Source organism: Neofelis nebulosa, chromosome 2, assembly GCF_028018385.1.
Source record: "Neofelis nebulosa isolate mNeoNeb1 chromosome 2, mNeoNeb1.pri, whole genome shotgun sequence".
Lineage (NCBI taxonomy): Eukaryota > Metazoa > Chordata > Mammalia > Carnivora > Felidae > Neofelis > Neofelis nebulosa.
The window spans coordinates 58,460,749-58,604,927 of NC_080783.1; the positions used below are offsets into that span (position 1 = coordinate 58,460,749).

The 144,179-nt window shown below is 38.1% G+C and overlaps 2 protein-coding genes across 10 annotated transcripts; both read left to right on the forward strand.

Moving 5' to 3' along the window:
* Positions 1-3,942: 3,942 nt before the first annotated feature.
* ATP5MC3 (ATP synthase membrane subunit c locus 3) lies at positions 3,943-7,268 on the forward strand. Its single transcript, XM_058713398.1, has 5 exons — positions 3,943-4,050; positions 4,237-4,345; positions 5,534-5,611; positions 6,126-6,319; positions 7,010-7,268. The coding sequence occupies exons 2-5, from the start codon at positions 4,307-4,309 to the stop codon at positions 7,122-7,124; spliced, it is 426 nt and encodes a 141-aa protein (XP_058569381.1). The 5' UTR covers positions 3,943-4,050; positions 4,237-4,306; the 3' UTR covers positions 7,125-7,268.
* Positions 7,269-23,372: 16,104 nt separating this feature from the next.
* On the forward strand, positions 23,373-106,752 carry ATF2 (activating transcription factor 2). Of its 9 annotated transcripts, XM_058713432.1 has the most exons (16): positions 23,373-23,523; positions 38,484-38,600; positions 39,579-39,679; positions 43,648-43,682; positions 53,573-53,647; positions 55,731-55,800; positions 61,599-61,695; positions 64,763-64,881; positions 65,025-65,153; positions 69,878-70,056; positions 70,763-70,877; positions 71,608-71,694; positions 86,256-86,405; positions 90,849-91,055; positions 99,014-99,119; positions 104,177-106,752. In XM_058713432.1, the coding sequence occupies exons 5-16, from the start codon at positions 53,616-53,618 to the stop codon at positions 104,401-104,403; spliced, it is 1,518 nt and encodes a 505-aa protein (XP_058569415.1). In that variant the 5' UTR covers positions 23,373-23,523; positions 38,484-38,600; positions 39,579-39,679; positions 43,648-43,682; positions 53,573-53,615; the 3' UTR covers positions 104,404-106,752. The 9 variants fall into 9 exon arrangements, with proteins under 9 accessions (XP_058569415.1, XP_058569431.1, XP_058569392.1 ...); XM_058713448.1 differs by lacking the exon at positions 61,599-61,695; XM_058713409.1 differs by lacking the exon at positions 43,648-43,682.
* Positions 106,753-144,179: the final 37,427 nt, after the last annotated feature.

Below are 144,179 nucleotides of genomic sequence, written 5' to 3' on the forward strand. Positions count from 1 at the left end.
GTTCGAGCCCTGCATCAGGCTCTGTGCTGACAGTTCTAGAGCCTGGAGCCTGCTTTGGATTCTGTGTCTCCCTCTCTGTGCCCCTAACCCACTTGCACTCTGTCTCTGTCTCTCCCAAAGATAAGTAAACATTAAAAAAAATTTTTTTAAATAAAGTCAGACACTTAACCAACTGAGCCACCCAGGTGCCCCCCCCCATGCAATAGTTTTAACAATAACAACCCCATTCCACCCCAGAATTTCAAGGAAAGGGGAGTCAATGCATAAGACATGTGATTCTATCTGGTTTTCTCTCAGTTATGCCTGGAGTTCTGAACTGAAATTGCCCGCATTAAGGTGCTGCTGCCTCCTAATTACTTAAAAACAATTTTAAAAAATTTTATAAGGGGTGCCTGGCTGGCTCAGTTGGTGGACCATGCAGCTCTTGATCTGGAGGTCGTGGGGTTGAGCCCTATGTTGGGCATAGAGATTTAAAAAACAAAGATGCTGCTGCCTCCACATGGATCTCAAAGGAGGAGTGAATATTTTGAGGACAATATCTTCTGTTTCAGTTACCTATGGCTGTGTATTAAACCACCCTAATTCTTAGTAGCTTCAAACAATAACCTTTTCATGGCGTTTGATTCTGTGAGTCAGGAGTTTAGGCAAGGCTCATTTCTGTTCTATGTGGTGTTGGCTGGGAAAGCTTGATTAAAGCTAGAGAAGCCAACGTGGCCTCACTCACATGTCTGGGGCACCTCAGTTCTCTCTCATGAGGCTTTTTTTCCTGTCCAGAAGGTTTCTCATCCGTCAGCCGTGTAACCCATGTTTCTTGATGTGATGGCTGGCTTCCAAGGAGAGAATGAAAGTTATGAGACCTCTTACTTAAGACCTAGTCCCGAATTCACACAGTGTCACTTCCAATGCATTCTTTGGGTCAGAGCAAGTCATAGGATTAGTCCAGGTTTGGGTGCCTGGGTGGCTCACTCGTTTAAGCATCTGACTCTTGATCTCAGCTCAGGTCATGATCTCACAGTAGCGAGATTGAGCCCCATGTGGGGCTCTGCACTGAGTGTGGAGCCTGCTTGGGATTCTTTCTCTCCCTCCCTCTCTTGTCTCCTCCCCCCCCCCCCCCCCCCCGCTGCTGCTTGTGCACACTCGCTCTCTTTTCTCCCTCAAAATAAATAAACGAACTTAAAAAAAAGATTAGCCCAGATTTAAGGAGAAGGGACACAGACTCCATTGCTTGATGAGTGGCAAAGTCCCATCACAAAGGGGCATGCAGGGTAGGAGGGATTGCTGCACGTATATTTGGGAATGCTTGCCCATACTTCTCTTTATTGCACCATTCCTTTCGTCTCCAGGCCATCATCACTCAGGCTTATCAGGTACTGCCAAACTGTGAGGTCATAACGTAAGATGATTCTTTCCACGATTTAAGAAAAAATACAAAGAGAATTGAATACTTTCAAAGAAGTCCCCTGTGCATCATTGTGGTCTCACTTTACTCCTCTCAGAAGGTGCCGTTTTTCTTCAAACTTCCTCAGTGTAAATATCCACCCCCTATCAACATGGCTGGTGTTACTCAAGATCCACTTCTCTCTGTTACACACACATACACACACACACACACACACACACACCATTCTCACAGGTTAACACACCTGTTCTTTGAACACCTCATATTCTTCATAAATACTTAAACTCTGGTAGAACACACCAAGGACCTATTATTGCCTCCTCTTCTAGGCCAGCTCACCTACTAATCGACATATTGACAGTTGGGAGCCTGGACTTAGATTGCACCTCTCCCTACCATAGGCACCTAACCCAAATACACCCTGGAAGTGATCCTCTTAGGAACCCTGGCTTCTCTCCTGCTTCCTCCTCCTCCTCAACAGTTACTGCTACTCATTTATGGCTGAAGAAATAGGAAGTTCCCTTACACCATCTCTGTACACAAATCCACTTAGGATAGTTTTTCCCTAAGAGAATCTATTATTGAAGTATAGGATACGTGATGGTTAATTTTGAGTCAACTTGACTGGCCATGGGTGTGCTTAGATTAAATATTATCTCTGAGTATGTCTGTGAAGATGTTTCTGGATGAGATTAGCATTTGAATCAGTGGACTTGGTAGACTGTCCTCCCCAATGTGGGTGGGCATCATCTGATCCATTGAGGGTCTGAATAGAACAAAAGGCAGAGGAAGGAAGAATTTGTCCCCTTTTTCCCCCATCTCACTATGGAGCTGGGACATCTCATCTCATCTCTGGCACTCAGACTGGGAATTACACTATTAGCCTCCCTGGTTCTCAGACCTTTAGATTCTAACTGAATTATACCACTGGCTTTCCTGGGTCTCCAGCTTGGAGACAGCAGATCATGGGACTTGTCAGCTTCCATAACTACATGTACTAATTCTCCCTAAATAAGTCAATAATTAATCAATTAATCTCCCACTGGTTCTGGTTCTCTGGCGAACTCTGATGAATACAGAGCTTTGTTTATTCTACTGTAGGCATCACAGGACACTACATACTTCAGGTAAGAAGTAAATACTTGAGAAAATAAATGAATAATCTCTCTTTGAACTGTACGTGTGAATTTACATGAATTATCTCTACTTTATGGCTAAAGATCGAGCCTAAAATGACTAGCATTCACGTGATTTTGAGCCATTTGTGTTTGAAGTTGGATCAGTGACACATTCTTATTCATTCTTCATATTTTACTTCTGAGGGCTTCTCCCCAGGGTTGCTGCTAGATGATACTGCTAACTAGAAAAAGGGTGATCCTCTGGGTGGATGTTGTCCCATGCCAACTCTCTAGGTGGAGTGGGTGTGATTTCAGCCCCCAGCTATCCCTTCAGCTCGTCATACTAGATGTTTAATCTTTTATGTAAGCTTGTATCACTGCTAGTAGTCATTTGTTAGAACTACTAAGTAAAATTTACAGAATTTTAGATCCACCAGAAGTTCAGTAGAAGCCATTTTTTTCTGAGACATTTCTGCATTCATCGAAGAAGATGATGTGTCCAAAGTTACCAAAAACAAGTGTTAAAGTTGGGTGGGTTTTGAAAATACTCAGACTTTCCTTAGTCCCATGAAATACATCACATCCCTTACTTTTTCCAAGCATAGAGCTGGAAGAAAAATTGACCTCCCTTACTTTACAAAAGGCAACTTTATGCTCAGTCACGTAACTTTTTGATCTATTCACATGCTCATTCCTTTGTCCCAGTATTTCTAGGTCACGTCTTCTGTCGCCCAAACCATTAGTCATACTTCTGGAATACTTTTCCAGATTCCTTTAAAGAAATGTGCTTTGCTGGGACCTAATTTCGTCGATCAAGCAGTGACTGAACTCCTTCCCCACGCACACACACAGTCCAGTTTCACAAAAAAGGAGAAAGACCGGGAAGGGGGCCCCTCCCGTAAAGAGAAAGAACAACTGATTAAAAGGCCAAATCTCACACAAGGTGTCAATTTAAAGAAAAAGTCACGGGGCGCCTGGGTGGCTCAATCGGTTGAGTGTCCGATTCCGGCTCAGGTCATGATCTCACGGTCTGTGAGTTCGAGCCCCGCGTCGGGCTCTGTGCTGACCGCTCAGAGCCTGGAGCCTGCTTAGGATTCTGTGTCTCCCTCTCTCTCTCCCCCTCCCCTGCTCATGCTCCGTCTCTCTCTGTCTCAAAAATAAATAAAAACATTAAAAGAAAAATTTTTAAAAAAGAAAAAGAAAAAGTCACGCTACCCTCCAGCCAGCTCAGATCAAAAGGGGAACAACCTGTTCAATTCTCTCAGCCAGGACCAATTTTCAATTTCTTCTTTCTGCTTCTCCTCCACCACCCCCTGCCCGCCAGCCCACCTGTGTGGGACTGTCGTTGTCCTTCCCAACTAGTTGCCAATAAAGTTGGTACAAAGTGACCTTGAGCGGCTTCCCTACTGCCCCGTTTCCCCGCCTTCTCCATCCGGGTGCCGCGGCGCGGATAAGAGCCGGACCGCGCCTGCGCGCCGCGCGCCGCTCCTTCGACCTCTGCCGCCGCAGTTGCCGCCGCCGCCTCCCGGGAAGGTAAGCGGAGGGCGCGACAGCCGGGTCTGGCCGGACCGGAGCGGCGTCCAGCCGGGATCCATTCATTCTGCTGGCGCCTTGCTGGACGAGGGCCCGAGCCGACGGCGTGCTCGGGAGCCCGCGGGACGTGGGTGGGAAGGACGGGCCCTGGAGGGCACTTGACCTTAAGCCCCTTTACTTCCGCAGAGGGGAAGCAGAAGAGCCCACGTCGCCATTCACCCACGTCCTCCAGCCGCGCCGCCCCGAAGACTGTAAGATGTTCGCCTGCGCCAAGCTCGCCTGCACCCCCGCTCTGGTGCGTAGCCCAGGCTGGGCCGGGACGCGGAGGGCCGAGCTCTTGGCCCGGAGCGTCCACGTTGTTGAATGGGGCACGGCACACCAACTTCGGGGGACAGTTCACCCGTTCACCTCTTACCCTCTGTGTCCTCTCCTGCCTTTCCTTCTGATCCTGGGGCACCTCGCTCGGCTCCTCCCCACCAGTAGGGCGGTGGGGCGCAGCCGCGGCCTAGTTGTCACGCTTCGCTCGCTGTAGGTCAAACCCTCCTTGCAGCTAGTGCCAGAGCAGCCCCCTCCCCCACCTCCTCGGTGACTCTGTGGGGTTGGGGTCGGCGCGAAGGTTGGGGTGCTGTTAAGGATGCTGGGGGCCCCTGAGGCCTACTTGACCGCATTAGCGTTTTCCATTGCCTATCTGTAGGTCAAACTCGCTGCTGCAGAAGGAGGGACTTTGCCTCACCCTGTGTGGGCGGAGGAAGGTGGTGGAGGAGTCGAAAGTCTTTCTTCCTGCCTCTGGCTGTCATTTCCATAACCATTTTGGAGGCTTTAGGTGAAGTGAGGATGTGGGGGACTTGTCTTAGAGAATCAAGTCTTGGTTCTGAAGGGATTTTCTGTGACCTTAGTTTAGTGGACGGTCAAGGGCAGAGACGCTGGACTGCGAGACATTCCTTATGGTCAGAGTATTTCCCCGATGATTCGTACGTTGGTACAGAATTGCTTAAACGGCCTTTTTATTTTATAATTCACGGACATATAGGAATATCTTGGAAGTGGTGGGACTCATATTAACTGATGGGCTATTTTAAATGACAAGCTTTTCTAGCAACACTCCGATATACTTGTTGCTGCACCCTAAGTTTACTGAAGACTGTGGCATGTTTATTGCTGTTTTTCTGATCTGAGTTGTGGCACCACAGTAACTGAAAATCTAAAAATAATGCTTTCTTTCCACCAATTGTTCTTAGAAGTTTCATTCAGATTATTACAAATAGGTTATGTACCACACTTTAAACTTTAATTAGCAACTTTGGAACTATTAAAATACCTTCATGGACTGAAAATAATCCAACAGCAAGATACCAGACAGTACAGAAAAGTCATAAGCTCTCTGATTCATTTTTGCTGCTTGCCTTTTTAGAACTCCTGGTACAAGAAGGGTCATTGAAGTCTTATCCACTGTTAATATTTGGACTATTTTTTTCATTCATAGATCCGAGCTGGATCCAGAGTTGCATACAGACCAATTTCTGCATCAGTGTTATCTCGACCAGAGACTAGGACTGAAGAGGTAATAGCAGTAGTAATAGAAATTGAGTAACCCTACCAAGTAAGTCCTGTGGTTTTAATCAAAGGGGAGGAAAAACCTCATTTGTGAATGGTTTGAGAGCAGTCTTTTTCCACCCTTTTGTGAAAAAAATAGTGCAGAGGGTAAGCCAGTGAAAGGAACTTCTGTATCCAAAACTTACCTACTTGAGTTGTCCAAGAAATGGAGTCCAGTTCGTCTGTATATTTAAATACATAGTTTTGAATGCCTGTATTTAAGATTACTCTTGCTACAGTTATTGAAAAGCCTGCCCTGCCAAAAAGCATATTCAAATACACTGTCTCTTAATTTTCAACAGCCTTATAATAGATATTGTTCTCCCTATTCTACAGCTTTGGAATTATTCTAAACTCTTGATTTTTCCATTTATTCAGACTCAGTTACAAAATAGAGAAGTAGCTACCATTTACAGGAGAGTAATTAAAATAGCTACTTGTGATTATTGATTTGACCTTTGCCTTTATTTCCTTTTGTCTAGGGCTCTACGGTATTTAATGGGTCCAGGACTGGTGTGTCCCACCTAATCCAAAGGGAGTTTCAGACCAGTGCAGTCAGCAGAGATATCGATACTGCTGCCAAATTTATTGGTGCAGGTGCTGCCACTGTGGGAGTGGCTGGTTCTGGTGCTGGTATTGGAACAGTCTTTGGCAGCCTTATCATTGGTTATGCCAGGTAATTTCTATCACCAAATAAACTACTTTAAGAGCATGCTTGACATAGTTGGAAACTTGGAAAACTAGTCAGATAATAAGTACTTAGTATTAAGGGCCAACTCTGTGTCTTGCATTGTATTTTGAGGGCTTTGCATGCATGAGCCCACTTAACTCTCACAATACCCCTTGGAGATATACTCCAGGTTACCTGTGAGGGATGAGCAACATAGAAATTACACTGATTGCCCAAGTAGCTAGTAAGTGTCAGAAAATAAATTTTAATTCTGACTTCAGAGTCTGTACTCTTGATTGTGAAGCTGTTTTTGGAATATAGTTAACAGCACAGTCTTTAGAAGTATCAACTTCCCGTTTTATTTAAGACCTTATTTCTAAACTCTTAGATCTTAAGAGGTACAGAACATACTTTCACAGGGATAACAAGTATGTCTGAACCCCTTAAAATGGATGAAGACTAACCATGTATATTGACATACAGAGTTAGCTTCCTACCTTTTCCCCATGTGATTAGGATTGAGGAGAAAGGAATATCAAAGGCAGAAATAAAAGAGAGCTGGGCAAATACTTTTCCAGGACTCACCCAGTTTACAAAGATCCCACAGTAATAATCTGATTCTTTAGCATTTACCAAACATTCTGAAATTCAAATAATATTTCAGAATAACAATTATATGTGTTGTGTCTCTTTTAGAAATCCTTCGCTGAAGCAGCAGCTGTTCTCATATGCTATCCTGGGATTTGCCTTGTCTGAAGCTATGGGTCTCTTTTGTTTGATGGTTGCTTTCTTGATTTTGTTTGCCATGTAACAAATTACTGCTTGAAATGTTGGCATTCATATTAATTACGGATGTAATTCTGTGTATCTTACTGTGACTCCGAAAACTATAGTGTTGGTGTCATGGAAATGTACGTTATTTCCAAGGTCATTTCATTAAAGGTAAAAACTTTAATTTTTGCTGTGATTTGTACTTACCTAAATTTAGATCATCATAAAGAAGAATATGCATTCAGATAGATGCTGTATAAGTCAGAGGAAACTACGGCTGTTGGCCCATGATGAAAAAAATCCAATTTCATGAAAATTCTCTTATATAGATAGTATTCTGCATATTGTAATTTGTAGGGCTTTTGGTTATCCATATAAAGGAGAAATAAGTGTTTTCAGCTTCTATGAAACATGATAAATTAAACCAAAATAGTTAATTGCTTGAGATGGTTTTGTGTTTTTAAGAGCTAACATGAGTTGTAGGGTCTAGCAATACCTAGGAGCAGAATTACCTTCCAAGACTAACTTGGCTATAATTACACAGCTGGATCTAAAAATAAATGTCAGCTTTTTAGGAATTGAAGTCTTGTTAAACTGGGGGGAGGGGTTGCTTTTCAGTTACGTCTCACATTTAGCAATTAAGTGTCCTATAACAAAGTAGAGTTTCTAAGAAGAAAATCTAATTAGCATCTAGTTTCTTACTTGAACAAGTCTCTCGTTAAAAACCAAATACCAAAAAGTAAGCTGAATTGGCTATATTTTTAAAGCCAAAAGTTGCTAAAGCATTGGTTATCACTAGAATTTGGGGATGCTAGTTGATTCAACAGTAGTTTGTTTCTAATACTACATGGAGTATGTTAAAGAAGAATATAGAAATTGTACCTGTAAGATTTGATGTCTAGATCTTGGGAACCAGTTGTGGAAGGACAAGGGTATGTGCATCACACAAGTGCCACTCCCTGTCCTAGGAACTTAATGTATCTTAGGTAATTTAGTCCTCGATGACAATCTTCCATAATTAGGGAGGAAAGATGAAGAGGAAAAAAAGCCCAGAGGGGTTAATTCCCCAAATCACATAGCCATTAAGTGGCAATGTCAGGGTCCAGATTCAGACCTTCCTTGATTCCAAAGCCCATGCTTTGATTTTTTTTTTTCTTTCTTTCTTCCTTTTTTTTTTTTTTTTTTTTGTAAGGGATGACAAAGGAAAAGCTGATTTGGGAGAAACTGTTTTGTTATAGAATTTAAAGCAAAAAATGGAAGTATAATTTTACAGGTAGCCTTGTGGGCTTGAAAAGAGGAAAGGAATGGTGTTTGGTATGGAGTAGATATGAATAAAAGCAGCGCAGAGCAGCAGTAAGAACCCAGCTCCCGATAGTAACCTGAGTTGGTAATGAACCTCGTTAACCTTACTATATGACTACCCAGTAATATTGGAAAGTTTGTTAACACAAACTCATAAAGAGCAGTGAGGATTATTCAAGTCTGGTTATTGACAAGAAGAAATGACAGGTCAAAGGGGCTCTAAGCAACAGCAAGCCAGCACATTGTTCAACAGGCTGACCTGTGAGCTTCAAACTGGGTAAGGAATGAGTAGAGCCACAATAGTGACAAGTTGGAATAAAAGAGGCTGGTCAAGGGGATTCTGGAAAGATGGAGTAGGAAGCACCAAGAATCTTCACCACCTACACAGCAATTGCACTGTCCTATCTACTAGAACTCTCTTGGAACTCTGGTCTGTTAAAGGCTTGCAACTTCCAAAGGAAGGCTTGGACTGTAAATTGGGGTTAATTTCAATTTCAGGTCTTCATAGAGTAGCAGCTGCCAACCCTCAGCCCCAGCCCCAGGGCAGGCCACTATGTACATCTTCCTGGAGCAGCTTATACACGGCTTACAGGAGCCAGGGTAAGCAAAATGAACCCTGCCCTCCAAATACTGGTCATCAATGCTTTTATCACAGATTGCTACTTCTGATTACAGAGGTACAGATAAAGACGAAGGTGGCCATTGTTGCTATACCTCCCTTAATTGTTACAAGCCCTTCTCCACTCCCAACTGAAGTGACTTCAGGGGATTTAAAGAGCTGGTATTCATTTCCACCCTTTTTTCTCTTTCCCCTTTTGGGAGCCAGATACTAAAGACTAGGACATTCAAAAACAACTGCATATGCAGGGAAAAGTTGAAAGTGATCACTCGTGTCCAAGAAAAGGCACAGGCTCAGAAAAGACCTGAGAAAACAGTAAGTTTACACATCAGGCTAATCCTTGCACAGAGATCATTTACAACAATTTAAAAAACCCTAGGAAAGAAGGATAATCTGCCAGAGATCCCACATTATTCAGATATCTAGTTTGCAACAAAAAAATCACAAGGCATTCTAAAAACAGGAAAGTAGCTCCCGTTCAAAGGGAAAATAGACTGTCCCTGAAAAAGACCTGATAGCAGATATCTAGATGAAGACTTTAAAACAACCATCTCAGAGATGATGAAAGAACTAAAGGAAGAGGTAGAGTAAGTTTAAAAAGTGATATATGAACTTCCTTATACTGAAACAGCACAAAGCTGCAATAATCAAGAGTGTTACTGGCATAAGGAAAGAGTAGACCAATTGGATAGCCCAGAAATGAATCCTTGCGTATATAGTCCAATAAGTCCCAATTTTGGTAAGAGTGCCAAGACCATTCAATGGGGGAAATGATAGACTTTTCAACAAAGGGGGACCTCGGAAACTGGATATCCACATGCAAAAGAATGAAGATGGACCCCCATCTAACAACATATACAAAAATTAACTCAAAATGGATCAAAGACTTAAATACAAGACCTAAAATTACAAAGCTCTCAGAAGAAAACAAGGCAGGGTGCCTGGGTGGCTCAGTCAGTTAAGCATCTGACTCTTGATTTCGGCCCAGGTCATGATCTCATGGTTCCTGAGATTGAGCCCCTCCTTGGGCTCTGCGCTGACAGCAGGAGGCTGCTTGGGATTCTCTGTCTCCCTCTCTCTCTGCCCTTCCCCCACTTGTGTTCACGTGCACAAGCACACGAGCTCACTCTCTAAATAAACAAACACCTTCCAAAAATGAAGAATAGGCAAAAACTTCAGGACACTGGATTTGGCAATAGTTTCTTGGATATGACACCAAAGAAAGGCAAAATAAAGATAAACTTAAGATGAAAATTTTAAATTTTGTGCAGTAAAAGACACGGTCAACAGAGTAAAAAGACATCATACAAAATGGGTGAAAACATTTGCAAATCCTGTATTTGATAAGGGCTTAAAAATATCCACAATATATAGAGAAGTCCTAAAACTCAATAAAAACACAACACAATTTTAAAATGTTCAAAGGACTTAAATAGCCATATCTCTGAGGAAGATATTCAGATGGGTAACCAGTACATGGTTGTGTGATCTGAAAATATGCATGGTATGATCTCAATCTTTCTGTATTTGTTGAGGGCTGTTTTGTGACCTAGTATGTGATCTATTTTGGAGACTGTTCCATGTGCATTCAAGAAGAATGTATATTCTGCTTTAGGATGAAAAGTTCTGACTATATCTGTTAAGTCCATGTGGTCCAATATCAGTGTCATTTAGAGCCATTGTTTCCTTATTGATTTTTCTGCCTAGATGATCTGTCCATTGTTGTTAAGTGGAGTATTAAAGTCACTACAATTATGGTATTATCAATAAGTTTGTTTATGTTTGTGACTAATTGATTTATATGTTGGATACTCCCACATTGGGGCATAAACATTTACAATTGTTAGCTCTTCTTGATGGATAGACCCCTTAATTATGATATAATGCCCTTCTTCATCTCTTGTTACAGTCTTTATTTTAAAATCTAGTTTGTCTGGGGTGCCTGGGTGGCTGGCTCAGTTGGATAAGTAGCGGACTTCGGCGCCGGTCATGATCTCACAGTTCGTGGGTTCGAGCCCTGCATCAGGCTCTATGCTGACTGCTCAGAGCCTGAAGCCTGCTTCGGATTCTGTGTTTCCCTGTCTCTCTGCTCCTGCCCTGCTCATGCTCTGTTTCTCTGTCTCTCCTTCAGAAATAAATAAACATTTAAAATAAAATAAAATCTAGTTTGTCTCATATAAGTATGGGTACTCCAGCTTTCTTTTGACATCCGTTAGCATGATAGATGGTTCTCCCATCTCCTCATTTTCAATCTGCACGTTGTCCTCAGGTCTAAAATGAGTCTCTTGTAGGCAGCACATAGATGGATCATGGGTTTTTTGTTTTTTTTTTTTATCCATTCTGATACCCTATGTCTTGATTGAGGCATTTAATCCATTTACATTCAGAATGATTGTTGAAAGATACGGATTTAGTGCCATTGTGTTATCTGTAGATTTCCATGTTTGTGGCCATGTCTCTGGTCCTTTGTAGTCTTTGCTTTGTAGTCATGCAGGGCTGGTTTAGTGATCATGAACTCCTTTAGTTTTTGTTTGTCTAGGAAAGCCTTTATCTCTCCTTCTATTCTGAATGACAGCCTTGCTGGATAAAGGATTCTTGGCTGCATATTTTTCCTATTCAGCACATTGAACATTTCCTGCCACTCCCTTCTGGCCTGCCTAGTTTCAGTGGGCAGATCTGTTACTACCCTTATGTGTCTACCTTTACAGGTTAAGGACCATCTGTCCCTAGCTGCTTTCAGAATTCTCTTTATCTTTGTATTTTGCCAGTTTCACTGATATGTCATGGTGTTAACCTGTTTTTGTTGATTTTGAAGGGAGTTCTCTGTGCCTTCTGGACTTGGATGTCTGCTTCCTTCCCCAGATTAGGGAAGTTCTCAGCTACAATTTGTTCAAATAAACCTTCTGTCCCTTTCTCTCACTCTTCTTCTGGAACTCCTCTAATATGGATATTGTTATGTTTCATGGAATCACTCAGCTCTCTTAATTCTCCCCCTTGTGATCTAGTAATTTCCTTTCCCTCTTTGTTGTCAGAGTCATCATTTTCCACCTATTTTATCTTCTATTTCACCTATTCCCTCCTCTGCTTCTTCCATCCTTGCTGTCACTGTATGTAGTTTATTTTGCATCTCATTTGTACATTCTTAATTCATCACGACTAGTTCTTAGATCTTTGATCTCTGCAGCAAAAGCTTCTCTGCTGTCTTCTATGTTGTTTTCAAGCCCAGCTATTAGTCTTATGACTGTTATTCTAAATTCTTGTTCTTATATATTGCTTATATCTGTTTTGAACAATTTTCTGGCTGTCATTTCTTCCCAAATTTTCTTTTGAGGAGAATTCTTCCATGTTGTCATTTTGGGTAACTTTCTGTCTTACGTGTATTTTAATAGCTTGTTATATTCCTGCACCTGCAAGAACTACTATATTAAAAAGGGGTCATATACTGTCCAGGGCCTGGTGCTTCAGGAAGCGTTCTTGGTGTATGTTGCAGACAGTCTGTTGTGTTTTGGCTGTTCTATCTCACTGGTCAGTCCTCTGCAAAGCTCCTTCTTGCTTGTAGTAGTGAGTGTTTGGACCTTCAGCCAAGTGTGCTTTGATTTGTTCACTGAAGTAACCCTGGAAAAAAAGGAAAAAAGGAGGGGAGGAGCCTGATCCCATAAAAGAGAAAAACGAAAGGGGAGAAAAGAAGACCAACCAGAATAAAAAATAAAAAATAAAAAAAAACTATAAGGCTAAATCCAGAGAAAGAGAAAGGAAAATAAAGAAGAGATAGAAAAAAGTGTAAAAAGAGAGTAAAAACGCCTGATCAAACAAGCAAACAAAAAATTATATATAGATACATTTCTGTATCTATTTTATATCTATAGACCTACATCTATATATACTATAGAGAGGTATGTAGATATAGATAGATGTAAATATAAAATAAGAATTGGCCAAAAACAAATCAGAAACTATAAGCCTGGTTCCAAAAGAAAAAAAATAAGAGGGCAGAAAGAAAAAGAAGACAAAGACAAAGAAAAACAAAAAATTAACAGTTCGTCTGTTGGTGCCTGGGACCAGTGGCTGTGCTGGTCTGGAGGAGAGAGGCAGGCTGTATCGGGTCAGTCAGCTCCAGTAGATAAGCAGTTGCCACGCACGGAGGGGAGGGCTCAGGTGTAAGAGGGTCCCACTTCCCCGGGGGGCTGCTGTGTTGCTCTCCCAGTCCCATCATGCTGGTGTTGGGGAGAAGAATGGCGACACCCCGATCTCTCCTCCCCTGACCGGGTGTCTCAAACCACACTGTTCAGGCAGCCCTCAGCCCTCACAGAGTAGCATGGGTGGCCGGCTAGCCCTGCTCCCCAGTTCTCCCCCGCCTCCTAGGTGCTCGGCTGGGATTCAAAACCCAAAGTCTTAAAGGACCCTGCACCGAGTGGACCCTTTCGTGGTGCAGCGTCACTCAGCTCTGCTGATGAAAGGGCTTTCTTTGGCTGGCACATGCAGGGGCTCACAGTACTCGGAGGAGACTGCTCTCTCCTAGGACACCCCTGAGATCGCTACCATGCCCTGAGCGGCTCCTTCCCCTGCCAGCCAGCACACGTGCACAGACTGGCCTTCCCTCCGGAGAAAGTCGCATACTTTTGAAACCTCCGAGTTTCAGCTCCTAAGGCTGTTTGCAAAATAGAAACTGGCACCCCCCCTATTTCTCGTTCCCCAGTCCGTGGTCTGGAGAGGTTTGCCTCTTGTGCTAAAAGGGCAATTTCACAGCCTTTCTCTCCCTTTCTCACCCTTTTGTCTTTCCATAGAAGGGGTTCCCTCCCCTCTGTGCCTACACCGTTTTTTTCTCCCCCAATTCACATACACACACCTCGATACCACCATGCTGTCTCCCTCCAACTGTGGAGATCTTTGTGCCACTCCACAGATCGATTTCCTGGGTGTTGCAAGTAAGCTGGCCTCAACACAGCTGTATCTGAGGGAGGAGGAAAATCCCAGTCCCCTTACTTCTCTGCCATCTTAACTCTGCCCCACATTGACCAGTACACAAAAAGATGCTCACCATTACTAATAATAAGGGAAATGCAAATCAAAGCTACAGTGAGATACCATCTCACAACCTATAGTATGGCTACTCTAAAAACAAAACAAGAAACAGGCATTGGCAAGGATGTGGGGAAATTGGAACTCTTGTGCACTGTTGGGAGGAAGGTAAAATGGTGCAGCTGCTGTGGAAAACAGTATGGTAGCTCCTCAAAATGTTACCAGTAGAATTACCACGAGATCCAACAATTCCGCTTATGGGTATGTACCCCAAAGTACTGAAAGCAAGGTTTTGCAGAGATATTTGCACACATGTTCATAGCAGCATTATTCGCAATAGCTAAATATGGCAGCAACCCAAGTGTCCATCAATGGGTGACTGGATAAGCAAAATGTGGTATATGCATACAATGGAATATTTTTTAGCCTTTGACACAGGCTACAATGTCGATAAACCGTGAGGGCATCATACTAAGTGAACTAAACCTGTCACAAAAAGACAAAATACTGTATGATTCCACTTAGGTAGTTAGAGTAGTCAAAATCATTGAGACAGAAGGTAGAATGGTGGTTGCTAGGGGCTGGGGGAAGGAGAAAGGGGAGGGGTTCCAGTTTAACAGGTATGGAGTTTCAGTTTCACAAAATGAAGAGCTATGGACATGGATGATAATGCTGGTTACACAACATTAGGAATGTATTTAATATCACTGAAACATAAACTGAAAATGGTTATGATGGTAAATTTTGTTATGTGTATTTTATGAAAATAAAACAGCGCTAGAACAGTCAAGGGCCCAGAGGGTACAAAACAGCGGAAGATCCATTTCAGTAAGAGCCAACAAATAGACAAGAAATTTAAAGAACTTCAGAGTGCAAGCTCTTGAAGGTAAGTAGGTCCAACGAATGAAAAAAAAATTTGCTGAGCAGCTAAAGTTAGGTAGAAATGAATGCCCGGATGCCTGGGTGGCTCAGTCCATTAAGCGTCTGCCCTCAGCTCAGGTCATGATCTCATGGTTTGTGGGTTCAAGCCCCGCACTGGGCTCTGTGCTGACAGTGGGGAGCCTTCCTGGGATTCTGTCTCCCTCTCTCTCTTTCTCTCTCTCTGCCACTTCCTGGCTTGCTCTCTATCTCTCTCTCAAAATAAATAAAAATAAACTTAAAAAAAAATGAATGTCACTGAAGTTTAAGGAAGGATTGTAGATAAGTGAGAAATATGATTTGAGAATGTGTATATATATATATATATATATATATTCATAGTTCTTCGGTTAGTTTTTTTTTTTTAACGTTTATTTATTTTTGAGACAGAGAGAGACAGAGCATGAACGGGGGAGGGTCAGAGAGAGAGGGAGACACAGAATCGGAAGCAGGCTCCAGGCTCTGGGCCATCATCAGCCCAGAGCCCGACGCGGGGTTCAAACCCACGGACCGTGAGATCATGACCTGAGCCGAAGTCGGACGCTTAACCGACTGAGCTACCCAGGCGCCCCGGTAAGTTTTAAATTCTATTTGGCACTTTTAGCCAATGTGGTTAGGTTTGGGTGTTAAATGTTTGGGAGAGGATGATATGTGTTGTTTCAGTACTATCCTCTGCAAAGGCTTTTAAAATATGTGATTTCTACACACGAAATTATGAGTTGTTGAATTTTCTACATGCTGAGCATATATTAATTTAGTAATTTCATGGTATTATTCTGTTGATAATATTCTGGACTTAAGACCTCAATACATCGTCCGTCAATTACTTGCCCAATACTTTACATTACTACGGCCAAAAATTATTATTTTTTTCAGATCCAATATCATCCTCCTCTGCCTCAACAGACAAGGCAGTTAGACTATCTCTGCCAATAGCAACATTATGCCTTAGCTTGCTTTGATGTAGAGACAGCTGATACGTAGCAGTTGAAACTTGTGATAGCATAGGATTTATAAGCAATATCATCGTTTTTACAGATTTTTTGGAAAGTAGATAACATGGCTTTGTTTATACTCCTCTTTTCCCTCCACCCACCCTTATCCTACCCTCCTCCTTCACCACACATATACACAAGCTCAGCAGCGCGTTTTGTTAAAGGCTTTCTGGTGATGTGTATATCACGATATATACAGCACTGCTGCTCAAAGTGAGGTCCAGGGGTCAGCAGTGTTAGCATCACTTGGGAGCTTGTCGGAGATATAGGTTCTGGAGCTTCACACCAGATCTTCTAAACCAGAATCTGAATTTTAACAAGATCCCAGGTGATTTGTATATACATTATGCTTTGAGAGTACTGGTCTAGAATACTGCAGTCCCCCATATGCCTTAGCTCAGACTCCTTATCTTTCAAAAAGTTGTCAACTCATTAATTGGGTAGTTCCCCCTCACACCCCTTTCTTCCTGGAATGTACTGCTAATCCAGTGATTCTCAAAGTGTGGTCTGAAAACTTCTGAGGGCCCCTAGAACCTTTCTTTCGGGGGTTTCACAAGGTCTTCCCTTTGCCGCTTGCACGGCTATGTGAGGCTAGATTGTCATTAAACATTTCAACCAAAACAACATATTGCAACAGATCAAATACAGAAGTAGATTAAGTGTGACTTAATTATTTACAAAAATGAAAATAATGCCATTCTTCTATTTTTGCTTTGGAAACTATAGTTACTTTTCTTTTTTTTTTTTTTTTTTTAAGTATAGTTCTTTTTCAAAAAAATGTTATTTATGTTAACATGTTGTTATGGAGTGAAGGGTACTGAATCTCCCTGACTGGTCTGTCCGTGAGAAAACAGGCTCCAATATGACCTTTCACTTACAACTTTATAGAAATGTCAGTTTTGTAAGTTGAAGGTAACCCTGTATCCCTAGGTCACTTCCCCTCAGCTATCAATCTATTTATAATCTCTAAAAATCGGCCCATGTTCCTAGTAAGAATCTGCACTGCTTTCTCAAATGATGCAAGTAATCTATCTCCTCCTAGATGTTTAGTAACTTAGAGCTTCTTTTTTCAAGGGAGCTTAAATACTGAAAAGAATTGACCTAAGATCAATGGGGACTCGTAAATCCAAGGGCTTTTGATTGTTCTCCCATTAGCATGAGCTAGCATCCTACTGCTGATCTTGGCAGAGACTCCTAAGAGGACCCATGGTTGTTGGCAGTGGCTACTTTTCAACAAAAGCCTTTAGTCAGCATTTCCCAGCCGTGGAGATTCCAGGATCTGCTCCTCTTACATGAGAGTCCCAGAGTTTGCTTTGTCCAAGGGTTAATGTAGTTTGGCTGAGTGTCTCAGATGCTGGACAGCTCAGTATGATTCCCTCAAGACTTCCTCTATCTAAAGGACAGTTCAAAGTGTTTACCTACCTCTCTAGAGATATCCAAAACGTCTTTAGCTCTCAAGACCCCAGGAGTTGTACAAAAAGAATAAGCTTATAATATTGCACGTTATCACATTCCTGCCTTATTTTCTCCACAGCACTTACTACTCTTTAAATGGTCACATGGTTTATGTATGTGCCGCGACTCCCCTCCCCCATGAAAATTTCCTTAAGGGGCTTTGTCTTGTTGACAGTTGTAGCAGCAGGGCCATGAACAGTGTCTGGCATGTTCATGCTCAATAAATATTGATGCTTTATGAGTAATAAAGTATAGAAACAGAGCATTAGGTTGATAGTTACCCTAAGAGGCTATGTCCAAGGTAAGAATGCAACTGAAAAGAGCAAAGTATTAATCTAAGGGCCTAGGAGGGTCCATATGACCAAGACTTTCTGGTCTCTGGCATAAGGAATTCATAGCTTTGGTACTAGATGGGCCTCAGGGTGACAGACTAGTTATGGTGAGTCATCAAGGGTAGACACTGGAATGACAGACAAAAATCTTTATCCTAGGAGTGGTTCTATCTACTTGCATTGGTAACTTAATAGTGTGTGGAAAGCTGAATATAACGATGACAAGCCCTCTTTCTTTTCTTTTCTTTTTCTACTTAATTTTATTTATTTATTTTTAAATTTACATCCAAATTAGCATATAGTGCAACAATGATTTCAGGAGTAGATTCCTTAGTGCCCCTTACCCATTTAGCCCATCCCCCCTCCCACAATCCCTCCCATAACCCTCAAATGTGTGTTCTCCACATTTGAGTCTCTTATGTTTTGTCCCCTCCCTGTTTTTATATTATTTTTGTTTCCTTTCCCTTATGTTCATCTGTTTTGTCTCTTAAAGTCCTCATATGAGTGAAGTCATATGATATTTGTCTTTCTCTAATTTCACTTAGCATAATCCCCTCCAGTTCCATCCACGTAGTTGCAAATGGCAAGATTTCATCCTTTTTGATTGCCGAGTAATACTCCATTGTATATATAGACCACATCTTCTTTATCCATTCATCCATCGATGGACATTTGGGCTCTTTCCATACTTTGGCTATTGTTGATAGTGCTGCTCTAAACATGGGGGTGCATGTGTCCCTTCGAAACAGCACACCTGTATCCCTTGGATAAATACCTAGTAGTGCAATTGCTGGGTCAGGGTAGTTCTCTTTTTAGTTTTTTGAGGAACTTCCATACTGTTTTCCAGAGTGGCTGCACCAGCTTGCATTCCCAGACAAGCCCTCTTTCTAGTGAGTGGGATGAGAAGAGAGGTGGGAGGAGGCATTGATATGAAGGATGGAAACAAGGGCCTTAAATTCCATTCTCTGTCTTTGGGCTGATCTCACTGAGGCTGGCATAAGCTAAAGTATGATTTGAAGATAAAGACAGCCCTCTAATTTTTTTTTCTTCACAATGCCACACACAATTAATTACAAATTCTTGTGAGACATTGAGGGTGGGAAGTGGACAATGACCCCCCCCCCACCTTGTACTTGAAATGTTCTGAATGGATATTTCCATTATGAGAACAGATGCTGAAAGGTTAACTATAGCATAGGCAATTTCGAGGATGTGCAGGAAAGCCCTGGGTTGTCAGAGGGAGGGAAAGAAGATCCGTCTGGAGATAGAAGCTACCAAAAGAATCAACCAAAATGTCTAGGGTCACGGTGTCCTCGTCTCATCTTTCTGTACCGGGCTATATCTTGAGGATACCTGTGAAAACACAGAGGCTTTTTCTCTGAGTTCAAGACAGACATAAGGGACGTCCTGGAATATGCTATGTTTTGTTTAGCTACAAACAGAAACTATGTCCTTATGAATTGAATCTTCCTTTTCACCTTATTTTTCATATATACAGATCTGTATACTTCTATGTTAGTATATTTATATACTACTTGAGCAGGGTTTTAGTTGAATTTTTAAGAATAACAACAGATTAATGGATTAACAACCACGTCTTCTGAACAAGGCAGAAATACCACATTCTGGGCATTGGAAGGTTTTGAGAGCATTGAGAGGCCCCCATTATTTCTTGCAGTATTTAATAATGGGCATTTCTACAATAGAAGTAGTTTTCTTCAAATAGCCTCTTGTATCTAAGGGATACCAATTTTACTCAGAAGTCATGCTGGGTTTTTTTTTTTTTTTTTTTTTTTAAATTTTTTTTTTCAACATTTTTTATTTATTTTTGGGACAGAGAGAGACAGAGCATGAACAGGGGAGGGGCAGAGAGAGAGGGAGACACAGAATCGGAAACAGGCTCCAGGCTCCGAGCCATCGGCCCAGAGCCTGACGCGGGGCTCGAACTCCCGGACCGCGAGATCGTGACCTGGCTGAAGTCGGACGCTTAACCGACTGCGCCACCCAGGCGCCCCAATGCTGGGTTCTTAAAGGAGGTTTACCAGGTCCTTACCAACTCTCTTAGGAGTAAGTTGGGTAGATGCATGTTTGGAATGATAAGACAGGTGAAGAAGGGGTCCAGAACAGACTTCCTGAGTTTGCAAAAGAGAAGATTGTAGAGAATTTTAGGGCTGTCAGGGGAGCTTGAGGAATGACAATGAGAAAAAGAACTGAAAAGCAAAGCATTTTATTAAGATATAGTGAGTCTTCCAAGTTCACGGGATCAGAATTAAAAGTCGTAACTACATTTGTTTTGTCTAAGCTGAATGTTTTTTTCATTTGTAGAAAAGCTCTATTACGTGAAATGTGGTGGAGCTACAAATATGTAGATTAAAGTAAGACACTTTCTAACTAGAAGGTTGCCAACATGCATATGGAACAGATTTGCATCTTTTCCACCTGCTTTCTTCCTGTGAGCTGCTTTATTTTTTCGCACCTTAAGTTTACTTTTTTAAAACAGAAAAGTAGCTAAAACTGCATTCTCCAACAGAGCAGAGTACTATTTGTATTACTAAATATTCTTCTCTTGTCTATGAGGACTCCTGAAAGACTTTCTTTAAAATAACATGTTCCATAGGGCGCCTGGGTGGCTCAGGGGTTGAGCGTCCGACTTCAGCTCTGGTCATGATCTCACAGTTCGTGGGTTCGAGCCCCATGTCAGGCTCTGTGCTGACAGCTCAGAGTCTGGAGCCTACTTCGGATTCTGTGTCTCCCTCTCTCTTCCCCTCCCCCGCTCGTGCTCTGTCTGTCTCTCTCAAAAAATAAACATTAAAAAAAAGTTTTAAATTAACATGTTCCTCTAGTGCATTACGTAGATAATTACTTGACAACAGACTGGATGAGGAGGAGAAATTTAAAACCAAACCTACTGCCAATTGAAAATGAATCAAAGCCAGAGAAAAGAATTTTGAATTTTTGATATAAGTGAATGGAAAGAATTGTTTTTAAAACGCTACTCTAATTGACGCAAAGTTCTTTTGAAATGTCATAACATTTATAGTTCTTTTTCTCACATTAGACATTATTAGCCATTTTGAGAGATGGAGAGAAGCACCATTGTAGTGAATATATACTTGACCTAACAATTTGCCATTTGTCAATTGCACATTTTGTCCATCATCATATTCGTGTTCAGTAGTCTGAGCTGCTGAGGTTTAACTGATGTGACTAGTGCTACACTACATTAACACTAGGACAATGTGACTGTTATTAGATAGGAATAGTACTTTCATTTTAACTTGAGAAGGTAAACAGTGGCTTCTTTCTGGTCTCTTGAATAATGAAATGAGTTTCAAAAGAAGAGTGAGTTGGCTCACATATATGTCCATAGGCCAGAAAGAAACCCGTTAAAAGGTTCAGTGCCATCAGGATTTCATTTTTATGTCACATACCATTATTGAACTGCAAGTGTAACTTTCAAATACAATACTGCACAATTTTCCAATAATTTCGGTTTCACTTTGGTTTGGATGTTTGAGAGTACATTTTATATTAACACAAAGCTTTATTCATAATTTGTTATAGACTAGAAATCATGTAATAGATGAAAAAACAAGGCACTGAAAAACAACTGGTTTTTAAAAAGTTGATGCAAGTTTTTTTTGCAGGAGCCCCTCATCATACTTTTCAACTTGTGCTAGTGTATGTTTATTGAACAATCAATATCCCCACACCTGACACTGAAATATTTAAGTTGTATAGAGAATCACAGAGCAACATTAAAAAAATATTTTCAGGGGCATTCACTTTCGAATGACCCTCTCTGTAAATAGAGCTTTCCTACTATTCTTTCTAATCTTATACTCTAATAAACTTTTGCCTGCTGCTCAAATAAAAAATTTTGAAAAAAAATATTTTCAGCACTATACTTCTTTCTGTGTTTTTAGGAGTGTATCTGTGTCAGTTGCAGAGCAGTAAATATGGTCTCTTTTGTCCCTCATGTGAATCAAACTGTCTTCCTCCAGCACCCTTTTTTAAACAGCTTCTTTCAAAGTTTGACGGACATTTCTTTGTCACTGTAGCAACCTAGTGGGCGGTAGGATTGTACTATGGGTAGAGAGCCATTTCTATTCCATATTCCAATTTGGTGTCCTTTGGTCCTCTCTAAATGTTACTAAGCAGATGCTGATATTTTAAAGCTTTGAAATTATTTCTAATAAAGTTGATATATTTATTTTTTAATGTTTATTTATTTTTGAAGGAGGGGGTAGAGAGAGAGAGAGGGAGAGCATTAGCGATGGAGGGGGAGAGAGAGAGGGAGACAGAGGATCCAAAGCGGGCTCTGCACGGACAGCAGAGAGCCCCATGTGGGGCCTCAAACTCACAAACTGTGAGATCAGGACCTGAGCTAAAGTCTGACGCTTAACCGACTGAGCCACCCAGGTGTCCCTAAAGTTGATATATTTAAAATCGGTAACTACTCAGTAAAATTGATAAAATAGAATACACCACAGCATGGAAGATTTTTTCTTTCTTTTTTTTTTTTTTTTTTTTTTTTACATTTTTTAATGTTTATTTTTTCTTTGAGAGAGAGAGAGAGCACGCACACGAGCAGGAGAGGGGCAGAGAGAGACTCACAGAATCTGAAGAAGACTCCAGGCTCTGAGCTGTGAGCACAGAGCCCAACACGGGGCTCAAACACACCAACCGGGAGATCATGACCCCGAGCTGAAGTCGGACACTTAAGTCGACTGACCCACGCAGGCGCCCCCGATTTTTCTCTTATAAACAATTCTGTGCACTGTTTTAACTTACGGTTATATAGTGGAGGACACTGTATTTCTTTTGCTAAGTTATTTAGATATAATTATATGCTAACATCCTACACTGTACCAGGCGTTTAGGAGCCAGAAGAATCAGCTTCAGTTATAGTTTAGTTAAATTCGACCAAACGCCATCCAAAGTACAGGCTTTTTTTTTTCTCTTGCTTTCAAAACGGACTTATCTTGCTTTCCCGCTTTGGGCCTTGGGGATACTTTGAGGCAAACTCCGCCTCTTCCAAACCCCAGCTTAACGGAGACACCCTCTCTCAGACTTCAGAGTAGCAGCAAAATGGGTTTAGGCGCGCGCCTCTCTAACGTTCTGCCTGCCTTCCTACCCAGGGCCGGGAAGTGACAGTGACAAAAATACCGGGCTCCCGTGGCGGAGCTCAGAGGACTCATCGCGCTTTCTCTCCCGCCACTCGCAGCCTTTTCCAGAGTTCACCTTACTTCTCCGCACACCGTCAAACCCTTCCCTCGACCCCAACATCCACCTGCTCCAGCGCCCCACACCCGTGCGAGTCTGCAGCCCGCCGCCAATCACAGGCTTCCGCACAGGTTACGGAGACTCCTCTCTTTTGGCTCTCCGATCCCGCCCCCTCCAGGCCTGCTTCCCGCCCTTCGGGCACTTTGTCCAATCACCCGCTACCGAGTGTTCTTTGGTTCCCACCCCCTCCATCCCCGCCCTCCTGAAGTCCCGCCCCCTTCCCCTTTAAGCTGACGAAATCACCTGACCCGGAGGCGCTCCATAAGATAGAAGGCAAGAAGGGGCGTGTGCGGTGGAGGGGAGGGGCGCCGAGAAGAAAGGGGGGATGCCGGGAGTGGGGCGGGGAGAAGGGAAGGGGTGTCAGTCCGATCTCGCGAGAGAGGACGGAAGCCTGTGGGAGCCCGTGGCCTTTAAAGTGCGGTTCAGCCCTTTCCTCCAGGGGTAGTTTGTAAACACCGCTGAGCTCGGGCCTCGGTGGCGACCGAAGGAAGCATGAACCAGTGACCTGGAAAGGTGAGTAGTGATGGGGGAAGGCCGAAGGACTGGAAACCGTAGGGATACGGAGAAAGAAGGCACTAACATGGCGACGTCGCTCACCGTAGTCCCCACCCCCCGCTTCCCATCACCTCCGGCGCTCCTGCCTCGGTGCCTAGCCCTCGGGGCGACTGTGGCTGTTCTGCCACCTCAGCGGCCCGCGCGGCGTCGGCTTCAGGAGCCCGACCGGCCGGGCGGGACCGTTAGGTAACTGGCGTTCGTTGTTCCGGCCCCTCCCCGCTCGCGCGCTTTCCTAACGAAGAGGAAAAAGGAATAACGGCTCCTGTTAGACCCCTCCCCCCGATTTATCTTCCCCTTCTCTGGTTAGTTCAGAGGTCCCTGGGCTGCAGGTCGGGTCCGCCGGGGGCGCAAGGAGACCCCCTTTAGTCTTGGATTAGCCGGGAGAGGGCCGGCTCTGTTCTCCCCACCCAAGACTCAGTCGTTGGGGACCGTGTGTATGTGATGGTGGCGGGGAGGAGGATCGGGAGGCGCCGCTGAAAATAGGGTCAGGGTCTCTGCCTTTGGTGGAACATGATGGAATAAATGGTATGGAGAACCTATGAGCTGGAAGTCTGGGCATTTTCTGCCCCCTCACACTCTCGCCACCCCCCTTTTTCCTGGTGGGGCGGGGCTGAGATGTGGGTGCAGATTGATTCTGGTATTTTCCCCCATTTTTAACCTCCCTGCTTGGACTGCAGTACCTCCGTAGGGAAGTAACCTGTGCTTTTTAGTGATGCCCTAGGGGCCAGGGCCGAGACAGGGGGAGAGGGAGTGAGTGAGTGTTTTCTGTGTTAGCTCGTTGAACCGACGCTAGAGGAGGGAGAGGGCGGAGGAGCTGGGTACTATTTTTGTGTCCTTAGGTAGTGTAAAACTGCCTTTGCTTAATCGGGAGCTTAAAACTGGTTGAGGCCAAGAGCAAAACTGTGAATATGATGGAGTAAAAGGCAGTACACCTGATGGACTTTAGGCATATTGATTAATCCCTAAATTATAATGTGAAAGTTGTGATTTCTTAGGAATTTTAAATTATGGAAACAGTAACAATGTGTAAGTTTAATAGACATACTTGAAATCAAAACAAAAACTGTTCCTTTGAGTGCACTTTTTGTCCTATTTGAAGAAACCACTGACATTGTCAGTAATAGCTTTTCTAGGTGTAATTTTTAAATAGCGTGTAACCTTACTTAGTCTAGTGTGCCAAAATTACGAAGGTGATAAGCTTGTTTAAAAGTCAACCCTACAGGGTTAAGTGACCTGAAAGACCAATACGGTGGCAATTACATCTTGTAATTAAATGTGTTACACTGACTTGAGAAATCCACTGTCAACTCTCCTCAAAACTTCAGGAACACCATTGTAAAGTTATGTTAAAAAATAGAGATGCCCTTCTGCAGATCACAAAGTAGAGTTAAGGATGTTCTTGGATCCTCAAGGTCACCAATAATTAAGTAACAGAAATTCTAGTCCTTGTAATTTGTAAGAATCTTACAAATTTATGGTGGTCTCTATGCTGCTTTCCTGAAACATGTTTAATCTTGCTTTGAGAGGATTACTGCCGTTAAGTTTTGAATTATTTAAAATGTATTGTGGTAATTGAGAATGTAGGTGTCTGTCAGTAAAGAAGTAGCTTTCAGGAACTGTGTGTGTGTGTGTTTCTAACGTACCCATGCCTTCTGTAGACCTGATTGCATTTCCTCGAAGTTCTTTTTAAAATAACCATATTAGAATGTTTATTTCATCTTTGGGGACTATACCATAATCTATTATATATGTAAACCAGAAATTCCTGTATTTACTTGAGAGTATTTGTTTCATATTTAAAAATTAAAATAACAGCACAAAGTAAGGTTGTTATGTCAGCTCTTTAACAAATAATTTGGAGGAATGCTTTTTCTTGGTAGTCAGAATTTGAAAGCTTTCTGAATATCATTTTTAAAAATAATAGGCTAGGGGCGCCTGGGTGGCGCAGTCGGTTAAGCGTCCGACTTCAGCCAGGTCACGATCTCGCGGTCCGTGAGTTCGAGCCCCGCGTCAGGCTCTGGGCTGATGGCTCGGAGCCTGGAGCCTGTTTACGATTCTGTGTCTCCCTCTCTCTCTGCCCCTCCCCCGTTCATGCTCTGTCTCTCTCTGTCCCAAAAATAAATTAAAAAATGTTGAAAAAAAAAATTAAAAAAAAAATAATAATAATAGGCTATACATCAACTAGTATGAAGTCTCAATAAATAATGAACATTTTGCCTACCTAAATTTTTGTGTTTTGAAAAAGTTGGGTTTAATGATTTATATGTTCTCTGCCGATTAATGAAATTGTTAGATCATGTTAGAGCAAATGTGTAGATCTTACCTGTGTCATCTTGAGCAAATAATACAGTCTGTCTTTTAAAAACCCACTGAGGGGCACCTGGGTGGCTCAGTCCGTTGAGCGTCTAACTTCGGCTCAGGTCATGATCTTGAGGTTTGTGAGTTAGAGCCCCGTGGGCGCTCTGTGCTGACGGCTCAGAGCCTAGAGCCTGCTTAGGATTCTGTCTTCCTCTCTCTGCCCCTCCCCCACTTGTGCGCTTGCTTGCTCTCTCTCTCAAAAATAAATAAACTTAGAAAAAAACCCAAAATACTGAATATGGGGCACCTGGGTCCCTCAGTCGGTTAGGCATGGAACTCTTGGTTTCAGCTCAGGCCATGATCTCTGAGTTTCATGAGTTCAAGCCCCGAATGGGACTCTGCGCTGGTAGCACATAGCCTGGGTGGGATTCTCACTCTCTCCCTTTCTCTCAGCCCCTCCCCCACTCACACTGTCTCTGTCTCAAAATAAACCTAAAAAAAAAAAAATAATAACCCATCGAATAACAATTGGATAGTCAACTGATCCTTGTAAAAGTCAATACATTAAGTGTTTGTTAAGCAATTCACTGTAATTAAAATGTACTATAGAAAAACAACAAATCTGCCTTGTTACAGTCAGTAGTTTAACTTAGTATTTCTGCGTTTATCCTATACTCACACCTATTCCATGAGACTAAGAACGTATCTAAACTGCTGCATGTTCTCCTAATGTAATTCTTAATGAGGGGGTATTAGTAGTAGTATTCACCTATTTACGTCCAAGGGAAAACCCACAAAACATTTCTTTTGCTCTGTTTCTTAAGCTCAAGAAAAGAAGTAAATATATAAGCTCAAGAAAAAGTAAAATATAATTTCAAAAAAATATAAGGAAGTTTGTGGATCTTTAAGGCCAACAATAATTGGAATTATTTTAAATATATTACTATGAATGTGTTATGTATTATATTAATTACAGATATATGTATATGTACTATTTCCATTTATTTTTTAACAATTTTGAAACTTGTATATTCATTTACATTTTTAAGTATGTTTAAGTGATGCTTTTTCTTCTTGGCAAAATTTTGGCAGTGGTAGTACAGTGATTAAAAACATTTTTTGTGCACACCTAGGTGGCTCAGTCGGTTAAGCATCCAACTGCTCAGGTCATGATCTCATGGTTAGTGTGTTCGAGCTCTGCATCGGACTCTGTGCTGGCAGCATGGAACCTGGTTGAGATATTCTCTCTCTCTCTCTCTCTCTCTCCCTCTCTCTCCCTCTCCCTCTCCCTCTCCCTCTCCCTCTCCCTCTCCCTCTCCCTCTCCCTCTCCCTCTCCCTCCTCCTTCCCTGCTTGCCCTCTCTCTGTCAAAATAAGTAAACATTAAAAAACTTTAAAAAGAATATAAAAAAATAAAAACATTTTTTTTGTAACAAGAAGGAATGTAAGTAGAATGCTCTCCAGGCTAGACTTACGCATTCATGTCTGCATTCTGTATCTTTTTTTTAAATTTTTTTTTTTTTTTTTTCAACATTTTTTATTTATTTTTTAGGACAGAGAGAGACAGAGCATGAACGGGGGAGGGGCAGAGAGAGAGGGAGACACAGAATCGGAAACAGGCTCCAGGCTCCGAGCCATCAGCCCAGAGCCTGACGCGGGGCTCGAACTCACGGACCGCGAGATCGTGACCTGGCTGAAGTCGGACGCTTAACCGACTGCGCCACCCAGGCGCCCCTGCATTCTGTATCTTAACAGATAGTGATTCCCATTTTTTTCCTGTCTTAATACCCAAGGAATAGAAACACTCCCAATGGTAGTAGTAGCTTATTATCACAGAGATTCTCAACAAGATTACTAGGGAAAGAGAAAGGGTGGGAATGGTTAAAATTGGCAAAAAGCCAGTGGGCAAAATACCAAGAGTATTTTGATTTTTTGGCTAGTCCTGTGTATCATTATCTTTATAATACTCCCTTAATTTACAAATTCCCTAAATGTTCTTTAGTTTGCCTACCTGAATCTAAACCTTTGTCGTTCCAATTTTATAGCTTTGATTTTTCTAATTCTTGTTATGTGGGCTAGTGTGTTTTTTTCTATTGAACAGTTAAAATAGTGTTACTAAAAATCAATTACAAGTGTCCTACTGATAAATAACTTTTCATTACTTTTGTTGCCTTCTAATTTCTGCATATACATTGTAGTTTTAACAGAATTTTACATTTACGTTTTACTTTTCTAGCTTTAGCATTTTCCCATGCTGTCTAACCTTTGTAATATATAATGGTTACCTGATAGTTTACCAAATGAGTATTAACATTTCCTCAATTTTATTTTTTTAATTTTTTTAAGTTGATTTATTTTGAGAGAGAGAGCTTGTGCATGCATGCACAAGCAGGAGGAGGGGAAAGAGAGAGGGAGAGAGAATCCTAAGGAGGCTCCATGCTGTCAGTGCAGAGCCGGTGGGTCACAGGGCTTGATCTCACTCACGAACCGTGAGATCATGACCTGAGCCAAAATCAAGAGTTGGACAGTTAACCAACTGAGCCACCCAGGCACCTCTACGTATACTCAATTTTAAATGCCCAACAGGAAAATAGTTGTTTTCAGTTTCTATTTTAACACTGAATTGAGCATCTCTATGCATTTATCTTTTTTTCTTATTTTGAATTGTTTTCCATACGGTACTAATCTCAAATGAAATTACTAGGTCAGAGGATATAAATGTTTCTATATTGCCAAATGTTTGCCTCCCCAAAGAGTTGAGCACATTTACACTGTCATGAGAATATGAGTTCACAGACTTTATCATGATTTTATCAACTTTGGAGTTATGCTTATTAATAAAGTAGGATTGCTTAATTAGGAATTATTACTAATTCTGGGAATAACTTGCATTATTTAGTAGTTTTATTTAGGAGACCATTTCAGTCTGTAGTTATTTATCTGCCAGTGATCTGTGTGCTGAGACAGATACTGTATATTTCATTTTTTTCTGTCATTTCACTGACTTTCTCCTAAAAATTAACTGAAACATTTAATGGTATAGTAACAATAATCTTTACATTCGATGTATTTTTAATGGTTTACATGTTGGGTGTTTTATGCTGGTTTTAATATAAGAGCTACTTTCTGACCTATACATTTATGAGATTAAAATTCATAATAACATTTATTTCCATATAGGTAACCCTTGAAATAAAGAATATATATGTTATAGCCAAATTGACTGAGTTTTTGTTTCCTCAATATCATCTTCTGGTATATAGTAAGTATATAATCAACATTTTAGCGTGATTATTAGGAGCCAGAGACTGTCATGAGTCTTCCAACTTACCATCTGTATCACCTTCAGCAAATAATATAAACTCTCTGTGCTTCCTTGTCCTTATTTTTAAAGGTAATAATTTATAGCCTTGTTCAAATAATGTATATGTGATGCTTAAACCAGTGTCAGGAACTAACGAATACTTAGTAAATGGTGCGGTAATTATTACTGTTAAAGTACATTCAGAAATAATAATAATCTACCATACCCCCTCCAGGAATGTGTGATGTAACTTGAAAGCAGGATTTCAACCATCTGTTTGATAGCTTTGGCAATAAAGTTGAGTTTTCCGTAGGAACTTATAATTTGTGGTGCAGCTTATTACATTAGAATTTTCAAAAATCCATGTGAGAGTATTTCATATACTTTTTGTTTCATATACATCCCTTCTCCCCAAGTCAATAGCATCCTCATATTTTGAGATGATAAAACAGTGGTAGTATCATTTCCATAAAATGTAATTACCATTTTCTATTCTAATTCCACTAAAAACATTTTGGTGAGACCTTTTATTCCTTTCTCTTCATAGTGGAAGAGCTAATGATTAAGTAAAATACCACATTTATAATGTTCTCTTTTTAATTTGAAAGTTATTTTAATTCTGGTTAACATATAGTGTTAGTTTCAGGTGTACAATATAGTGATTCAGCGTTTCCATAACCCTGTGCTCATGACAAGTACTCCTTGATCCACATCACCCATTTAATCTATCCACCTACCCTCTCCCCTCTGGTAATCAGTTTTTTCTCTATAATTAAGAGTCTGTTTCTTGATTTGTCAATTTTTCCCTTTGTTTTGTTTCTTCAATTCCACATACAAGTGAAATCATGTGGTGTTTATCCTTCTCTGTTTCACTTAGCATAATATTCCCTAGTTCCATCCATGTCATTGCAAATGGCAAGATTTCATTCTTTTTTATGGTCGAGTAATATTCCATCACACACACACGCACACACACAACACTGCACATCTTCTTATCCATTCTTTTATCAAGGGACACTTGGGCTGCTTCCATTGCAAATAATGCTGCTATAAATAGGGGTGCATGTATCCCTTTGAATTAGTGTTGTTGTATTTGGGTAAATACCCAATAGTGCAGTTGCTGGATCATAAGGTAGTTCTGTTTTTAGATTTTTGAGGAACTTCCACACTTTTTCACAGTGGCTGCACCAGTTTGCATTCACCAACAGTGCACGAGTGTTCCTTTTTCTCCACATCCTCACCATGGTGTTGAGTTTATCCATTCTGACAGGTGTGAGGTGATAATCTCATTGCAGTTTTGATTTGCATTTTTCTGATGATAAATGGTGAGCATCTTTTCATGTGTCTGTTGGCCATCTGTATGTCTTTGGTTTTTTTGAATGCTTTAACGATTACTCCGTGTAACTGTACCATCACTTCTCAGCCACACTGTTAAGAGTCACTATGTTTTTATCATTTGTAAGGAAGGTTTTAATGATTATTGACATGTGTCGGATTGAGGGTTATTCCTGTGGTATCTCTTTCACTTAACTTGAATTTTGACATACTTTGAGAGAAGTGAGAGGTGAGCTTACTAGTATTGTATTGGGAATTGTACAGAAGCTATACCCTATCAGGGTGCCTGGGTGTCTAGTCAGTTAAACATCTGACTCCTGGTTTGGGCTCAGGTCATGATCTCCTTCCTATTTCGTGAGTTCCAGCCCCATGTCAGGCTCTGTGCTGACGGTACTGAGCCTGCTTGGGATTCTCTCTCTCCCCACGCCTCTTCCTCTCCCCCCCCCCCCCGCCTCTTCCTCTCCCCCCCCCCCCGTCTCTTCCTCTCCCCCCCCCGTCTCTTCCTCTCCCCCCTGTCTCTTCCTCTCCCCCCCGTCTCTTCCTCTCCCCCCCCGTCTCTTCCTCTCCCCCCCGTCTCTTCCTCTCCCCCCCCGTCTCTTCCTCTTCCCTGCTTCCTTGTGTGTGTGCTCTCTCTCTCTCAAAATATATAAACTTTAAAAAAAAGTTAAAAATACTATACCGTATCTTATTTGTGCCCTCTTCATAATGGGAAATTAATATCGATATACTCTTAATAGCAGTGATGACTAGGAATTATTGTAATTCTTGGTGAGCTGTGAATTTCAATTTTTTTTTAACTTTTATAAAAGATAAGTTTTTAAGAAATAAAACAATAATAGATAAGGATGTTCTATACGTTTACCTTGAGAAAAATAATGCTATGGACATTATTTTTATAATAGATTACCAAATCTAAAAGTATCTTATTAATAAAATCTTGCATTAGCACCGTTCACATTCATAACCATTACTATGTAAGTTTTTATATGTATTTCTAATGTACTGTTGTAATTTTAAGCTATAAGACAAGAACTGTCTTACCTTAAATCACCTAGAGATTACAGGTCTGGGAATAATCAATACTCACTTAAAAAAATGAAGTTTAACTTAAAAACTGCCATTTTTATTAAAGAAGATTCTGATATATTGGGCTGATCTCAATATTCACATACTCAGTACTTTCATGAATACAATATTGGGAAAAGTCTGAGGCGCTCGTTATGTGTACCATCAACTTTGAGGAATTTCATCAAAACATTAGTATACTCTCGGGAATTGGTGATATGTGTGAAGATTATCTGTTGTGTCGCTGTGAGTGGGGCAAAATTAAAAACTGCTTTCCTCAAAAAGCTGCTTTCCCTCATTAAATTCTATTTTTATCACTTCTGAGGCATTTGATTTCCTTACATAGATGAACTAAACATTATGTACCAGATAACCTTATGGGATAACATCAAATTCATGGGTTAAAGATTAAAAACCTTTGTTTAAGTATTAAACATGTAATTCTCAGTTTCGGGCTTTAAAGATGGTAGTAAGAATAGGATTGATTAAAGCATTAGGAAAATGTACATATTTTTTTTAAGTAAGCTCTAGGCCCAGTGTGGGGCCTGAACTCATGATCCTGAGATCAAGAGTCACATGCTCTACTGACTGAGCCAGCCAAGTGCCTCAGGAAAATGTACACTTAAAGTCAAATACTGTAAAGCTTCTAATAAACTTAATAGATACCATGGAAGTGCCATGCACTATACATTTTACATATGTTATTATCCTTTATGCTTTTTGACCACCCTAAAACTGGTGTATTATTCCCTATTGAAGAGGATCATAGTAAAATCATGCCATTAAAATTTTTCCCAATATAAAACTCAAAGATACTTTAATCTTGAAAGGAATAAAGTCCTACTAGCTCATAGTTACAGATTTTTAAACTCATAGGTTTTTTTGTTATGACCATAGTGCTGTTCCAAGGACCCAGGATTGCTCTAAGATCACTTTTTTGCATTTTGTGGCTCTTGACCAAGATTTAAGAAGGAAATTACAGCACAGAGAAAACTGTGTCTGTAAGGTGTTGCTGCTCTTGAAGACTTGTGACACAAGCCTGTCTTCCTGGGTATGTTAACATTTTTGCTCACTCTGTTAATTTTCTGTTCCTGCATTACAAATTACCACATACTTTGCATCTTAAAACAACACAGATTATCTCACAGGTTTTGTAGGTCAGAAGTCCAGGTGGGCTCCCCTAGGTCCTCAGTTTAGGATCTTATAAAGCCAAAATATGTTGACTGAGCTGCATTCCATTTTAGTGTCTAGGGAAAATCTGCTCCTGGGTTGGCCGAACACAGTTGTAGGACTGGGGAGGTCTCTCTTTCCTTGCGGACTGACAACCATGGCTGGTATTTGCTCTCAGAAGCTGGAAGGCTTTCATTTCTGCTCCCTCCGGTAAAGGCAGGTCAGGTCTCTCTCATGCTTCTAATTTCTGTGATTTATGCTGCTGCTGAATCTCTCAGACTCCAGAGAGAAAAGTTTTCTGTTGTTAAGGGCTCCTGTGATTAGATTGGGACATCTGGATAACTCAGGATAATCTTCCTGTTATAGGATCTGTAACCTTTTTATATCTTCAGAGTCCATTTTGCTATGTAATATAACCTATTCATAGTTTCTAGGGATTTGGGCGTGTACATCTTTGGGGGACCATTCTACCTACTACACTCCTATGCTTCTGAAAAGAAATTTGGTAAATTGTGAACCCTTGCACCTTTTTTTCTTGTTTCTAAGCTGAATCCTATAATTTTTCATTGTAAGTTTAAATAGTTGGGAAAAAAATTTCTGGCTCTTATAAGTAATTTCAGTAGTCATTTGAGGTTATCATTGGTTTTTAAAAAACTATAATTCACTTTTAATAGAAGTTTTCATTATTCCTCTTTCTTGTGGAACTTTTATTTAACTTCCACTTCTCCAACATGATTTTATTTGAATTCAGTGAATTTTAATGTTTTAAAGTATTTTTTTTTTTAATTTTTTTTTCAACGTTTTTAATTTATTTTTGGGACAGAGAGAGACAGAGCATGAACGGGGGAGGGGCAGAGAGAGAGAGAGGGAGACACAGAATCGGAAACAGGCTCCAGGCTCCGAGCTATCAGCCCAGAGCCTGACGCGGGGCTCGAACTCACGGACCGCGAGATCGTGACCTGGCTGAAGTCGGACGCTTAACCGACTGCGCCACCCAGGCGCCCCTAATGTTTTAAAGTATTGATCACCTTATCCTACTTCTCTGCAATAAATATAAATTGAACTTTTCTAAGTTTCTTATTGATTTCCTCTTTTCACGGAGCTCTCTCAGGACAGTTCATTTTTTAACAATATTTTGTGAATGGAAGAATCAGTCTAAATACGAAGTTTTCATTGTTCCTGTCGTCACACTAAATATATATGAATTCAGAACATTTCCTAAACACAGGGCAGAACACCATTCTTAAAAGCAATGCTTTGCTTTAACAGAAGTACTTAGAAGACAGACGAAGATGCAAGCCTGAGGTTTAATGGTGCCTGGATTAAGGGAGGCTTTAAATCACTCTTATTTTAAATAATCCCCTTGTTTTATTCCTTGGAGGTTTTTACAGCCTGGGGCAACGCGTGGTAATAAGATTTGGTATGGGTTTCTTTGGAACTGTGGAAGAATAAGGATTTAGGGAAACTAGGCAGATCATTCTGGTAAAGCAAATGTAGAGAAGTAAAAGACATGGAAATTTTCTTAAAACTTATCCTGTTCAGATGTCACTTGGAAAGCATTAGTGTACCTTCAGTAATACGTACGCCTGTTTGAACACTGGCTAGCTCCTAGTCTGCCACCAGGCCAGAAGCCTACTACTCAGGATTCTCTCTGCTCTCCAGTTGCCCTTAAATATGTTAGACTCTTCTGAGTCCATGTCAAGAGAGAATTATTCCTTTCTCACACGAATATCTACTTTTTGAGCCCTGTTGTTTGACAGTATCTGCCTTCCAGAATACTTAACCACTAGCAGTATTTGCCTCCTTCAGCAGAGACCATACCCCCTACCCACAGGTTAATTATATCCAAATGCAGGCATCCCTTAGAGATAATGGCGGGTTTGGTTCCAGACTACCACAATAAAGCAGGTCAAGTGAAATTTTTTGGTTTCCTGGTGCATATAAAATTTATGTTTTTTCACTGTGCTGTAGTCTGTTAAGCGTGTGCTAGCATTACGTCTAAAAAAAAAATAAACTATATATGCCTTGGGACCCCTGGGTGGCTCAGTTAAGTGTCTGACACTTGATTTCAGCTCAGGTCATAATCTCATGGTCATGAAATAGAGCCTCGCATTGGGCTCTGAGCTAGGTGCGGAGCCTGCTTAAATTTCTCCCTCAGGCCACCTGGGAGGCTCAGTCGGTTAACCAACTTTGGCTCAGGTCATGATTTCACCGTTCCTGAACTAGCTTAGGATTCTGTGTCTGTCTGTCTGTCTGTCTGTCTCTCTCAATAAATAAAACATTAAAAAATTCTCACTTTCTCTCTGCCGCTTTCCTGCTCGTTTGCATGTGCACGTTATTTTTCTCAAAAAATGAAAAGACTATCACTAAAAAAATAATGCTAACCATCATCTGAGCTTTCAGCAAGTTGTAATCTTTTTGCTGATAAAGGATTTTGTCCATGATGGCTGTTCACTGGCCAGAGTGGTGGTTGCTGAAGGTGGGGTAGCTCTGACAATATCTTTAAATAAGACAATGAAATGTACCCACAGTAGAACTTTTAAAATGGGAGTCAGTCCTCTCAAGCCATACCACTGCTTCATCAATTAAGGAATTCAGTATTCTGAATTCCTTGCTGCCATTTCAAAATCTTCATAGCATCTTTACCAGGAGTAGATTCCATCACAAGAAATCATTTTCTTTGTTCATGCATAAGAAACACCTCATTTGTTCAGGTTTTATCATGAGATTGCAGCAATTCAGTCCCATCTTCCGGCCCCACTTCTAGTTCCCTTGCTCTTTCTACCACATCTGTAGTTACTTTCTCCACTGAAGTCTTGAACCCCTCAAACTCATCCATGAATATTTGAATAAACTTCTTCCAAACTCCTGTTAATATTGGAATTTTGATCTCTTCCCATGAATCTCAAATTCTCTTAATGGCACCTAGAATGGTGAATCTCTACTAGAAGGTTTTCAGTTTACTTTGCCCAGATCCATCAGAGGAATCACTATTTATAGCAGCTGCAGTTTGACAAAAGGTATTTCTTAAATAATGAGATTTGAAAGTCAGAATTACTCCTTGGGCCATGGGCTGCAGAATACATGTGTTTATTAGCAGGCATGAAAACATTAATCACTTCTCCATGAGAGCTTTTGGGTGTCAGGTGCATTTCAGTGAGCACTAAGATTTTGAAAGGAATCTTTATTTCTGAGTAGCAGGTCTCAACTGTGGGCTTAAAATATTCTGTTAAAGCATGTTGTAAACAGATTTGCTGTCACCCAGACTTTGTTGTTCCATTTGTAGAGCAAAGGCAGAGTAGATTTAGCATAATTCTTAAGGGCCCTAAGATTTTTTTGAATGATCAATGAGCATTGGCTTCAACTTGAAGTCACCAGCTGTGTTAGCCCCTAACAAGAGAGTCACCTTGTTCTTTGAAGCTTGAAATCAGGTGTGAATGCCTCTCTAGCTGTAAAAGTCCAAGATGGCATCTTCTTCTAATCTAAGGCTATTTAATCTACATTGAAAATCTGTTATTTAGTGTAGCCACCTTCATTAATGATCTTAGCTGGGTCTTCTGGATAACTTGCTGCAGTTCCTATATTTATTTAATTTTTTTTTAATGTTTTATTTTATATTTGAGAGACAGAGAGAGAACATGAGCAGGGAGGGGCATAAAGAGGGAGACACAGAATCTGAAGCAGGCTCCAGGCTCTGGGCTGTCAGCACAGAGCCCGATGCGGGGCTCGAACTCACTAGCAGTGAGATCATGACCTGAGCCGAAGTCGGAGGCTTAACCGACTGAACTACCCAGGTGCCCCTGCAGTTCCTATATTAGTGCTTGCTGCCTCACCTTGCACTTTAAATTTTTATTATTTTTAATCTCTGTGCCCAGTGTGGGGCTCTAACTCACAACCCCAAGGTCAAGAGTTGTACGTTCTACCAACTGAGCTAGCTAGGCTCCCCTTCACCTTGTACTATTATGTTATAAAGGTAGCTTCTTCCCTTAAACTTCATGAACCAACTCTGCTAGCTTCCAGTTTTTCTTCTGCAGTTTTGGCACCTCTCTCTGGACTAGGTTTTAGTTTATGGGAGTGTTGTGGCTGGTTTGATCTTCTATTCAGACCACTAAAACTTTCTCCATATCAGTTGTAAAGCTGTTTTACTTACCATTTGTACGTTCACTAGAATAGCACTTTTGATTTCCGTCAAGTTTACCTTTGTATTCAACAGCTTGGTTATCTGCCTGATGCAAGAGGCCTTTGCTTTTGGCCTGTCTTGGCTTTTGACATGCCTTCCTCACCAAGCTTAATCGTGTCTAGCTTTTGGTTCAGTGTGAGAGATGTGCCCCTCGTCCTTTCCCTTGAATACTTAGAGGCCATTGTAGGGCTAGTAATTGGCCTAATTTCAATATTGTGTTTCAGGGAACAGGGAGGCCTAAGGAGAAGGGAGAAAGATGGGGGAGGGGCTGGTAGGTGGAACAATTAGAACACACACAACATTTATCAATGAAGTTTGCTGTCTCATATGGGTGCAGTCCATGGCTCCCTAAAACAATCGCAATAGTAACATCAAAGATCGCTGATCACAACTCCCCAGAACAGATATAATAAGAATGAAGAAGCTTGAAATACTGCAAGAATGACCAAAATGTGACACAGAAACATGAAGTGAGCAAATACTGTTGGAAAAATGGCACCAATAGAATTGTTCAATGCAGTGAAGGCTGCCACAAACTTTCAATTTGTAAAAAAACATCCGCAAAGCACAATAAAGTGAAACTCAATAAAACAAGGTATGCCTGTATAAGAAATATATATACAGTAGCTAGGATAGGGAGCAGTGGTAAAAGAGAGGTTCCTTACATCTATGTGTTTCAAGCTACCAAAAAAGCCCCCCCAAACATTATGTTTAATGTCTTCCAAAGTCTGGATGGTAATCTTAACATTGCGTGCATAAATCATAAGCTGTATAAGCCAGGTACAGCTTGTTAGCTTAATCTTGTTGCCTTTTACTTGAAGACCAGAAGTCCATCTTGCTGTTTTCTAGGGTGTTAGTTCCTGGTCTTTTGTGAGCAACTGCTAAAATAAGAATACAAACACTCCATAGGAAAATCTGAGGCCCTGCTTTTAAAAATAAACATTTCCCTGAAAGAAACAATTTGCAGAAATTTCTCTCTACCTAGAAAATGTGAACCTTTACACAAAGGCACTTGTCCTTTGAATTGCTGCTCCATTTATGGTCCCTATTTTACATTTGTATAGCTAAATAGCCTGTTCAGGTCCCTTTACCTTTAAGAGACCTTCTGTCTAAGACAGAATTTTGTTGCCAGCTTTGAAATGAGAGCCTTTCTGGCTTCTGATATTCTCATTTCAAAGTTTTGAACATGAAGACTGTTTCAGCCAACCTTACTCGTGGTAAAGTGCAACCCTTCTTATCATCACTCTGTGCAATAGGGACATCTCCCAAGTTCATACACAGGCTAATAATGAGAGTTTGGTTCTCAAATAATGGTAGAGGAAAGTCTACTTTCCCTTTTAACATTTTGTTCCAAGGATATACTGCCTTTTCCTAATGCCAGGATCTTACGCGGCCAGACTCAGCTTGAGCACTCCATTACTTACATAATGGCCCTGTGTTCCCATTTCTGAGTTTTGTGGACTGCTTATGTGAGTTTATCCTCCCAAACCACAACTGTTTAGGTTGTTTCTTTGCTCTTATATTGTTATTCTGTTATTCAGATTTTTCCCTTGTTTGTCACCTACAGATTGGCCTTGCATATTTAGAGACGTTCTCACGAACACTGGTCTTGCTCCTTGTCCACTGGCAGGACTTTTTGCTTTCGAAAGCTCCCTTCAGTGGACTACTAAGGCATCTCCACAAGGTATTCAACCATCTTCTGTTTTAGAGTGAGAGAGTGACGCCTAAATGTTGACCAATATTCATTTCCTTCTTTTTCTTTATTATAGATGCTCCAGTTTTTAACTGAGCATATGGCAAAATAAAGAATGTATTTCTCAGGTATAACCATGTGACTTAAGTTCTGGCATATGGAATGTAAAGAGAAGTTTCCTGTGAGTTGTTGAAAAGTTTCCTTAAGGGAGGCTGTTGCTCATCTTATTCTCCTTCCTGCTATCTGATCAGCAGATGTTACGGTTAGACCCTAAGCAGTTATTTTAAACCATGAAGTGGACACCACATGTTGAGGATGGCAAAACAACAAAATAGAAGGAGGCTGGGTTCCTAATGATCGTGGTTCCAGACTGCTTGTGCTTTTATGTGAGAGAAAAAAACTTCTGAATCATTTAAGCCATTGCTAATTTTGAGTTTTCTGTCACTCATAGCTGAACCTAATCCAGCTGATACAGATATAAAAAAATCAAGCTGTTACCAAATGAAAAGCATATGAACTGGGTCCCATTGATGTTATGTTGCAGCACTGACACAGGAGAAACTTTTCGTCTCCACTCTAAGATTCAGCAGATTCAGCACTGCCATTTCACCTGTCATCTATAACTACCTCTCCCTTCTGTTGTGGTAAAAAGCTTCAGTGTTCCCCTTTCACCAAGACTCCATTGCTGTACTTCCATCCTTGAAACTGTTAGACCTCTGGATAGGTGGCATTTTGCTGGGAGTTACAGGAGACCATAGGATAAACACCTTCCTGGAGCACTGAAACTTTTGAAGGGAACCTTAATTTTTATATCAGAAAAAAATGGAACAGAAGGCCAACTTTACATACATTTTAAAACATAAAGTAAATACTTAACATTTTTTGTATCGGAGTTTAACTGCATGCGTCTGTTTCTTTAGGTATCACAGAGTAAGGGGTTCACTCTTTTCTGCCTCTCCTTTGCCCTAGGGATACATAGATGGAAACTTGAGAAGTACTGCTTACTTAATTAGAGCTGAAGGATTCCTGGCAGCAGAGCAAATAAAGCCCATGGCCCACCAGCTAGAAAGGTAAGAGACTTTAAGCTTTTATGCAAAAGTGGTTCTTTATTTTGCGATTATCTCTCAAGTATTACTGAATTCAACAGATGCTTCTAGATAGTATCCTCAGGATGCTAGTGTCCTATCATATTATTGATAGTGTTTAGTAAATACATACATACATACATACATACATACATAAATTGGAGGTTCAGCAAAGTTGGAAATGTCCTTTTGGAGCTACAGTGCATTTCTGCATCTAAAGCACACTGAAGACTTACATTAAATTTTTAAATTTTAACTCAGAGCCTCCTAAACTTATCTGACTAGGGGATCCTCTATAGTAAAGGGCCCCCATGTGAAAGTCCTAATTCTCCGAAGATTTTATAAAGGATAGTAACAATAGTTAATCCTTGAAGTATTTTCTTTTTTTTTTTTTAAGTAAACTCTAGGCCCATCATGGGACTTGAATTCATGATCCCAAGATCAGGAGTCACCTGCTCTACCAAATGAGCCAGCCAGGCTCCCCGAAGTATTTTCTATACTGCAAAATTTTTTTGGACAAAAAGTATTACCCATTTTAAGGCTAACTAAATACAAGCTAACTAAAATGTCAAAACTTACTTGCTTTTGGATTGAATTAAATCAACTAAGTTTAGTTCAGTGATTATTCGTACTGAACAGAAACATTAATAGGAAATTGTATAGTTCTTCAAATACATCCTTTTTGGACATCTTCTATGTATCAGCCCCAGTGTGGTGATGTTAAAGATACAAAGTACAGTGGTTTCTGGCTGTAAGACATTTATAGTTTGGGAATATAGCTTTTAAAAATGGAAGGGAAATATTGATGTAATAAATGTGATCTTTTAAAACATAATGGTCTAGTGGTAGACTTTGTCAGATACATCAAGATATACAAGCAGATTGGCCTATGCTGTTGTACCTTAATCTGAAGGTTCAGACTGAAAGTGAAACCATGTGTAAAATACAGTTACTCTAATTTTGATGAAATTTGGAAAATATTTATATATATATGTGTGTGTGTACCTGCATATATATGCATACACACATATATATAAAAATATTATGTTTGAAAAAGTGAAAATTTTTTTAAATATATTTACTTACTTTGAGAGAGAAGGCATGTGGGAAGGGCGGGGGGGGGGGGTGGGGGGGAGAGAGAGAGAGAGAGAAAATGCCAAGCAGGCTCTGCACTGTCAGTGTGGACCCTGGTATGTCCATGGGCTCGAACCTGCAAATTGTGAGATCATGACCTGAGCCAAAGTGAAGAGTCAGACGCTTAACTGACTGAAACGCCCAGGTGCCCCTGAAAAAGTAAAAAGTTTTAAGCAGGAATTTTTTTTTTTTTTAATTTTTAATGTTTATTTATTTTTGAGAGAGAGACAAAGTGCGAGCAGGGAGGGGCAGAGAGAAAGGGAGACACACAATCCAAAGCAGGCTCCAGGCTCTAGGCTCTGAGCTGCCAGCGCAGAGCCCGATGTGGGGCTCGAACTCACAAGCCATGAGATCATGACCTGAGCTGAAGTCGGACGCTTAACCGACTGAGCCACCCAGGTTCCCCTAAACAGGAAATTTTTTAAGGAGAAAAGGATGGCAAACTTTTTCTTGCACACTGATATATATGTTAAATAAATTCTGAGCTACTTGATGAACTTAAATGTTCAAACCCTGATTTGGTTAGAAGTATTTTACATAAAGCATAAATTCCACGAGGGCAGGGACTGTGTATCATTGTATCCTGGAGTCTAACACAATTCCTCCCCTCTTGCATGTACTCAATAAATATTTATTAACTAAAGGATGAAGTAAATGAGTGATCTGAATTTCAGAGTATAAGGGGTTAGTGGATGGAGGGTGAGCAGTGTTTACTAAGAAAGAGATGGGTGAGTAGGAAATGAGAGCATTCTAGGCTCCACATGGAGCTGATTAAAAGCCGACATAAAACTGGAGCCAAAGAGATGAAGGGGTAGCATAGACTGGGGTAGGAGGAGGCAGGGGTCCGTCCATGCAAAGGTCTGGAGACAATGTTATGGATTTGAAGCCTTATCCTAAACATTTTTTTCATAACTGGTCCTTTGCTCTCATTTTGACTGGTACTGCTGATGTGCAAATCGTCGTTCTCTTTTCTGAATTTAGCAGTGGTTTGTACTGGCTTTCTTATGCATAGTTTTGCCCTCTCTAATCCATCCTTCACATTTCTATTAGTGATCTTGCAGGAATTCCCCTTTGATTATCTAGTTCATCATCTTAAAATCTTTCCATTTTTACAGTGGGATTAAGCAGACTTATTCTTTAAAGGGCTAGATAGTAAATATTTTAGACTTTCTAGGGGCCACATGTGGTCTCTGTTGCTTATTCTCCTCCCACCCCTACCCCCAACCATTTGAAAATATGAAAAACTTGCTTGGTTCAACATTTCAGCACAGGCCTATATTTATAACCTCAGAGTGGCAGTGGGATGGGGGTGGTGAGGGTGGAATCCAAACTCCTAACCAGGATAATAAAGCCCCTTCAAGATTTGCTTCACTTTCTGGCCTTCTCTCTCTTCCCTTCAACCTTATATCCCACATTTCAGGGGTCCAGCGTTCCCTCAGTGTACTCTGCTTTATTGTGATTCAACATGCTGTCTTCTCTGCTGAAAACATCATCCTTGACTAGCTGATGCCTCTTCCTTTGAGACTACTCACAGTCATTTCTTCCTTCAGTAGTAGTCTTCTCAGACCCTCTCTCCACATTTGGCTAGGTACTTGTCTTGGTTAGGGGATAGAAACTTAATCAGATAAATTCAGGGTTCAAAAAGAAAAAAGAGCTCACACTCAGAATACAGAAGACCTGCATAATTCAGCCACAGAAAACATAGGCATCACAGAAACTTCTTTCCTTCTTCTTGGCTGCATGCTTTCTCATCTCTGTTTTTCTGTGCCTACTCTTGGTTCTGGCTTTCATTAATTTTTTTTTTTTTAATGTTTATTTTAGAGAGAGGATGCACATGTGTGCTCAAGCAGGGGAGGGGCAGAGAGGAGGGATAGAGGATCTGAAGTGGGCTCTGTGCTGACAGCAGAGGGTTGGATGCGTGGCTCGAACTCCCGAACCATGAGATCATGACCTTAGCCAAAGTCGGTGCTTTAACCAACTGAGCCATCCGGGCACCCCCATTAATTTCTTATCAGTATGAACATGACTATAAATGTCTACCAGTCCTGAGTATGATTTAGAATCTCTGGTGCTCACTTCTGTTTGCCTGATTTTTTTCTTTTTACAAATTTCCTGAAGAGGTAATCTGATGGACTTAACTTGGTTAGGTGTCCCCTGATTCACCTGAGGCAAGTATGTCAAGGTCATGGATATTATAGGATTGCCCTTTACTGGTAATCAGACTCTCTAAGAGGGGCAGTATGGGTGCTGAGGAGAGGTGGCCAGCTCCAGTATACTCCTTAAGCCCCTATGTTCCCATAGTGCCTGTGCATGTCTTTATTATTATGTTGCTGAATTGTATAATATAAGTATTATATATTATACTTATTATATCACTGAATTATAGTTGTTTACCCTTACTAATCTGATTTTGAGGGCAAAGACCGTATCTCTTATTCTCAATATGGTATAAGATACAAAATAGGCAGTCAGATGTTTTCCAAATACATTTTACAAAATAAATTTGTTGTATTAGAAATGCTTCGGGGCGCCTGGGTGGCGCAGTCGGTTAAGCGTCCGACTTCAGCCAGGTCACGATCTCGCGGTCCGGTCCGTGAGTTCGAGCCCCGCGTCAGGCTCTGGGCTGATGGCTCGGAGCCTGGAGCCTGTTTCCGATTCTGTGTCTCCCTCTCTCTCTGCCCCTCCCCCGTTCATGCTCTGTCTCTCTCTGTCCCAAAAATAAAAAAAAAAAAAAAAAAAAAAAAAAAAAAAAAAAACGCTGAGAAATGCTTGGGAATGCTGTACGTTGTATGTAACATTTAGTATTATCCGTATTTTAGAAATCTGCTTTGAAACTTGAGTACATGCTTTGAAGGTAAGAAATTACAACATTTACAGTTCTGTAGCTAAGAGGGTCAGTAAAATTAACATTTTATTTTATTTTGTTTTAACTATTTTTTTTAATGTTTATTTATTTTTGAGAAAGAGAGAGTTACAAGCAGGGGAGGGGCAGAGAGAGAGGGAGACACAGAATCCGAAGCAGGCTCCAGGCTCGGAATTGTCAGCACAGAGCCTGCCGCAGATCTCATAAACCACGAGATCATGACTTGAGTCGAAGTCAAACACCCAACCGACTGAGCCACCTAGGAACCCCTAAAATTCACATTTTAGAACATAAAGATTTTGGAGGTGCCTGGCCAGCTCATTCGGGAGAGTATGGACACTTGATCTTAGGGTTGTGAGTTTGAGCCCCACATCAGGCTCTGTGCTGACAGTTCTGAGCCTGGAGCCTGCTTCTGATTCTGTGTCTCCCTCTCTTCTGCCTCTCCCCCACTCGTGCTCTGTCTCTCTCTGTCTCAGAAATGAATAAACATTAAAAAAAAAAAAAGAATCTAGAGATTTTTGAAGTTAGTACCAGAAATTGACTTGTTCCCTCCCATTTTTTTTTAAGATTTTATTTTTAAGTAATCGCTACCCCAACATGGGGCTCAAACTCAAGAGTCACATGCTCTATCCATCGAGCTAACCAGGCACCCCTGTCCCATTTTTAAAGCTTCATTTACCCACACTATTTTCTGTGAAGTAAATTGGTTTCTTTCTTAATTCGTTTTTGACAGAGATTTAAGAAAAGCATGTATTTTTTATCAGCTGAATCATTTGAATGATAGAGTTCTGTATAGCATGGGAGTAGTGGTATTATAGTCTATAGGATCATCTTACCTTGCTTAACTCATTTCATATTTTAAAAAAGGAACTAATAAGACAAATAATTGTCTAATATCATTCTTTGAATATTCAGGTACAGGGTAATATTTTTACCATAGTAAGGTTCTCTTTGCTCTTAACCTTGCAATACAGATGTGATTTTTCTATTCTTTGATCTCTATAACATGAAAGTTATAAACCAGAAATGAGTAGAGAATTGTTAGAGAATCCATGTTTTGTAGTATTTTTCTCATAACTACTCCTAAACACCATATGATACTATATAATGGATATATAGTGAATTATTATAGTGCATATCATTATAAATACCTTCTATAAGTTTTTCTTTTTTTAATTTTTTAGTATAGAACCATTTAAAAGTTGCCAGCCTTATGTCCCATTACCCCAAATACTTTATTTTCTACAATAATACATTCTTCTACAAAACCACAATACAGCCCCGAAAACCAAGAATTTAGCATTGATATATTGCTACATCTAATCTGCATATCACATTTAAGTTTTACCAGTTGTGGGGTGCCTGGGTGGCTCAATCGGTTTAGCATCCGACTCTTGATTTGGGCTCAGGTCATGATCAAGCCCCACGTCAGGCTCCATACTGAGCATGGAGCCTGCTTGGGATTCTCTCTCTCTCTCTCTGTCTCTCTCTCTCTGTCTCTCTCTCTCTGTCTCTCTCTCTCTCTCTCCCTCCCCTCCCCAACCCCTGCCCCTCTACCCCATTTGTGCTTTCTCTCTCTCTAAAAAAAAAAAAAAAAAAAAAGTTCTGCCAGTTCTAATCCAAAAGATTTGTCTAGAATTCACATTGCAGTTGTTATGTCTCATTGGTCTTTTTTAATCTGAAATAGTTCCTCAGTCTTTCCTTGAGTTTGTGACTTGGGCACTAGTGACTAGATGATTAAAGTCCAGTTATTTTGAAGAGTTTACCTCAATTTGGGGTTGTGTAATGTTAGAGACAGGTATCTGATATTGTGTAGATTAGATACAGGTGTATCTTTGTTTTATTGTCGTAGAAATGACGCTATGTCCTTATTGCATATCGATTTTTCTTATTTCTAATTTTAACTTGGATCATTTGAGTAAGGTAATATTTGCCAGGATTTTATAATTAAGATATGTTTTATCAGGAAATACTTTGAGAGGATATAAATATCCTGTCTTATCAAATGCTGAGTTTATTCTTTTGTATCAGTATGGATTAATGGGATCCTGTTTTATTCACAGTATGATCCATTACTATCATCTTTGATTTTGATTCTCAAATTGTTTCAGATCTGGCCACTTTCTGGCCAAATTCATAAGTCCTTCTTAATTTTCTTGCACAAGATATTCAAGGGCCATCCTGTACTTGCCCTGCCCTAGCCCTGGAATCAGACAATTCTTGAAAGAGCTCAGGTTCCTTTTGGTAGAGAATGGTATTTAGACATCAAGATCTGGGTGCCTAGTAGGTGTATTGCTTTGGGGGTATCTGTGTTCTCAGGCCCCCCTCACTAGACACAGCTAGGGAAATACATGAACACGTATGCAGATATATACACACACATATTTATCGTCTATATTTCTGTACCTTTATATCTCTTTTGAAAGTCAGGAGTTCACACCAATATCTCTAAATGTCATCTAATTGCCAGGATTCATTCTGTATTATAATTACCTTCACCTATAGTGTAAATTTCCCTTCACCTACATCCTTGATATATCTTATTCTGTCATTCCTTGTATTTGTACATAATGAATCACCTGTTGCCACCACACCCACTTCTCATCATCATCTAGATGTTCTCCAGCTTGGGCCCTGGTATCCTGTGCTAGACTCATACCATCTCTGTTCCTTACCTCATGTGGTTGCCTCCTCAGACTTCCCTCCAGCCACCTTCCATTGCCATGGACAACTTTCTCACTCTGCCCACACTGTGACACTCTGCGCTGGTCTGTTCCCCACTAGCCTGTCTAAGCTGCCTCTCATGAAGACACCAAAATATATGTTTTTTCTGGAGGCTTGGCTTTTATATTAATTTTAATGTTTTATTTATTTTTGAGAGAGAGACGGAGTGTGAGTGGGGGTGGGGCAGAGAGAGAGGGAGACACAGAATCTGAAGCAGGGTCCAGGCTCTGAGCTGTCAGCACAGAGCCCGATGTGGGGCTCGAATCCACAAACTGAGATCATGACCTGAGCCAAAGTTGGACGCTTAACCGACTGAGCCACCCAGGCACCCCATATTAATTTTAAGTTATAAGAAATGTTAGGTAGTTAATTTCTCCCATTTTCTTCTATTCATTGTTCCTGGAAGTGTTCTTTACTATTTTCTTATTGGCATCTCATATTATGTGTGATTTATTTGATAATAGGTCTGTTGAATAATTCTGGAAGTCCTAGAAGAGTCTTTCTATACTATGTTTAAAAGATGGTTTACATAAAATTTCTAGATTGTTGGTAGGCATAGGATAGCAAGGCGTAACAGTTGATAAACATAGTATATATAGCAAGGCATACCAGCTGGCAGGTACAGTCTAGCATTAAAAATGTTTTTGTCCCATTTTTTACCTAGCAGTAAGTCATTTCACCCTTTGGGACCTCATTTGTAGGTTAGGTAGTCAGGACTAGATCAGGAATACAATAAGGTACATGATCAGAAATCTGTGTGATAAGAAAGCCTATGATCTATAGTCAAGAGAGAATTTTGGACTAAGATTTTATTATTTTTAAGAATGGGCAATTGTAAACATTTCACAGAACTACAAATAATAATTATATGAAAAATTATAACCTAAGTGTGTCAAAATATGCAACTTTAAAATTAGGGTTTTGTTCCAGTAATCTGACAAAAATGTTAAAAAGTAATATTCACTATTGGTATGGGTGTGAAGAAATGAGGTCTTTCTGTACACTACTGGTAAAGGAGAAATCAGTACTCTATATTGGAGGGCAGTTAACAGTGTAAATCAAGTCTTAAAAATATGCTTTCACTTTGATACAGTAATTTTTAATTGTTTTTTTGTTTGTTTTTATTGTTTTTTTAATTAAGCAGAAAGTTTATTTCCAAACTCATCAAAGATGATTACAAACACAAAGTGTCCTTTTAAAAGTGTCCCAAATTAAATCAAAAGCACATCATTAAACACTTGTGACATTAGGAATTCATTTAGGTTGTAGTATTTTCACATTATTTTTTTAAATCATTTGCAGTGTTCTAAGATCACATTTAAACATTAAAAAAAAATTTTTTTTTAATGTTTATTTATTTTTGAGAGAGACAGAGACAGAGCTTGAGCGGGGGAGGGGCAGAGAGAGAGGGAGACAACAGAATCCGAAGCAGGCTCCAGGCTCTCAACTGTCAGCACAGAGCCCGATGTGGGGCTCGAACCCATGGACGGTGAGATCATGACCTGAGCCGAAGTTGGACGCCCAACTGACTGAGCCACCCAGGCACCCCTCACATTTAAACATTTTTTAAAGACATGAAATAATGTAGTATATTTTTTTAAGTATAACTATAAAGTAGAGGAACTTAAGACACAGATCAAATCTTCATACATAGGATAGGGTAATCTGATACATAATACACCATGAATCTTTCCAAACAAGTTTTCTAAGAAACTGCTCCCATGTTTAGTGTTACAAATAAAACAATCTTCTCATTTAGAAAAATCAAGACATCATTTGATTAATAAAGTCTATTCTTCCCCAGTTTTATACTTGCTTGTCTTCATTTAGAAACTGTAAATTCATGAGAAAAGAACAAGTTTTGTTATGGTATAAAAAATCTCAGGAACAACAAATTACAAATATTCAATTTTTTAAAAGTGTATTTATTTTGAGAGAGAGAGAATAGGGGAAGAACAGAGAGAGAGGGAGAGACAGAATCCCAAGCAGGTTCCACAGTGTCAGCACAGAGCCTGACGCTGGGCTTGATCCCACGAACTGTGAGATAAAGACTTGCACCGATAACCCAGAGTTGGACGCTTAACCGACTAAGCCACCCAGGTGCCCCCAGTTTTTTAACAAACAAAAATGTTTTCCTTCCCAAAATGTAAAGAAACATTCAGTAAATAAAACAAACATAATATTCCAGGTGTAGCAACACTAGTAATTCACTTAGGAAAGAGGTATATTTGGTGGTAACATTTTTTTTGTCTTAAACATAAAAAACACTTTACCAAAAGAATCAGGCCATTATTGTTTGATAATGGCCTTCACCCAGTTTCCTTACCTGAATAGAAACTCATCAATTTCTGTAGAATATTGGTTATAGGACCAGACCACAGGAAAGGTCTGAAATATCTAAAAGCCATTTGGCTGGAGAAAAGTGTTTTCTTGAGACTTGGAAGCAGTCATTTCATCACTTTGTGCTTAAATGCATTCCTCAGCGAACTTTTTTCCCCACAGCTTTTAGAATAAAGCACAGGATCTGGGCTCCTGGAAGGGGTTGCCTCCAGCTGGAACACTTAACCTACCAGCAGGACATCCCTGCAGGTATTCTGCATGTGCTACTGCGGGAGTTCCAGCCTCCAGCCTGAGCTGTTCCAGTAGGCCGCTTCGGGGTATTCCCACTGGCCCAGGAAGACATGGTAGAAGAGGTGCTGGGCTCTTTGACATAGTAATTTCATTTCATTTTTAGACATTGTTCCCGTGGAAATTATTACAGATACTCCACAAAGATTTGCTGCCAAAGATATTTGTTGATGATAAAAAAAATCCACTAATAGAAAACTAATTATGAGTATATCTCAACCATATGTTGGAATACTAGATAACAATTAAAAATTATATACAATACTTAATGATCTTACTATTTAATGATGTAGCAAAATTTAGATGATTGCAATTTAAAGAAAGTTATAACACTGTTTCTACAGTTTGTAAAGCTACATATCTCCATACATTGATAAGACTGGAATATGTACTCTGGAATGTTGAATGTAGTTGTCCCTAAATCATGGTATTTTGGGTGACTTTATTTTTTTCTTTTTGCTCTTCTGTATTTTTATGGGAGCAAATTTAAAGCTCCTTACTATATCTTAGTTTAGTAGGGGTAATTTAGTTCATATTATCAGGAAATAACAATGGCCTTCTTCTGAACCCCAGACTTTTGCTTTAAAAGTTTTTCAGAATTTTGTAATACTGCTAATTTATGTAGGATATCTAATACCGGAAATTGCTCTGGCTCTGTTGTAACAAACAAAATTCAAAGTATACCAACATTCAAAGTATAGGTTGAAGGTTGAGGTTCTATGAGCACCTGGGTGGCTCAGTTGGTATGCATCTGACTCTTCATTTTGGCACAGGTCATGATCTCACCACTCATAAGATCAAGCCCTGTGTCAGTCTCTGTGCTGACAGCACCACTGTCTGCCCCTCCCCCACTCATGCGTGCATGCATGCGTGCGTGTCTCTCTCTCTCTCTCTCTCTCTCTCTCTCAAATAAACATGAAAAAAAAGGTTGGGGGTTCTAAAATAAAATGCCTTATAGCAAAGAAATAGAGAAATATATTTTAGGGCACACATACATGTTTACATGTGGAATTGACTTAGAAACCTGGAAAGAAGTCTGAGTTGCATGCTAGATTAGCTGATGTAAATTTCCTCACTATCCTGGAAGCTTCTTGAGGGCAGGTACCTATCTTAGTTCCCCACTACATCCCTAGCATCTAGCAGAGTGCCAAGCCGGAAGTGGATGCTCAAGTATTTGTTGATTGAAAGAAGAAAAGAGGAAACTCCAATGGTATGGGATCTTGAGGGCAAGGAAGATAAAGGACTGTTAGAATAAGAGTTAAGAGTGAAATTAGAGAAACCAAAGAGCTTCTTTTAAATTTTGCTTACAATCCTCTTGTGTCTTCTTCGTGACAATAATTCTCCTACCAGTGTAGTTTTGGATGTTTGCCAGAGAGCTGTGTGGTATATTAACAATTCTCTGTCTGTAGTCATTGAAGTCCCAACAATTTATAGTGAACAAAGCCTCCTTTCCCTATGAACGTATTTCCAACCTTGCTGTAAAAGGGAGATAAGGCTAGATTTAGAGGCTTGAGATTCAGTTTAAGGAAGAGATAGTTTTTATACCTCCCAGAGCAAATATCATCATTTATGTCTCAAGGTGCTTCACCTGTTGTATTTACAGCTACCTCAGCGAGGTTTTAGAAAATAGTAATAAGGAATGGGAATTTTTATTGTTTGGCTAGGAAGTAGGCTGATATGTAGGTAAGGAACTTCTTTTGTAGAGGAAGGGGGCAGTTGTAATGGTGCAGGAGTGGAAGAGATGAGAGAGAAGGGTACCACAGGCGAATTCTCTCAGAAAGCCTTTCTAGAACTGTCAGGTTTGTCCCTGCACTCCCTGTATATTGTCATAGTATTTTAACTCTTGTTCTTATCAAAGGAATTGAAATTATATTTCTGTATTCCTCTTTCTTCTGCTAGACTGAAAGTTTCTCAAGCACAGAGACTTTTTTCATCTTTGTGTCTTGGCATGTATTTGGTGTTTAAATGTTTCTTGAACTTAACTGAATTTAAATATTGCTTTGATTTTTCATGGCAATATAACTGCATTTTCTTACTAGTTTTAGAAGAGTTTGTTAAGGTAGACAAAACTTACTTGTTCACATCATATGACTATTCATTCCTTAATATTTAATGAGTAAATGCTATTGTGAGATAAGCACTGTTTTAGGTAGTTAAGCCAAAGATAAGTTCCTTGCCCTCATTAAGGTCACATTCTACTGGTAGTAAGAGAAGCAGAACTTTTACAGATTTCCTTTAGATTATTCTGGTGTTCTTTTCCCTCTTCTCACAGACAGCATGGTAGAGTTGGATGTGACTAGAGGAATAGAACCCTACCAGATACAAGTTTTGCCTGGAAACCAGGGAAAAAACTGTCTTCCTACCCTCCTATACCAGATCACCCTTGACCCCAAGACTCAGAACGGTGGCTATTTACACATTTCCCCACAGGAATTATCCAGTTTTTCTGAGCAAGACATTCTTGCTACCACATTTATAAGCAAAATTAGAAAAAAAATTTTTCTCTGTGCATCACTGGCTTATTTGGATAAGTATATAGTCACTTTGGGGGGTGCCTGGATGGCTCAGTCTGTTAAGCTTCCTACTCTTGATCTCAGGTCATGATCTTGTGATTCTTGAGATCGAGCCCTGCATCAGGCTCTGTGCGGACAGTGCAGAGCCTGCTTGAGATTCCCTCCCTCCCTTCCTCCCTCTCTCTCCGTCTCTGTCTCTCTGCCCCTCTCCCACTCAAGCGTGCGCGCACACACATGCGCGCTCTGTCTCAGAGTAAACTTGAAAAAAAGCATATGCTTTGTTCACCACTGGATGGGGTTTTAGTAATTGTAAGATGAAGTATTAGCAGAGTTTGGGTTTTTGTTTTGTTTTAAGTTTTGTTTTGTTTTGTTTTTTATATTTATTTATTTTTGAGAGAGAGACAGAGAGCGAGCTGGGGAGGGCAGAGAGAGAGGGAGACACAAAATCCAAAGCAGGCTCCAGGCTCTGACCTGTCTGCATAGAGCCCAACTCGGGGTTCAGATTCATGAACCATGAGATAATGACCTGAGCTGAAGTCAGGTGCTTAACCAGCTGAGCCACCCAGGCGTCCCTCTTTATTTTTTTTAAGTCATCTCCACACCGAACGTGGGACTCAAACTCACAACCCCAAATCAAAAGTCACATGCTCTGGGGCGCCTGGGTGGCGCAGTCGGTTAAGCGTCTGACTTCAGCCAGGTCACGATCTCGCGGTCCGTGAGTTCGAGCCCCACGTCGGGCTCTGGGCTGATGGCTCAGAGCCTGGAGCCTGTTTCCGATTCTGTGTCTCCCTCTCTCTCTCTGCCCCTCCCCCGTTCATGCTCTGTCTCTCTCTGTCCCAAAAATAAATAAAAAATGTTGAAAAAATTAAAAAAAAAAAAAAAGTCACATGCTCTTCTGACTGAGCCAGCCAGGCTCCCCTAACAGAATTTTTAAAATGGGCCACTCAGGGCGCCTGGGTGGCTCCGCTGGTTGAGTATCCAACTTCGGCTCAGGTCATGATCTCACGGTCCGTGAGTTCGAGCCCCGCGTCGGGCTCTGGGCTAATGGCTCAGAGCCTGGAGCCTGTTTCCGATTCTGTGTCTCCCTCTCTCTCTCTGCCCCTCCCCCGTTCATGCTCTGTCTCTCTCTGTCCCAAAAATAAATAAAAAACGTTGAAAAAATTAAAAAAAAAAAAAAAAGTCACATGCTCTTCTGACTGAGCCAGCCAGGCTCCCCTAGCAGAATTTTTAAAATGGGCCACTCAGGGCGCCTGGGTGGCTCCGCTGGTTGAGTATCCAACTTCGGCTCAGGTCATGATCTCACGGTTTGTGAGTTTGAGCCCCACATCAGGCTCTGTGCTGACAGCTCAGAGCCTGGAGCCTGCTTCGCATTCTGTGTCTCCCTCTCTCTCTGCCCCTCCCCCCATTCGTGCTCTGTTTCTATTCTCTCAAAAATAAATAAATGTTAAAAAAAATTTTTTTTTAATAAAAGAAAATGGACCACTGACCTGGATAGTTCCAACATGTTGTACTTGTTCTCAAACTGTTATCAAATAAATAAGTTATAAAGTTGTGAAACAGAGAGATGCTTATATAGATCAACGATATTATGGGACAAATAGATTTTGGTGAATTAGGCTGAGAACTTGATCACCTCTGACTATATTTTAAGAAGTTAAAAACTTTCCAAATAGATATTCTGAAATGCTAGATCTCCTCTTTCTCATCAGACTCCCAAAACCAGAATTTTTACTCTTTTAATAGCTTCCTTTCAACTATAGCCCTAAGAGCTGAATTAAATGTTTTTTCTCCTTTTTTATCCTCTGTGGTGGAGTTGGATATATAGATCCTGTGTTTGAGGCATTTATATGGATATTCATATTGTAGGAGCACTACTCTTACCTATTATAAAGATTCTTAATAGTGACAGGCTTTGGGGGTGACAGTATTACAAAGTAATAATTATTCAAATATTTCAATATTATTCAAATGTTTCAAAACTATTTTTAACAGTGTGAAAACTATTTTGTTTTTCAGTATCCTTGCCATGAAAAAGAGGACGTGATAAGTTGTTCAACTTATGAAATTCAAGTTACATGTGAATTCTGCCAGGTATGTATGCAGTATTTGGGGTTTTTAGCCATTTTCATATTTTAGGTTATAAAAATTTTCACAGTTATTTCTAGATAAATATTTCAATATTTTTTTCTATTAAAAGAAAACACTTATCCGGTATATTAGTTTAGCTGATACTCCTCTTATGTTTTTAAAGTATCAAATGGAGCATTAAAATACATATAACTATGACAAACATAAACATATTTTAGGGTTTGATTTCTACAGTGTCAGATAATACTAGTTCCATGAGATGTTACATAAAAAAGGATTTCAAATAGCAAATGAATGTGGCAAAAATGCCATATTCTAGGTGCTCCTTTAATCATTTCACTTGAACATATTAAAGGCTTTAAAAGTCCTAAGAAAAAAAGTCCTAAAAAAAAAAAAAAGTCCTCCAGCATTTCCCAAATTTGTTTGCTTACATACCTTGTTTCTATAGTAGCTGCTGTCATCCCTGTTGAATATGCTTTGGGAAACATTGCTCTGAAGGCTTAACAAGCTAATGTTGAAAAAAGAACAATGTTACTGAATTTTTAGCTGAGTCAAATACCGTTATATGTAATTTTTTAAGAAAATTTTTAATGTTTATTTTTGAGACAGAAGGAGACAGAGCGTGAGTGGGGGAGGGGCAGAGAGAGAGGGAGACACAGAATGCGAAGCAGGCTCCAGGCTCTGAGCTGTCAGCACAGAGCCCGATGCGGGGCTCGAACCCACGAACCATGAGATCATGACCTGAGCCGAAGTCGGACGCTTAACCGACTGAGCCACACAGGTGCCCCAGTTATATGTAATTTTTAGAAAGAAAACCAAAACAATGAAAACTTACAAGTTGATAGGAGTGATTGGGAACTTTAAGTCTAAATCAAAAATAGGAAAATAATCTTGACCCCAAAAAAATTTTTAGTTATTTTGTTCAAATCAGGATCCAAAAGAGGATTTACATGTAGTTAGTATTTAGGAGATTTATTAAATCTCCTTTAATTTATAACAGTTCCTGTCTACCTCCTCTCTTCTTGTGTACTCCATGTTATTTATTTGTTGAAGTGACTAGGGCTTTGTCCTATAGAATTTGGCTGACTGCTTCCAGATTGTTTTCACAGGTTTTTCTCCCTCCCATATTTCCTATAGCTGGATCTAGAGATGCTCAGTTAGATTCAGGTTTGACACCCCGTTCCACCCCCCCACCACCAACACACACACACACCCTGCCTCCCTGGACTACTTTCTTGTGCATAATGTCTGATTGTCCCATTCTTAGTGATGTTAAGGTTGACCTGTTTCCCATCACCTTTTTTGCTAATGGTTTCATCAGACATTGGTGACCTGGTCTAGATCCATTATTTCATTGGGGATTAAAGTGATGATTTTCTAATTGTTTCATTCATTCTTCACTTAAACTGTTGAACAGGAAAAATTTAGTCTGACAGACCCAGGTTCCTGACCTTTTCCTTTTGTAGTGTAAAATCTGCATGCTACATGTATTTGTCTACTCATTATAAGAAAATGGAAGGGGGGGCACCTGGGTGGCTCAGTCGGTTAAGTGTCCCCGACCCTTGATTTTGGCTCATGTCATGATGACAGCAGAGAACACTTGGGATTCCCTCTCTCCTCTGCAGCTCCCTTGCTGCTCTTTCTGTCTCTCAAAAATAAAGAAACTTTAAAAAAAAAAAATTGAAGATGAAAAGGAAATAGGGCTAAAATATCAGTAAAAATGTTTAGTTCAGGGGCGCCTGGGTGGCTCAGTCGGTTAAACGTCCGACTTCAGCTCAGGTCACAATCTCGCGGTCCGTGAGTTCGAGCCCCGCGTCAGGCTCTGGGCTGATAGCTCGGAGCCTGGAGCCTGTTTCCGATTCTGTGTCTCCCTCTCTCTCTGCCCCTCCCCCGTTCATGATCTGTCTCTCTCTGTCTCAAAAATAAATAAAATGTTAAAAAAAAAAAATTTTTAAAAAATGTTTAGTTCACATTGAAGTAGAAAAGGTAATAAGCTTAGTGAAAATCATATAATACTACTTTTTAAATTATTCTTTAAAAATCTGTACTGTAAAATGTTAAGTCATCTCTTAATGTTTTATTATAGGCAATACAAGGACCTGTGGAATATGAGTGATGACAAACCCTTTCTATGCACTGCCCCTGGATGTGGCCAGGTAATATATAAATTACTTTAAATCATTTTGTATAGTCACATTTATTAAAACACTGATGACAGTTTTTGTTGTCATGAAAAGGATTCTCCTGCAATTTTTGTAACATTTTGGAGTTCGAATAAAAATAACCTCGAAAATTTTTGAGAAGAAATTCTTCATTTTTCTGAATAGAATATTTGAATTTTAAAATACACAATCTCATATGGGGAAAAAAAGTTAAAATTCCTGTAATGGAAAGGTGGATACCTAGATGAAATCCAGGGCTTAAAAGTATTTTCATTTGACCATTATTGGTTAAAAATCATTGTAATTTGCTTAATTGGAAATGAAATATACATTATCTTGCTTGAAAATTATTTTACTTGCTGAACTCATAAAATTAATACTTACCTCTGACAATATCACTAATGCATTAATGTTCTTAATGTACTTAAGTCTAACATTTTCACTACAGAGCATGTGTGAAGTATTTTCAGAAAAATCAGCATTGTTTCAAAAAATAATATTTCAGTGTTTTTAACAGGCTATTACATTATTAATCTATTGCTATTATGATAATTCTAACTTTATAGACACCAGTAAAAGGATAAATTTAATGTGTAGTCAAATTACAGAGTACTTAACGATACAAACTGTAGATCATAAATAAGCATTTGTGTTTCATTGGTTGTTATTTGTTTTCTTTAGTTGACATTTTAAATTGCATAATTTGACATACAATAAACTGCACATACTTATAATGTACAATTTCATGTTTTAACATGTATATGCTCATAAGACCATCACCATAATTAAGATAGTGAACATACTCATCACACCAAAAGTTTCTTCATGCCCATTTGTGATCCCTCCGTTTGTTATCCCTCCTACCATTGTAAACCACTATTCTGCCTTATATCCCTATAGATTAGTTTGCATTTTCTAGAATTTTATATAGAGTCATACAGTCTGTACTTTTATCTGGCATCTTTTGTTCCACATAATTAATTTGTGATTTCCCATGTTATGTAATCAATAAATTCTTTTTCATTGATGAGTAATATTTCATTATTAAATGTGGACATTTGGCTTATTTCCAGTTTTCAGTTATTACAAATAAAACTGATGTAAATATTTGTGTACAAGTCTTTTGTATAGATGAATGCTTTCTTTTCTCTTGGGTAAATGCATAGGAATGTAGTGGTGGGACCATATGATAGATATGTATTTACTTTTTTAAGAAATTGCCAAACTGTCTTCCAAAAATGGATGCACCACTTTACATTCTTACCAAGAGTGTATAAGAGGTCTGGTTGTGCCATATCTTTGCCAACATTTGGTGGTGTGTTGGTCTTCTCATTTTAGCCATTTTTATTGTATATCCTGTAGTTTTAATTTGCATTTCTTTGATGAAAAGATGAGCACTTATTCATGTGCTTGTTGGACGGTTGCCATCCTGGATACCAGTCCATTGTCAAATAGTTTCTCTACTAAGTCTGGTTGGCATCTTAATTTTCATGATAAAAGCTTTTGAACAAGTCTTTCTAATTTTAGTGAAGTCTAATGTGTTAACTTTTTCTCTTCTATGGTTGTTGCTTTCTAAGAAATCTTGTCTAAGAAATCTTTGCCTACCTTTAGGTCACAAAGGTATTCTTTATTTTTCTGAAAGCTTGTTTTTTCATTCAGGTCTCTGTTTCATCTTGAACTCGTTTTTGTATATGTATATACTGGTGTGAGGTAGGAATTCAAGCTCACTTTTTTTCCATGTGATTTTTCAGCATCATTTGTTGAAAAGATTTTTCTTTCTCTATTAATTTGCTTCAACTCCTTCGTTGAAAATCAAATCACTGTGTAACTGTAGGTCTGTTTCTGAGCAGTCTACTCTGTTCCTTTCATCAGTTTGTCAGCTTTTATGCTAGTACCACAATATCTTAATTACTCTAGCTTTATAATAATGCTTCCAGTCAGGAAAGGGACGTTCACCAATTTAGTTCTTTCTCCTTTTGAAGATTGTTTTGGATAGTCTTTTAATTTTAGTCACTCTGGTGAGGATGTAGTTGTATCTGATTATGATCTTAATTTACCTGGTATCTGATGATGCTGAGCCAGGGTAAAGATAGGAATTACCAAGGTTGGTGCTATTTAGACAGGTTGTGCCTCTCTGATAAGGTGACATTTTAATTAAAACGTGAAAATGTGGGAGCAGACCCTGGAGGAAGAGTTTTTAAACTGAAGGAACAGCAAATATAAAGGTCCTAAGGAGAGAATGGGTTTGGGTGTGTTTAAAAACAGAAAGACGACTGTTGTGGCTGGAGCATGTAGTGACCAACAAGGATAAATAAGGGTAAGAGATGCTGTCAAGTAGAAAAAAAGAGTCCTACTCTCTAGGACTCTGTCGACTGTGATCAGGTATTTGGGCTTTATTCACAGAGTGATGAAAAGCCATTACTGAGCTAAGAGTGCAAACGGGGAGTAGACTGACAGCTGTTAGGTGAGAGATAATGGTGTCTTTGTCTACATGCTAATAGTGGAAATATAGAGAAGTAGACTGATTTGACATATATTTTGGACATATATTTGGTATTCATTTTTCTATAAATTCAAGAAAGCTATACAAATTACACTTCCCAGAATTTTTTATGACTAGTATTTCCTAGGAAATTGAAAATTCATATAAAAATTGATTTTAGAAGTACCAATTTGGTGGTGGTAATGTAGTACAAGTTCTTTTTTGTCATAAGTATTGATACTATTCCAAATTTGAAATTTAGCTTTAGTGCACTTAAATTTAAATTTTCAAATAGATTTTAAATTTCTTAAAACATACTTTGTTGATATTGTTATTTTGGAAGAGAGACCAGTAGAAATCAGTGCAGAGAATACTAACTGTTGACTGTTGCTATTAAAAATGTTTTTAGGGGCGCCTGGGTGGCTCAGTCAGTTAAGCGTCCGACTTTGGCTCAGGTCATGATCTCGCAGTTTGTGAGTTCAAGCCCCACGTCAGGCTCTGTGCTGAGCTCAGAGCCTGGAGCTTTTTGCAGATTCTCTGTCTCCTTCTCTCTCTGCCTCTTCCCCACTTGTGCTCTGTCTCGCTCTTGTCTCTCAAAAATAAATTTTAAAAAATGTAAAAAAACAAAAATTAAAAAATGTTTTTATATGCCACTATTATGTATTTCACAGGAAGAGTTGCATTCATTGCATTTGTTTTAAAGTGATGTTCCACTGAATTTGGTGAAAGAGACAAAGTGAGATAATTTAGTGAAAGATTCATTTAACATGGGAACTCTTCTATTTTATTGGTAATAGCTTTGCTTTTGGTGATGCTTTCATTGAAAATTATCTCTTTGGTAGAATGTTTATACGTTATAAGCTGTTTTGCAAAGGAAATTAAGATTGATTTTATTCAGTCTAAAGTGTCACTGGGGGTATGTTAATGTGAGTATGTGTGTATAACTTTCTGATGTTGAGTAGATTTCTTCAACTAGTAAAAAAGTAAGACGAGCTAGTGGTCTGATGGTTTTATAACTTAGTTGTACCTATTTAATCTGTTAGTAATCTATATCGTGGATGTGAATGCATGTATTAAATGCAGAATGACTGACGTCTTAGGAAGTTAGTTCTGGTAAGTGTTCAAGCCTTAGAAACACAGATTTCTCAGATATCAGAGCTTAAATTCCTTATAGAAGCAACTGGTTTACCTCCCTTCCATCTGTCAGGTTACCCTTTTTAACTTTTTAAGAGAGATGGTTATCTTATCCTACTTTTCTTGACTGCCTTTCCATTTTATTCAGCTATATGCTCAAAGCCTTGTTGTTTAGCAAAATACTGTGTACATGTATAACAGTTTGCATTGGGGTTGTACTCTGAATTGCCTGGGAGAAAGAAATTATGAATTTAGTATGTTGTTATTACTAGTAGTATCATAATTTTTCTATAAAACTTACTTTCAAAATAAACTTTTTAATTTGGCTCAGAAAACGGTTCAAATAGATTTTGCAAAAATTTCAACTTAGCATGTAGTAGCTATTTTATAAGCATTTGTTGAAAAAATAATTTATTTCATTCATATACATAGATATATATTCATCTATCTATAGATATATCTGTCCTTTCCTGGTGACTGCCTTTTGACAAGATGACTGTTGGCATTTTTTTTAAGTTTCTAGTTAAAGGTAAATAAATTAGCTCAGGTGATAGCTAAGGTTCAACTCCCCTATATCAGGTACCAGTTTCAATGTATTTTATCCATGTACATCAATAATATCATCTGATCAAAAATCTCTTAATAGCATTTTGGTAAATTTGATCTGTAGATCATATGTGAGACTTCATAAATTCATATTTCTTGTTCTCCCCCTTTTAATATTCACATGATCCTAAATGGTTTTTAGGGTTCTTTTAACTGTTCTTTTTTACTTAGGATTAAATTTGGTGCCACTTTCACATGTTTTGTACAATTTGTGCAATTCTGTATGTAGTTGCTCTTTGATTTGGATATTTGTGGTCGAACCAATCCAGGCAGGGGATAGTGGTAGAATAAGTTCCTAGGAGATAACTTTCCATGTTCTTATCTGTTAATTATGACCTCTACCAAAATGCATTTATTCACAAATGTTTAATTATTGCCTCCATGGGAGAAATTACATTGTTAGGTTCTTTGGACATAAAGTGAATCTTGCTTTAAGGTACTTTTAGTGTGGAATGTAATACATGTATATTTAAAATTCTAATGTAAGGTAATTAAATATGCTAGTAAATTCTACACGTATGTTCATTCTCTAAGAGCAGTTATTCAGCAGTCTATGAAAAGACAGCTACTTCTTCCTCCAAATTTGGGAGTAATTCTTATAATGATAAAGCAATAGTAAGATAGCACTTGAGTGGGAAAGAGCTGGATTATAAAATGAACTGCTTTGTTATATTGATTGCTATTTCTTCACTGAATTACAAGAAGCATTTTTGTTAATATGGTAACATAAAGAACCTGATTTACTTCTTAATTTATTCAGGAGTAATATTTCTACAAGAGAAGGAATCCATTTTGATGGTTTAGGGGAACTGAGTTCAAATATGTATAATTTTAACATTCCCGTTTATAAGGATGTAGAACAGAGAGTTTATATCTCTTAATGTGGCATTTTATAATTATTGCTCTGAAATAAAATATAAGTGCTCCCTATTTTCAGTTATAATTGTTGCTCGATAAGGAGCATCTTCATAAAGGTTGATGTCCAGACATAATTTTATTTTAAAATGAACTAGCTTATTATATTGGTTGCTATTTCTTTGTTGGATTATAACAAAAGCATTCTTTTTTAACGTGGTAACATAAAGAACCTGATTTACTTCTTAATGTGTCCGGGAATAATATTTTTATAAGAGAATTCTCATTTTAAAAGTGGTAAGTAACCTGAAGTCTGGGTCAATACAGTGCTTTCCTCAGAAGTCATTGTACCATGGAATATATATTTCTACTATGATAAAGCAAAAAAAAGAAAAAATCAGTAGTGGTCTGTTTTTAGTATCCAAATGAAATTTATATGAAGTTTCTTTGCCTCAGGTTTTATGAGTTTGCCTCAGTCAGATGAGTTTTGTGACTTAGTAATACATCAGTATTGCTTATTCTTGGGTAATGGGTTTCTCTATGATTATATGAAGTCTTCTGTGTTTATCTATACTAACAATAGATTCTTTTATAGTTAACAAACTATTTCATTGTTAATGGTGGTTTTACATGTTGTGGAAATGAATTTCCTTATCATTTTACTTATTTGATCAAATTGAAAATCTTAACTATATTTTAAAACTTTTTGCCACAGCGTTTTACCAACGAGGATCATTTGGCTGTCCATAAACATAAACATGAGATGACACTGAAATTTGGTCCAGCACGTAATGACAGTGTCATTGTGGCTGGTTAGTATATGCTTTTATTAATAGCTTATATACATATTTCACCTGGAATGTGCACAATTTTTGTGTATTCTCTGTAAATAATATAGTCTGGTGATATTCCAATTCATTTACAGTAAATGTTGGCAACATGTATTTTACCCATTACATTTTCATGTTTCCTTCTGACCATTCATTTCACTTTTTTTGTGTGTGGTTTTTCAAATGTAGATTTCAATGTCAGTTTTGTGGAAGTTAATTTAGAACCCCAGGAGCATTTTTATGGCATCTCCAGAATTTACATTTAATTGATAATTGAACTAATGTGATGTTTAGTCAGTGTTTCTTTTAGCTTTTTACACCTGGTTTACAATGCTGTGGGAAGATAGGAAATGATCAAGCTCCTCCTGTTGGAGAGAGATCAATTAGCTGACTTGCTCACTAGAATTTGTTTATATTTCTTTTGGGACTAAAACATCTGTGTTAGTAAAATACTCTCAATAAAGGGGCCTAAATTCAGTATTTGCTTTTCTTGTGTTTTGAGCCTATGAACATACAGTATTACATAAGCAGATGAATATCTTTCACAATATGTGAAAAGAGAAAATTCATGCATTGTTTTATTGTCCTTTCATGCTGTATTAGCTGCCCCTTTTTTGGTATTTAAATATATATACACACACGTCTATGTGTATGGACACACACATAATACGCATAGTTTTACTGCACTTTCTATATTTTATAAGTACCATGATAAGAAAACAAAGTTTCATATAAAACTTAATATATTTATATAAATTTCAGACCCTTTAGTGTCATAACCACAAAGTCGTAAGTATTCAGAATCACCCCTAAATTATTCTTTTCTCAAGTTTGGGTTATACTGCTTGTAAGTCTGGAATTAACCCTGATATCTGAATATTATGAATATTTTGAAATTAATACCCAGCATAGAAATTGTCATATGCAGTGCTCTGGAGAGATAATGAGGCAGATGGTTTTTCCTGTACTTTCAGTATCATAATTTTTGTACTGAAAAAATTTGAGGTAACAAAAAGTTGGTAATTTGTCAAAAACTAGGAAAAATGAAAGAGAGAATGCTCAGTGTATCTTTAGTTCCATAAAAGGAAGCAGAGAAGAATGAGCTATACATTTCTTTAAAATGGTATACATCAGATCTAAAGAGCTAGAACCAAAAAAAAGCAGTCAAACAAAGTAACAACAACCTGGACAGTTCACTCTCCTAGGCATGAAGGTCTTTGCTTGTCTGAAACTTCCTGCCCTAGAGCAATGTCTGGAAATTTTCAACTTAAAAATGTTTCGGGATTGGTTTCTAGAAATCTCCTGTTGCTTTACCTTTATTACAGTAGAAAAATAGAACATGTTCAAACACAGCACTTGACCATTTTTTTACTAACATATGTTGAAATAAGTAGTTTAGCATTACTGTATAATGCATGATGTGTGTGGTATATATTTGATGGTCAGTAGCCATAAGCCACTGCGTATCATATTTAAACCGTTGATGTTTAAACCATGCCTGTGTTGATGTTTCTTTTCTCAGGCTTCATCATTCCAGTAATCACTAATAATGCATACGCATAAAACATGGTTATTTTTAAGCTCTTTCTCTCCCTTTAACACAAATTAGGAGCCTTCTGTTGAGGTGAGATAGACCTTTTGCATGTGAATAGAAGATTTATATTCAGATTTATATTCAGTTTACTAATTCAGCTATGATGGACTTAAACTGATATGAGTATTCTGAGCCCTTACTGTGATAGAGTTATAGAAGTCTTTTGAGGGTTAGTGGGTACGTATGTTGTAGACTAACAGGTAAAATGATGGCAAGAGAGAGTCTCTTCAGTAATTTAGATAATACTAGTAGTGTTTGAAATAGGCTTACATTATACATAATATGTGTGAAATGTAGGTCATTTTAGTGTTAAATATATTTATATGTAGTAAGCATATCATTACTCTAGATATATGTGGGGCAGAGATGAAACAATAAGTAATGCCCATTCTGGGGGCACAGTATTTAACAAATATATGAATTTTAATCTTACAAAATCTTAAACCAGGATTCATCCTTATACATGTATTTAGGCTAGATTCCTAATACAACCTGTAAGTTAAAATGCATAGAATGTGAATAGAATTTCAGTGTGCCACCGACTCTGGTCAGTATGAATAAATAGCCTGGAAAATTATGAGACCAAATAGGCAGAGTCCATAAAAATACTATTTTTTATTCAACATGGACCTTAACTGGCATTTATTCTATAACCAGTATATGTGTTAATGTACATAGCATAAGCACATATTCAAGGATAGTTAAAATATTCCAAGTTGTGAGAAAATAGAGTTGACTGTTCCTCTACTGCCTAGAAATTAAGGTAGAACTTTACATAAATATGTAACTCTTAAATAGCCTCTTGTTCCAAACTTGAAAAATGCATTAAAATAGAGAATTGGCTTTAGCAGATAGTAATAAGGAAGGAGGGTTGGTTATTTTTGTTGTTGTTGTTGTTGTTGTTGTTGTTTTGGTTTGTTTTTGTTTCAGGGCTCTTGTTTTAACCTTCTTTTTCTTCCTTGTAGTATTTTGATCTACCTCCTAAAAATTCTGTTTTATCTTAAGCTTGCTTTCGTAATAGATTATGAACACTAGTGGAAGGGCCAGGCTAGAGTGAAGATACATGCTCTAGTCCTAGTTTTCCCCAAACTGCATGTATTTTAAACAATCATAATTTTTTAATAATGTAAAAATTTTTAAATTCTTACTGCCTTAAATAATGATAATAGTTGATCTCTGAGTAGAAGATGCTTGCCACTCTACTCAGAGAGAAGGTCTGGACTAAGGAAGAAGAAGGACTTTTTTCATACTTTTATGGTTCATAAAGTTGGAGGAAATATCTTGAACTGCAACAAAAACTTAACCAAATTTTGTTTGCTTTAAAGGAAGAGGTCTTTCCAAAGAGAATTAACAGCTGATTGAACCAGTCCTGCTAATTTGTTAATTTACTAGCTATATTTTAGGGTCCTGCATGATATTTAAATCTATGTGATTGCTTCTTGACGTTTATTTCAGATCAGACCCCAACACCAACAAGATTCTTGAAAAACTGTGAAGAAGTGGGTTTGTTTAATGAATTGGCAAGTCCATTTGAGAATGAATTCAAGAAAGCCTCAGAAGACGACATTAAAAAAGTATGTTGTTAACCATGAAATTAAAAAAAAGAGTACTTCTAACAGAACGATAATCATAGCTAACACTTCCTGCTTTCTTATTTTAGAAATGCTGATTGGCATTTTGGAATTCCTAACATTTTCTTTTAACGTTTGTATTTTAGATGCCTCTAGATTTATCCCCTCTTGCAACACCCATTATAAGAAGCAAAATTGAGGAGCCCTCTGTTGTAGAAACAACTCACCAAGATAGCCCTTTACCTCACCCAGAATCTACTACCAGTGACGAAAAGGTTAGAAATTTGCATTTTTGGTAGAAAATCACCCCAAGTAAAGTTTAGTATTTGATTTACATAAAATGTTAATGTAATAAGTTGTACATAGTTGAGTGTCAGGTTGTAATAGTCTTATATATAAAAGCCTGTGAATACTCATGGAAATTTCAGGGCAAGAAGACGTCACCTTTGTAAAAAATTGGCTTTTTATTACACAGAAAAATTACAGGGGAGGACAGCAGTCATTTTAAATAAAACTTATTTTTTAAAGGCTACACAAATTTATAAAAACTTAATTTTTCTGGGGTTTTTTATTTTATTCTTTGCTACTTTTTTTTTTTTTTAATGTTTATTTTTGAGAGAAAGAGAGTGCAAGCGGGGGAGTTGGGGACATAGGGGGTTGGGACATAGAATCTGGAGCTGCGAGATCATGACCTGAGGTGAAGTAGGACGCTTGACCGACCGAGCCACCGAGGCGCCCCTATTCTTCACTGCTCTTATATAGTGACAGCTTTTTCTTTACTACTAAAAATTGCTCGAACCAAGGTTATTTAGGCTTTTTAAGGGCTAAAGCAATACTCATTCTCAGCAATGGGTCTTTGGTACTGCCAACTGAGGTGATGGTGATACTGTCTTAGTACAGGCCTTTTGTAGGCAATTTAGGGCTTATTCCTGGATCTTGAATACCTTGGTAATTTGGGACCCTTTGGGCTATAGTATGGGTTGAGTAACCATTATTGTGAGTATTTCTTGATTGCTTTTTTTCATAAGCACATCTAATGAACACACGGGGTGCTATGTGTGGCACAATGAAGAGGCATTGACAATGTTTCTGTGTAGATTATTTTATTCTAAAACCATAAATGGGTTAATGGATTTCTGTCATGGCAGAGGATGACATGGCTTTGACCGTAGATGTTTTGTGGGGTGTTTTCCTCAGTTCCTAATTATAAAAGCGAGTCTCTTTATAAAAACTTTAATGTTTATTTATTTATTTTTTTTTTAATTTTTTTTTCAACGTTTTTTATTTATTTTTGGGACAGAGAGAGACAGAGCATGAACGGGGGAGGGGCAGAGAGAGGGAGACACAGAATCAGAAACAGGCTCCAGGCTCCGAGCCAGCAGCCCAGAGCCTGACGCGGGGCTCGAACTCACGGACCGCGAGATCGTGACCTGGCTGAAGTCGGACGCTTAACCGACTGCGCCACCCAGGCGCCCCTCTTTATAAAAACTTTAAGAATATAGAAAAATATAAGGAAGAAAACCAAAATCTCCTCTTAGCCCATAATTGAGTGATAAGAAATACTAATATTTTGAAACATTTTTTCCTAGATATATGCATGCATTTATACAAATATACTGTGTAAGTGAATAGCTCATTAGAAGGATAAATAGATACCAAGAAAAATTCGAAGAAAGATCCTAGTTTACTTTTTAATTTAAAAAATTTATTTTTAATTTTTTTTTAAGTAAGCTGTACACCCATCATGGGGCTTGAACTCGTGACCCCAAGATCAAGAGTCACATGCTCTACCAATTGAGCCAGCCAGGCATCCTGATCCGAGTTTACTTTTATATCATGCATTCGACATTCAGCATTAATGAACATTTTCCCACATCGTTAGAAACTTTCCAAAATCATAATTTTCTTCATTTTTTGAGAATGTTATTTAAATCCAAGTTAGTTAACATGTAGTGTAATAATGGTTTCAAGAGTAGAATCTTATTGATTCATCACTTACATATAACGTGCAGTGTTCATCCCAACAAGTGCCCTCCTTAATGCCCATCACCCATGACCCATCCCCCTACCCAGCCACCCCTCCAGCAGCCCTCAGTTTGTTCTCTGTATTTAAGTCTCTTATGGTTTGTCTCCCTCTCTGTTTTTATCTTATTTTTGCTTTCCTGTATTCATCTGTTTTGTTTCTTAAATTCCACATATGAGTGAAATCGTATGATATTTATCTTTTTCTGACTTATTTTGCTTAGCATAATACATTCTGGTCCCATCCACATTGTTGCAAATAGCAAGATCTCATTCTTTTTGATTGCCGAGTTATATTCTATTGTATAGATATACCACATCTTCTTTATCCATTCATCAGTCAGTGGACATTTGGGCTCTTTCCATAATTTGCCTATTGTTGATAGTGCTGCTATAAACATTGGGGTGCATATGCCCCTTCAGTCAGCATTTTTGTATCCTTTGGATAAATACCTAGTAGTACAATTGCTGGGCCATAGGGTAGCTCAATTTTTAATTTTTTGAGGAACCTCCATACTGTTTTCCAGAGTGGCTATACCAGTTTACATTCGCACAAAATCATAATTTTTAATGGTTGTACTTTATCATTATCTTAATGTATTTAATTATCTTGTTCTTTTTTGGACATAAAGGTTTCCACATTATCACAGTTACAGGAAATATTGTTAACTCTTTGATATGAATATCTTTTTTCCTAAAGATTGTGCCAGGCCCTTCACACTCAACAGTTTTTCGCTGTTCATTGCTGCTTCAGCTTCTTTCAGGAGTAATCCTTGCTACATTCCAGCCTCCTCCTGGGCAGGGCATAGCCATGCCAATTTGTCAAAGTCCATTCTGGGCCCTCTTCACTTTTCTTTCTCACTTTTCTTCCTAGGTGAGATCACCTAGACCATAACTTTAAAAACCATCTACATGCTGATGACTCTCCAACTTCTATCAACCAAGATATCTCCTGGATTTCCATATTCATCTCTCACTCCCGTCTTGACATTTCCTTTTCTATGACTGAAAGACATCTTAAACTTAATACATCTAAATCAGAACTCTTGATTTTTTTTCCATAATTCTCCCTATCTCAGTAAATTTTCTCTCCATCCCATTGAGTTGCTCAAGTCAAGAATCCTTAGTTTCTTCTTTTTCTTCACACCAACACCAATAGCAAATCTTATCCGACTTACTTTCTGAAATATTAATTTATCCTCTTTGATCTTTAGTGTCATCACTTTAGTCCCGAGCCATCATCTTTTACTTGGATTATTAATAATTACTTCTAACTGGACTTTCTACTTCCATCTCCAATATTCTATAGGTAGCTTTATTATTAATACATTATATAATCACTTTCCTGCTTAAAATCCTTCAGTGGTTAGCCATGGCATTTAAGGTAACTAATAGTCCTTTCATAAGGCCTCATTGATCTAAGCTTGTCTGCCCATTCGACCTTCCCTTCATGCCACTCTGCTGCATTCCCCAGATATTCTAAGTTTTTTCCTACCTTAGAGACATTACTCTTGGTATTGCTTCCCTCTCCCTAGATAGAATTTTCCCCGGCTGTCCTTTCAGTATCTGTTCATCCAGCACCATTTTTTGCAGAAAAGCTCACCTCACCTCACTATGTATGCTATCTAAAGTAAGCCAACCCCAGCCTTCCCTCAGTTAATCTTTCATGATTTATTATGTTGTACTGTTATTTTATAACATACTACTATTTGGAATTTTCTTCTTCTACTTGTTAATTGTCTCTTTCTTCCCAGTAGCCCTTGAGGGCATGCTATAAATTCTCAAACTTGTGGAATAAATGAAGTTCCAATAGTACTAGTTGATCTTTTCTTCCTATGTAGCTAAATAAGATTTTGATAATAAGAGGCAGCATAAAGACCAATTCTAAGAACACAGTAGACCCAATTTTTACCCTAACTAGTAAAAGGAGTTCTAGGTAAAGCTCTTAATCTCTTCCTAATCTGTAAAACTGGGGAAAAGACCATCTTTAAGGTCCTGGCTAACTCAACAAATTCTGTGTTTTTCTTTAATTTGCAAAGATTTCACTCCAGTAATTATTTTACATTCAGGATATCAACATTACTTGACCTTTTGACATTAATAAATTGTTGTAGCAAACAATTGTATTAAAATTTTTTAATCGTTTCTATTACTAATTTGTATCAGTCTCTCTGGATCTGTTTCCCCTTTTTACAGTATAATGATGGAGTAGGACTAGGCGGTCTCATGGATTTTCAGAAATGTTCATGGAATCATAGCCAAGTTACTTAGCCTGTTTCTGGATTGATAGGAAAACAAGTAGTATGGAAAAAAAAAAAACACCACTCTGATGTTTTTATTTTTATTATTTTTTTTAGGTGTTTTTAAATTCAAATATGAACGTTATATTTGACGCTTTTTAGCTACTTCTAAAATTTTCTTTTTAATAACTTTAGCTTGTAAAATTTTAAATAACTTTGGACATTACTTTGGGGGAGGGTATTATTCTGTACATGCTTTTAATTTTTTTTTTTTTAACGTTTATTTTTTTTGAGACAGAGAGAGACAGAGCATGAACGGGGGAGGGTCAGAGAGAGGGAGACACAGAATCCGAAACAGGCTCCGAGCTGTCAACACAAAGCCCGACGCGTGTAGATGCTTTTAGAAGTGTGTTATATTCTGTTCACTTTTAAGTTTCATGGATTGACTTATAATTAAAAAAAAAGTTTTGTTAATGTTTATTTATTATTTGAGAGAGAGAGAGACAGACAGACAGAGCTTGAGAGGGGAAGGGCCAGAGAGAGAGGGAGACACAGAATCTGAAAGCACACTCCAGGCTCCGAGCTGTCAGCACAGGGCCTGCTGCAGGACTCGAACTCCCGAACCGTGAGATCATGACCTGAGCCAAAGTCAGACGCTTAACCAAGTGAGCCACGCAGGCGCCCCGGATTGACTTACAATTTTAAATCCCACCCTTTTTTATTTCATCACTAAATAGGAGGTACCATTGGCACAAACTGCACAGCCCACATCAGCTATCGTTCGTCCAGCATCATTACAGGTTCCCAATGTGCTGCTTACAAGTTCTGACTCCAGTGTAATTATTCAGCAAGCAGTACCTTCACCAACCTCAAGTACTGTGATCACCCAGGCACCATCCTCCAACAGGCCAATCGTGTAAGTGATGATTTGGGCCAGTCATTGAACGGTTTATTAATCAAGTTTTTCTTGTCACAATTTTTCCCACGACATGTAATTCAAATTGTGGCCTTAGTTTTGTGTGTGTATGTTAATCATGTTCTGCATGCTTTGATTTTTGGAAAAAGTACTTGGGTTGTCTTTTTCTCTTCGTGTTATCTAATAGATTAGAAAATAAATATCTAAAACTTAATTTAAAAAAATCGCATTGAATGTGAATTTAAGGTGGTCTCTAATTTTCATGCTATTTCACACAGAATACATAAAATTACTCCAGCAGATGACATTTTTTTCAGTTCTTAAACATATGTCAAGACATTGGTTTTTTCCCAGACATTTTATGTAATCTCTACACTCAACACGGGGCTCAACTTACCTGATCAGAAGTTAAATGCTGTACCAACTGAGCCAGCCAGGTGACCCTCAAGACCTTCTGATAAGAATTTTTCTCATTCAGCATATTGGAGATTGTCCTGTTTTTTGGACCTGTTGTTTCTCCACACTGCTATATACATTATGTATTTAGAATACAATTAAAAATAATAAAATTTTGTAATTTGCTTTGCAGTGGTTAGAAAATTTATTTTTAAATAATATGATAATAGGAGTAAAAATACTCTCGTATTGTTAGAAGTGGCTGATAAGGATTTCTTACCTTTAATTATTCTTCTTTTATTTTTCTTAGTCCTGTACCGGGCCCATTTCCTCTTCTGTTGCATCTTCCTAATGGACAGACCATGCCTGTTGCTATTCCCGCATCAATTACAAGTTCTAATGTGCATGTTCCAGCTGCAGTCCCGGTAAGTTTGAGGTTTAGACTCTGTAAACTGATCTAGGGCTGCTTGATTCGTTTATGAAACTGAATCCAAAAAAATACTTACTAGAGGTTAGTAGTGTGTATTCATTCATATTTATAATGACAGCATATACCATTCAAAACAAACATAATTAATTGGTTAGAAAATGTTTTTCCATCCTCTCAAAATCTTCTTTTCCTTGTTTCCATACAACACCCAGTGCTCATCCCAACAAGTGCCCTCCTCAATGCCCATCAACCCTCAGTCTGTTCTCAGTATCCAGGAGTCTCTTATGGTTTGCCTCCCTCTCTCTAACTTTTTTCTTTTTCCCCTTCCCCACCCCCATGGTCTTCTGTTAAGTTTCTCAAATTCTTCCTTGTATTTTTAATTTTAAGAAATTTATTCCTTATTCAGCCCATTTCACTTTGACTAGATTTGTAGAATTCAATTATTAACACAGATTTCTGTTCTTTAGGAATATATGTGTACGAAAACACATGTCCAGTAATTCCATGGTACTTTGACTATTGCAGGAATTGTTTATAAGGACACTCTCTGTGAACTTTTATGGAAATTGACAAATTTTAAAAGATAAATCAGGACAGTAGATCAATAAGGGTTTATAGTTTTCTGATTCTGAACTCTCAAATTTGTATAACCATTGCGCAGATATAGCACAAATCTCATATTGAATATATTCTCTAGCAATTATTTGTTAATATATTTTGCATAGCTTGTTCGGCCAGTCACCATGGTGCCTAGTGTTCCAGGAATTCCAGGTCCTTCCTCCCCTCAACCAGTACAGTCAGAAGCAAAAATGGTAAGCAAGATTTTACTTGTTCTGTACATTTCTTGAGCCTGTTTTGAATTAGTTTTTCCATTAAAGCCTGCTTCAAATGTACAGTTTAGATCACATTTTATAAAGCTTTGGAATGTATTACACTATGCAAGAACCAGATAATATGGAAGAGTTTCCATTAGCATAGTGACTAATTAGTGGTACTTTACAATAAATGGATGAATTTGAGAGTAAAGTCCTAGTTCTTGTCATCGGTTTGTCTGCTTTTGAGCCGTGGCGTTTTGAACAAAATCTCCTCCTTGTGGTAGCTAGGAATATTACAGCTGAAACTAGGTGCAAACATTGGAAGGCCATACAGATGGTTTTAAACAGTGATAGGAATTAGTAGAACAGTATTGACAAGAATTCTGAAATTGTATACAAGTTAGTAAATGTAGCACATAATACATAAAGAAAATCCATATTTTTGAGTTGCGTTTTGACACCAAGAAACTGGTGGTGTTTAAGGGATAAGCTATAGATTAGGAGTCCAAAGACATGGGTTTTAATTTTAATTCTGACTCTGCTGTTCATTACCCTTAATCAAGCCATTTTAATTTTGAGGAGACTCAGTATTCTTAGGTGTAAAGAGATTAAATGTTGATTTTTAGAGTTTCTCTTAGCCCCAAATTCCATAAATGTGCTAAATTCCTTGGCAAAAAACTAAAGCTGCTTTTTGTTTTTTTAATCCATGTAATTCTCCCTTCTATAGTCTTAACACATTTTCAGGACTAATTCTGAACATCAGTTAACGTATCCTTAGAAAAATTAATAGATAATTTTGCATCAGTTCTGTGCTAGGCAGTATACTAACAGTATAAATGTGTACATATAAAAACCATTATATATTGCAAAATTTCAAGTTTTTTACCTCTATTCTCCATTGCTAATAATCTCAAAATGGCATGTGATAACTAACAGTAAAACTTAACACACCATCTGAATGAACAATGTTTAAAGAGTGTAAAAATTAGCTAGTTATTGATTGTGGTGAGAGAACTTATGAAAACCCAAGAGGGCAATTTTTTGTATTAACAGCATGTTTAACTCAAAGCTTTGGAAATACTAAGATGCATCTTCACTTGATAGCAAAAAAGCTTCATTGGGAATGTTTTTTATACTTCTAAACATACCGTACTAGTGAAAAATTCAATTTAGTGAGAACTGAATAGAGTAGAAATAGGAGTTAACGAGATCTGTTGTTCTATCCTACATCTAAAAATACTTTTACATATTCAGTGGACTTTTTTTCCTAGCAAATTAATTCAAAAGGAACAAGTCAGATTTAAAGAAATACTTTTGGCTATAAGAGTAGGCCATAGTTGTAGAAACTATTAAATTTAATACTTCCTTGAATAACTTTTTCTTTTAGGTCATCAGGAAATTAACAAGAATAAAAGTGTTTTGTGTGCTTGTATATTAAAAAAATCAAAGCTATAACTTTATATATGGAAAATAATCATTGGTTGAAGGCCCAAAAAATAGCATGGGGAGTCATAGATTGCCCTACTTAAATTTAACAATCCAGTTAAATTTATTATTAGGATTTTGCTAATGTAAAATAACCATATTTAGGTGATTGCCTATTTTAATTGGAGTAGTAAATAAGATTGTCCTGTTTTAATTAAATAAAAAGACTCAGAAATTAGTCCGTTTCCTTTTTTTTTTTTTTTTTCTAACTTTTCATTATGGAAAATTTCAAACATATACAAAGTAACCAGTATAGAATAATGAACCCCCATGTACCCATCACCAGCTTCAATTATTAGCACTGTAACTGCCATTCATGTTTTATCTATGCCTCAGACCATTCCCTACCCAACTCAATTATTTTTTAATAGGCCTTTCTCAGTGTAAAATTTATATACATTGAAATGAACCAATTTTAATTTTGATGTATAAGTGTATTAATGTAACTCACACTGCTATCATGATATAGAACATTAACATCTACCCAGAAAGTTTATTTCCCTTTGCAATCAGTATACCTTCCCAACTGTTGTCACCAGCAATTAGTTCTAGAATTTAATATAAATGAATCCATATATATTATTGTGTCCAGCCACAAGATTTATCAATGTTGTTGAATGTATTGGTTTGCTGCTTTTTATTGCTGAGTAGTATTCCATTGTGTGAATATAACACAGGTTCTTTATCCATTCTCTTGTTGGTGGACACTTGAATGGTTTTCAGTGTTTAGCATTGTGAACAGAGATGCTGTGCACGTTCTTGTGTAACTCTTCTTGCGGATGTTTATTTTCATTTGGCCTATCTACTGAAGGGTAGAATTTGCTGAGTAAGGGGTAGGTATACATTTAACTTTGCAAGAAACTGCCAGACCATTTGCCAAAGTTCTGAATTCTCACAGAGTATGGGAATTCCAGTTCCACATTTTTGCCAGCATTTGGCTTTGTCTCATTTTCATTGTAGACATTTCTAGCAGTTTGTAGCAGTATCTTATGGTTTTATTTAATTTCTGATTTTGCCAGATGCTTTTGTGATATCTTCTGCTGATTTCTTACAATGGGTTGTCTCTTATTTTTATGTTATAGGAACTATTTAGATATACTAAATACGAAATTTTTGTTACATATGTCTTACAAATATTTTCTCTTAGTGGGTAGCTTGGCTTTATTCTTCTTAATGATAGTACAAACATATCATTCATTGCTACTTTTATCTCTAATGCTTTCTCCTAGTTAATTGGGTTTAATGTGCCTATGTTGTTTTGGCTTAAAGTGGAAGCTTGGATTATTGATTAAACCTTTTTACCTTTCCAGTATAGGCATTTAAAGCTATAAATTTCTTTCCACAAATTTGATCTGCTATATTTTCATTATCATATATCTTTTAATTTCCTTTGTGATTTCTTTGAACTACTGGCACTTATATAAAAGTATATTGTATAATTTCCAAATATCTGGGGGCTTTCCTTTTTAATCTTGATTTCTATTTTAATTACGTTGTGGTTTGAGAACATACCACCTTTGGTATATTTGATTGTCCTATGTTTCCATTTTCTAATATATCATACCTGTTTGGCTCATTTGTGAAAATTAGATATTGCCCTTCTATCCAGGTAATATGAACTGGTAACAAAATGCCAATTGTCTAGAATGCTAAGGGAATTCTGATTAATTGGGGGTTTTGTTGTTGTACAGAAATAATTTCACATTTCATCATTGGTTTTATATTTTTATGAAATATTGCTAGTCTGGTTTCCCTTAGTCTAATTACTGTCTAAGAATTTTCACTGCTTGCGTGTTATCAACTATACTTCTATATTGTTACAAGTACAAAACCAATCTACCAACATTGGGAAATGACCTAAAAATAGTTTGGGTTTTGTAGTTGGTTTCATGTTCATATGTTTACCCTCAGTCTCATTTAATAATTATTTCTGTCCATTATCATTTATTTAACATACATTTCTTAGGTACTAAGAAATTCAGCAGATGTGATCTTAAATTTTGAGTTTCTCTTGCAAATCGTTCTGGTGATCATCAAGAGAGGCAAAGAAGTCTTCTTTTAAGGCCATTGATTATATTCTTTAGCAGTTAGGATTATATCAGTGAGTTGTTTGTTTTTGGTGCCCTTGATAACTTTTGTGCATAAAAACCATTATTCAGGGACTGTTTTTATTTATTTGATTTTTTTTTTTTCAGGGACTGCTTTTAAAAAATATATTAGATTTATTAAAGTTACAAATTCAGAAACTTAGTTCTTCCCTGAATTTTTAAGGCCAGTTTACAAATCCAACTATGTAATTGCTTTTAAAGGTCTTCAAATATAATTAATTTTAAACATGCCAAACTTCATTTTAAACTTAATATATCCTGTTTTCCCTATAGGTACCTCAGTTGTCTAATAAACTTCTCTAAGTACTTTAATAACCTTTTAAGTTTAATTAAACTTATAGATATGAGGCTTGGTTTTCTTAAATAGTCCATTATTGGGAGGCTTATGAGATTATTTTAGCTCTTCCAATTAAAATCACAAGACTGAATTGATCTTTTAACCATTTTAAATTGAAATTCAAGGGTAACCGATTACTCTGTGGCAAGTTACTTTAATTACTTTCAGAACATAGAATACCACATAGGTACAGATGATTTTAAAATTTGAATTAATATGTCATTTTCATTGATTTTTAGCCCCCTGGAGCTTAATAAGGTAAAAGACTTACCAATTGAGGAAATAATTGTATCCTCCCAACTGAAGAAAGTTGAGACTGGTTTCCTTAATGACAGGTAAATGATCACAGGACTTGATTCGCCATCAGTGATAGGACTCCAAATCCAGTTTCTCCAAATGAGTGATTCCCAGCTCTTATCCCTTTGATTCATGTTACACATTAAATAATTTCTTTTTGCCAGTCTGCTAACCCTCTAGTAAAATTTACAATGTCTTCTTTCAGGCTTGAGTTGGACTGTGCTTTGTTGTTGCCTTCAACTCTTTGAAAATACTTAAACATCCTCCCTGTTTCGTTTTGCTAAAATGATGTGTGGTTCAGAAGATGTTATATACAAACCTAATGGTAACCACAAATCAAAAATTGGTAATAGGTATGCAAAAAAAATAGAGAAAGGAATCCAAATATATCACTAAAGAAAGCCAACTTGTGGTGAGAGAGCAAGGGAAGAAAAAAACAGAAGATCTATAAAAACAATCACAAAACAAATGACAGAATACCAATAAATACAGACTTATCAATAATTACTCTGAATGTAAATGGACTAAACATTCCAAAAAAAAAAAAGGCATAGGGTGATGGGAGGGATTAAAAAAAATAATAAGACCAGTGTGTATGCTGCCAACAAGAAACTCCTTGCAGACCCAAAGTCACATGCAGATTGAAAAAGAGGGGATGCAGAAACATTTATGCAAAGGGGTGTGAAAAGAAAGCTAGGGTAGCAATAGCTGTATCAGACAAAATAGACTTTAAGACAAAGACTGTAACAAGAGACAAAGAAGGACGCTACATAATCATTAAGGGGGACTCCAACAAGAAGACGTAACAATTGTAAACCCTTATACACCCAGAATGGGAGCACCCAAATACATAAAATGGTTAGTAACAAATATAAAGGAACTAACTGATGGTAACACAGTGATTGTAGGGAACTTTAACATGCTATTTACATTGATGAAATCAATTAGGAAACCGTGGCTTAGAATGATACATTGGACTAGTGTTTTAATAGACATATTCAGAATATTCCATCCTACAATAGCAAAATGCACATTCTTTAAGTACACATGAAATATTCTCCAGATTATATATTAGACCACAAAATAAATCTCTACAAATGCAAAAAGATTGAAGTTATGCCATGCATCTTTTCAACCACAATGCAGTGAAACTAGAAATCAGCCATAAGAAAAAAATCTGAAAAGAGCTCAAATACATGGAAGTTAAATAACATGCAAGTAAACAGTGAATGAATCAACCAACAAGTCAAAGAGGAAACCAAAAAACACATGGAGACAAATGAAAATGAAAACACAGTGGTCTAAAATCTTTGGGAAGCAGCAAAAGCAGTTCTAAGGGAAAAGTTTATAGCATTACAAGCCTACCTCAAGAAGCAAGAAAAATCTCAAATATTAGCCTAGCCTTACACCTAAAGGAGCTAGAAAAAGAACCCGAACCCAAACCCAAACCCAGCAGAAGGAAGGAAATTATAAATATCAGAACAGAAATAAATGATCTAGGAACTAAAAAAATAGATGAATGAAATCAGGAGCTGGTTCTTTGAAAAGATCAACAAAATTGATAAACCTATAGCCAGGCTCATCAAAAATAGGAGAGGGGACTCAAACAAAATCAGAAATGAAAGAGGAAAAATAATAACCAACACCACAGGAATGCAAAGGATTGTAAGAATATTATGAAAAATTATGTGTCAACAAACTGAGCAACCTAGAAGTGGATAAAATCCTAGCAACATATAACTTCCCAAAAATGAAGCAGGAAGAAACAGAAAATTTGAACATATAGATTACCAGCAATGAAATTGAATCAGTAATCAAAAATTTCCCCAAAAACGAAAGTCCAGGATCCAACAGCTTCACAGATAAATTCTACCAAACATTTAAAGAAGAGTTAAAACCTATTCTTCTCAAACTTTTCCAAAAAATAGAAGAGGAAGGAAAACTTCCAAATTCATTCTTCAAGGCCAATATTAACCTGATACTAAAACCAAATAAACACACTGCTAAATAAAAAAGAGAGCACTACAGAACATAGATGTAAAAATCCTCAACAAAAAATTAGCAAACCAGATCCAACAATGCATTAAAAAAGTCATTCCCCATGAGCAAGTAGGATTTATTCCAGGGATGCAAGCGTGGTTTAATATTCACAAATCAATCGACATGATACATCACATCAGTAAGAGAAAGGATAAAAGCCATAAGGTTGTTTCAATAGATGCAGAAAAAAATATGACCACATACAACATCCATTCATGATAGAAACCCTCAACAAACTAGGTTTAGAGGGAACATACTTTAACATAATACAGCCCTTATATGAAAACCCCACAGCTAACATCATAATGGTAAAAAACTGAAAGCTTTTCCCCTAAGGTCAGGAAGAAGACAAGTTTTATTCAACATAATACTGGAAGTCTTAGTCACACCAGTCAGATAAGACAAAGGAATAAAAGTCCCCCAAATTGTAAGAAAGAAGTAAAACTTCAACCGTTTGCAGATGACATGATTCTATATACTGTATAGAACACTCTAAAGACTCCACAGAAGGGACACCTGGGTGGCTCAGTTGGTTGAGTGTCCCACTTCGGCTCAGGTCATGATCTCGCCGTCTGTGAGTCTGAGCCCCGCGTCAGGCTCTGTGCTGACAGCTCAGGGCCTGGGGCCTGCTTCAGATTCTGTGTCTCCTTCTCTCTCTGCCCTTCTCATGCTTGGGCTCTGTCTCTGTCTCTCAGTAATAAATAAACATTAAAAAAATAGGGGCGCCTGGGTGGCGCAGTCGGTTAAGCGTCCGACTTCAGCCAGGTCATGATCTCACGGTCCGTGAGTTCGAGCCCCGCGTCAGGCTCTGGGCTGATGGCTCGGAGCCTGGAGCCTGTTTCCGATTCTGTGTCTCCCTCTCTCTCTGCCCCTCCCCCGTTCATGCTCTGTCTCTCTCTGTCCCAAAAATAAAAAATAAATAAATAAAACTTCTTAAAAAAATAAAGACTCCACCAAAAAAACTACCAGAACTAATGAATGAATTCAGTAAGTTCACAGGATACAAAATCAATATACAGAAATCCATCGCATGTCTATACACTAATAATGAAGCAGCGCAAAGGGAAATTAAGAAAACAATCCCATTTATAATTACACGAAAAGTAATAAAATACCTAGGAATAAGGAGTATAGGTGAAAGACCTGTACTCTGAAACCTGTAAAACAGTGATGAAAGAAATTGAACACGATACAAAGAAATGGAAAGACATTGCATGTTCATGGATTAGAAGAACAAATATGTTTAAAATGTCTATACTGCCCAAAACAATCTACAGATGTAATGCAATCCCTATTAAAATACCAACAGCATTTTTCACAGAACTAGAACAATCCTAAAATTTGCATGGAACCACAAAAGACCCCAAATAGCCAAAGCAATCTTGAAAAAGAACAAAACTTGGAGGTATCACAATTCCAGGCTTCAGATTACAAAGCTGTAATCTGAAAACAGTATGGTACTGCACAAAAATAGACACCTAGATCAATGGAACAGAATAGGGAGCCCAGAAATGAACCCACAATTATATGGTCAATTAATCTGACAAAGGAGGCAAGAATATGCATTGGGAAAGAGTCTCTTCAACAAACAGTGTTGGGAAAACTGGACAGCTATGTGCAAAAGACTGAAACTGGACCACTTTCTTACACTATATACAAAAATAAACTCAGAATGGATTAAGGACCTCATTGTGAGAACTGAAACCATAAAAATCCTAGAAGAGAGTATGGCGGTAAGTTCTCTAACATCGGCTATAATGACATCTTTCTAGATAGGTCACCTGAGGTAAGAGGAACAAAAGCAAAATTAACTGTTGGAAGCACATCAAAATAAAAGCTTCTGCACAGCAAAGGAAACAATCAACAAAACAAAAAGACAATGTACCAAGTGGGAGAAGATACTTGTAAATAATGTGCCCAATAAAGGGTAAGTATCCACAGTATATCAAGAACCTAACACAACTCAACACCAAAAAAACCACAATCCAATTAAAAATGGGCAGAAGACATGAACAGATGTTTCTCCAAAGAAGACATCCAGATGGTCAACAGATATATGAAAATCAGTTATCAGGGAAATGCATATCAAAACCTCACTGAGATACCATCTCACACCTGTCAGAAAAGCTCAAATCAAAAAAAGAAAAACAAGAGTTGGCAAGGATGTTGGGAAAAAGGGAGGCATCATGCACTTGGCTGGAATGCAAACTGGTGCAGCCATTATGAAAGACAGTATGAAGGTTCCTCAGAAAGTTAAAGGGACGCCTGGGTGGCTCATTTGGTTAAGCATCTGAATCTTGATCTTGGCCCAGGTCATGATCTCATGGTTTGTGAGTTCGAGCCCCACATCAAGCTGCACTGATGACGTGGATGGGATTTTGTCTCTCCTTCTCTCTGCCCCTCCCCCACTTGTGCTTGCTCTCTAGCTCTCTCTCGCTCGCTTGCTCTCTCAAAATAAATAAAGTTAAGAAAAATTAAAATAGAACTACCCTAAAATCCAGTCATCTCACTACTGGGTATTTTCCCAAAAAATTACAAAAACCCTAATTCAAAGGAATATATATGCACTCCTGTGTTTATTGCAGCATTATTGTTACAGTAGCCAAATTATGGAAGCAGCCTAAGTGTCCATCAATAGATGAATAAAGAAGAGGTATATATGGAGAATGGAATGTTACTCGGCTATAAAAAAGAATGAAATCTTGCCATTTTCAATAGCGTGAAGGATCTGGAGAGTATAATGCTAAGCAATATGAGCCAGTCAGAGAAGGACAAATACCACATGATTTCATTCATATGTGGAATTTAAGAAATAAAAAATACAAACGAAAACAGACTCTGACTATAGAGAACAGATGTTAAGCAGAGAGGAGGTGGGGAGGATGGGTGAAATAGGGAATTAAGAGTATGCTTACCTAGATAAGCACAGAGTAATATATGGAAATGTGGGGTTTTTTTAATGTTTATTTACTTTTGAGAGAGTGTGTGAGTGGGGGAGGGGCAGAGAAGAGAGAGAGTGAGGGAGAGAGGGACAGAGAGGGAGACACAGAATCCGAAGCAGGCTCCAAGCTCTGAGCTGTCAGCACAGAGCCTGACACGGGACACAAACCCACAAACCGTGAGATCATGACCTGAGCCGAAGTCGGACGCTTAAACGACTGAGCCACCCAGTCGCCCCAGTATATGGAATTGTTGAATCACTATATAAGTCCTGAAATGAACAGTGTATATTAACTATACTGGAACTAAAAATTTTTAAACATAGTGAAAGATACATTAAAAAAATAAAAAATTAGGAGAAATAGCATTGGAACACATTAGAATGACTAGCACACTACAGCTGAAGAGAAAACTTACTTGTATCTGAAGATAGCCAGGAATGCTTTTGTGGGGCCCTGATTTTCAAAACCCAGTGCTTATATAAGGAAGACAAATACATATTGTTTGTGTCTACTATAAATATTGAAATAGGATCCTTTTTTTGCTAAAGAAATTTCTCCAGAGCAAGGTTTTTTTGGTGGTTAGAACATTAAGTCTTTGGAAAAGTAAGAATGTGGTAAGAAAAAGAAATGTAAGTGGGGATTCACAAATACAAAATTATCTAGTATTTTTTAATATTATAGAAAAATTCCTAGGATCTACTGTCTTCCATAGAATTGCAATGGACCTCCCCACATTTAGATTTAGGAGTTTTGTCATTAAGCAAGTAAACTGTAGGTGTTTGCTGTGTGTGTTACTCTTCTACTAAAACAACTTTCTTACCTAATATTTGTAACTAAAAGGTAATGTGTCTGAATAAGACAATGTTAATTGTCTAGGAGCTTTGTTAAGAAGATTTAATAAAGTATTTAGGTAGCATTCTTCACAATCCTTCCTTGAAGTGTTGTGTGACAAACTGAGAAATAACTTTGCACACGGTGGGAAGCCAGTAGGTTTTCTGCAGGGGGTTTCTACCGAGAGCTGACAGAGGGCATCTTGGCAAATGTTCAGAAACCTACATTAACTTAGTTGGGCCCTGCATGGAACCTCATGTTCAGCAGAATTCTTCTGACCTGCCTCTGCATGCCAAGCTAATCAGCAAACACCTAATGAGCCCACTCCAAAGAAACAGACTCTCTCCCAACCTACTTCATTTTCATACGTTCTCTGGGGGTGGGGAGACAAGACTTCATGAGGACTGATGATGCTGCAAAGACCACAATAATGATAATTAACTTGCTGAATTTAGAAGATTATGCTGTTAATTAGTTGCAAAATAAAGATAAGTAATAGAGCAGCAGATGGTAGGATAACACCCAGGAGAAGGAGGGTTATTACTCTGATGAGCTTTTGTGGCACATATGAAATATGGATCTGACTTTTTCATAAATTGTTTCTAGAGAACATTATGTTTTTTCTTTGAACTATGATGGAGTAGTTTGCTCCTACTAAGTTCTGACAGATGTGATAAAATTTGTTTCCAGGAATGTGAAATATAACATAGAATTTGAAAAGCAAATTATTTTTAGGAGATTATCTCTTAAAATGAGTAAGTTGTATTGGCCAGCACAACAAACCAATCATCCTTTAATTGACACATTTTATATCTAAGAAAAAAAGGTTCAATATAGTAGTTGAATTTTACATTGCTAAAAATTCCAAATATTAAAACACTAGTCTGCTTAGAAATAGAGTAATAAAGATATTTTAGTTTTCTTTCAAACAGTGCCTCTAGTTTAAAATTATGCTCAAGCTTTATTTTAATTGGACATGTTGGAGAATACAGACCTTATGGATCTTACTGAATTTCTTTGAGTACTCAGTCTTTTCATTTACTTATATTAAATATCCATATGGAGAGAAATGAGCTGGCCAATGTCTGATACTCTTCTTGATTGCTAATATATCTAAAATAGTTAATATTAGGCAAAAACTCTAGTTTGGCAAAACTTTTGTCTAAAACATGTTCAACGAATTAGGAGTCAACAGAATTTCTGGTCACTCTGCTTCTAACTAACTGTGATTCTGGGAAGTAACTTCATTTTTTGGGCCTTCATTTGTAAGTTGGTGATTGGACTAATTATCAATATATCTGCTAGTTCCAAAATTCTATTTTAAAATAAATAATTTTGAACCAAACTATTTGTCATTATTTAAGATGTCTCTAGCAAATATATTTGGGTGGATTATAGAAAATCCTTATAAAATTTTTATGAATTCTGTTTAGTGACAACTTTTTTCACCTAACCCATTCTAATTATTTTTAGCACACATGTATTTTTATTGCTGCTTAAAAAAAAAAAAAATATATATATATATATATATATACACACACACACACACAGACACACACACACACACACACACACACATACACACGCAGCTCAGAACAGTGTTAACCCTTGAAAATCTTTTTCTTAAATTCTGTACCCAGTGGCACACTTTCTAAGTCAGACCCATTGTAATCAATGTAACAGCATGGAGCAAACATTAGAGCTTCCTCACTGGGTGAGTACTGTATACACTGGGGCAGTCAAGAGAGGATAATGAATGAATACTGATGCTGCTTTTAAGTGCTCTATAAGGTAGTAACTTGCCCTACTAAAGATTATTCAAGAGAGTGATGTTTATGTACTTCAGACTCCCCTATGTGCAGTTACTGTATTTCATTAATTCTAAGAGTTAAGCTCTTCACTATAAAACTTTAAATGCTCTTCAGTTCTATGATGTTTTCTACCTAAGGACTTCAAAATGTTTTACCAACACATAATTTACCAAGCTTCACATCTCAACCACTACCTAGATTTATGTACATTTTATATCTAGACGTGAAAGCCCTAACCTAACACTATAGACTAGGTACTATTTCTTTTATTTTGATGTGTAACATTTCTGTTTTTAAAAGTTTGGGGCACCTGGGTGGCGCAGTCGGTTAAGCGTCCGACTTCAGCCAGGTCACGATCTCGCGGTCCGGTCCGTGAGTTCGAGCCCCGCGTCAGGCTCTGGGCTGATGGCTCGGAGCCTGGAGCCTGTTTCCGATTCTGTGTCTCCCTCTCTCTCTGCCCCTCCCCCGTTCATGCTCTGTCTCTCTCTGTCCCAAAAATAAATTAAAAAATAAAATAAAATAAAAGCTATAATTATGCAGGCTGACCACCTCCTCAGATTTTCCTCCTTCTATTTATATTGACCTATACTTTCAAACTCCTTTCTACTTTGAGTTCTTTACCATTTAGCCTAAGTAGTCCTACTGGTTGGAGCCAATTACTCCTTTGGTCACTTATCTCATTTTGGTTTAATCCATCCACTTCCATACTATCCCTTCAGTTGAGTGTCTCACTTTCATGTGTCTTAGCTACTAAGACGACCTTGGGCAAATGATCTCTGGTTTCCCAATCTGTAAAATAGGGACACTGTCCTGTTAGAAACTCAGTGAAAAAATACTGATAACATGGATGGATCTCAAGTACATTATGCTAAAAGAAAGACGCCAGATTTCAGAAGGCTGTAACACTGTATAAGTCCATTTATATGGCATTCTGGAAAAGGCAAAACTTTGGGGATCAGAAAACAGATTAATGGTTTCTAAGGACTGGGGGTGGGAGGAAGAGTGACAGGAATGGAGCATGAGGGAATTTGGTGGGATAATGGCACTGTTTTGTATTCTGATGGTAGGGGGTGGTTGCATGACTGTATGTGCTTGTTAAAACTCATAGGACTATGCACAAAAAAGACTTCATTTTACGATGTATAACTTCTACCCCAGTAAACTTTTATTTTTAAACTGTTGGCTTATTTTTAAAATCATACCCAGCATCTACAGTGATTAGCAGTAGAGAGAAAATGTCCAGTAACACTTGTCTAGATATAGTTATTGCCTCAAGGGAAATTTTGGTGGACCTTTTCATATATGCTTCAGTTTTTTCAGGGGTCTGGATCACTTGTAGATGGCATCGTAGATACGCATAGATGAAAATAAACTACAAATTTTGGGATAGCTGTATAATTTGCTAAGTTGCTCTTATTGGAGTAAATGAAAGCAGTTGTCCTAGAATCACCTGGGTGCTTTTCAAAAGCTCTTCTCTCTTTCCCACTCCTCCCTGCCATCGGCAAGGAAGGGAGAGAGAAAGGTGGGTACAAATCTGTTTTTAGCACCCAGCCAATTATGACTTCTGGGAAGTTTGGAAAGCACTGGATAGAATGCAACACATTTCTCATATCAATTTTGTAGCCTCCTTCCCCCACAGATAATGAAACTTTATTTTGGGCTTAAGGACTACAACTGTTACTGAGAACAATATCAACAATAATAATCCCAGGTCTCTCAGGTGCCTTTCATTGCTAAGATATTGTGGTATGATTATCTTGTGCTAATTATTTCATATTTACAGATTCTAACAATAAAACTACCCCAGATATCGCTTGTGCCATTTTTGCCAAAGAATCCAATTTCTCTCAGTTAACAAATACATTTGTTGTTCACCCATGTAGCAAATCCGTGTACCAGTCGCTTAAAAGGGATGCAAAGAAATGTAAGGAAATCTCTGCTCTTGAAAGAGCTTACTGTTTGAGGAACTAAGATATTCACATATGATACACTTTTGCTGATAGAATAGTAAGTTTTATGCAGATTGTGTTTTTATTAAGAGGTAGCCGTAAGTGTCTAAGGCCTCCTTCTGACCCTAGGTTACTCATACCCTGGCAGTGGGTCAGATGCAATTCAGTGAAATGGCAAATGGAACATAGTAGAGGGGATAGACTTCAAACTAAACCTCCTTACTGGAGACAGGGAAGACCTACGGGAGGCAAACCTAGCTATAGGTTCTAGGAGGAGGTTCAGTCTGACAGTCAATATAGTGGCCTAAAAAATGCAACATCAGGTCATTGTCCAAATAAGCCCAGTTGTCCAAAGTGGGCCCAAATTTGGAAGAGATTTAGGTTTAAGAATCTAGGAGAGCCTAAAAAGATGGAGATTCAGGAATGAAGGGCAAGAAAATAGGTGACAGTATACATAATTAACTTGTGTTATTTATTTTAGTTGAACGGAACTGGTTATTTTCAGTTAACGGTGTTTTTCACTCCTTCCTCAAAATTGATTAGGATAGCAAAGTATTAAATCCTATAGTAGTACTCAGAAAGACTCAGGAAAGCTTTCCAGAGTGTTTGTCTTACTATTTGTAATGATAAAACTAATTTTAAAGCCAAATGCATTTCTTAACAAATACTTTTTTTTGGTTAACTAAAGAATACTTTGGGAGTTGGACTTGAGTGGAAAGCAGGGAACTTTTTTTTTTAAATTGATGTCTGCATTTCAGAGATTAAAAGCTGCTTTGACCCAGCAACATCCTCCAGTTACCAATGGTGATACTGTCAAAGGTCATGGTAGTGGATTGGTTAGAACTCAGTCAGAGGAATCTCGACCACAGTCCCTACAACAGCCAGCCACATCCACTACAGAAACTCCGGTATGTGTGTTGTTTTTATAATCTACACTCTGTTATCCTTTAAAAAACAAATACGGGGTAACTTAAAGGAAACTTTAACTATATACTTTGAAAAAATTACTTCTGGTCATATTTCAAAAGGGTACCAAAAACATTAGGAAAGGTAGTTCAGTGTAAAAGTATTCACACCCAGGGGTGCCAGGGTAGCTCGGTCATCTAAGTGTCCAACTCGATTTCAGTTCAGGTCATGACCTCATAGTTGTGAGATCTAGCCCCGCATCAGTCTCCACGCTGAGTGTGAAGCCTGCTTAAGATTCTCTCTCTCCTTATCCCTGTGCCCTTCCTCTGCACGCATGCTGTCTCTCAAAAAGTATTGACACCCGAAAATAAATAAGTAAATAATTAAAATAGTCGAGCAATTATTACTGCTCAGGACACCCTGTAAATGCTTTTGTCTGTGTATGTTGGTCTGACATAGCACAAATCTCCACTGACGCTTTTTAACTCATTTTTTGTGGATTGTATTTATGAGATTACTGGCATATATCAAATGATTTTTTTTTTAATGTTTCTGTTTATTTCTGAGAGAGAGAGAGAGCGCGCGGTGCGAGCAAGCTGGGGAGGGGCAGAGAGAGGGAAGGGAGACCAAGGATCCAAAGCGGGCTCTTCATGCTGACAGCGGAGAGCCCGATGTGGGGCTGGGATTCACGAACTGTGTGAGATCATGACCTGAGCCAAAGTTGGACACTTTACCGACTGAGCCACCCAGACACCCCAGTCAAATGATTCTTAAATTAAAATGTGAGAGACATTACCAAAGGAGCAGATATATATGCTTTATGGACACTGTTTATACCAGAGGTCCTTTTCATTTATCTGTAGTTTGTGACTGCCTATCAGATGGTTGATAGGTCTGTTATGTCTACAGTGCATTTCTACATGGAAGGGTAACTATTTCTGTTAAATGTTTCAGAACTCTATTTAGAACTTTTATCTTAAGAGATACTTCAACAGTATTAGCATTGGCATTAAAAAGCAAAACTTTGCTATTAAACAGGTAAATGGCTGGGGCGCCTGGGTGGCGCAGTCGGTTAAGCGTCCGACTTCAGCCAGGTCACGATCTCGCGGTCCGTGAGTTCGAGCCCCGCGTCAGGCTCTGGGCTGATGGCTCGGAGCCTGGAGCCTGTTTCCAATTCTGTGTCTCCCTCTCTCTCTGCCCCTCCCCCGTTCATGCTCTGTCTCTCTCTGTCCCAAAAAAATAAATAAAAAAATGTTGAAAAAAAAAAAAAAAAAAACAGGTAAATGGCAAGTTCTAGATTGCCTCATAAGCATAAGTTTTTAGATAGCTGTATTTTATTTTTACAAAACTTAAAGTGGAATGTAGTTATGGTAGTTATTGACTAAACAACATAGGGGCCAAGAGAGAAGGTAAATAAGTGGGTGTGTTTTAATGTCATAATTCAGACATTAGCAAACGGACTCATGGGCCAAATCCACCCATGGCTGTTTTTTTTGTATCGTCTGCAAGCTCTGTGTGGTTTTTACATCCTCCAAGTTTATTTAAAAGAATTGAACATATAATTTCTATATAACTTCTGTATAATAATTTCTATATAACTTCTATATAACTATAAAAATATAAATTTTTATATAATTTCTATATAAAGCTAACCATTATTTCCCTGGATCTAATTTTTTTTGTATCTTTATATCATATTGGATGACAGCTTCATAAGGCAGGACTTTATGTTTGTTTACTATTGTATTTCTAGTTTCTAGGATAGTTCCTGTGTTCTTTTTAATGATGTGTAATGAATGGATCACTGAAAGAAAGGAGAGAAGGAGGAGTATGTTTTTAAGTAGCCTTAAATTGTGAGGTGTAAAAATGTACAAATGTAACTCTGTATTAGTTTCTGCTTCTAATACTTGTGATTAGCCTTTGCTGTAATAACTGACTTGTAAATTTAAAAAAAAACAAACAAACCTGTTCTTTCCTATTCAGCCAAATGAGTAAAAGAAAAAACCTGCTATTATCAATAAGTTAAGAGGATGAAGACAAGAAAATATTTCAAGGTTGCCATTCTTGAAACCAGCCATAGAATATTTTTCTAAAAGATTAACTTGCAATTATGTACGTAAAATAAATGATCTAATTTAATACTTAATCTTTATTACAATTAAAATACAGTGTAAGTTAAATTACCCTCATAATTTTTAATGCTAGTTATTTGGAAAAGAAATTAAATGAGAACCTGTGGTTTTGGAGTTTGTCGAGTGAGAAGTAGTTTGATGATTTCCCTGCAGAGCTTACCTTGATTGAGCTTATATATAAGATTATTGCTTATTATGTAGATTAGAAGGTAGAAATTTTATTTATTCACCCCATTTTGGAATGTAATTCATATTAGGCAAAAAGATTGTTTTCAGGCTTCTTTGGGTCACGTACCTGTAGTCACAAAGTGCTATTTCCTTTGCACTATTTCCAGGGGTTCGTTGTTTCCTGTTTCCCAAGTTCAGGTGTTCCATGGCATGATTTTGGGATTTAAGAAAGACTTAGAAATGCTTATCGTTCTATAGCCCCAGATACTAGACAGTATCACTAGTGACTGACTGAAAATTTCTGTCCCTGGCTGATCTTAGACAACTAGGCAGATCCGTTGAGCAAGGGGAACCAGTTAAAATTAAAATTTAGACTCCCGTGAGATTCTGCCCACCAGGAAGATGAACATTAATAATCATGTGAACCTGACCCTAAATTTCACAAATTGAAGGAAAGCGGAGTGTACCAAACTATGTATATCCAGTAGTTCCCTCGTCCCACGGTTTAGCTTTCGTGCTTTCAGTTACACACAGTCAACCATGGCTCAGAAGATGGTCCTCCCTCTGACAGATTGCTAGAAGGCTCATTACTAGTAGCCTAGCACTATGCCACAGTGTCTTTATCATCCACCTTACGTCACATCATCACATAAACGTTTTACCTCGTATCATCACGAGAAGGGTGAGTATAGTACGAATATTTTAAAAGCAAGAGAGACCACATTCACGTAACTTTTATTACAGTATATTGTTATAATTGTTCTGTTTTATTATGAGTTATTTTTGATCTCACACTATACCTAATTTATAAATTAAACCTTGTAATAGGTATATATTCATAGGAAAAAACGTAGTATATATTGGGTTTGCTACTCTCCGTGGCTTCAGGCATCCACAGGAGTCTTGGAACGCATCCCCTACTGATAAGGGGCACTACTGTACTTTTACTCCGCAATTTTAGAGAAACCAATTTTTAAAAGAAAATTTTACTATTTTTTATTTTTAAAATTTTACTTCAAAAATAGTAAGAAAACGGTTTTGTCATAGTGAATTTAAGTAAGTTATTAAATTTTTTCCTTTAGTACTTCACAGTTTTTCAAAGGATTGTATAATACCATGATGTTAAAAAGTAAAGTTGGAGGAGACTATAGATGCTGGCGAGGATGTGGAGAAACGGGAACCCTCTTGCACTGTTGGTGGGAATGCAAACTGGTGCGGCCGCTCTGGAAAACAGTGTGGAGGTTCCTCAGAAAATTAAAAATAGACCTACCCTATGACCCAGCAATAGCACTGCTAGGAATTTACCCAAGGGCTACAGGAGTGCTGATGCATAGGGGCACTTGTACCCCAATGTTTATAGCAGCCCTCTCAACAATAGCCAAATTATGGAAAGAGCCTAAATGTCCATCAGCTGATGAATGGATAAAGAAATTGTGGTTTATACACACAATGGAGTACCACGTGGCAATGAGAAAGAATGAAATAGGCCCTTTGTAGCAACTTGGATTGGTCTGGAGAGTGTGATGCTAAGTGAAATAAGCCATACAGAGAAAGACAGATACCATATGTTTTCACTCTTACGTGGATCCTGAGAAACTTAACAGAAACCCATGGGGGAGGGGAAGGAAAAAAGAAAAAAAAAAAAAAGAGGTTAGAGTGGGAGAGAGCCAAAGCATAAGAGACTCTCAAAAACAGAACAAACTGAGGGTTGATGGGAGGTGGGAGGGAGGGGAGGGTGGGTGATGGGTATTGAGGAGGGCACCTTTTGGGATGAGCACTGGGTGTTGTATGGAAACCAATTTGACAATAAACTTCATATATTGAAAAAAAAAGTTGGAAAAACACAAGATCTATACGTGTTCATTTGTATTATGTTTTCAAGTTTTCCACATTATTTCTGTATAAATGAAAATGTTATACAAACTTTAAATATAGTCACTATGGTAGTGAAAAAGTGAGAATCTTATTTTTTTAGCAGGGCTTATTTATTTCAAGGAATTTGTTAAACTGCAGGGTGATTTTCATGTCACCCCTAAATATTGATAATATACAATGAGACTTAGAAAATATAGTAGCAACCCTTTACTGCCTATGTTCTCGCTCACAGCTACAAACATAAAAAGCTTCCATTTGTGTTTATTATAGGCTTCTCCAGCTCACACAACTCCACAGACCCAAAATACAAGCGGTCGTCGAAGAAGAGCAGCTAATGAAGATCCTGATGAAAAAAGGAGGAAATTTCTAGAGCGAAATAGAGCAGCAGCATCAAGATGCCGACAAAAAAGGAAAGTCTGGGTTCAGTCTTTAGAGAAGAAAGCAGAAGACTTGAGTTCATTAAACGGTCAACTGCAGGTAAGGTGCATATATGTAAATGTTGTCTTATTTTTAGTAATTGTGAACTTAGCTCTTCCCTATTTTTTCCAGTTAGCCATCCAGACATTTAAGCACACAATATTGGGTGTGTGTGGAATCTGTAGTTAAAGCATAGTTTTATAAACCTATTTGAATACTGAGATGAAGGATTATAACACTTTAAACACTGACACTATGAAGAAATGTTAAATATAAGTTCTTGTGTGATACAAAAGTACCAAAACTATCTTGCTTAAACTTTATAAAGTTGTGGTATAAAGTTCAAACAAAGAACCTTGAAATTTAAAATACCACTGGTATTTCATTTTTCTTATTTTTTGGTTTCTGTCACAGCTGTAAAGTTGCTTTAGTAGCATTTTTTGTTCTTAATTTCTTTTGTTCTTTGAATTATAAATTTTGTTTTGTTTATTTAGAGTGAATATAGTGCTCGGAAAAGGTGTCAGATTGACAGCCTTGGAAACTGAAGGGCTCTGATTATCCACAGAACAGGTACAATATGGCCAGTGGCAGTAGAAATCATTTCTACCTGCCAGTTCACCGCAGACAGGTTTCTTAGGAACCTCATGGGATATAAAGGTTTTAAAGCTCTTTCCTGTTGAGTCTTTGGTAAGATTTACAGTGATGGTGTCGGTACCAAGTCGATTTCCTTCATGCTCTTTTTTTCTTTTCTTCCTTTTGTTTTTGTTTTAATGTTGTGAATATTCTCCGGGAAAACGATGAGCATCAACTAGAAAATTGATGTCAGTGAATTGTACTTGTTACCGGTCAGTCTTTTGAGTCATCCTTTCCCAGTTAAAAACGAATCTTTCTTTATAATCATAATTGATGGGGAGACTTGCTCTCTTATTAAATCTATCTTTAAAGATGTCACCAGTATTAATGTCTGTTTCAGTACTTTGGAAAAAGTTTTTAACATCAGACAAAGTATTTAACCTAACGTAAATTTTATAAAAATTTTTTCATATGTGAAGCAGTCATCTTTTAAAATTCTCTATTGTGCTTTGGATGTTGATGGAATGAGCTCAAGAACAAATAAATTTGTCTTGAAAAATTTATTTTTAGCCATTTTAACCATTTAGAAAAAAATCTAAACATTTACCACATCACAGAGACTTTAAATACATACTAGGTTATCTTAAACATATATTATCATCATCTGGTAAATTCTTAATCAAGAACTATTTTCAATCCAACTCTTGATTTCAGCTCAGGTCATGATCTCAGAGTCATGGGGAGCGAGCCCTGTGCTGGGCTCCGTGCTAAGCATGGAGCCTGCTTAAGATTCATTCCCTCTCCCTCCCTGCCTCCCCCTCTCCCCCTAATCCCTTCCTCTAGGGACACCTGGGTGGCTCAAGTCAGCTAAGCACCTGACCCTTGATTTCAGCTCAGGTCATGAATTCACAAACCATGGGATCCGGCAGGGTCTGCACTGAGATTGCGCTGCTGAGGATTCTCTCTCCCTTTCTGACCCTGCCCCACTCATGCTTTGTCTCTCAAAATAAGTAAACTTAAAGATTCTCTCTCCATAAAATAAAAATCATATTAAAACTATTTTCATAACTTTTTAGGAAAAAAACATGATATTTATGATTTTCTGTCCTCTTAAATAAAATGAAACAGATTATAGGTACTAATTTAAAGTTTCAAATATGTTACATTAACGAAATGATTTAGGTGTATCTGTTTCCTTTCTGTTCTTAACAAGATTATTCTTCTAAATGAATGGCTGTTTTTTAGTTGTACATGAAGCATGTCATTCTCTGTTAGCCTCCATTGCCTTACACATAGAACAGAGATAATGCCTGCTGATCCTACTTCTCTTGAGGGTTTTTTGCACAAATCATTTGAATTAGAATAAGTGCAAGAATTTTTAAGTACATAAATTTTAAATCTTAAATTGGTCAATATTTTCCTAATTTGGCTTATTCTATTTAAGAAGTAAAAATGTTTGAAAACTTTAAAGTGGTATAGAAATATATGGTATCTACAGGGTATTCTTGGACTTCAGATTGGGCCAGTTTTCTGCTGTGACCCAAGGTGTGGTAGTACTAACAGCTTTAATGAAATATTGCTATTTCCTTAATTGTATTGCAGCACTGATCACCATTATCAATAGCAACAGTGCTTTGTTATTTCAGAAAACCTTGGAAAATTCAACATTCGAGACAAATGTATGTAATCCTTACTTCATTCATCTCATGTTTTTTTTCTACCATACAAACTATGATTAAATGTCATTATCTTAAAATATATTTTATGTTTTCCTAATCTGGGTAGAAAGTTCTTGATTGGAGGAATAAAGGCAAGATTTATCACCTCAGTAAAAGTTAACAAACGTATCATTTTGAAAGCATGAATCTTTTAAATTGAAGTCAAATTAAAGAAATTCCTAAATTAACTGCTACAGTTTAATAGGACGTTAGTTAATACTTCAAATTACAAACAGAAAAGTAAAATCCATATGTTTAATCATTAAAAACTAAGTGATGATGGCTTCATGGTTAGATAAGAAAGTGTTCTTAGTTTTAGAAATGCATATCAGAATGTGAAGATAGGTGAAATGATGTGTTATCAGGGATGTTTTTTAAAATGCTTAAGAATGAAGTTCGTATGTATGTATCAACCTGGGAAATAATCTGTAATATATTATTAGGGGTAAAAAGAAAGAAAGTGAGTGGGGCAGTTATGTTATATATGCACAGTAGAATATTATTCAGCCATAAAAAGGAGTGAGAGTACAGAATGTGTATGAACCTCAAAACATGCTTAAGTGAAAGAAGCCAGAAACAAAGTCACGTGTGACTCCGTTTGTATGAAATATTTAGAGGAGAGAAATCCATAGAGACAAATGCAGATTGGTGGTTACCAGTGACATGGGGAGGAGGAAATAGGGAGAAACTGGTTAATGGGTAAGGAGTTTTACTTTGGAGTGACAGAAGTGTTTTATCACCAGATTGGGAGAGGTGGCTACACAGCATTGTAAACGTACTGAACACCACTGAATTGTTCACTTTATTTTTGTTGTTGTTTGTTTATTTTGACAGAGAGTGCACATGTGAGCGAAGCAGAGAGAGAGGAGAGAGAATCCCAAGCAGGGATTCCTGACAGTAGAGCCCCATGTAGGGCTTGATCTCACAAACCATGAGATCATGACCTGAGTTGAAATCAAGAGTCGGATGCTTAACCAACTGAGCCACCCAGGCGCACTGACTTGTTCACTTTAAAATGGTTAATTCTAGGGGTGCCTGGGTGGCTCAGTCGGTTAAGTGTCTGACTTCGACTCAGGTCGTGATCTTGCAGATTGTGGGTTCAAGCCCTGCTTCGGGCTCTGTGCTGACAGCTCAGAGCCTGGAACCTGCCTCGGGTTCTGTGTCTCCCTCTCTGTCTCTGCTGCTCCCCCGCTGATGTTCTGTCTCCCTCTCTCTCAAAATAATTAATAACATTTTTAAAAAATGGTTAATTCTAGCTCATGGAATGTCACCTCACTAAATTACTCAAAAAATAGTTGGAGCATAACTTTTTCATTAATAAAAAGTTTATAGTTAGATGAATAAATGTGTAGATATGGAAATCACTATAGGAATGAATCCCTAAATATAAGTGGAATTTTAAGAATGACCTGCACCAGGATGTAACAGTGGTGAAAAGGCTTTTGAGAAGCATGAACGATTTGGGAATAAAGTATGCTTCAGTAATTGTTTCAAGTGGCTATATAGTTTTTATTCATTGTTTTTTAGTTATCAAATAAAATAGCAGTTCTAAAAAGGGACAGATTCTGATTTTCAGAATGTAAAGAGTTAACCTGGATTCAGGGAGGAAAACTTTCAGTCTCCCAACAGCAAAACTGTTAACTGTGAAGAACAGAATGACTTGTAAAGAAAATTGAATGTCAGAGAAATAATTAAACTCTACTTTATGTGAAAACATTCATCAATTCTACATTTCCTTAATAATCCTTCACGTGACATACAGGCGTAGCTAATCAGTATAGTGGGCAGTAATGACCCATGGTTACTTATATATTATAAATAAATTTTAATGAGTGTTGAGGTGTGACTGTTCATATTTTTACCAAATACATATTAGGTTTTAAAGAACATGTTAATTATTCAATCTTCTTGCCCCACTCACTGAATTTAATATTTTAGCCTTCTAAAATTGCTGCTAAAAGGCAATATCATGAAGTTGAATTGGAGACATGGTAATCTAGACCAAAACTTGGATACTGTTGGTTATAAATTATTATATTTTTAAAGGTAATATGTGATTTTTGTGGTCTTTTACTTGAAAGAGTTTCTACCTCTTCATGACTTTGCTTTTCAGTTATACTCACATTTTGAAATTTTGTTGTCAGTTTACAATTTCACCCTGTTTCCTTTGTGGACAAAGACAGATTCTTTACTCACCGTAGCTCCTTAACAGTTATTCTGATATAAAACTTGGGAGTTTTTGTCGTGGATTTTGCTTTTGAAACTTAAGTGTTGCAAAATGTGTGTGGAGTAGAAGCTTAGTAAGTTTTTTTAAAAATGGAAGCATTGTTTCATAGCTGGGTACTTGGAAGACTTCACTCATAAGTTAATGATGACACGGAAAAGGTTTTGTTATTGCTTTGTTGACTTAAAAGGGAATAGAATCAAACCTTTTATTTCTGACACCTAAACAATATTTTATTTCAGTATTTATCCCTTGAAATAGGAAGGAATAGTGACAGTTGGAAAATACTATACCTGTTTGTTTTAATACCAAGGTGGGGGTGTGGCGGGGAAGTATTGTGTGCTATCACCGCCTTCCTTCTTTTCCCCTGAGTGTTAAATTCCGCTGTAGAGGGGGAAAGGGTGATAGTGATACCACCTCTACTTCATGCATTTTACTATGAGCCTGAGACCTGGTTCTTCGTTTTAGTAGGCCTTGCTAAAAATCTTTGAGCCTTTACTTCCCCATCTGTCATACTCCTAGAATAAGTACTATTATGAAGATCAAATGAGAGAGAGAGTACAGAGAAGTCTATTATAACGACACTATGCAAATGCTAGTTATTTATTATTCATTCTGTCGTTAAGCATCTATTGTGTGCAGAGCATGTTATTAGACACAGGAGATACAACAGTGAAAAAGACATTGTCCTTGCACTTACAGAATTTGTGGTCTATCAGAGGAGACTGACATGAAATAAAGTATGAGACTAAGGAGAATGAGAAAAGGGTCATTCCCATTCATTTCACAAAGTATTTCCAAAATACTTTTTTTTCTTCTTCTATCGTCATAGACATAAGTTAAATATTTCATTCTCAAGTGTAAGCTTTTGCATCCATGACAGTCCTTGGAACTGTGTGAGGGGAATCTTGATACTTAATCATTGATTTTTGTGAAGACTAAACATGAGGAAAATCGTACCTTTAGCAATGAGAAACTCCCTTATTTAATTTGGAGGGGTAGTGTCTAAACTGAAAAGCCAAAGATCATAAATTTATGGAATACTTGGTCCTCAATCTATAGCCAGTGATCAATGAAAACCTTTAATAGATTACTCATATAAACTAAAAAAGAATTGTTCATTAGTATGTAATTAACCTTTGAGTAGCTACAGATGGAATGAAGCAATGGTACAGACAATGCCAAAGTAATTTACTTTTAGACCAGAATAACAGTTTTTTTTCAGCATCTGTCTTACCAAAAATGTTTTACTTTGCCTAAAAAAAAAAAAAAAAATCATAACATGGTTTATGATGAATGTCTATATAGAATATTTAGGAGAGAGGGCATTTGTGATTTTTTAAATTCTGTGAGATGATACTGTAAAATATGCCAATTTTCATTTTATGTCTGAGAAGAATTAACAGTGTAGCTGTGTTGGTGAGGTTGTGGGCATAAATAAGGAAATCGGGACCTCTGACCAACTTTATATTATTTAAGCAATTTCATTTCACCTTCTTTGGTATTTTTTAACCCTCCCCTGGACATAGAATTACCGTGGTTCTCTCTAGAATAGTACTAAATAGTACTCCATACTAGGCTGTGTGCTGTACTCTGGGGATACAGAGAGCCAGATAATCCCAATCTGGCAGAGGTGATGAACAAGTAAACCAAAAATTAACAATCCTGGTGTGGTGGATACTACGTAAATGCGCACACGTATGTATGTATGGCTCTGGGAACACAGAAATGGACTCCTAACTTATTTTCCTATCCAAATTTATACTGAGTGGACTCTTAAAGATGAGTGAAAAAATTAGCAAGATGAGAAAAAGGAGAGGAAAGCTTTTCTAGGTAGAGAAAATAGTGTGTATTCACAAGAACTTCCGTTTGTGTAGTTCAGAACAATTAAGTATTTTTTTTCATAGGTTCAAACTAATGTGAAAGGGTGGTCACAGGTACCTGATTATAAGAGATTATTATAAGATTATACTATATATTCTGGGCTAAAAATACATATCCAACCCTATTTCATATTACAGAAATTAATGAGAGAAACTTATTAGACATGGATCTCAAAATCAAGCTGATGCAGCAGGGAGGGAGGAATTTTGGAAAATATATATTAGGTTCTTCATAACGTGGTTTCTCATGCTTGGTGTCATTAATAAAGAGCTATAATTTATAGTATTGACGCTGATGACTGCAGTATTACAGAGAAATGAGTTTTCTAATAAGCAGCTTATTTTTTTTAAGTGAAACTAAAAATTTCCCTCTTATATTTTCATCACCATACACCCATTCTTGTCTCAAATACAATATTTTAAACACAATTTAGCCTTTTAATGTTCCGAGTTATTGTGAGCATCAATTTTTGTTCTGTGCTTTAATGCATTGTTGCAATTTGTTGTTGTGGGGGTGCGAGAAACTATTTGGCCCAAGAGACTTGCTTAAGTTTCATTCTTTGGATTTTTCTATTTCTGTCATTGATCAGTTAATAGGATCTAATGAGTCTAATCTTCTAAATAATTCTACATTCAGCTTCCTGGTTAAGAGACCAAGGGGTGGAAAACAAGGTTCCTGAGCTTTTACGTACACATGCTTGTTATATTTCTTTATTTAATTTCGGGTTACTTAAGGGTAATGTGAGTCCAAATAAGTAGATGTGTTTGTAAATTAAGTTTTCCTACCATTTTATTAAATTCATATTATGACTCACTCTGGAGTATTGGTAATTATCACTAACTTCTGCATCTTTAATATTTGGGGGTGACCCAAGGGAATTAAATGGACTCCCTTAATTTGGAACTTTTTAATATAGAATCTACCAGATTAACGCCTCCAAAACAAAGGCTGTGAAGTGCTCATTTTTAAATAAGGACTAGGACAAATCACCATTAATTTATCAGATTTAAATTTAGATGTGTACAGATTACCTAGATCAAGGGCAACTAAGTCATCTAGATATTATATCTACTATCATTGGTTCCGTGTCCAACACAGTACTTTGTTGCATTTTAGGTATCCATGATTCTTTGATTATTGTGGTTTCTTCTGTGGAGGCTTTCATAGTTTCCAGAAAACCAGAAACTTGCTTAATTGAGTTTCCAGGATAAATTTTTCACTTTCAAGTGAACAGAGACAGTGAACATTCATTCTGACTCCCTTGATGTTTCTAATTTTTCAGATAATCAAAAGAGCATGCAACATAACTAAAAAATACCTTCTGCAGGTAACCTGTAATATATAAGCAGTCCCAAGGCAAATGGTAACATAAAAACTTTGAAATATGTTATCCAGTCATGTTGTTACCTCATTTAAATTTTTATAGAAGTTGCAGTCTTTGTACAAATGCTAAAATACAAAAACTGATGTGTACTGATTAAGCCTGCTCGAGCAGTGTATTTTGTTTATTCCTTGATATTCTGTTAGAGATACCCGATATCCTTAATTTTCACTTGTTATCAGCAGTAAGAAACGTTTAGTCTGATGCTGTTAAGGTACATAAGTTGTTTCTTCTCTAGAGTGAAGTCACCCTGCTGAGAAATGAAGTGGCACAGCTGAAACAGCTTCTTCTGGCTCATAAAGATTGCCCTGTAACCGCCATGCAGAAGAAATCTGGCTATCATAGTGAGTAATGTGCCATCACCTATAGCCTTAGGCTGCGTCGGTGAAATACTGCCAGAGTGAACCACGCTACAGTTACAAAGACAGAGGCTGCAGTTCTAATACTTAATATTAAATATCAGAACTTCTGCAAGGTTATTATGGAACGGGGAATATACTTTGTAGAATCTAGAGTTTTTGAATTTTCCTGTTCCTAGCCTTTTTTCGAGGGATTACTATACATCAACAAAACGGGTTAATAATTCAAAATATACTTAAGTACTGATGGTATTTCATCTTCCCAGGGTAACGGTTGGTCTTAGAACGACAGAGTGAAACACTGCTTCTTTTCCAGCCTCCATTGAGTAATTTTTTTTAATTAACTATCTTCGTTTAACAATACATAGTGCCCATTTACAGTATCGGATCCTATTGTTCTTTCTTAAATACCAGCATTGTGCAGTTTTTTTTTATTGTTGTGAATCTTTATGTTGAGTCTTTTGGTCATAAAAATGCTACAGTAGAACACTTCTTAACATTATCTGCTTCTAAGTTTCCTCTTACATGTTTTCCCCAAAATGAGATTCTTCTGTTTTTCAGCATTTTAGAGGTTAATTGTGCTTTTTCTTTCTTGTAATGTCCTTCTTTTTTGATAAGATGCATAATATTGGAGCCAGCTGTTACTCTTGAATAAATGGCCAATTTTGTCCATCGTACACAAATTTGTAACAAGTAACAGAGCTGGGAAGGCATTAGGCAACATTCATAATATATAACCCACAGCTTTTGTTTTTATGATTTAGTGATATTTCAGGATATTTGTAAATGTGAAGATTGTTTCAACCATATGTATCCACTTCATTTTAATTTGCCAGTGTCAGTAATTCAAAAGAAAGAAACATTTTGTATTGGATGCAAACAGTTCCTCAGGTGCTCACGATAAAACTTAATGGCCACCATCTTTACTTGTAGTCATTGTAAGCAGTTTCATCAGAATGGGCAATATTTTTTAATTTAAAAGATTCAGTAGATTTAGCAACTCTCTATTGCCATATATATTTAGAACATTGATTTTTGTCAGTTTTGAGCAAATAAATCTCAGTCCTTTGATATCTAGTCATTTTCACAGGATGGTGAAACACATTGTGGAGTAAATTGGAACCATATAGAAATATGTTTGGGGTTTGTATTAACAATGATTGCTGCAGGGATGAGGCCATTATGGCTCCCATCTGACTTAACAACATAATTTCTGATAGAAGCTACTGAGTTCAGCATTATGCATCTATGATTTTCTTAACAAGAGAGCGCTCTTGCATTTTGATAGTTCAAAAAGAATATACAAATGAGTCTATAAAATTAGAAGGAAAATGAATTCTTCAGTTGCATCCAACTAAAAATTTATCTCATCTGCAATTTTTTAATCCCATCAGTTTTATCTCTTATCAAGGTAGCATGTGCACAGCAAAGGCAAGCCGATTTTTCATTTTAAGCAACAATTTATAAAGATATTTTTAAGGTATAAATGTGTGGGTTTATGTGCCATACCCTTAAATAAACTGAAAGTCTAGATTAATAAATTTTTAGGAAATACATATTATGCTAGGTTGTATAGACTGCAGGAAATGAATAACACATTTTTGACGTTTGGAACTATTCCTGCCTTTTTCCTACCTAGTCCTCTAGATAATCAAATGGAAGTAAAATACGGTTTTAGTATAAAATTAGTTCTCTTTAGCTCTTGGGAGATAATTGGATTTTGTAGAAATTGTAAAGTAATTTCTGTTTTCAAGTTTGAAGGAGAAAATCTGACTTTTGTTTAGCGTCAAGGCAGATGGATTGAATAAGTGAGTACTTATATCTTGGAGAAAATGTGGGGAAGTTCACAAATACTGAACACTATGCATGTCTTAGCACACGGCTATTGCTGATGGTGAACTGTAATAGTAGTTAAGACTTTCAAAACATTTGTGAAGTCAAGGTTTAATAGAAACTAATGAATATTACAAAAATCTTTCAGATAAAGGTGACAGTATAAAAGCACACCACCCTACGGTCTCACTTCTAATTATCAAAGTCCGTGCATCCTAGGATGAAACCCCTCAGGCATGGGAAAACCATGACAGTTGGTCACCTTAAACAGTATAAAACATGAATGAAAATAGGAATATATTTTTGATGTTTGGATTCTATGAAAAATAAAGCACAAGAGTGATCTTATTACCATTAATTCCTATTTTCTAAATCTTGGAGCATAATTAAAATTGTATTATACTTGCTTCTGTAATCTTAAGCGCGAAGGAAACCTTTGGGCCCTAAATGTAATTGAGAGCTTATATTTTCATTAATGAAAATATGTATGAACATAGGTGGAAAACTTCAGAGCGTGAATTGTCAAACACTTGGGGGTTTTTTAGCTTTAAGTAGGGCCGAAAAGGGCTCTGTGAGTGCAGTAAGAACTCTTCTCTTTCGAGTGCTTATGGTTATGTTGGTGATTTTTCTCTCCTCACCTTCCAGAAGTGGACATAGGTGCAGGTATATCCCTGTATAAAGGTATTTTACATATGGAATGTATAATTACGCCATTTATAAATCGGTACCTGGTACTTTGTATAGCCTAAAGATTTGCTTTGCCTAATTCTGAAAGTCTGGAGATCAGCACTTGTCTTTAAAATTTACTGTTTTATGTTGTCATTGCCTGCACTCTGTATTTACATTTCCTTAGACCTCTCATCATAGATCAGCCTCTTTATTTTTAAATTTGTTATTTTGAGAGAGAGAGAGTGTGTATGGAGGGGCAGGGAGAGAGAGTCTTAAGCAGGTTCCACGCTCAGCTCAACTGTGAGATCGTGACCTGAGCAGAAATCAAGAGCTGGACACTACTGACTGAGCCACCCAGGCACCTTCGCCTCTTGATTTTTGAAAGCTGGTGTATCCCTAGAACTTAACATTGAGAGGAAGGTCCGTTTGTTTTCATATTGAAGAAGAGACGTAAAGGGGACTGTACTCTTGTCAGTTTGAGTGCCATTGCCAGGGTTTGGGTTTCTTGAACACGTAACTGTTCTGTTGGCTATGTAACTGAATTAGAAATATTTTATAACATTTGTTATTGCTTCATCAGAAAAGGATCCTTTCTACTTTATATAATTTTAAAAGGTTTATTGTGATTTTTTTATTATATCTTGAGGGGTGATTTTGCATTGATAGGAGATTTATAGAGAAGAGGGGATTCTAATTAATATATTTTTAAAAACTGCTTTCCAAAAAATGCATGGATTTGAGGCAAACTTGTCAAAATTCTTTAAGTCCTGTATTTCAGAAAACTCTCAAAATGAGTTTCATGTGAACTAAAATCAAGCTGGCCAGGTTTCTCCTCCTCCATCTCCTGCATCACAAATCATGGAATAAGTCCTGCTTCATAGCGTCCACAGTCTTTTAATAATGGACTTTCAGAATAGGCACCTGGCCACCAGTAAGCAGGCCAGTCTGCATTGTCAGATTTGACAGCCCGCTTGTTACCTTTAAGCGCTAAATAAAAATTATTTTAAAGCCAAGTGAAAAGAAAACGAGGGGTTTCTGGGTGGCTCAGTTGGTTAGGCGTCTGACTCTTGGTTTTGGCTCAGGTCATGATCTCACAGTTTGTGAGATCGAGCCCCACATTGGGCTGTTCACTGACAATGCAGAGCCTGCGTGAGATTCTCTCTCTCCCTCTCTCTGCTCCACCTCAGCTCTGTGTCTCTCAAAATAAATAAACTCTATAAAAAAAAAGTACAAAAGAATACATCCAGTATGATACAATGTTCAGAATGTTCAAAAGTTAAATGCTACTTTCTAGGGATGCACACCTATTTGGTAAAACTTCGAACAAAAAACAAGGTAATGGCTAAAGAGCTATCAGAACAGTGATTACCTTTGATGAGGAGAAGAGCCTCCAGGAAGCATCATTTTTTTTTTTTTTTTAATTTTTTTTTTTAACGTTTATTTATTTTTGAGACAGAGAGAGACAGAGCATGAACAGGAGAGGAGCAGAGAGAGAGGGAGACACAGAATCTGAAACAGGCTCCAGGCTCTGAGCTGTCAGCACAGAGCCTGATGCGGGGCTCGAACTCACGGACCGTGAGATCATGACCTGAGCCGAAGTCGGACGCTTAACCGACGAGCCACCCAGGTGCCCCGAAGCATCATTGTTATTGGCGGTGTTCTCTTAAGCTGGGGGCTAGGTTCACAGTTATCATTGGTCCGTGTTATCATTCTGTAAGTTACGTACACCGTAACTACCGGTGTGGTGTGCGTATCAGATTTTTCACTAAATGAAATTATTGGATTTGATCCTGTTAAAATGAGAAAGATGTAGGAGATGCATCGTTCAGTCCTAAAAGTTGGTAGATTTTCACAAGTACACAGAATGCCTCTTTCTGAATATCTTCCATTGTAGTTTCTAGAGTTTTATATAATTTTTTATTTGAATCCCAATTAATTCGTGCAGCTCTAACAGCTGGTGGCATTTAGATTCTAAATATTGCTCATTCTCATGTGTATGCATCATTAGAGTCAGGTGTTGTAATCACCCATTGCTGCCATCGATGGAAAGTCAGCCAGAATAAATATAGTTCTAGAGAATGCAGAGGGAGTAATTTGAAAGTGCAATTTGTATGGAAGAATTCATTTTGTTTATGCGTGTGGGTATAAATTTTCTTATCTTTTAATAAGAATGGCATGTAGGCAAACAGACCGGTTGTGTTAAATTGTCGTTACTTGGTAAGGGTCTGATTATATCTGTAAGAGGCTGTCTCCCAAATTCCTACCTGACTTTTCTTAACACTGTTGAGCAAACACGTCCTCGGCTCAGTTCTGTGAGCTGGGCACGCAGATGCTTCCGTGTGCATGGCGAGGCCTTCATTTGAGCTGCTGCAGGTATAATCGGAAAGCCACCTTTTGGTTTGCTCAGTTCCAGTCATACCATCGTATCTAAATAACCGCTTTTGTCAAACCCTGACTTTTTACTCTTGTGTGTTGACAACCTGCTGATACATTCTTACAGCTGTTTTTAAGAAACCGTGATTCTTCTTTTTTCCGCTCAGCTGCTGATAAAGACGATAGTTCAGAAGACCTGTCAGTGCCGAGCAGCCCGCACCCTGAAGCTATTCAGCATAGTTCTGTCAGCACATCCAATGGAGTCAGTTCAACCTCCAAGGCCGAAGCTGTGGCCACCTCAGTCCTCACACAGATGGCGGACCAGAGTACAGAGCCCGCGCTGTCGCAGATTGTTATGGCTCCTGCCTCCCAGTCACAGCCCTCAGGAAGTTGATTAAAAACCTGCGGTGCGGCAGTTTTAGATACTCATTAGTGACTTCAAAGGGAAATCAAGGAAAGACCGGTTTCCGTTGATGCGAAATCTGTGGTTGTAAATTTTTTTTTTTACTTGAAATTAAATTTGGCTCTAAAGTTGGTGTAGCGGCAGTTGATGATCAGCCTGAACAACGGTTTTTAGTCTCTGGAAAAAGACTGATTTTGCTTTTTTTATAAATATTGTTAGATTTATTAATTTTCTGTGCTCAATGTGTAAATTGTATTATAATTCATTGTGGTTTATTTCACTTTTAATTTGGTGGTGTTTTAATAAATGGGGGTGTTACTGAGTCTCTTCCCACTTCCATTTCTTTTGACCACCTCTTACCCTCAACTGTGATGGTAGTATTGTCATATCATTTATACCAAAGTTCTGCATCGTCCCTGTTGACTTTGTAATGTTAACAAGGTCATAAAGCACTAGCAAGAGAAAGATAGAAATTTGCTTTTAATCTTTTTGCCTTTTATTTTGCACATTATGCAAAAGGAAGAACATTAGAGAACACTTTTTAAGTGAGTGAAACGTGGTAAAAGACATACAGTGCTTTTATGCACCCTCAAACTAAATCAAGGTCATTCGTCGTGCGTTTTCTTTAAGATTTTAGGTAGACGGGAATTTTGGAATCCTCTAACATTTCAAAAGGACTATTTTTCAAGTCTTAAATTCAGTATTTTAAATCCTATGTTTTGAGGCTAATAAAACATGAAATTATATCATCTATGATACAGGGTTATCAGATAGCTAATAATTTTTTGAAATTAGGTTTTGGGTTTTTTTTGCAGATTTCAGGTTACAAACTGAGAAGTTTATGCATAATCAAGTATGGTGTGGTTGCCAGAAAAAGCCTAAAAATTACTTAGAAAATTTAAGGCTGTTTGCCCCCATTGTCTTGTACTTGCAAGCTAACTTGTACTTATTCTTGTGAAAGCACTGTCATCTTTTAGTAGCAAATTTTGATAACGTTTCTCGTGGGAAAAAAAAAATCAGTATCTATCTTTAGAACATTGTAATTATAATGTGGGAAGCAAGAGTGCGTGTGTGTGTGAGAGAGAGCGAGAGAGAGTGTGTGTGTGTGTGTATGTGTGTTATGTGTGTATGTTTCTTTCAATAGTTTATGCCAGCAGTCTTTGCTTGAATGTTTAACGATGCCTTCGGTGTGATGCTGGCCGATAGATGATTGCAATTTAAAATGTCATTACTGTGCAGGCTTGGATAACTAACATTCCATGATGTAGTTTGTTTCTGAGGAGATGATTGTAGGTACACTTTTCTCATTATCCAATCATCCGTGGGATACTGAGTTTTCTAATGTGCCATTATCTATTTTTATTCTCCAGTTATGTTCAAGATACAGTACAATATTTTAAAATAGACTCAATTGTGAAAAATAAAGTAGTAGACGTGTGTAAGAAAACTTTGTAAAATAGTTACGAGTCCTACCCAGTAGCAACTTCTGGCATTCGAGCAGGATTCCATTATGTAAATATCTGTAACGCATTTATAATAAGCTGTGTAGTCTGTTCTGCATCTATACTACACTATTTACGAATGTCTCGGTGCCATCTCCTAACGAGACTGACCTTTTAAAAACCTATATCGAATATCCTTGGTAATTCAAGGAACTATCCCACCTGCCTAAGTTCCAAACTGGGAAACATTCAAATTATACAAATGACATTTCAGGACTTTTAAGTATGAAGATAATAGGATTTTTATTGTTTGGCTTATCAAGAGTGAGCGTTTTTAGTTGATAATTCTACTTCTAAATTTTTTTTATTTTTAACTGATTTTGTAATTTAAAGCAATGAATTTCTGATCATGATTTTCTCGTAGTTATGCTAAGGAGTTGATCTCAAAGGCACAAAATATGAATTCTGCAAGAAGGCAATTTTCTATTGTAAGTTTGGATGGGTTAGGAAAAGCCTCAACTTTTCACTCTCCTAAGTCCTTCAGTACATTTTTCTTTCATTTTATTATTTATGCAAGTTAAAGTTTTTGGTAACAGGAATTCTTGCAACTGTAAAATAAAACTACATAGATGTAAGAAGTCATGTAAACGGTTAATGAACTTACCAAGGTTAGCAAAACTTTCATTGTAAATCAGTCTGTGCTCAGCAAATGAAAATCATTCTTAGTTGTATAAACACAAATTCCATTTTGACTTTCAGGATGTCGCACTACTTCTGTACCTAGCATTTTGAGTCCTTACATTTGCAATGTTACACAAACTGTACTACTTTCTTTTATGTGCAGTTTGCATGAGTAAACCATCAGAGAATAAATTCTATCTTTAAATTATGTTCATAATTTGCTTGTCCTTACCTCTCTTTCGTAAAGTAACAGCACTTGGTAATATGCTTTCCGCCCCCTTCAGGATGTTTGTTACCTGAGAAGAACCGGATAGTCTTTCTATTTCTGTGATAAAATTCAGTCCTCCTTAAAGACGTTTCAACTGCAGGGTGCTCAGACCTTGTCCTTCTCTGGATTCATTAAGCCCCAGCCAGATACACTGAACTTTTAACTTTTGTCCCCAGCCACGAACATTCTCTCAACGACACCCATACACCAGTCCACCCACCTCTGGCATCTCTTGGCAACTGCCTGACAAAACATCTTAAACGTAACACGTCCAACGTTATGTGCCAACCATTATAGTTCAGTTACAACAAGTGTAACACGTCCAGCACTGACTCCTTAGCACCCCCCCCCCCCACCACCTTCCCGTCAAGTGTGCTTCTCCAGCAGTCTTTCATAAGACACTTGATGACAGCTCCCTTCTTCCAGTTGCTTAAGCCAGGACAACGGTGGTGGTGTCTTTGATTTCTCTCTTCCCACCTCCGAACTATCGGGAAATGCTGTTGGATTTACCTTCAGAACAACAGAATTCAACCACTTCTGCCCCTGTACAGTGCTATTGCTCTGTACCCTTATTATCGTTCACCCAGTTTACTGTATCTGCCTAGAAACGGCCTCCTGGCTTCCACCCCTCCTCCTTCAGCCCATCCTCAGTACAACAGCTAGAATGGTACTTTTCAAATTAAATGAGCTTGTGGTGCTCCATCTACTCCAATCCTGGAGCAGCTCGCTGCACTCAGAGCTGAAGTCCATACAGCGGCCTGCAAGATGGTTTGTTCCCCACCCTGGTGCTGTGCTGGCTCTGAACCCCTCTACCTCGTTTTATTCAGTGAGTGAGAGCTACTCAGCGTGTCACTCGTTGTTCCGGGCACACGGAATGCACCAGGAGCCCAAACACAAAAATCCGTGCCTTTGTGGATGGAGCTCCATTCCAAAGAGGGTTGGGGGGGTAAGTGTTGGGAACCACAATTAACCTACTAATACAAATGCTAAAAGTGGTCAGTGCTAAGTGAAGAAATTAAAGATGGAGAGCATGTGAATTGATATTTTGGTCTTGTTCAGATTGAGCCAATCTGAAGAGATGCAAAAAAAATCACATGGCTATTTTGTAAGGTACGCGTTCTAATGAAGGTACTTAATCTGGATTACATGATATTAGATAAAAGATTTCATGAAGACAAGCTGCTGATACCTAACAAAATTTGACAAAAATATTAAAAGGTCAAACTCATTGTTTGCATTGATTTGTTTCAGAGGACAGGAAAGATGATCTTGTCTCTGGCATGTACTTACTGTTAAATGTAGTGTTATTACTTCTACATCTCAGACTGTAGCGTTTAACACTTGACATTAAGAATTCACTTGTGAGACTATAACTATAGGAGAAATCTGTTTACTTGTAGGCCTTCATTTGTATAAATATACACTTGCACAGACACAGGGAAAAAAATGCCTAGAGAACAGTTATCCAAAAATTTAGTTCTAAAAGACATTTAGAAGAAAACATTTTCTAGGGGCACCTGGGGCGCTCAGCCGATCAAGCATCCAACTTCGGCTCAGGTCATGATCTCACGGTTAATGAGTTCAAGTCCCACGTTGGCTCTGGGCCGACAGCTCAGAGCCTGGAGCCTACCTCAGATTCTGTGTCTTCCTCTCTCTGCCCCTCCCCCACTTATGTGCTCTCTCAAAAATAAACATTTAAAAAGTTAAAAAAAATTTTTAATCTGACATTTTCTAGATTATCTTGACCACAGGATAATGGTTACTTTTGAAGGCAGTTCATACCATTTTGTATCTCATGTAGTTATGAGAAATCGTTTTCTTTAAACTACTGATAAATACAAATTCTTTTTCTGTAATTCTCTCCCACAGTTAAAAAAAAATACAGGTCTTTCCAAGACTAACAACAGACTTCTACATGGGTGCTCATTGAAGCTAAGTATCATGATCCTAGAGAGCTAGCATCTTTCTGTGTAGAGAAAAACCCACACAAAATTTAGAATGACCTTTCTGGAAAAAGCAATCTACCATTTAAGTAAGTGGTGAGTTGCCAATTCCATGTATTGCCATAGGAAAAGCACAGTCAGTGAAAATGTTTCAAAATCAAAGGATTTATTCTGAAATAACAAAGGCCACGTGACATTGAAGCCTACAATAAAAAATATATGCATAGTTTTATTCTATTGTAGCAGTCTAAAGTACAAAATCAAATGTTAATAGTAAAATAAATTATCAAATGTGTCACAGCACTCTAGAAGGGTTTCGTTATTCAATAACAGGACAATGAGTTGCATCTTTTATCGAATGCACATGCAAATTTTTCCAGTGGCTTTCTGAGAAGAGGAAGTCATTAGTATATGGTCATGATCACAATGCCTTCCTTTGCCTCTTTATTTTGCATTAAATTTTAAATGTAAAGCAATTCCTTCAGCTAGAATGTGTTTAACAAAATGGTTGCCATGGTTTTATCATTACCTCAATTATTTGGGAAGCATTTTTAACTATGTCCATTATGTCGAATAAAGGTTGGTTTGCTTTATTCACTTACATTAGGTTTTGCATCCCCCACCAAAAGAATGCTCTCCCAAGGAGGAGTTAAGGTGATGGAGCAGCATGGAGACCCTGAGCTTGTCTGGTCCCTGAAACACAGCTAGAGCAGTGCCAAACAATTTTGAACCCTAGGAAACTGATCTGAGGATTAACACAACAATCTGCATAACTTAAGCCATAGAATTTGGTAGGTACATGGTACAGAGAGGTGAACTGGGGGAGAGGAAAGCTGCAGAGGGAAGGGAGGTGTTTTTGGCGGAGAGAGGACAGAGCAAGGGGGAGAGTGTAGTGTATCGTGATGGTGCGACAAAAGCATTCCCCACAGCTACCTGGAGAGAGACACAGAGAGAGAGTGAAAACACAGCCTGAGACTGAACAAGAAATCTGTTCCCAAAACCATTGATGGGGAGAAAGGAGAGGGTTTCAACACCACCAGGATTCTATAAACAGGGGAGTGCAGAGCCTGAAGTTCCGGACCTCAGTGCTGGGCAGTGCTCTGGTGAGGAAGCATGGTGGATGCCCAGGAGCAGGCAGAGCAACCTGAGGGGGTATGTGTGCCACACAGAAGCAGTTCCCCTACTTGGAGTGCATTTGGTAGAGGTCATACAGCCTCCCCATAGGCAAAGGTCCCAGTGAACTCTGAAGAGCAGCCATGTTTGCTGGTATTGGGATAAAAACACCAGAATACAGTGAAACCCAGCAACAGCTGTATGTTGTAATTTGCCATTATCTCTGAACCCCTGCCGTTGTACAATCACCCAAACGCTTCTGGGGCAAGCCGGCACCTGGCCATTGCTTAGCAAGACCCTCCACCAGAGAGTCGGTGTAGATGGGTCTAAGCCCCAGGGGTCTCCAAAGTGTAGGGTTTTGAAACACAACTCCGTCTGAGATAAAACACTGGAAGAAGGTGCTGCCTGGCAAGCGGACAGCTTGGACAGGGACAGGGTAGAGGCGGGGAGTGGACAGAGGCCTGAGACAAAGGAGGGGTGCTTGATCACAGGTCGGTGAGGGCAAAGAGTTCCTGTGCCAGAGACTAGGGAGCTGGGTGGAGCCATTTCCACCTGTCTCATGCTTGCACACGTGCATACCAGCATGCGCACCACACTGATCCACCCCAGTAAGCTAAGCGGTGCCACTTAGTTGAGAATGGAGCCATTACACCAAGCCCAGCTGCGCCCTCCAACCACATCCCCCAGAAGACCAGCACAAGATACTCCACCTGCTTAGTGTACAGACTATAGAGTGCTCCACAGTTTCAGTTGTAGGGGAAACTGGATATAACTTCATTTGGTTTCATTCTGTTTGCTGGCTCATTTATTTGTTTTCTTTGCTTCTGGTTTTGCTTAAATTGTTTTTTTTTTTTCTCCTTTCTTTCTCTTTCTTGAATACAGAAAGATAAAATACTTTTTTTATTTTTTATTTTTTCTAAATTTTTATTCTATTTCATTTTCTTTATTTTATTTTATAATTCTATTAGTTTTTTTAATTCTTAAATTATTTTCTCACTTTTTTCTTCCTTTTCCCTTTTTTCCTCTATTCTATCAAGCTACTTTCAAAAGCAGACCAAAACACACCTAGGATCTAGCTTCCTTTATTTGATTTTTGTTTTGTTTTTAATTTTTTAATTTTAATTTTATATTTTATTAATTTTTTTCTTCCTCCAAATGACAAGCAAAGGAATTCACCCCAAAAGAAAGAACAGGAAGAAATGACAGCCAGGGGCTTAATCAACACAGATATAAACACGATGTCTGAACCAGAATTTAGAACCACGATAATAAGAATACTCACTGGGGTTTAAAAAAGCATAGAAGGACACCAGAGACTCCCTTTCTGTGGAGATAAAATAAATAAAATCTAGTCAGGCTAGAATTAAAAATGCTATAACTGAGATGCAATCTTGAATGGATGCCACAATGGTAAGTTTGGACAAAGCAGAGCAGCGAATTGGGGGTATATATGATAAAATTATGGAGAATAATGAAGCAGAGAAAAAAGAAGGAAACAAAGGCAAAAGGTCATAATACAAGACTTAGAGAACTCAGTGACTTATTAAAAAGGAATAACATCTGAATCACAGGAGTCCCAGAAGATGAAGAGAGAAAACAAGGGGCAGAAGGTTTATGTGAGCAAATTATAGCAGAAAACTTTCCTAATCTGAGGAAGGACACAGACATCAAAATCCAAGAAGCACAGAGAACTCCCATTAGATTCAACAAAACCCGACCATCACCAAGGCATATCATAGTCAAGTTCACAAAATATACAGACAAGGACAGAATCATGAAAGCAGCCAGGGAATAAAAGTCCTTAACCTATAAGGGAAGAGAGATCAGGTTCACAGCAGACCTATCCACAGAAACTTGGCAGGCCAGAAAGGAGTGGTAGGAAATATTCAACATGCTGAATTGAAAAAAATATGCAGTTAAGAGTTCTTTATCCAGCAAGACTGTCATTCAAAATAAAAGGAGAGATAGAGTTTCTCAGACAAAAACTAAAGGAGTTCATAACTACTAAACCAGCCCTGCAAGAAATGTTAAGGGGAACTCTTTGAGTGGAGAAAAGACAAAATAAAACAAAAAAGACCAAAAGCAATAAAGACTAAAAAGGACCAGAGAACATCACCAGAAACCCCAACTCTACAGGAAACACAGTGGCACTAATATCATGTCTTTCAGGACTCACTCTAAATGTCAATGGACTAAATGCTCCAATCAATATACATAGGTATCAGAATGGATAAGAAAACAAGACCCATCTATATGCTGCTTACAAGAGACTCATTTTAGACCTAAAGACATCTGCAAATTGAAAGTAAGGGGATGAAGAACCATCTATCATGTTAACGGTCATCAAAAAAAAGCTGGAGTAGCCATTCTGATATCAGACAAACTAGATTTTAAAATAAAGATATAACGAGATGAAAAAGGGCATTCTATCATTAAGGGGACTATCCACCAAGAAGATCTAACAATTGTAAATATTTATGCCCCCAACGTGGAACACCCAAATATATAAATCAATTAATCACAAGCCTAAAGAAACACATTGATACTAATACTATAATAAAAGGGGACTTCAACACCCCACTTACAACAATGGACAAATCATCTAAGCAGAAAATCAACAAGGAAACAATGGCACACTGGACCAGACGGACTTAACAAATATATCCAGAACATTTCATCCTAAAGCAGAATACACATTCTTCTCAAGTGCACATGGAACATTCTCCAGAATAGATCACATACTAGGTCACAAATCAGACCTCAACAAATACAAAAAGATCAACATCAGACCTTGCATATTTTCAGACCACAATGCTATGAAAGTCAAAATCAACCACAAGAAAAAATTTGGAAAGAACATGAATACTTGGAGATTAAAGAACATCCTAATAAAGAATGAGTGGGTTATCCAAGAAATTAAAGAGGAAATTAAAAAGTACATGGAAGCCTATGAAAATGAGAATACAACAGTCCAAAACCTCTGGGATGCAGCAAAGACAGTCATAAGAGGGAAGTATATAGCAATCCAGGCCTTCCTAAAGAAGGAAGGAAGTTCTCAAATACACACCTAACCTTACACCTAAAAGACCCGGAAAAAGAACAGCAAATAAAGCCCAAAACCCGGAGAAGAAGGGAAATAATATCAGAGCAGAAACCCATGATACTAAAAAATGAATCAATGAAATTTAAAGAACAACAACAACAACAACAACAACAAAACCAGTAGAACAGATAATGAAACCAGGAGCTGGTTCTTTGAAAGAATTAACAAAATTGATAAATTCCTAGCCAGATGGATCAAAAAGAAAAAGGAAAGGACCCAAATAAATAAAATCACAAATGAAAGATGAGATATCATAACCAATACAGCAGAAATACAAACAATAATAAGAGAATATAATGTGAAGTTATAGTCCAACATATTTGTCAATCTGGAAGAAATGGACAAATTCCCAGAAACATATAAACTACCAAAACTGAAACAGGAAGAAATAGAAAATTTGAACAGACCCATAACCAGTAAAAAAAATTGAATCAGTAATCAAACATCTCCCAACAAACAAGAGTCTAGGGCCGGATGGCTTTCCAGGGGAATTCTACCAAACATTTAAAGAAGAGTTAACACCTATTCTTTTGAAGCTGTTCCAAAAAAAAAATAGAAATGGAAGGAAAACTTCCAAACTCATTCTACGAGGCCAGCATTACCTTGATTTCTAAACCGGACAAAGACCCCACTAAAAAGGAGAACTACTGGCACTTTCCCTAATGAATATGGATGCAAAAATTCTCAGCAAGATACTAGTAAACTGGATCCAACAATACATTAAAAGAATTATTCACCACAATCAAGTGGGATTTATTCCTGGGATGCAGGGCTGGTTCAATATTCACAAAATCAATGTGATAGGTCACATCAATAAAAGAAAGGATAAGAACCCCATGATCCTCCCAATAGATGCAGTAAAAACATTTGACAGAATACAGCATCCTTTCTTGATAAAAACCCTCAAGAAAGTAGGAGCGGAAGGGTCATACCTCAAGATCATAAAGACCCTATATGAAAGACCCAGCTGATATCATCCTCAATAGGGAACAATTAAGAGCTTTACCCCTAAGGTCAGGAACACAACATGGATGTCCATTCTCACCACTGTTATTCAGCATAGTGTTGGGAGTCATAGCCTCAGCAATCAGACAGCATAAAGAAATAAAAGGCATCCAAATCAGCAAGGAGGAAGTCAAACTTTCACTCTTCACAGAGAACATGATACTCTGTGGAAAACCCAAAAGACTCCACCAAAACACCGCTAGTACTGATACATGAATTCAGCAAAGTCGCAAGGATATAAAATCAATGTATAGAAATTGATTGCAATTGTAAACATCAATAATGAAACAACAGAAACAGAAATCAAGGAATCAATCCCATTTACAACTACAGCAAAACCATAAAATACCTAGGAATAAATTTGACCAAAGAGATGAAAAATCTTTACACTGAAAACTATAGAAAGCTTATGAAAGACATTGAAGATGACACCAAAAAAATGGAAAACATTCCATGCTCATGGGTTGGAAGAACAAATATTGTTAAAATGTCAATACTACCCAAAGCAATCTACATTTTCAGTGCAATCCCTATCAAAATAATACCAGCATTCTTCACTGAGGTAGAACAAACAATTCTAAAATTTGTATGGAATCATAAAAGACCCCGAATAGAAAAGCAATCCTGAAAAAGAAAAGTAAAACTGGAGGCATCACAATTCCGGACTGCAAGCTGTATTACAAAGCTGTAATCATCAAGACAATATGGTACTGACAACAAAAAGAGACACAGATTAATGGAACAGAATGGAGAACTCAGAAATGGACACACAAACGTATGGCCAACTAATGTGACAAAGCTGGAAAGAATATCCAATGGAAAAAAGACAGTCCCTTCAGTAAATGGTGTTGGGAAAACCAGACAGCAAAATGCAGAAGAATGAACCTGGACCACTTTCTTACACCATACACAAAAATAAACTCAGAATGGATGAAAGACCTAAATGTAAGACAGGAAGCCAGCAAAATCCTAGAGGAGAAAACAGGCAACAACCTCTTTGACCTTGGCCACAGTAATTCCTTACTTGACAGGCAAGGAAAACAAAAGCAAAAATGAACTATTGGGACCTCATTAAGATAAAAGGCTTTTTGCACAGCGAAGGAAACAATCAGCAAAACTAAAAGGAATGAGAGAAGGTATTTGCAAATGACATATCTGATAAAGAGTTAGTATCCAAAATCTATAAAGAACTTATCAAACTTAATACCCAGAAAACAAATAATCCAGTGAAGAAACGGGCAAAAGACATGAATAGACACTTCTCCAAAGAAGACATCCAGATAGCTGAAAGACACATGAAAAAAATGCTCAACATCAGTTATCATCAGGGAAATACAAATCAAAACCACAGTGAGATACCACCTCACACCTGCCAAAATTGCTGAAATTAACAACTCAGGAAACAACAGATTTTGGTGAGGATGTGAAGAAAGAGGAACACTTTTGCACTCCTGGTGGGAATGAAAACTGGTGCGGCCACTCTGGAATACAGTATGGAGGCTCCTCAAAAAATTAAAAATAGAACTACCCTATGTATGACCCAGCAATTGTACTACTAGGTATTTGTCCAAAAGACGTAGGAGTGCTGATTCGAAGGGCCATGTGTACCCCAATGTTTACAGCAGCTCTATTGACAATAGCCAACGTATGGAAAGAGCCCAAATGTCCATCAACAGATGAATTGATAAAGATGTGGTATATATATATATACAGTGGAATATTAGTCAGCAATGACTAAATGGAATCTTGTCATTTGCAACAGCATGGATGGAACTTGAATGTATTATGCTGAGTGAAATAAGTCAGAGAAAGACAAATATCACATGATTTCACTCTTATGTGGAATTTAAGAAACAAAACAGATGAACATAGGGGAAGGGAAGGACAAAGAAGATAAAAACAGAGAGAGAGAGACAATAAGAGACTCTTAAATACAGGGAACAAACTGAGGGTTGCTGGAGGGGTGGTTGGGTGGGGGGATAGGCTAAAAGGGTGAGGGCCATTAAGAAGGACACTTGTTGAGATGAGCACTGGGTGTTGTTATATGTAAGTGACGAATCACTAAATTCTATTCCTGAAATCATTATTATACTGTAAGTTAACTTGGAATTAAATTTTAAATCAATTTAAAAAAAAAGGAAGGCTCTCTCAAAGGAGGACCTTTTAAAATTATTTTTGCTAATTTTCTAAAAGCATGTAAATTAGGAAGAAATTCTGTTTTCTATAGCTTGACAAAAAAAAATAAGCAATAATTATTTAATGGGGTTTACTTAGCAGAATGTGAGAGGAGAGTGTTGTCTATTATAAGTTTCTCAGAAGTGGGAACAAATGCATTAGGTTTAGGAGGAAATAAAATTTGTTAATACATTATCTTCAAAAGTAAACCTTTTTGCATTATCTATTATTACTGCATTATTTATCTTGTTTGATTTTTTTCTACCAATAATTTTTTAATTTAAACACGTAGCTAAGTTTCTCTGTCCAAAATTGTCCTAGGGTCTAGTTAAATAACATCAGTGAAAAATAAAATGAGATAATACAACTATTCTAGCATTAATTAATTTGGACATTCAAAAAACCACTCAGATTATTATTGACTTTCCCCAACTGCTAAATTTTTAGGAAAGTACTTCTTTTGCATCCTAGTTTATTCAGCTCAGCTAATAGTTTCTGAAGTGACTTCCGGCGCCATGAGGCCATCTGCAAAAGCATAAACAGCCTTGTCAATAGCTCAACGTATTGCAAGCAAAGCTCTTGAGACCTTTCCCATGATATTAAAGGCAAAATAAAGTTATTTTTTATGGACTAGGGTGTATTTGTGACACGGTAACATTAGGTGACAATTTTGAAAATAAGATATCTTTCGGGGCGCCTGGGTGGCGTAGTCGGTTAAGCGTCCGACTTCAGCCAGGTCACAATCTCGCGGTCCGTGAGTTCGAGCCCCCGTCAGGCTCTGGGCTGATGGCTCGGAGCCTGGAGCCTGTTTCCGATTCTGTGTGTCCCTCTCTCTCTGACCCTCCCCCGTTCATGCTCTGTCTCTCTCTGTCCCAAAAATAAATAAAAAACGTTGAAAAAAAAAATTAAAAAAAAAAAAATAAATAAGATATCTTTCCACTATCATTTTCATTAATAAGTCCTACTTACCTGCAGATGCCGTAGGAGTACCTCAAAAGTAGTGAGCTATTGTTGAAGAGGACGTTGCTCCATAAGTTGAGAACTTGCATGAGAGACATCTACTAGTAGTGCAGAGGCATATATAAAACCATAGATAATTTTAAAATATATTTTTTTAATATTTATTTCATTTCTGGGAGAGCAGAAGCCAGGGTGGGGGGGGGGGACAGAAAGAGGAGGACAGGGGATCTGAAGCGGACCCTGCACTGACAGGCTGACAGCAGTGAGCCCGATGTGGGGCTCGAACTCACGAAACTGAGATCATGACCTGAGCCGAAGCCAGACGCTCAACCGACGGAGCCACCCACGGGCCCCAGTTTTAAAATATTGCAACCTCTTGCTTAAAATTCTCCCCCCGCCACAATCTCTTACCAAAATTTCGAATAAAAATTTAACTTAGGCTTCTGTTATTTGTCTTGCTGGTGAAGGTACTTATCAGTATTGGCCCACTAAATGACAGGCCATGGAAGAGAAGAATTTGGCTAGTAAGTACCAGTGAACTGCCACTTTGTGCTGAGGTGTTGGACTATAGGGCCCACAGTAGAAATAAAGACCAGGATCCTACCTTCAAGTAGAATCCATTTGGAAAAAGAGCATACTTGTGACACCTATGGCAGGAAATAATCCCAGTCTATAATTTAGGAAACAGGCTTTATAAGTTCAGGAAAGGAGACAGACTAACATTAAATTTGAGCTTCACCTTAAATTGTGAATGAGATTGGGGTAGAAAGAAAACAAAGGTGAAGACACAAGGTTAGAGAAGTATGTTCATAGGACAATGGAGAAATAGGAAAAAGATTAGGAATAACAAATGATGTTGCACAGCTACAATTATAGAGGCCCTTCAAAGTTCATTGAGACTACAAAACCTAGGAAACCATTGACTTTCCAAAAAGGGACATGAGGAAAGTGGTTTAAGAAATAGACAATAGGAAGGCTGGCCCACATGGAAACCAGCTGCAAATTGCAGGAATTCAGTCATGAGTTGTGATAAGGACTAGGAAAGAAGGGCCAATAAGTAGCCAAGGGAATGGGTGTAAGGAATATTTTGCAAGAAATGCCTATAGAATTTATAGACTAAAAGAGAGATGATGAAAAAAAAAAAAGTCAGAAGACTCCATTTTTCAGGCTTGAAAGATGGGAATGGTGGTGTCACTTATAAAAATAAGTTGGGAAAGGGAGACAGTTTGGGAAGGACAGGTGAATAGTATTGTGGAGATTAAATGTAAATGTCCATACTCCATCAAAAAAAAAACAAAACTACTAGAAGCAATGACTGAATTCAATAAGGTCACAGAATACAAAATCCATATACAGAAGTCTGTTGCATTTCTATACACTAAGAATGAAGTAGCAGAAAGAGAAATTAAGAAAATATTCCATTTATAATTACACCAAAAAGAATGAAGTACCTAGGAATAAACTCAACCAAGGAGGTGAAAGACCTGTACTCTGGAAACTATAAAATATCAGTGAAAGTAACTGAAGATGACACAAACAAATGGAAAGATACCTCATGCTTATGGATTGGGAGAACAAATATTCTTAAAATGGCCATACTACCCAAAGCATTGTTGACACTGGAATAATACTAAAATTTGTATGGAACCACAAAAGACCCTGAATAGGAAAGCAATCTTAAGAAAGAACAAAACTGAAGGTATCACAATCCCAGATTTCAAGGTATACTACAAAGCTATAGTAATCAAAACAGTATGGTATTGGCACAAATATAGACACATACGTCAACAGAACAGAATAGAGAGCCCAGAAATGACCCCACCTGGGTGGCTCAGTCGGTTGAGCATCTGACTTTGGCCCAGGTCATGATCTCATGGTTCACGAGTTCAAGCCCCATGTTGAGATCTGTGCTAACAGCTCAGAGCCTGAAGCCTGTTTCAGATTCTGTGTCTCCCTCTCTCTGACCCTCCCTGTTCATGCTCTGTCTCTCTCTGCCTCAAAAATAAATAAACGTTAAAAAAAAATTAAAAAATAAATAAAAAATAAAAAAAGGGTACACTTAGCATGATGAGCATTGAATAATGGATAGAATTGTTGAATCACTATATTGTACAACAGAAACTTATGTAACACTCTGTGTTAATTAACTAGAATTTTTAAAAATATAAATGTCCAGGGGGCACCTGGGTGGCTCAGTCGGTTATGTGTCCAAATTTTGATCTCAGCTCAGGTCTTGAGCTCAAGGTCATGAGTTCAAGCCCCGAGTTGGGCTATGTGCTGGCTGTGACACCTACTTCAAAAATCTATCTCCCTGTCTATCTACCTATCTATCTACCTATTTATCTACCTATCTATCTATCTATCTATCTACCTACCTACCTATCTATCTCCAGGAAGCACATAAAAATGTAATAATAGCCTCTATTGAGTATATTGTTTACTAGAGTACCTGCATTTATCTCATTCAATCATCATCACAGCCCTCTGATAGTAGTATTGTTTTAGTAAGAAAAAAATTGAAAACAGATTTAGAAGTTGATTTTTAAAGTCCTGAGACTGAATTAATTATCTTGAATTATTTGAAAGACAAGTTGTAATGGGAGACAGGCAGAAGATCAAGTCTTGAATATCACCAAAGGATTATAATAAGAGAAAAAAGGGAGAGTGGTCAGAAGAGAACCAAAATAGTGTAATAACTTATTTCTATCATGCTCTACAATATATTAAGTACTTTTATAGATACTAACTTACTAGAACCTCTGAATCCTACGAAGATGGCATTATCCTCATTTTAAATAAGAAATCAACCTCAAAAGTTGAGTTATTTAACCAATGTTACACACCCAACAAATGGCAGGATTAATACACACACCCATCTCCTAATCCCACGTAAAAGTGTTCTTTCCACCACAGACAAGAAGAGCAAAATTTAAAGCAAGTGGTTTATATGCAACAAAAAACTCAAGGGTTGTGAAGATTTAAATTGCCACTTAGTTTAGCAACAAGAACGTCTTTTGTGACCTGTGGGACCATAGTCAGTACAATGGTTTGAACAAGTGACAATAAGCTCATTGGCACTTGGATTTGATCTCCCATCAGGGGATGCAGAGAAGTCTTGGGCTTTCTAATTTTTGAAACTACACCCTCACATTAAAGGGGTATCTTAGGATCACACCCACAAAGAAACACGAAAGAAATCTTGTTTGTTAGTACCTAAGTTCCAAGTTTAAAAAGTCTCTCCTGAAAAATGGAACACCCTTGCCCTGTGCAGTTGTGTTTCAATGTTTCAGCATATTCCATCCACATGATCTAGAAAGCCACGCTAAGAAATTAACAGGATACATTTTGGATACAAATGCAAAATCTCTCCAAGAGAACATTCCTGCAATCTGGATCATACTCAAGTGTCACAGGGAAAAAGAAAATGGCCCTGTTGAAAATGAGTATTTATTAAAAACAAAAAACCAAACAAAACCTGCCACAAAATGCAGGAAAAGCATTTGACAAAATTCAACATCCATTTATAATAAGACCTCTCAACAAAGTAAATCTCGAGGAAAAGTACCTTCACATGATAAAGGTCATATACAGCAAGCCCACAGCTAACATCATATTCAGTGGTGAAAAGGTAAAAGCTTTTCCTGTAAAATAAGGAAGTCCCAGCCAGAGCAATTAAGCAGGACAAAGAAATAAAAGACATCCAAATTGCAAAAGAAGTGAAATTGTCACTATTTGCAGATGACAGGTATTAGAATAGTTGAAATCAGTAAAGTTGCAGGATACAAAATGAATACGCAAAGTTCTGTTGCATTTCTATACACTAGTAATAAAGAAAGAGAAATTAAGAAAACCGTCCCATTTATAGTTGCTCAAAAAAGTATAAAATGCTTGGGGTGCTTGGGTGGCTCAGTCAGTTGAGTGACTGACTTTGGCTCATTATGATCTCACAGTTCATGAGTACAAGCCCCATGTTGGGCTCTGGGCTGGCAGTGTGGGGCTTACTTGGGATTCTCTCTCCCTCTCTTTGCTCTCTACCCCTCCCCCACTTGTGTTTGCTTTCCCTCTCTTTCTCAAAATAAATAAACTGAAAAAAAAAAAAAGAAAAGCATAAAATGCCTAGGAATAAACTTAACTAAGGAAGCAAAGGACCTATGCACTGAAAATGATACAATGTTGATGAAAGAAATTGAAGAAGGCACAAATAAATGGAAAGATATTCCATGCTCACAGACTGAAAGAATGGAAAGCAATCAAGAGATTCAATGCAGTCCCTAGCAAAATATCAATGGCATATTTCACAGAATAGAAAAAGCAATTCTAAAATTTGTATGGAACCACAAAAGACACCAAATAGCTAAGGCAATCTGGAGAAAGAAGAGCAAAACTGAGGCATCATTCTCCTTGATTTCAAACTATATTACAAAGCTGTAATAATCAAAACAGTAGGACATGGCATAAAAACAGACACAGATCCATGGAACAGAATTCAGAGCCCAGAAATACACTCACACATATAAGGTCGATTAAATTTACAACAAAGAAGCCAAGACTGTACAATGGGGAAAAGACAGTCTCTTCAAGAGACTGGGAAAACTGGAGAGTCACATGCAAAAGAATGAGACTGGACCACTATTTAACCATACACTAAAATTAACTCATAAAACTCCTCTAAGAAAACAGACAGTAAGCTCTTTGACATCAGTCTTGGTGATGAGCTTTTGGGTGTCAAATTTTGGTGAGTTGACATAGAAAGCAAAATAAATAAGCAGGCTACGTCAAAGTGAAAGGCTTCTGCATGGCAAAGGAAATCAACAAAATGAAAAGGCAATCTATGGGCTGGGAAAAAGATTTGCAAATCACATACCTGATAAAGAGAAACAACCAAAATGTATCAAGAGCTCATACAAAGCAAATATAAGCAAGAACGTATATTCAATAGCAAAAGCCCAAAATCTGTTCTAAAAATGGGCAGAGGAACCAAATAGACACTTTTTCAAAGAAGACATACAGATGGCCAACATCACAAATCATCAGGGAAATGCCAATTAAAACCACAACGAGATACCATTTTAGAATGGCTATCATCAAAAAGATAAGAAATAACAAGTGTTGGTGAGAATGTGCAGAAAAGGGAACCCCTGTGCACTGTTGGGAATGTACATTGGTATGGCCGTGGTGGAGAACAGTACAGGGGTTCCTCAAAAAAAGTAAATGAAAAAAAGAAATACCATATGATCCACAATTCCACTTATGGTATTTATCCAAAGAAAATTAACACACTGACTTGAAAAAACATTTGCACCTTCATGTTCATTATAGCATTACTTATAGTAGCCAAGATATGGAAACAAGTGTTCATAGATGGATGCCTGTGTCTATCCAGTGTGTATATATACAGCCCATGGAGTACTGTTCAGCCATACGAAAGAAAGAAACCTTACCACTTGTGACACAGTGGATAAACTTTGAGGGCATTATGCTAAATGAAATAAAGCAGATAGACAAATACCGTATGATCTCGCATCTACGTGGAACCTTAAAAAATAAAATAAAACCAAAGCGAAAACCCTGAGCTCATAGATACAGAAAACAAATTGATGGCTTACAGGGGTAGGGGTGTGGGGAGATGGGCAAAATGGGTGCAAAAGGTCAAAAGGTACAAACTTCCAATCCAGTGAGGATATAATGTACAGCATGGTGACTGACTATAGTTAATATTGTACTGTATATTTGAAAGTTGCTAAGAGAGTAAATCTTAAGAGTTCTTATAAGAAAAAAAGTGTTATAACTATGTATGTTAACTAGACTTGCTGTGATCATTTTGCGATATGTACAAATATTCAATCATTATGTTGTACACCTGAAATTAGTATCATGGTAAATGTCAATGATAACTCAACAAAACAAAAATCACTGGGTAAAAGTTGTATTCATTTTCTATTTGTACAACAAGCTACCACAAGCCTATCAGCTTACAACAATACCTATTTATTATCTGGTTTTTTTTTAGGCCAGAATTCTGGGCATAACAAAACTGGTTTCTCTGCTTGAGTCTCACAGGCTGAAGTCAAGGTGTTGGCTGGGTCTGTAATCTCATTTGAGGCTTTATATCCTCTTCTGAACTCACTGCTTATTCACAGAACTCAGCTTCCTAGAGATATAGGACTGAGGTCACTGCTCTCTTGCTGGCTGTCAACTAAAGACTGTCAACTAAAGACCATTTCCTGCAACATGGTCCTCTCTACAATATGGCAGTTCGCTCCTTCAAGGCCAGTTTGAGAATCTCACTTATTTTGAATCTGTCTGGCCTCATTTAAGGGGTCATCTAATTAGGTCAGGCTAACTCATAATAATCTTAGTTTTGAGTAATTTCAAGTCAATTGATTAGGGGCCATAATTACATATATGAAATCCCTTCTCTCAGGTAGGTAACAGAACTACAGGAGTGATATCCCATTATATTCACATGTCCCACTCACATTCAAGAGGAGGGTATTATATAGGCTCTGTAAGGAAGTGAAAAGGAATGAGGAAAAAAAATAGATAAGAGCATCCAAGAGCTGTGGGATAATATTACACGAAGAATTTGACAGAAGTATTATCTGAAGACATAAGGACCAAGAATTTTTCCAAAAATAATCATTAAACCATGAAACCCAAGCAGATAAATACCAAGAACACCCCACAAAAATTACACCTAGACACATCACATGCAAACTGTTGAAAACTGAATATAAATCTTACAGGAACCAGAAAAAAATTACACACAGAGGAAAATGATAAGAATTATAGTAGATTCCTTAGTCCCAAACTAAGAAAGCCTCTTTAGTGGCTCCTTTTAATGTGCTAGGGAGAAAACTGAGAAACACATATTTCTATATCCAATAAAAATATCTTTCAAAGCTGAAGGAAAAAGATGTTTTTAGATAAGCCAGCACTGTAAGAATTTATTACTAGCAGAGTCTCACTCAAGAAATGTTAAAGAATCTCCTTCCAGAAGATGCAATAAAACAGATGGAAACTTGACTTAACAAAAAGAAATGAAATTTTCTAGAAATAGTTAAAATGAATGTAAATCTAAAAGACATTTTTTTCTTATGTCTAATCACTCTAAAAGATTTAGACTGTCTAAAGCAAAAATAATAGCAATGTTTGGTAGGTTTATAACACGTGCAAAAATAATATATGACCACAATAACTCAAAAGATGAGAATTTGGGATAATACTATTTGCAAGGTTTTTATACTGCATGTGAGGTAGTAGGATATCATTTAAAGATAGGCTGATTAGAAAGGAAGAATATTGTAAAACCTAGGGCAACCGTGGGGTGGGGGTGGGGGGAGAAAGAGGTATAAATAATATCTTTTTTAATGAACTCCAATGGGTTGCAGTAGTCCCCTGTGCAGAACAACCCAGGACCCCCGACTTGCACCAATTTCAGCTATCCTGCCAAGGTGTCCTTTGCGTGGAGAGCCCTGGGACATCCGCTTACACCCACTTCAGTTTCAGCTGTCCTCCAAGGGAGACCTCTGCACATAGAGCCCCTGAAACCCCTATTTTCACCCACTTCAGTTCAGCTGTCCTGACAGGGAGCCCTCTGCATGGATAGTTCGGGTACAACCCCATCCCATATTCCGTTTAAGTGCCTCTGCACAGAGAACCCCGGGACCCCCTGGCTTGCACCCACTTCAACTTCAGCTGTCATGTCAGGCCTCCTTCTGCACAGAGAGCCCTGGGACTGCACCACCTCATGCCCACTTCAGCTCCAGCCATCTCATCAGGGAGCCCCAGCATGAAGTATCAGGGGACCCCCAGCTCACACTAGCCACAGCTCTAGCCAGCCACAGTTACCAGGCACACACACAGTCTACACAGAAATGGCTATACACGAGACCATTACCTCAAGTTTAGGGGAAGCAGCTATTCCACTTAATTCATAGAAACAATTATGGAAAGTTAAGCAAAATGAGGAGACAGAGGAACATGCTCCAAATGAAAGAACAAGACAAAATATCAGAAAAAGCTAAAGGAAACAGAGATAAGTAATACACCTGATAAAGAGTTTAAGTAACTGGAGAGAAGAGTAAAAGAACTCAGTGACAGCTCCAAAAAAAGATAGAAAATACTTAAAACAACCAATCAGAGTTGAAGAACATAATAACTAAAATTAAAAATACACTACAGGGGATCACCAATAGGGCAACAGATGCAGAACAAATCAGCAATCTGAAAGACAGCATAATAGAAAGCACCCAAGCTGAACAGTAGAAAATAATAATAATAATAATTTTTAAAATGAGGATAGGTTAGGGGAACCTGGGTGGCTCAGTTAGTTAAGTATCTGACTCTTTATTTTGGCTCAGGTCATGATCTCACAGTTGGGAGATGGAGCCACACATCAGTCTCCATGCTGACACTGCACAGTCTGCTTGAGATTCTCTCTCTTCCCCTCTCTCTCTGACCCTACCCCACTCTCCAAAAAAACCCTAAAAAATTAAAGATAGGTTAAGACATCTCTTGGACAATATCAAGTAAATACACATTGGCAGTACAGGGATCATAGAAAGAGAAGAGAGAGAGAAAGGGGAAATTTGAAGAAATAATAGCTGAAAACTTCCTTAACCTGGATAATGAAACAGACATCCAGATTTTGGGAAGCTTAGAGGGTTCCAAACAAGAGGAACTCAAGGAGGTCCACATCATGACACATAATAATTAAAGTGTCAAAGATTAAAGGTAAAGAGAGAATTTTAAAAGCAACAAAAGAGAAGCCAAAAGTCACATACAAGGGAAATCCCATAAAGCTATTAGCTGATTTTTCAGAAGCTTTGCAGGCTAGAAGAGAATGGAATTCAAAGAACTGAAAGAAAAAAAAAACCTACAACCAAGAATACTCTACCCAGCAAGGTTATCATTCAGAATGGAAGGAGAGAGAAAGAATTCCCCAGACAAAAATTAAAAGAAGTTCATCACCACTAAACTGACTGTATAAGAAATGTTAAAGGACTTCTTTAAGGGGGGGGGGGGGGGGGAAGTCCATTTTAGAAGAAAATTATGAATAAGAAGATGTAAAATAGGACAATGTATACATAAAATCTAGAGGGGGCAGGGAGTAAAAACAGTCCTTTTATAATGTGTTGAAATTTAAGTTACCATCAACTCAATATAGACTGCTATATACTTAGGATGTTATATAGGAACCTCATGGCAATCACAAACCCAAAACTTATGATACACACACACACACACACACACACACACACACACACACGGGGGGAGAGAGAGAGAGAGAGAGAGAGAGAGAAAGTCAAATGTAAAACTGCAAAAAGTCATCAATCACAAATAAAGAGAGCAAGAAAAGAAAAAAACAGAACTACAAAAAGCAGCCAGAAAACAATCAACAAAATGACAGTAAGTACATATCTATTAATAATTAAATGTAAATGGCCTAAATGCTCCAATCAAAAGGTATTGGATTTTTAACGCCCATTCAGGGGCACCTAGCTGGCTTAGTCAGAACATGCGACTCTTCATCGTGGCGTCGTGAGTTTGAGCCCCATGGTGAGTGTATAGATTAAAAAAATCTTTAGGGGTGCCTGGGTGGTCGGTCAGCTGGGTGTCCAACTTTGGTTCAGGTCATGATCTTGTAGTTTGTGGGTTTGAGCCCCACATCCAGCTCTGTGCTGACAGCTCAGACCCTGGAGCCTGCTTCAAATTCTGTGTCTCCCCCTCTCTCTGCACCCCCATGCTCCTGATTTCTCTCTCTCTCAATAATAAACATTAAAAAATTAATTTAAAAATCTTTAAATAAAAACTTAAAAAATTAAAATTAAAAAAATTAAAAAGATCCATACATATACTGCCTTCAAGAGACTCATTTCAGACCTAAACACCCATACAGACTGAAAGTAAAAGGATGAAAAAAGATGTTCCATGCCAATGGAAGTGGGGGTGGTGGTGGAAGGAAGCCAGGTAGCAAGACCTATATCAGACAAAATAGACTTTAAAACGAAAGACTGGGAGAGGAACACGGAAGATGGTGGCATAGGAGGACGCTGGGCTCACCTCGTCCTGCTGATTACTTAGATTCCACCCACATCTGCCTAAATAACCCAGAAAACTGCCAGAAGACTAGCAGAACGGACTTTCCAGAGCCAAGCATAGACAAGAGGCCCATGGGAGAGGGTAGGAAGGGCAGAGAGGTGGTGCGCGCTACACGGACTGGCGGGAGGGAGCCGGGGCGGTAGAGGGGCAGCCCGCCCGGCAAGGCAGAGCCCCTGAAGTCTGGCTTGCAAAAGCAGAGGGGCCAGACTCCGTGAGTTCTGACAGCCAGCAGGACTTAACATTTGGAATGTTATAAGTCAACAGGTCTGCTTGGAGAGCAGAAGGGTGAAAGGACACTGGGAGAGAGAGGTGTTGAGCCCTGGAAGACAGAGCTCAGCTCAGCGGGGAACAAAGGCGCTGGCAAGCACCATATCCCTCTCCCATCCCCCAGCTGAAATCCTAAAGGGAACCAATTCCCATCACTGAACTTGCTTGCACTGCACAAACACCCAACGCTGTGCTTCTGTGGATCCATCCCTCCAATGGGTCAGCCTCCCTCCTAGTGCTGCAGGGCCCCTCCCGCAGGACACCACCTGTGGCAAAGCAAGCTAAGCCTGCGCCTTCTGCCCCTGTGCACCTTGCGGATCCACCCTGGCTAATATGCCAGATCCCATCAAAGCAGCACCACAAGCCTGGCAGTGTGCGAGTAGCTCAGACAGGGGCCACACCACTCCACCGTGAGTCCTGCCCCTGGGAGAGGGGAAGATAAGGTACACACCAGTCTGAGTGGGGCCCCAGTGGTGGGCTGGGGACAGACATTGGGTCTGAATGTGGCCCGCCCACCAACACAACTTTCTCCAGACAGCACAGGGGAAGTGCCCTGCAGTTTGGAGTCACCCCAGGGAGACCCAAAATGACGAAACGGAAGAACTCTCCTCAAAAGAGACTCCAGGAAGTAGCAACAGCTAACGAATTGATCAAAAACGATTTAAGCAATATAATGGAACAAGAACTTAGAATAATAGTCATAAAATTAATCCCTGGGCTTGAAAAAAAGCTACAGAGATCAAGGGACAAAGAAATAGTCATGAAGAGCTAAAAATGCTATAAATGAGGTGCAAAATAAAATGGAGGTGGCCATAGTGCAGATTGAAGAGGCAGAGGAGAGAATCGGTGAATTAGAAGATAAAATTATAGAAAAAGAGGAAACTGTGAAAAAGAGAGATAAAAAAAATCCAGAAGTATGAGGGGAGAATTAGAGAACTAAGTGATGCAATCAAATGGAACAATATCCGTATAATAGGAATTCGAGAAGAGGAAGAGAGAGAGAAAGGGGCTGAAGGTGTACTTGAACAAATCATAGCTGAGCACTTCCCTGATCTGGGGAAGGAAAAAGGCATGGAAATCCAAGAGACACAGAGAACTCCCTTCAGACATAACTTGAATCCATCTTCTGCATGACATATCATAGTGAAACTGGCAAAATACTAGGATAAAGAGAAAATTCTGAAAGCAACCAGAGCTAAACAGACTCTAACTTATAAAGGAAGACCCATAAGACTAGTGGCAGACCTATCTACTGAAACTTAGCAGGCCAGAAAGGAATGGCAGGAAATCTTCAATGTGATGAACAGAAAAAATATGCAGCCGAGAATCCTTTATCCAGCAAGTCTGTCATTCAGAATAGAAGGAGAGATAAAGGTCTTCCCCAAAAAACAAAAACTGAAGGAATTCATCACCACTAAACCAGCCCTACAAGAGATCCTAAGGGGGATTCTGTGAATGAAATGTTGCAAGGACCACAAAGTACCAGAGACATCACTACAAACATGAAACCTACAGACATCACAATGACTCTAAACCCATATCTTTCTATAATAACACTGAATGTAAATGGACTAAATGCTCCAACCAAAAGACATAGGGTATCAAAATGGATAAAAAAAAAAAAAAAAAAACAAGACCGGTCTATTTGCTGTCTATAAGACACTCATTTTAGACCTGAGGACACTGTCAGATTGAAAGTGAGGGGATGGAGATCTATCATTCTACTGGAAGTTAGAAGAAAGCTGGAGTAGCCATACTTATATCAGAAAAACTAGACTTTAAATTAAAGGCTATAACAAGAGATGAAGAAGGGCATTATATAATAATTACAGGTTATATCCATCAGGAAGAGCTAACAATTATAAATGTCTATGCGCCGATTACGGGAGCCCCCAAATATATAAAACAATTAATCACAAACATAAGCAACCTTATTGATAAGAATGTGGTAATTGCAGGAGACTTTAATACTCCACTTACAACAACGGATAGATCATCTAGACACAGGATCAATAAAGAAACAAGGGCCCTGAATGATACATTGGATCAGATGGACTTGACAGATATATTTAGAACTCTGCATCCCAAAGCAATAGAATATAGTTTCTTCTCGAGTGCACATGGAACATTCTCCAAGATAGATCATATACTGGGTCACAAAACAGCCCTTCATAAGTTTACAAGAATTGAAATTATACCATGCATACTTTCAGACCACAATGCTATGAAGCTTGAAATCAACCACAGGAAAAAGTCTGGAAAACCTCCAAAAGCATGGAGGTTAAAGAACACTCTACTAAAGAATGAATGGGTCAACCATGCAATTGGAGAAGAAATTAAAAAATATATGGAAACAAATGAAAATGAAAATACAACAATCCAAATGCTTTGGGGTGCAGCAAAGGCAGTCCTGAGAGGAAAATACATTGCAATCCAGGCCTATCTCAAGAAACAAGAAAAATCCCAAATACAAAATCTAACAGCACACCTAAAGGAAATAGAAGAAGAACAGCAAAGACACCCCAAACCCAGCAGAAGAAGAGAAATAATAAAGATCAGAGCAGAAATAAACAATATAGAATCTAAAAAAAACTGTAGAGCAGATCAGTGAAACCAAGAGTTGGTTTTTTGAAAAAATAAACAAAATTGATAAACCAGGCTTCTAGCCAGGCTTCTCAAAAAGAAACGGGAGATGACCCAAATAGATAAAATCATGAATGAAAGTGGAATTATTACAACCAATCCCTCAGAGATACACGCAATTATCAGGGAATACTATGAAAAATTATATGCCAACAAACTGGACAACCTGGAAGAAATGGACAAATTCCTAAACACCCACACACTTCCAAAACTCAATCAGGAGGAAATAGAAAGCTTGAACAGACCCATAACCAGCGAAGAAATTGAATCAGTTATCAAAAATCTCCCAACAAATAAGAGTCCAGGACCAGATGGCTTCCCTAGGGAATTCTACCAGACATTTAAAGCAGAGATAATACTTATCCTTCTCAAGCTTTTCCAAAAAGTTGAAAGGGAAGGAAAACTTCCAGACTCATTCTATGAAGCCAGCATTACTTTGATTCCTAAACCAGACAGAGACCCAGCAAAAAAAGAGAACTACAGGCCGATAGCCATGATGAATATGGATGCAAAAATTCTCAATAAGATACTAGCAAATCGAATTCAACAGCATATAAAAAGAATTATTCACCATGATCAAGTGGGATTCATTCCTGGGATGCAGGGCTGGTTCAACATTGGCAAATCAATCAACGTGATCCATCACATTAATAAAAGAAAAGAAAAGAACCATATGATCCTGTCAATCGATGCAGAAAAAGCATTTAACAAAATTCAGCATCCTTTCTTAATAAAAACCCTCAAGAAAGTCGGGATAGAAGGAACATACTTAAACATCATAAAAGCCATTTATGAAAAGCCCACAGCTAACATCATCCTCAATGGGGAAAAACTGAGAGCTTTCCCCGAGATCAGGAACACGACAGGGATGTCCACTCTCACTGCTGTTGTTTAACATAGTGTTGGAAGTGCTAGCATCAGCAATCAGACAACAAAAGGAAATCAAAGGCATCAAAATTGGCAAAGATGAAGTCAAGCTTTCACTTTCTGCAGATGACATGATATTATACATGGAAAACCCGATAGACTCCACCAAAAGTCTGCTAGAACTGATATATGAATTCAGCAAAGTCGCAGAATACAAAATCAATGTACAGAAATCAGTTGCATTCTTATACACTAATAATGAAGCAACAGAAAGACAAATAAAGAAACTGATCCCATTCACAACTGCACCAGGAATCATAAAATAGCTAGGAATAAAACTAACCAAAGATGTAAAAGATCTGTATGCTGAAAACTATAGAAAGCTTATGAAGGTAATTGAAGAAGATATAAAGAAATGGAAAGACATTCCCTGCTCATGGATTGGAAGAATAAATATTGTTAAAATGTCAATACTACCCAAAGCTATCTACACATTCAATGCAATCCCAATCACAATTGCACCAGCATTCTTCTCAAAGCTAGAACAAGCAATCCTAAAATTTGTATGGAACAACAAAAGGCCCTGAATAGCCAAAGTAATTTTGAAGAAGACCAAAGCAGGACGCATCACAATCCCAGACTTTAGCCTCTACTACAAAGCTGCAACCATCAAGACAGCATGGTATTTGCACAAAAACAGACACATAGACCAATGGAATAGAATAGAAACCCCAGAACTAGACCCACAAACGTATGGCCAACTAATCTTTGACAAAGCAGGAAAGAACATCCAATGGAAAAAAGACAGTCTCTTTAACAAATGGTGCTGGGAGAACTGGACAGCAACATGCAGAAGGATGAAACTAGACCACTTTCTTACACCATTCACAAAAACAAACTCAAAATGGATGAAGGACCTGAATGTGAGACAGGAAACCATTAAAACCCTAGAGGAGAAAGCAGGAAAAAACCTCTCTGACCTCAGCCGTAGCAATTTCTTACTTGACACATCCCCAAAGGCAAGGAAATTAAAAGCAAAAATGGCCTATTGAGACCTCATGAAGATAAAAAGCTTCTGCACTGCAAAGGAATCAATCAACAAAACTAAAAGGCAACCCATGGAATGGGAAAAGATATTTGCAAATGACATATCAGACAAAGGGCTAGTATCCAAAATCTATAAAGATCTCACCAAACTCCACACCTGAAAAACAAATAATCCTGTGAAGAAATGGGCAGAAGACATGAATAGACACTTCTCTAAAGAAGACATCGAGATAGCCGACAGGCACATGAAAAGATGCTCAACGTCACTCCTCATCAGGGAAATACAAATCAAAACCACACTCAGATACCACCTCACGCTGGTCAGAGTGGCTAAAATGAACAAATCAGGAGAGTATAGATGCTAGAGAGGATGTGGAGAAATGGGAACCTTCTTGCACTGTTGGCGGGAATGCAAACTGGTGCAGCCGCTCTGGAAAACAGTATGGAGGTTCCTCAAAAAATTAAAAATAGGTCTACCTTACGACCCAGCAATAGCACTGCTAGGAATTTACCCAAGGGATACAGGAGTACTGATGCATAGGGGCACTTGTACCCCAATGTTTATAGCAGCACTTTCAACAATAGCCAAATTATGGAAAGAGCCTAAATGTCCATCAACTGATGAATGGATAAAGAAATTGTGGTTTATATACACAATGGAATACTACTTGGCAATGAGAAGGAATGAAATATCACCTTTTGTAGCAACGTGGATGGAACTGGAGAGTGTTATGCTAAGTGGAATAAGTCATACAGAGAAAGAAAGATACCATATGTTTTCACTCCTATGTGCATCCTGAGAAATTTAACAGAAGACCATGGGGGAGGGGAAGGAAAAAAAAAAGGTTAGAGAGGGAGGGAGCCAAAGCATAAGAGACTCTTAAAAACTGAGAACAAACTGAGGGTTGATGGGGGGTGGGAGGGAGAGGAGGGTGGGTAATGGGTAGTGAGGAGGGCACCTGTTGGGATGAGCACTGCATAATGTATGGAAACCAATTCGACAATAAATTTATAAATAAATAAATAAATAAATAAATAAATAAAGACAAAAGACTGTAATGAGAGTACCTGGGTGGCTCAGTCGATTAAGCATCCAACTCTTAATTTTGGCACAGGTCCTGATCTCACAGTTTGTGAGTTCAAGTCCCTCAACAGGCTCCATGCTGACATTGCAGAGCCTGCTTGGGGTTCTCTCTCTCTCCCTCCCTCTCTATATGTCCCTCCCCTGCTCATGCTCATATGCATGCGCTGTCTCTCAGAAATAAAATAAATAAACTTGAAAAAATAAATAAAACAAAGACTGTAAGAAGACAAGAAGGGCATCACATAATGGTAAAAGGATCAATCCAACAAGAGGATATAACAATTGTAAACATCTATGCACCCAACATTGAAGCATTATTATACAGTAATACCAGGGGACTTTAATACCCCACTTATACCAATGAATAGATCATTCAGGAAAAAATTAATAAGGAAACAGTATCTTTGCACAACACAAAAGATCAGATGGACTTACCAAATATATACAGAACATTACATCCCAAAACAATAGACTACACATTTTTTTTAAGATCATATTTTTTAAGTCACTTCTATACTCAACATGGAGCTTGAACTCACAACCGTAAGATCAAGAGTCACATGTTCTTCCAACTGAGCCAGCCAGGCACCCCTAGGATACACATTCTTTAAGTGCATACATGGAACACTCTCCAGGATAGATCATGTTATGCCACAAAACAAGTTTCAATAAATGTAAGAAGATTTAAATTATATCATGCATCTTTTCCAACCATGATGGTATGAAAGTAGAAATCAATCAAGAAGAAAATTGGAAAACACACAAATACATGGAGGCTATACAACATGCTACTACGGGGAAATGGGTCAATAAAGAAACAAAAAAATACATAGAGACAAATTAAAGTGAAAGCACAATGGTCCAAAATCTGTGGAACAAAGTAAAAGCAGTTCTACGAAGGAAATTTATAGCAATACAAGTCTACCTCAAGAAGAAAAATAAAAAATAACCTAAGCTTACATCTAAAGTAACTAAAAAAGGAAGAATAAACAAAGCCCCAGGTTAGGAGAAGGAAGGAAATAATAAATATCAGAGCAGATATAAATGGAGACTAAAAAAACAGTAAAGCTGAAACCAAAAGTTAGTTCTTTGAAATGATAAACAAAATTGATTAGCCTTTAGCCAGACTCATCAAGAATAAAAGTGAGAAGCCCAAATAAAATCAGAAATGAAGAGCAGTGCCTGGGTGACTCAGTTGGTTGAAAATCTGACTTTGGCTCAGGTCATGATCTCACGGTTCGTGAGTTTGAGCCCCACGTTGGGCTCATTGCTGTTAGCACAGAGCCTGCTTCAGATCTTCTGTTCCTCTCTCTCTCTTCCCTTTCCTCTGCACCTCCCCTGCTCATGCCTCTGTCTCAAAAATAAATAAACATTACAAAAACTTTTTTAAAGAAATGAAGAAGCAACAACCAACACCATAGAAATACAAAGGATTATAAAAGAATTGCAAAAAAAATTTTATGTCAAAAATTGGACAACTTACAAGAAATAAATTCCTACAAACATATAATCTTCCCAAACTGAATCAAGAAGAAATAGAAAAATCTGAACAGACCAACTACTAGTAACAAAACTGAATCAGTAATCAAAAAACTCCCCACAAACTAATGTCCAGGATCAGATGGATTCACAGGTAAGTTCTACCCAAACATTTAAAGAAAATTTGATACCTCTTCTTCTGAAACTATACCAAAAAATAGATGAAAAAAGCTTCCGAATACACTCTGCAAAGCCAGTATTACCATCACACCAAAACCAAAGATATTACAAAAATAAAAAAATAAATAAAACTACAGGCCCATATCCCTGATGATCATAAATAATCCTCAACAAAATAGAAGCCAACTGCATTCAACAATACATTAAAAGGTCATTCACCACAATCAAGTGGGATTTTTTCTGAGGATGCAAGGATGGTTCAGTATTTACAAATCAACCAATGTGATCCACCACATCAACAAAATGAAGGATAAAAATCATATGATCATCTGAATAGTTGCAGTAAAAGCATATGATAAATTTCAACATCCGTTTATGATAAAAACTCTTAAGGTGGACACAGAGGGAACATACCTGACCATAATAAAGGCTATATATGAAAAATCCATAGTTAACATCTCTCTCAATGGTGAAAAACTGACAGATTTTCCTCTAAGATCATGAACAAGCCACAGCCATCCACCCTCACCACTTTTATTCAGCATGGTACTGGAAGTCCTATCCACAGCAATCAGATAAGAAAAATAAATAAAAGGCACCCAAATTGGTAAGGAAGAAGTTCAACTGTCACTATTTGCAGAGGACATGATACTATACATAGAAAACCTTAAATACTAACAACAACAACGACAACAACAACAAAAAACATTAGAAGTAGTAAATGAATTCAGTAAAGTTGCAGGAGACAAAATTAATTTACAGAAATTGGTTGTGTTTCTATACACTTACAATAAAGTAGTAGAAAGAGAAAGTAAGGAAACAATTCCATTTATAATTGCACCAAAAACAAAATACCTAGAAGTAAACTTAACCAAGGAGGTGAAAGACCTATACTTTGAAAACTATGAAACATCAATAAAAGCAATTGAAAGTGACACAAACAAATGGAAAGATAGTCCTTGCTCATGCATTGGAAGAACAAATATTGTTAAAATGGACATACTACCCAAAGCAATCTACAGATTTAATGCAATTCCTATCAAAATACCAACAGTATTGTTCACAGAACTAGAAAACGTACTACTGAAATTTGTATGGAACCACAAATGATCTGCAATATCCAAAGCAATCTTGAGGGGATAAAACAAAGCTGGAGGTATCACAATCTCAGATTTCAAGATATACTACAAAGCTAGATAGCAGTCAGTAGAGCATGTGACTCTTGATCTTGCGGTTGTAAGTTTGAGCCCCACCTTGGGTGTAAAAATCACTTAAAATCTTAGGGCGACTGGGTGGCTCAGTTGGTTAAGCATCCAACTCTTAATTTTGGTTCAGGTCATGAGTCAGGTCATGGTTCACGAGTTCGAGCCTCCCTTTGGCTTCTGTGCTGACAGTGTGGAACCTGCTTGGGATTCTCTCTCTCCCTCTCTCTCTGCCCCTCCTGTTTGCTCACTCACACTCCCTCTCTCTCTCTCTCTCTCTCAACATAAATAAGTAAAAATAAACATTTTTGAAAAAGAAAATAAGATAAAATATTTTTTAAAAAGTTATACCACAAAGCTACAGTACCATACTGTTTTTGTTACTGGCACAAAAATAGACACATCAATCAATGAAAAAGAATAGAGAGCCCAGAAATAAACCCACAACTACGTGGTCAGTTAATCTACAACAAAGGAGGTAAGAATATACAGTGGAGAAAAGACAGTTCCTTCAATAAATGGTGTCGGGAAAACCAGACAGCTCCATGCAAAAGAATGAAACTGGACCACTTTTCTACACCATACTCATAAGTAAACTCAAAATGTATTAAAGAACTAAATATGAGACCTGAAACCATAAACTCCTAGAAGAAGACACAGGCAGTAATTTCTCTGGCACCAGCCTTAACATTTTTCTAGATATGTCTCTGTAGGCAAGGGAAACAAAAGCAAAAATTAACTATTGTGATGACACCAAAATAAAAAGCTTTTGCACAGCAAAGGAAACCAGAAACAAAACAAAAAGGCCTCCTGAACAGGAGAAGGTATTTTCATTTTGTTTTTTTTGTTTTTTTTTGTTTTTTTTCAATATCTGAAGTTTATTGTCAAATTGGTTTCCATACAACACCCAGTGCTCATCCCAAAAGGTGCCCTCCTCAATACCCATCACCCACCCTCCTCTCCCTCCCACCCCCCATCAACCCTCAGTTTGTTCTCAGTTTTTAAGAGTCTCTTATGCTTTGGCTCGGGAGAAGGTATTCTCAAATGATATATGTGGTAAGGGAATAATATTCAAAATACATCAAGAACTTATGCAACTCGCACACGCAAAACAAATAATCCAATTAAAAATATGGGCAGAAGACCTGAATAGACATCTTTTTAAAAAGGACAGAAAAGATGTTCAGAATCACTAATCGGAAAAGTGCAAATCAAAACCACAATGCGATATTACCTTCACCTTTCAGATTGGTGGTAGCAAAAAGACAAGAAACAAGTGTTGGCAAGGATGTGGAGGAAAAAAGAATACCCACGCTCCGTTGGTGAAGATGTCAATCGGTGCAGCCACTGTGGAAAACAGTACGCATTTCCTCAAAGAATTAAAAATATAATTGCAACATGATCCGGTAATTCTACTGGTGGTATTTGCCCAAAGAAAATAAAAACACTAATTCGAACAGATACATGCACCCTTATGTTTACTTCAGCATTATTTACAATCGCCAAGATATGGAAGCAGCCCAAGTGTCCATTCAATAACAGGTGAATGGATAAAGGAGTGGCATAAATATTTACTCAGCCATAAAAAAGAATGAGATCTTGCCATTTTGGAACAACCCAGATAAACCTAGAGGTATTGTGCCAGATTAAATAAGTCAAAGAAAAAAAAAACCATATGATTTCACTTAAATGTGGAATCTAAAAAACATATGAACAAACAAGCAAAAAAAAAAAAAACAACAAAAACCAGACTCCTGGATACATAGAACATTCTGGTAGTTGCCAGGTGGGTGAAGTAAAAAAAAAAAAAAAAAAAGAAAAGAAAAGAAAATTTTCAGCAACACTAGATAAAATTGTGTTTTTACTAAAATTACAATGAATTCTTTTTAGTAGCTCATTGCCAGTTTTTCTCATAATAACCTAATTTTTGAAACACCATGACCAAATTCCTGTCTCTTTATGTTACTTCTCATGAGGCTATTTGCAATCTTAAATATTTGCAGATCTTTACAGCAAGAGTGGATTTAGGTGACTAGTTTTTGAAATAAGTGGCCAGCAACTTGGTCCTGCAAAATACCATTATGGACCAGTTTTTCTCATATTCAGCATGTGCTTCTAAGGTCCATTCTTTCATTTGAGTGAAATATAAATGCTCCTTTGGACAGAGGAAAGATGTTGATCTAGGACCACATACTCCTTCAAGACAAACCAAAATAGACCCAATTTAAGCAACTCATCTCAAAATATAGAACTTCTTCCTAAAACTTGGAAGAATAAATGTTGTATCTACCCAAATGGAAAGTCTATTAGAAAAATTATATTTAGAAGGAATGCCATAGTTAGGAATTTTAAAAAATAATTTTAAGTTCTTAAGATCTATCTAACTATAAATTAGATTATATTTATGTTCTACTTGTTGAGTAACAAGCAGAAGCCACTAAGAAATTCACTACAAAGCATTGCATGGGAACCCAATGAATATTTTTAATTTTTTTAATGGTTTTTTTACTTATTTTTGAGACAGAGAGAGACAGCGCATGAGCAGGGGAGGGGCAGAGAGAGAGGGAGACACAGAATCCGAAGCAGGCTCCAGGCTCTGAGCTGTCAGCACCGAGCCCAACGCGGGGCACGAACTCATGAACCGTGAGATCATGACCTGAGCCGAAGTCAGACGCTCAACCGACTGAGCCACCCAGGCACCCCAAGGGAACCCAATGAATATTAAATAAGCATTAAAATCATGATTTAAGCTCTAATTATAATCATGTAAAAAGATGCATAGGATAAGATGCAATGAATATATTTTAATAAAACAAAAGCTTCCGTTTTCACAATAATTTAACTTTTGTAAGTAGTTTTTGGGAATTTTGGAATTCTCATTTTGGATGTTTGCTCTTGTTGGGGAGAACTTCAGGATGGCAGATAGAGCTAATGTGGAATGCTACCCTATCTCTTCCCCATACATAAAAATAGATTATATAATATTTGAAATATTTCAACACATAGCTGAGCTATAAAGCAAGAAGAGTGCTGTTAATAAAAACAATTCTCACAGCAGACAGCTGGATTCAGTTAGATGTCCTTTGGAGCTCACCTGAGCTCACTTATACAGCACAATTTTAATATACCTTACAGTCAGATGGGCAGAGGAGTCATGGCTGCAAGCGAAAGGCTGTTACTGGGCTCCCATCATTAAAAAAAAAATTTTTTTTTTACATTTATTTATTTTTGAGAGACAGAGAGAGAGCATAAGCAGGGAAGGGGCAGAGAGAGAGGGAGACACAGAATCTGAAACAAGCTCCAGGCTCCGAGCTGTCCGCACAGAGCCCGATGCGGGGCTCAAACTCACAAACCGCAAGATCATGACCTGAGCCGAAGTCGGATTCTTAACCAACTGAGCCACCCAGGAGCCTACTGGGTTCCCATTATAAAGCCAGAGCCAGGAAAGTGTGATCCCAGTAAAACTCCACTCACTGGCAGGGGAACTGACTGTGCATCTTTCCAGCAGTATCTCTACACTATAGAGATAGAGCACAATTTTCAGTGGAAGGTGGCCATCTCTGCAACAGTCCACCCCTTTGGCCCCCAACCATTGGACACACTCCTCTTCCCACACTGAACATCTCACTTCCTAAAAGAAGAAAACCCAAAGTCCCATCTAGTTATTGCATCCGTACACAGTCCATGGCTGATGGGGGAAATCGAAGCACAGACCCCCCCCCCCCCCCCATCAGATAAGAATGTAGCTTTTTGTGACCTAGCAATACATGAGCTAATGGACATGTTCTTTTCTTTCAAACCCCCAACACTTGCACTATTCCACTGCAAATCAAGGACGAAATAATTACAATAGAAACTTCTCACCAGAAAAAGGACTGGTGAAGGGCACACAGCAATCATTAGCCTATAGCAATTTTTGCAATGTAACTTTCTCAAAATCTCAACTGACTTATGATCTATTTGCTTCAAGTCAGTCTCATGAGCCAGCGGACACACCCAACATTTGTTCCTAGACATCTTTCCAAACATCTCAATGTCTCTGTCCTGGGCCCCTTTGTCTCTCTAATCACTGGCAAGTTGAAATCATCAGACGTAAGTGAGAAGACACATTTCTTTGCTGCTGGGTTCAGTCTTGACTGGTTTTTCACATTCCAACTTCTTTTTTCCTTTGGAGTTTAAGAGCAGGTGGCTTCTTCAACTGTGCCACTCTAGTCCCCTCAGACCTGGACGAAAGGGGGTCCAGGCAGCAGCCCACACTTTCGAGATCCAATACTCAGTCCTGGCACAGCATGACCCATAACCTTAAAACCGCTGCTCTCATAACTTATACCATTCAGCTTCCAGAAACACACTTCTCTGCATCTCTTTCACATGTCATTAAAACAAAAGTAACTGTCATGAAGTTTTGTGGACTGTGTCACTGCTGGTGTCAGGGATGAACACTAGTTTGTAATTCAAGGGAGATTTGAGCATTAAAAGCATTTAGCTACGAAAAAGACATTAATTTGTCAAATCCTTTCTCTCCACATGAATGCAATAGATTCGTGTTGTGCAAAAGGTATTATTTCCCACTGATGTCAAATGCCCATTTTCTTGTTCCAATCTGTAGTATTGTCAGAAGATGTACATGTGTCTGAGGAACATTTTGCAATGTTAATAATGTACGTTACTTTTAAATTTACAAATATCAGGTCCAGCTGCATACATGAGGTGATACCATTTCCCTTTACATTGGCAACCAGTGAACATTCAACACCATAATTGCAATAAAAAATATAAAATACCCATAAAACTTAACTAAAATTTCAATTTTGATTAATTTTGCTTAACTAATTTTGCTTAATTTTGATTTATGTTTGATATTTACTAATTATGACTTTATTTGACCTTTTCAAAGATAATTTTACTCTTTGGGGCGAAAATAATGTTTTTTGAAAACAATTTTTAAATTTTATTTGTTGAAAATAATTAAATAATATCAAATGCATTTACATATTTTCCATTTTGATAAAATTATATCTAAATTGGGTACACTTCGAATTACCTTCTTTAAGAAAGATTTTTTTAATGTTTATTTATTTTTGAGACACAGAGCATGAGCAGGGAGGGGCAGGGAGAGGGAGACACAGAATCTGAAGCAGGCTCCAGGCTCTGAGCTGTCAGCACAGAGCCCCATGTGAGGTTCAAACCCACGATCCATGAGATCACGACCTGAGCCGAAGTCGGACGCTTAACCGACTGAGGCCACCCAGGCACCGCTGAATTACTTTTCTTTTAACCCTACTGTCAAAAAGAATAGAAATTATATGAAAATCTTATAGCAACCTATTAGTGATTTTATTAAAATTAAGACAAGAATAAATACAATAAATGTTATAGGGGTGCCTGAGTGGTTCAGTCGGTTAAGCATCCGACTTCGGCTTGGGTCATGATCTCCCGGCTGGTGAGTTCAAGCCCTGCAACCGGCTCTGTGCTGACAGCTCGAAGCCTGGAGCCTGCTTCAGATCCTGTCTCCCTCTCTCTCTGCCCCTCCCCCACTCACACTCTGTCTCTCTCAAAAATAAAATAAAAACGTTTAAAAAAATAAATGTCATAAATTTTGTGTCTTAATTTTCTTACTCATGTAATTATAATTGGCCCAAAGAACACGCAAGATATGTGCAATCATTATTATATTCAGATATCTTTCATATTTTGCTGACTCTCAGTCATAAAAAGTAGCATTAGCTGCTTTTTTTCATTATGGAAATAGATTTATCAAGGTGGATGGACCAAGGAAGGTAGAAGAGCATATTTTATGATACGTAGTAGTTTGTGATCTTGGCTTGTAACCTGCAAATATCTAAACAGCGGGTCTATATACTTCCTTTTGTACTTGGGTCTTAGACCTGGCCAGTTCTTATCATCTTGAACATCGCCTGTTGCTGTGCCAAAGTGGGAGGAAATAGGGAGAGAAATCTTGAGGGTCTCAAACCAGCAGTACTAATCAATCACAAACATCATTTCTATTCACAACCAACAACTAGTCTCATAGCTTGACCTAAATACAAGGGAACCAGTAGAGAACAGAAAAGATACGGCAACCCAGTTGCTATATTACTTTCCTAGTTTACAGATAAGCCAATAGAAGCTTAAGGAACCAACTTCACACAGTTACACAAGCAACAGAGTCGGAATTAGAACACGAGCAGTTTGGCTCTTGAGCCCGCGCCCTTAACCACTATGCTACACAAATCCCCTGGGAATTTGAAGAGCTCTTGAAGCACTCTGGACACATACAGGATGGGACACCAAAGTTCAAGTTGATCTCGTACGGTTCTCAAAGCCACAAGAAATTCCGGCTAACATCTAAGAGTAATCTTTACAGTGTTCTGACCCTAGAACCCCACGTCCAAATTACCTTTTATATGGTCGCACAAACGTTACTGAGGAGATAAACATCCTTCTCCTACCTTCCACTTTCCTTCTACTGTCTCTTCTTGGCAGAACTTATCACGAAGTCAGCTGAGAAACGTAGTTTGCAGAGTTTGAATCCCAGCATCGAAAACCAGAGTTTGAAAGGGTAGAGATGGGTCTGAGAGACAAGCGAGTCACTACCACAACTGCTCTTCCCAGGCTCCCTTGCTACCAGTGTGGCAGGTGATAAAGTTCTGGCCCGTTGAATGAATGGAAATCACGTGTGCAATTTCCTGAGTCACGCCCTTCCTCTTTTCCCTGTCCTCAGCTGCAGTGTCCACGTGGAGGTCAACTGTGGCCACCGGGTAGATGAGCTTAACATCTTACAGATGGTGAAGCAGTGGGATTATCAGAAGGGCCTGGGCCTGTGAAATCACAGAGTCATTACACATTGATGAAGAAACAGAGACTTAAATCAGCTTGTTGGAACGCTTAGGCAATTTCGATGGTGTGGGAAAAGGAAAAAACATTTATACAGGGGAAATCATGAAATTGGGTGAAAGGGGAGGAAAATAACAATAGAACATAATAAATACGTAGTCGGGTGAAAAACCAAACTTCCAATTCTATTATCTATACAAGAGATAAATACAAACAGAAAGAAAGGTTAAAATAAAAAGATACAGGGGCGCCTGGGTGGCTCAGTCGGTTGAGCAGCCAACTTCGGCTCAGGTCATGATCTCGCGGTCCGTGAGTTCGAGCCCTGCATCAGGCTCTGTGCTGACAGCTCAGAGCCTGGAGCCTGTTTCGGATTCTGTGTCTCACTCTCTCTCTGACCCTCCCCCGTTCATGCTCTGTCTCTCTCTGTCTCAAAAATAAATAAAACGTTAAAAAAAATTTTTTTAAATAAATAAATAAATAAATAAATAAATAAATAAATAAAAAGATACAAAGGGATATGGCAGGGAAATGCAAACTAATAAAATGGGAGGTTGAGCGGCACCTGGGTGGCTCAGTTGGTTGAGCGTCCGACTTTGGCTCAGGTCGTGATCTCCCGGTTCATGAGTTCGAGCCCCGCATCAGGCTCTCTGCTGTCAGCACGGAACCCACTTCAGATCCTCTGTCCCCCTCTCTCTCTGCACCTCCTCCACTCACGCGCTCTCTCTCTCAAAAATAAATTTCAAAACATGAAAAAAATCAAATTGGAGGTTGAGAAATATTAACATCAGGAAAACTAGCATTCGAAGTCTAAAGTACTGCTCGAAATGAAAATATTCCATTAAAAATGGTAAAAAAGGGCTATCAAAAATGTTAACAAGCCCTCTCATTCTGAAGAACACGTCACCGAAATATGTAGTAACAAAGCGAAGCCTGGATAAGCTAGATCACAAGAATGTTTAGTTTTTGAAGAGAAACTGAAAATAAATTGGACTTAGCTTTACACAACTCAGTTTCAGTTTGGTGTTCTAAGCATACTCGTATACAGGAGACTAGCCCAGAATTTGAGAAATGCATTCGTAATCATTGGGTGATTATCCATTCCCATTTGAGTCTCTGAAGCGTTTGTGAGGAGACTGGGTTTTCCCTGAAAGGATGAATATCCCCCCCATCCGTCATCCCGGGAACAGCTCAGCCCGGGGCAGAGACAAGGCTTTGGGCTGGAGGGTGAAGTGTCCCAGGAAACCAGAGCCTGGGATCCGGGCGTGTAGTTGCCCGGGTGGGCTATTCCTGGCTCAGGTGAGCTGAGAGTGGGGAAGGGGACTCAGATCTGGGGCCCTGGGAAGGTCTGGGCCTGTGTAGAAGGAAGG

Bases quoted from the DNA above. Each gene is read 5' to 3' on its own strand.
- ATF2 (XM_058713432.1), top strand. From the start codon at position 53,616: ATGAAATTCAAGTTACATGTGAATTCTGCCAG. The intron at 53,648-55,730 runs GTATGTATGCAG...GTTTTATTATAG, and splicing joins TTACATGTGAATTCTGCCAG to GCAATACAAGGACCTGTGGA. The intron at 71,695-86,255 runs GTAAGCAAGATT...TCTGCATTTCAG, and splicing joins TACAGTCAGAAGCAAAAATG to AGATTAAAAGCTGCTTTGAC.
- ATP5MC3 (XM_058713398.1), top strand. From the start codon at position 4,307: ATGTTCGCCTGCGCCAAGCTCGCCTGCACCCCCGCTCTG. The intron at 4,346-5,533 runs GTGCGTAGCCCA...TTTCATTCATAG, and splicing joins TCGCCTGCACCCCCGCTCTG to ATCCGAGCTGGATCCAGAGT. The intron at 5,612-6,125 runs GTAATAGCAGTA...CCTTTTGTCTAG, and splicing joins CAGAGACTAGGACTGAAGAG to GGCTCTACGGTATTTAATGG.